Source organism: Rattus norvegicus, chromosome 7, assembly GCF_036323735.1.
Source record: "Rattus norvegicus strain BN/NHsdMcwi chromosome 7, GRCr8, whole genome shotgun sequence".
NCBI lineage: Eukaryota > Metazoa > Chordata > Mammalia > Rodentia > Muridae > Rattus > Rattus norvegicus.
The window spans coordinates 25920688-26050687 of record NC_086025.1 but is presented as its reverse complement, the minus strand read 5'-3'; the positions used below and the strand labels follow the sequence as shown (position 1 = coordinate 26050687).

Genomic DNA, 130000 nt, shown 5'->3' with positions numbered 1-130000 from the left:
CACACTGAGTTCAAGGCCAATCTAAGCAACTTGGTGATAGCCTGCCACACAGTAAAAAGAGGCTAAATCATGAGTTCCAGGTCTATCCAAACTGTAGTGTTAGCTTCTGTCTTTGCTTCCAAAATAAAGCCAGCAGTGACAAAAGAAAAAGATTGTATTATTTTCTTTCTCTTACCATGTAAGTTAGTGTGCCTTTTAAAAATTGAAGCATTGAGATCTTAAACCAGTTCTGAAGGGACTGGAGAAATGGCCCAGTGGTTTAGACCACCTTCTGCTCTTACAGAAGACCCAGCTCACGTCCCAGCACCTATGTTCAACCACTCGTAACTGTAGTGCCGGCCTCTGCAGGCCTCTGCACTCATGTGCACAGACACATAGTTAATAAGGTCTGCAAAGAAGACGATTATACATACAGTTTAGAGTTAAAATGTTTTCTTAATTAAAGGCTTTTTTGTTGTAGTTTGTGTGGCTTTGTCATTGGGCGTTTTGTTTGTTCTGAGACAGTCTCTCTATATAGCCCTTGCTGATCTGGAACTCACAGAGATCCACCTGTCTGTCCTTTTGAGTACTGGGATCAAAGGTGTGCACTACCCCACTTAGCTTAAAGGCAGCTTCTTGTTGTTGTTGTTGTTGTTGTTGTTGTTGTTGTTGTTGTTTCTGTCTGCCTAGTTTGCCCCTTTTCCTTGTTATTTTAAGTGTGAGCATGTTGTGATTTGTCTGTCTTCCCTCGGTGTCCTGGAAACAGCTGGCGCTCTTAGTGCCCACAGGTATTTCCGCGATAACCCTTCTGAGCTCTGCTGCATTATTGTCGACAGTGGCTATTCCTTCACGCACATCGTTCCTTACTGTAGAAGCAAAAAGAAAAAAGAAGCAATCATTCGGTGAGCTCTGGTCAAATCATTATTTTCTTTATCATTTTATGTTACTTTCTTGCAGTCTCTTAGGAGGAAATATGTGATAACTGAACCAAGGTCGATTTCTCTGCTTTTAGGATAAATGTGGGTGGAAAGCTTTTAACAAACCATCTGAAAGAGATCATATCCTACAGGTAATACTGGGCTTTGAACCTGGGGAGGATGAGGGTCCCTCACACCCAGTTGGAGGTAGCCTAAATTTAAAAAAAAAAAAAGGGTCTGGAAAGATGGCTCAGAGGTTAAGAGCTCTGGCTGATCTCCCAGCGCACCCTGGTTTGATTCCCAGAACCTACACACAGGCTAACAACTGTTCATGACTTTAGTTGCAGCCCCCTTCTCTGGTCTCTGTGGAGATTGAACACAAGTGAACAGACATGTATGCAAGCAAAATACATATACATAAAGTAAAAATAATTTAAATGATACTTTAGAGTTATGTTCAGTTGCTGCTCATGTCAAATTTTATCCATTTATAAACTTCATTTAGTGTGTGTGTGTGTGTGTGTGTGTGTGTGTGTGTGTGTGTGTGGTGTGTGTGGGGGGGGAGAATTTGGTATCTGCATGTGTGTGTGTGGTGTGTGTGTGTGTGTGAGAGAGAGGGGGGAGAATTTGGTATCTGTGCAAGTGAGTGTGTGAGAGAGTGTGTGAGAGAGAGAATTTGGTATCTGTGCAAGTGTGTGTGTGTGTGTGTGTGTGTGTGTGTGTGTGTGTGTGTGTGTGTGTGTATTTGGTATCTGTGCAAGTGTGTGCCTCCATGAAGGTCAGAGGACAGCTTGTGGGACAACTTGATTTTCTCCTTCCAACTTGTAGGCTCTGGGGATTGAGCCCAGCATGTGAGGCTTGGAGGCAAGTGTCAGAATGTGCTGAGACACCTGGCCAGCCTCACATCATATACATTTCTGTTCTGTTAGGCAGCTCCACGTTATGGACGAAACTCACGTGATTAATCAGGTGAAAGAAGACGTGTGCTACGTGTCTCAGGACTTTTACAGAGACATGGACATTGCCAAGTATGTATAATAGTAATCTGTTAGTTGGGATGTTCAGATGATGTTAACAGTTACAGTTTCATAAATCTCTACTTTGTCTCCAAGGTTAAAAGGAGAAGACAATACAGTGATGATTGACTATGTTCTGCCTGACTTCAGTACAATCAAAAAGGGCTTTTGTAAGGTAACTTTTATATTTCTTTTTTGTTTTATATTTTTATTTGATATGTTTGGGTATTTTGCATGCATGTATATCTGTGTATTATGCATGTGCAATGCCCACAAAGGCCAGAGGAAGAGTATCTAATTCCCTGGAATTGGAGTTACAGACAGTTGTGAGCCACTGTATAAGTGCTGGGAATCAAACCTGGGTCCAGTGCTCTTAATTGCTAAGCTCTCTCTCCAGTCCTTTTAAGGTGCTTAAAAACAAAGTCCTTCATAATATCTTCTTAAGTGACAACCTCAGCCAGATTTGCAAAACATTTCACATCTAGCTAGATTGACAGGGTGTTACAGTGCCTGCCTTCCTTGTAGCCATTTCTTTAGGCACAAGTAGATAAATTTAATGAATAAGTTTCTCACTAAGACCGTTGTCAAGGACAAACTCCACTGCATGTTCCCAGTGTTAAGAGGCAGTTTGTCTTGATTGTCAAGATAATGTCCCTTTGTCTTTGATCAGCTCAGGGAAAGACAGTTCTGTGTTGGCGAATGTGAAATCTGACCCTCTAGTTAACTGGCTTGATAAAGACTCTTGGGCAATTAAAAATTTCGGCTCAACAGTGGTGACACACACCTTTATTCCCAGCATGGGAGGGAGGGGCAGGCAGATCTTGTGAGCTAGCCTAGTCTATAGAGTTAGTTCCCGGACAGCCAGAGTCACACCAGAGAAACCACCACCAACAACAATATAAAATTTCTATTCAGAAATGTAAGGAGATGGACTAGAAAGATGGCTCAGCGGTTAAGAGCACTGACTGCTCTTGCAGAGGTCCTGAGTTCAATTCCCAGCAACCACATGGTGGCTCACAACCATCTGTAATAGGATCTGATGCCCTCTTCTGTTGTGTCTGAAGACAGCTACAGTGTACTCACACATATTAAAGGAAGGAAGGAAGGAAGGAAGGAAGGAAGGAAGGAAGGAAGGAAGGAAGGAAGGGAGGGAGGGAGGGAGTGAGGGAGGGAGGGAGGAAGAAAGAGAAATGTAAGGAGACGTGATAGTATTCATTTAGAACTGTGGGAAATTGGCAACAGCCAAGATATCTAATAGTATATTCATATAATAAATGAATGAAAACAATACAGAGCTACATGATTAGCATGGCTTCACCCCAAAATGTAATGTTTAATAAGAAGCAATCTATAGAAAGGTATGCATACTTTCAGTGTATATAGATTACTTTATTTTGAATACAACAACAATAGCTTAGTTTTATATAGTTTCAAAGATTATGTGAGTGATGCACATTGAATATTAAAGGACATGATAATTTGTCAATTTACATCAAGCTGTTTAATGGTATTTATATTTTATGTAAATATTTGTACTTAGCATGCCTGAGAGCTTTTGTTTTTTCCCTAGTACAGAGGTGAAATACAGATCAAAACTGTCCCAAACATTTCGACTGCAGAGCTGTCTCATTAGACACACTTGACCATCCACATATTTTACATCTAATTATAATCACGATTGAGCGATAATAAGAGATGCAGTGGAGAACATGACACAGTGGTAAAGTTGTCAGTTTTGCATCTGTCACAGTGATTTCTAGTCTCTCCCAACCTGGCAGATCACTGGAGTCATAAGGGCATTAAAATCTGTGTGGTTTCCATTCTTCTTTCCAGGAGTTTTTAGTTCCTAAGCCAGAACTTAGTTTATTTCCTGCATAATGGACAGCCAACTATGAATCCTTCTCCTTAAGAACGTTGCTCCTTCTGTGTAAGTGACATGCCATTAGATTATCACATGATCTTTAAGTTCTGTCCATTCCTTCTTGTTTTCTCAGATCAGCCCAGCTCAGTAGCCAGCATAGGTAAGGTTGTCCTCTCAGCTGACCAGTATTTGTTCTCTGTGCTGGGGGAGGGGCGCGTGGGAGGTGACCACTGACAGATGGTCAGACACTGCACAAGAAGCAAGTGGCATTAAGGTTGTCAGGAGGTTTTCTTTGATCTGTGACCTTGTGAACAGTCGAGTTAGAGCTTGGACTTGTTTAGCTTCACACAGACTTCTTGGCTTTGACCTGAGTGGGCACGACAAGGAAGGAAGCAATCTGGACCCTCAGCACAGCGGGGAAGGTCCAGAGGTTCAGTAGGAGGATCTGTCGCAGGCTGGAAACATCTGAGTGGAGGAAGCCGCAGTTGCTAGTTCTTGCAAACACTGACCAACCACGAGACAGCACTCATACTTGGATTAGAGGGAGGCTTTGCCATTGTAAGCCGGACCCTTAAGGGGAAGGCTGTGCCACTTCCCCATGTGTTGCAGCATGGGTCTTACATGGCAGTGTCTGTCCACAGCATTCCCTCAGGGCCCCATCTACTGCCTGCAGTCACTCGGGCTTCCTGGCTGCCTCACACTAATTGTTAATGGCTTTCATGTAATGTCCACTTTTTCAAATGAGAACATAAAAATGTTAGTTGAACTGGACTCTTTCTAAATGAACTAATGCAATAAGTATATTTTTTAAAAAGAATATTTTATTCTTTAAGTTTCTTTAATACTTGATTTTGTTGTTTCCTGTTAGGAAAGCAAAGACATATTTATGACATTAGAAAAACACTCTTGCTTAGAAGGAGAAAAATGTTTGTGAGCCTTTATACTTTGTGTCTTAGTTAGGGTTTCTATCACCGTGAAGAGACCATGGCAACTCTTCTACAGGGAAACTTTCCTCTGGGGCTGGCTTACATTCTTTTCCTGTCAGGAAGCATGGTGGCACACAGCAGACATGGTGCTGGAGAAGGAGCTGAGAGTTCTACACCCGAGAGAGAGAGAGACTGGGCCTGGCTTGAGCATCTGAGACCCCAAAGTCCACCCCTAGTGACAGACTTCCTCCGATAAGGCCACACCTCCCAGTAGTGCCTCTCCTTGGTGACAAAGCATTCAGTCTGTGAGCCTGTGGGCCCATCCTATTTAAACCACCACATAGGATATTGTTGATTTGAACTGGGATACATTAGTCAGGAATGCTTGGGAAATATGAAGCTTTGATTTCTCCCTGCTGATAAAAAGAACAATAACAACAAATAGAGATGTAAGATCTATAGAATCATTGGACAAAAAACAGAAATTCTAATTTACGTCTTTCCAAAAAGAGGATGCCTGCTAAGGTATAAATTGTCAGACCTGAATTGAGAATATTTCTTTATCTTTAATGACTACCACTGTCTGCAGAACCATTATAACACAAACTGATAGTTTCTTTAATAGTACTGGAAATAAATGTATGAGGGTCATTCCATTCAGTAAACCACAGACTTCACTGACCAGCTTCTCACATCCTTCTAAATCCCTTCACTTGCCTATGTCTAAAGAAAGGTTTTGGAATTGTACCCTTGAAAACAGAAACTCCTTGTACTTCCCGATTACATATTAGTGACTAATGGCATTCGTGCTGACATTCAGCAAGGACACTGAGTACTGGCTCTTTTCCCGGTTAGATTATTTGGTCAGTCAACCTAATCATCATCTGTGAATCAGGGCTTTAAAACAGCTATAAACCTTTAATGTCCTTCAGTCAGTATTGGCTCAGCTAGCTTTCTAGTACTGAAAAAATGAATTATCCTGCAAACTGAAGTGTGTGTGTGTGTGTGTGTGTGTGTGTGTATGCGCGCACGCATTTTCTTTTTCTTAGAACAGGGTCTCCTCCTATAGCCTAGGCTAGCCTCAAACTTGCACAGTTCTCCTGCTTCACCTCCCATATGTTGGGATTGCAGGTGTATAGCATACCAGGCTGCGGTAGTTTGTATGCGCTTGGCCCTGGGAAGTGGCACCGTTAGAAGTCATGCTAGAGGAAGTGTGTCACTGGGGGACAGTGCTTTGAGTCCCATATGTATGCTCAAGTCTGGCCAGTATGATCCAGACCCTTCTCCTGGCTGCCTGTGGAAGACAGCGCCCTTCTGGTGGCCCTTGGACCAAGATGTAGAAGTCTTGGCTTCTCCAATACCATGTCTGCCTGCATGCTGCCATGCTTCCTGCCATAATGAACGGACTGAACCTCTGAATCTGTAAGCCAGCCCCAATTAAGTGTTCTTTATAGCAGTCGCCGTGGTCATGGGGTGCCTTCACAGCAATGAAACTTTAACTACACATAGGCATAATGTCAGTTGTAAGCTATTAGTAAATTTATAGGCTCTCTTCCATTCTGCCTAACACAGTGATATTCTTCTTTGGAGAGTAATATACTATTTTTCTTACTACAAAAATTATTTAATTGGGTTAGATGTGACATATTTATAGCTTCTTTGTTTTCTTTAACATGTATGCTATGAGCCGAGTGTTCCCAGGTAATAGCAAGCCAAATCATTGTATCCAGACTGTATGTAAAGGATAGTTCCGGGCACTTGAGGGAGCCGTGTGACTGTCCTGCGTGTGACCGTCCTGAGCCTAATTATACCATGAGTGAAAGGCAATGCGCCTGTCCTGGTGTTAAGTGAGACTTGTGGAATACATAAAATGTCTGATGCAGTTAATGGCACTGTTATTTCGCATGCCACTGCCCAGGAGTGCATTGAACACCTACCATATACAGGGAACCGTGTGGTGTACTAGGCAGTGCCTATGTGATAAACACTGTAGGTTGGGGAGGACTCCATGTATATTAAGGAAACAACATATACATATATGTGTGTACTTGCACATACATGTGTATACTCACATACATTACTCATTAGTAATACATACATTCTTCACATATTCTGAGTATGTTGTGGTGGAGAACTGCATCTATCAGCTGAATGACATGACCATAGCTGATTCTACAGGAAATGGTGACCGTTAGACTGAACAGGAGCATCGTTTAATGCTGTGGATCTTAAGAAGGAGAGACTCTTTCTAGCTCCTTCAGGTTCACAGCTCACTGACTGGGAAGGTTAGCAGAACCTAAAGACGAGAGTGGACCCGATTATGTAAAGTTCGTGTTTGCTGTATAGACCCAGTAAAAGTTGGCACTAAAGGGACCGTTTCAGCAATGTAAAGCATGTCTTTGCCTAATTGTTTGGAAATGGATTTTTATTGTCTGAGAATTTCATTCCTGCATTTAATGCCTTTTCAGACCCTCTTTCCTTTCTCTCGTCTTCCTCCGTATCCTTACCACCAGTCTCCTTCCTAACAAAGTGTGCTGTATTCTTCAACCGAGCCTACTTAGTGCTGCCCACGTACACGTGGGTGTAGGACCATCGACTGGAGTGACAGCCACATGTGCAAGTGTGGCCGTGTCACGTGTCCACCTCTGAAGGAGAGGAACAACCTGGGTCGGGACAGGAACTCAGGAGAGCAGATGCTGTCGCTGCATCATCTTTGCTTAGCAATGGAGTCACTGCAGTGACAGGGCAGCTGCGACATTCCCTCTTCTGTGTCCTCCTTTCCTTTAAAGACGCACAGAGTACAGCTGGAAGATTATCTGCAGGGTGGGATTGACAGAGGAACACAGCTCTCCCACCTACCCCACACCTGTCCTGGAACCTATTATGTAGCCCAGGCTGGCCTCGAATTCACAGAGATGCTCCGGCCTCTACCTCAAGCTAGTTTTTATTTGTGTACTATGGCAACAGAAGAGAAACCTCTTTTCTAACTTTTGAGAATCGTAAGACTTCTATAAGAACATGGTTACTCGACAAGTATTAGGTTTCTAATTATTATCTGTCCTATGAGCAAGGTACTGTAGCTCAAACTCTTTTTCTCGCTTTGCTTTAAGCCCAGAGAGGAGATGGTGCTGAGTGGAAAGTATAAATCTGGGGAGCAGATTCTTCGCCTTGCCAACGAGAGATTTGCTGTTCCAGAGATACTCTTCAACCCCTCCGACATTGGCATTCAGGAGATGGGGATTCCAGAAGCTATTGTCTATTCAATCCAAAACCTACCCGAAGGTACGCTAATGGTTAGAGTAAAATGTGAGAGAGAAATGGTACTGAAAAACCATAATCACAGTATTGTTTCTTAAGTAATTTTAAAAGATAACATCTGTATTATTGGCAGAAATTTCCAGATCATATAATGCATTTAAATAAGTCTTAGTTGATTTGTTCTGGATCATAAATTGTATTTTTTAAAAAGTCATTATGGTCTATTTAAGCATGAATATATCTTTCCTTAAGTTGCTCTGTTCATTTTAGAAAAGTATTTATTTATTTATTTTTTGAGGCACAGTCTTGCTATGTAGCTCAGCCTGGTCTAAAACTCAGGATCTTCCTGTTCAGGCTCCTGAATGTTAGAATTATAGGTGTGTGCTAGAAGGCTTGACGGAAAGCTCTAACCTAAACTTAAATAGAATTGAAATTGGGAGGTTTTAGTGGGCTGCTTTTTCAGTAGTTCATAAGACTGGTTTATTCATTATTTAGAATGACAGGATTACTTTTTTTTTTTTTTTCGATTTTTCATTCTTTTTTTGGTTTTTCAAGACTGGTTTCTCTTTTTCTGTGTAGCACTGGCTGTCCTGACTCTATAGAACAGGGTAGCTTCTAATCCACAGGTCTACCTCTGCCTCCAAGGTGTACATCTGGGTAACTTTTAATAAGATAAACAGGAAGATGGCCCAGGCCTTTGTGTATGAATCTGACAGCATGAGGTAATTTCCCAGAACTTACATAAAGGGGAAGGAGAAAACCAATGTCACAGAATGTCCTCTGACCTCTACACTTGGTCTGTGGCAAGAATGTCCCTCTCCTATCGTGTGTGTGTGTGTGTGTGTGTGTGTGTGTGTGTGTGTGTGTGAGAGAGAGAGAGAGAGAGAGAGAGAGAGAGAGAGAGTAGGCATACGCACAGTAATAATAAAATAAAATGAAGATGACTGGAGTATAGTGTTTCGTGGTGGCATCTGGATTTTTCTTATGTTTAAGTGTCCTTGAGTTTTGTTTTGTTTTGTTTTGTTTTCTTTTCTTTTCTTTTTTTCGGAGCTGGGGACCGAACCCAGGGCCTTGTGCTCGCTAGGCAAGCACTCTACCACTGAGCCAAATCCCCAACCCCGAGTTTTAGAATAGCTTAATATGCTGCCTTCCTACTAAAGGTGCATTTGTTTATATATGTGTGTATATAGTGTTTGTGTGTGTGTGTGTCTGTCTGCCTGTCTGTCTGTCTGTCTTGAGGTTATGTGTGCCACATGCATGCAGGTGTCCTCAGAAGCCTGAAGATGCCCTGGAGCAGAGGCTATGGGCAGTTTCAAACTGCTGGACGTGGGAATAGAACTCGGGATTTTTGGAAGAGTACTAAACTGTTTTAGCCACAGAGTCATCTCCCCAGTCCTTTCTTCCTTCTCTATCAGGAGCAGTCATGGCACCAGAAGAAGTCTAGTGCACACGGTGTACTTTCCTCTCAGTAATTACAAAGGGAAGGAAGGTCATGCTATCCCTCGCACGGCTGTTTTCCCGACTCACAGTGTCTATGTAGTTGCAGTCATAGAGTACAATACGAACACGGGGCTAACATGGGCAGCTTTATCCTGATGAGTAGAAGCAGTAGGTGTGGGTGGCCAGCGCCCATTACATCTTCTCGGGTTTCCCAGTTGTGCTCTAGGTGCACCTTATGATGCTGGCGTTTGCCATCACGTGCCGTTAGTGTTTGTTCACATCTGGCCTCTTCGTCTGAGGGCTAGATAGAGTGTGAGTGTGTTCCCCATCAAAGGTATGTACTGTGCAGTAGAGAGATCTGTGTTAGTGCAAGAACATAGAAATTTGGGCTATCAAATTAAAAATACAGAGGAAGGCCTTTCTGTTACAGAAGTTTATAATCTCGTCTGTGGTAAAGACTCCCTTCATTTTAGGAAAGAAGAATGATAAGTATGACTCAGTGTCTGATGCAGAAAGTTGCTTATCTGTGGCTTCCGTGCAAATATGATTGGTAGTCAGCAGTTCTCCCACCTTAGTGTTTTGTTTTAAAGACCTGTGAGGTTCACCACTGTCTTAGTGTCTCCCCCCGTGTAAACTCCCGCCTGGTGGTAAATTTTAAAATGTAGCCTCCTGTGGTGGGGCAGGTCTATAAGTCCTGGTACTCTAGGGAATGAGGCAGGAGGATTACAGTTTGAGGCCATCCTGTCCTATCTTGTGAGGCCTTGTCTTAACCAGCCACAACAGAATCTTAATAGTGAACACAAGAAAAAAATGTAAAATCTTAACCAGTGGACCCCCAGGTTGTGTGGCCTCCCAGCCACACCCTGACTTAATTGCCCACATTAGGAGATTTTCTGACACTCTTTTACTTCTTTTTTCTCCTTTCTTTTTTTCTTTTAAAGAAATGCAGCCACATTTTTTTAAGAACATTGTTTTGACGGGAGGAAATTCCCTTTTCCCTGGATTCAGAGAGCGGGTTTACTCAGAAGTTCGGTGTTTGACGCCAACAGACTACGATGTTTCTGTCGTGTTGCCTGAGAAGTAAGTATTGATTTATAGGGAAGCCAAGGGCAGCTTGCAGGGAGGGGGCTTGTGGAAGGTATGACTTTAAAGCTGGTAGATTTATTCCCCAGCGGGATCCTTGTTCTCTTTCTTTCAAAAATGAAATCTTAATTCTTGAGTGAGGTAGAAGAGGTGGCACGGACCATGCCGAGCACACGTTACATTGACACATGACAGAGCTCGGTAACAGGAGCTCTTTCCGTGTGTGTCTCAGTCCTCCTGCCGAGGCTGGTTATAGGCAAGGAAGCCAGACTGTTTCTTGACTTGTCTTAGACGTGCCACCTCGATAGGTCCCCTTGAGAGTATCGTTGCAACTTAAGCTGTAAAAGTTAAGGCAGATCTTCAGAGCTGTGGGAGTGGACTTAAATAGCATCCTACTCCAAGTTTGCATTGGACATTGGAGAGAGAAGGCCTTGTGAGCCCCTGACTCATGCTGAGTTCATAGCAGTGACCAGAGGAAAGCCCCATTACATCACCTGCGTCAAAGGGCTTTCATCTTATTGTCATTATATGTACATGATGTGCAGGGTTGGGGATGTGCACATACTCCAGGCATGCATGTGGAGGTCACGGGACAACTCTATGGAGTTGGTTTCCCTACACCTTTACCTGGGTCCCAGTGGTTAAACTCATGTTGTCAGTCAGGCTTAGGCAGCAAGAAGTTACCCTGTAAGCCAACTACCTCACCTCTCCAAAACAGGAGTTCCCTTTGTCGTTTGTTGGAGATAGTCTCACTGGCTGGTCTGAGACTATGTAGACCACAGTAGCCTCAAATGCATAGAGATCGCTCTGCCTCTGCCTTCTGAGTGCTAAGACTAAAGGCTTAGCCACCACACCATGGCCAGATGGGAGTTCTTAACCTTAAGATTGTCTAGTGTCAGTGGCAGAGTTACAAATGAGATCCTAGTCTAATTAAATTTAAATTCACACTGAAGTATTTTTCAAAGTCAGTAAACCAGGCCCTTATCTAAATCATCTTTTAGTTTTCTTTTTTTTATTTTTTTTATTTTTTTGAGCTTCAGCATTGCTTGTTGTGTAGTTACAACAGACCCCAACTGGCGTTCATTGTGCGCATGCTCCCAAGTGCTGGGGTCACAGATGTGAACCACCTATAAAACTGCCATTTAAAGCTAGTAGACCTTAAAATTGTTTAAACTAATCTTTAAATTAAATCCTTACTGAAACCTTTCAAAGGAATAAGGAATTGTTAAATGCTGGAATCATTTTTGTCAGCAGTAATGCTCATATACTTCCTGACATTTTTTATCTTGCAGATACATGCCCAAGGCCGAGGGACTGACAAATTAGCTATTGTTCTTTAATTCCAGGAATCATAATGGGCATTTCTCCTCCACCCCCCCCCAAAAAAAACCCATAGAGGTACAAATATAAAGATATAAGTCAGCCTGTTGATAAAGGTTGCAGATGCAGTGTGTGAGAACAGTTGTCTCCATTGGTCTGCTCAGCTGGGGATGTGGTAGCGCTGAGTCAGCACAAAGCTGGCTCGGCTGTGGTCAGCAGAGCCAACCTGCATGCTTCACGGCTCACTCGTGGGTTTTACCTACTGTCTGACCTCTGTGGGACTATCAGCAGTGTTCTATAGCAGCCACAGGACAGACTGAAGATGCCCTGAGACAGCTGCAAGGTTTACAGCGTAGATGCAGGGTAACTTAGACCCTCCCATTTCCGTCCCATTAGGGACTTAGGCAGCTGGTCTGTGGCTTCTGTGAGAAGCACTAGGTTAATACTTCTTCACTGGGTTTAGGGCCAGAGTTGGAACATTTCCCCCTTTACTCATCTACAGCTTCTGAGTATGTTCTGGGGTTTTCACTAAAAGAAGAGGGGGTCATCCATAGGGCACACAGGGAAGAACCACCCACTGTTTGTACTGGTGAGGAAGAGCTTATCTCTACACCATAAATGAGATTCCATTAGGTTGAAGAAGGCGTCCAGCTGTTTAGTTCATGAGTGGCATTTGCTCTATAGTCACTTGGTGCTGGGTTCATTTGTGTTGTCTCTGTTTCAGCCCTATCACTTACTCCTGGGAAGGTGGGAAATTGATATCTGAAAACGATGACTTTGAAGATATGGTGGTTACAAGAGAAGACTATGAAGAAAATGGACATAGTGTCTGTGAAGAGAAATTTGATATTTAAGAAACATTTCTGAATGAAAGACTTGGAAAGTTTATTTCAAAGTTCCTTTTATTGGAGGTTAAGAACTATGTTACTTTTCATCATAAAGCCTTGAACTTACATAACTATTCTGAGTCATGGCTGAGGTGCACAGGCTTCTTAAATGGGTTATTACAGTAAACTGTAATTCAGCCGTGTTTCATTAAGTGCACTACTCAGCAATTCTATACTGTTCCTGAGAATAAATTATTTTTCATGAGAAAGTAAAAGAGCAAATATTTAATTCTTCATACTTGAAAACACAAATTGAAATATCCCACCCATCAGTTTTCTTTAGAAGGTACTTTGTGTAGTTTTGACTGTGCTTAGCTAAAGTATTTACAGACTGTTAAGATTCTGCTGCCTTAGAACTAAGTATTTTATTTAAAGTTTGTTATTCTTATTTGTACATAATAAAATTTGAAAAATCAATATTAAATATGTCTGTGCTATGTTTATTTTTTACTTAGTGTAAGCTTGCAAGATAGAGATGTCTGTAGTGTTTGTGATCACCACTATTTTGCAGAAACATACTACTTTGTTTCAGAAGTTCTTTTATTCGACCCATAGTCAACATATTAAGATAAGGTGCTTAGTGACTGTACTCTTCTGGAGCATGCTCAAGGGCCTGTGTCTGAGCTCTGCATTTCCAAAGCAATAGCTTCCCAATAGCTTCCCAAGGGCCTGTGTCTGAGCTCTGCATTTCCAAAGCAATAACTTCCCAAAGAATGAGTTAGTAATTTCCTTGAGTTAAAACATGGCATCCTAGAGGAAACTCAAGAAGAACTAAAAAGAAGCACATTAAAACTCAAAAACCAAACAATTCAGAAGTCTCAAAAAGTCCCTTAAGCTTAGCAGAAGCACAAGACCTCTTCCTTCCTGGCATATGTTAATATTAATGCCTTCTGAGAACAAACTTTCTGACCTGCAAGTCATGTAGAGCACTCCAAGGTTTCAGCTTTTTCTAAGTTGTTGCCCATGCTGGTGGGCTTTCAGTGACACAGCTGCCTTTGAGACATCTGTGTTGCTATAAGTAATCCCTCACCCATCTTCCTATAAATAATGCCAATAAACATCTTGGTTCACCAAATTGTATTTGGGTTATGTTGTTATTTTGGTCTGTTGTCTGTTCCCTATCTGTGATAAGTAGATATTTATTTATGCCTTGCCCTGGATAGTGTCACACAACACAGCAAACGGGTCAGAGAAGGTGCTGGGACTGGATGAGTGATAGACATGATCGCATGGGAGTCCCATATCTGTAGAGGTCAGAACTGTCAAAAAAAAAAAAAAAGTGCCCCACCACAAGGCTGGATAGCTGCATGAAGAATGAAACTACATCCTCTTTCCCTGCAACTCTAAATGGATCAAAGACCTGATCCTGGGATCTGTTTCAGGAGAAAGTCAGAAATATGTCTCAACTTAGAGGCACAGGAAAGAATTTTGTGAACAGGATAGAGCAGCATAGACATTAGGACCAACCACTGACACATAGGACCTTGTGAAGTTAAAAACTTATGTATAGCATAGGTCACCATCATGTGGTGAAGAGGCACCCTACAAGAAAGGGGAAAAAAAACATTTGTCAGCTGTATGTCTGGTGAGGGGTTAGTGTTTAACACACCTAAAGGCATGCACCTTTCACTCCAGCTCTTGGGAGGCAGAGGCAGATGGATCTGAAAGTTCAAGGCTAGCCTGGTCTATGGAGCTTGTTCCAGGATCTATACAAAGAAGCCCAGCCTCAAGCAGGCAAACAAAAAGAATTAGAAACATGTCTTATATATCTATTACTGCTTTGGAAGTGCTATGTTCTTTCTGAAAACAAAAACCCCTATTGTTTCAAATCATTAACGAAGAAAATGCAACCTCAAGTCAGTGAATGCTGATGTCATTAAAAAGTCTGTGTGTACAGGTTTTCTAAACTAATCTATGTGCTTTACATCTTGAGAGACAATGTTTGGTTTCAGATTTTCCAGCTTCGTCACAATAAATAGATTCCTTCTGTCTAGAAGAGCTTCACTGGATAACTAGCATTCTAGATAACTCTGGTGCAGACGGACTCTTGCCACACTGTCAACAATACTTGCCTACAAAGAGGTACTTATTAAAATAGCCTGACTCATGGAAGAAGGTGTGTGTCTGTGCTTCATTTTTTGAGACAGGCTCTTGGTGTACTGTCTAGAGAGAGAGCCTGGAGTTTTAGGCTCCTTCCACTTCTGACCTGCCAAGATGGGAAGAGTACTAGCTGTCTCTCTCTGCTGCCTTGAACCCTATCATGCCAGGATAAACCATCACAGTGGACTGCATACCTTTAAACCGTGAGCAAGAATAAATCTTTCCTCTCTTAAAAAAAAATTGTTTCTTACTGTAGTAATGACTTCTAAAGTTCTACTTCTTCTAGAAGAGCTCTCATAAATGCTTTTCAATATCTAGTTCAGACCTTAAGCCCAGGGTTAAATATTGTTACCACTCTGAAGCCTTTCAGATATCTTAAGAAATAAATCCATTGTCTCCAGAGTTGCAACCACAGCTTCATGTTTACGGTTCTTCTGCTGGATTTTCTTTTCTAAGAATGGGACCCTGACTCATCCATTTTATATCTCCAGCATAATTCCTAGTGCAGAGAAATGCTAATTACACTCATGATTGATTAATTTGGTAGCATTATCAGTCATCAGGTTTGATAAGTTATTTCTCCGACAGTGAAATGAGTCGATTAGAGCCAGATTAGATTACATTAAATGCAGGTTTATTGGGAAGCTGCTTTTGGGTGGGCATGTTCACTGGTCCTAAGGAAGGAGTCAAGGGAAGGTTTAAGCAACGGGTCTGAAGGTACCTGGAAGAGAATGGGGGACAAGGGACGAGAAGAAGGATGCCAAGACAAGAGTCTGATCAAGGCGACAACATTATTTTTCCCCAAGGCTGAATTTATAACAGAACATGGGTAGCAGAGGGCGGGGGGAAGTAAGAAACATTTACGCAGGCCAAGGACACAGTATTCGTGTGGTCAGGGAATCGGCTGATGTTGACAGACTGTCAGAAAGGTCATAGGTTTGTCATATCTATTAGTCAGCAGGAGAATTTTATCATATTATTATTTTTCTTGACCACCAGATTTGTATTAGTCTTCTGCAGCTGGCTGGGGATTTTCCATGAACCTAGTCATACTTAATTCTAACATCAACAATGGAGGACTTCAAGGGCATCGCTCCCGACAGGAAGGGAGAGAAGACAGGAGACGGGGGAGAGAGAGAGAGAAAGAGGTACACACAGAGAAAAAGAAGAAGCAAAATGTCTAAATTATATAGGCTAGAGTCTCTGGGACAAAGACAGCTCTATCCCTGGGCTGGAAAGTTCAGGGTTGGGGGTCAGTGTATGCCAGGTAGGGACCTGGGATGCTGGGAGAACCTGGGGGCCAGGTCTGCTTTGATATAAAAGTAAGCACCTCAGTTCCTTGTCTTTGCTGTGTTTAATAAAGAGAAGCCAGAGACATGCTTGGCGGAGGCATAGTATGGTGTTGGGGAAGGGGATGCCTCTGCTGGCCTATGCTGAGGCACACCTTCCCCCTGAGGTACCAGCCACACGAAGGTATAGTATAGAATAGAGTTTATTTAGGGCATGGGGAGGGGAGTTGAGGGGTACTAGGGACAGGGAAAGGCAGGGGGGAGAGGAATAGAGGCTAGCCATGAGCACATGGAGAGAGAGGAGGGAGGGGAATGGGAAGGGGGGAAGAGGGTAAGGGAGCAAGAGAAGAGAGCAAGATCAAGAGAGTGAGGAGGGGACAAGCAATCCCTTGGTGTGGGCTTAAGACCCTCACCCTAGCAGCCTGGAAGTCTGTCTTCCGCCAGCAGCCTTCAGATGAAGATGTAGAACTCTCAGCTCTGTCTGCACCATGCCTGCCTAGATGCTGCCATGCTCCCACCTTTGATGACCCTCTGAACCTGTAAGCCAGCCCCAAATACATACATGTTGCTCTTTATAAGACTTGCCTTGGTCATAGTGTCTGTTCACAGCAGTAAAACTCTAAGACCCTTGCCAGATACAGGTCTTTGAACCTTAAATCTCACAGCCTTCAGAACTCCAATTAATGCATTTTCTAATTATTCAGTCATTCTACTGTAGCAGCATAAAACAGGGTAAGTCTGGGTCAGTGGATAGACTTGCTCAATTGTAAAAAGGATTCTAAAGTCTCTGAATTGCAGAAGACAGACAAGGGTGATCAGATAACACCTAACGGGAGATGAGAATCCTACAAATAGTAGAATGGTGAGCTTCTTGCTAAACCTACTTAGTAGAGTTACCTGTTAAAACAGGCTTTGGTAAGGAAGGACACAAATGGATCTGGGAGAGAGTTCAGAAGCCTTAAAATCTGACCAAGCAAAGAATCTTCGTCATACCCCAATCTGTGAATCATAGGTTAAATATTACTCAAGCATGAAAAATCAGAATAAATTCTTGTGGAAATTCACTGAGTATTTTTACTAGAAGATAAGCATTTATTTATTTAATTAACACCCCCCTAAAGTTTTGCATATGAGCATACTGCCCCAAAGTTTTTAGTCTAAAACTGAATGGCATTATCCTTAGGATTTAAGTTCCCTTTAAGCCTAATAAAATAGTAATAATAGTAATAATAATAGTAATATATACAGCTGCCACTAGGTGGCAGTGAGTTGCTGGTACAGGTACTTCTGCTTCGAAATCATGGCCAAGGACACAAAAGAACCACTTAGGAGAAGTAAACTTTCTCTATAAAAAAGTTAGAATTAATATGTATATATATATAAACATACGTGTCTGTGCATGTGTGTATTATATATATACACATATAAACATATGTGTCTGTGCATGTGTGTATTATATATATACATATAAACATATGTGTCTGTGCATGTCTGTATTATATGTACATTACTGAATATTTCACAGAACATCATTCAGTTTAAATAATATCGCATTTATATAAAGCACGACTCACTGTCCTCATCGAGGCTCTACTTCTTTAGGTGCCACAGCTTCTCCGGCTACTACCATAACAGGAAAACTGTGATCAGAGCATAAGCCCACAGGACACACCTCCCAGTCAACCCGTGCTTGTGCTTTGCTATCATCTGGTCCAATCTTCAATGTAAATACAAATCTATATGCACATACATATACACACATCCACACGCCACTTTTTTTTTTTTTTTTTGAGCTAGAAGTCTGAAGGTACAGCATGAAGTGACAAGGAGCTAACCCTGTGGTACAGGCTGGACTTAAACTCGTGACAGTCCTTAGCCTCCTGAGTACTGGGATTTATAGGCATCAGGGTTGGCATATTTGTTTTATTATTTTATTGGGTTCTTATATCTACTTCCTTTCCAGTCCGTATTCCACCCTGATCCCTTCCAATCCCCCAACACTAGGTAGGAGAGGAAGAAGGTTAGAGGGGATAGGGGTTGTAAACTTCTTTAGACCACTTCCTGATGATTAGGGTCGTTGGGTTTCTTGGGGGGGGGGCAAGTCTAATTTTCATTGTCAGGATATCCAGCAGCCCAGCAACAGCAAAGAAAGCAGCAGCAGGGGGCAGCAGGGGCTGCTGCAGGCTCTCCCATGTAGACCCTCTGCAGAGTCCCCCGAGTTAAACTGGGGGGCAAAAATAACCGCCAATCCTCACCCAGGGTGAGAAACATCAGGGTTAAAGGCTGTGGACAAACTGAAGCAGTCCCATACTCCACACTTGGGATGAAAACAAAAACATGGGTTTTTTTTTTTTAAAGAAACCAAAGTTCTCACTACATATTAGTCACTAGGCGTGATAAATTTGTGTCTGTGTGTATGTAGGTGTAAGTACATGTGTTCACAGAGAGGCTAGAAGACACTATTGGGAATCTTTTCTCTCTTGCCTCTTGCTCCTCTGAGGCGGAGACTCTCCTGGAGTTGCAACTCCTGCTTTCTCAGCTGTTCTGAAAGCCCCAGTGACACATTTACCTCCATTGCCTTTGAACCTGGGGTGATGGTGTGTGAAGGTTGCCTGGCTCTTTATGTGAGTGCTGGGATTCAAACTCCACTCCTCTTAAGATTTATTTATTTTATGCATATGACTACACTGTTGCTGTCTTCAGGCACACCAGAAGAGGGCATCAGATCTCATTACAGATGGTTGTGAGCCACCATGTGGTTGCTGGGAATTGAACTCAGGACCTCCGGGAGAGCAGTCAGTGCTCTTAACCACTGAACCCTCCAGGCCCCTCCTCTCCTTTTGATTTTTTGTTCAGCAAGCATTTCTAACCACCTCTCCAGTCCCATTATGTCTACTTTAGTTAATGAGTTAATTACTTAATTAATCAACTTTCAATATAGGGTTTCTTTAGAAACCTGGCTTTCCTGGAGCTCACTCTGTGGATCAGGCTGCCCTTGAACTCAGAGATCCATCTGCCTCTGCCTCTGCCTCCCGAGTGCTGGGATTAAAAGCACACACGACCACGTCTGGCTTACGTTTATCCTTTGTTATGTTTAATACTCACAAATTATCTTCAGAGATGATAGGCCAAATTCGGGAGTTTTATTTTAGAAATTGAAATTACAAAACTGAGGCTCAAAGAGAAGATATATGCTGAAAGCTTTTAATATTCTAAGCAGTCGATTCCATGGCAGAGAAATACCATTAGAGTATTGATCCAAGTGTCTGTCCGAGAGATGACCAGCAATTTTTTATCAGTTCATGTTGAGAGGCTTGCTCTTTCCCTGGGGGCTGGCATGGGGTACGGCTGCACATTTACAATAGTCTCCTGTTTTCTTATAAACCAGCTTCTCACGTCGTGCACTGGAGGTATATTAAAGACCTTCCTAATTCTGAAAATAACACATTGGGAAAGTTAATCATTTTTTTTGAACTTATAAATTCTTTGTGAATCTCACATCATGCACCCCAACCCACTCATCTCCCCATATCAATCCTCTGCCCTTGCAACCTCCCCACGCAAAGAAAACAAAAAATAAAAAATAAAAATAAATAAATAACCCCATCTCCCTGTGGGAGCTGCAGTGTGTCACGATGTGTCACTGTACATCTTTTCGCACAAACAGCTTTACTTGCAAATGTTCATTGCAGTGAGTCATTGGTCTGGTTTGAGGTCTCTGACTTCTGCTACGCCATCAATAGTGAATTTCCACTAGGACACCTTGGATATCCTGTTGTTGCTCTGTATCATGGGGATCTGCTTTGGTTCTGCAGGACCGGTCCCTTCATGCGCTCTATCAATTCATAGATGGGTGGATGTTGGGGTGGCCAACTGGATCTGGGCCTGGGTGGTACCTGCGTTGGTCAGCCTGCCAGCTCTCCAGTGGTCGTGCCATTGGGGTAAGCACTCTAGCACTGTCTGCTTGAGTGCTGTAGCCGGTGAGGGGCAGGGCCAGCTCCTCCATGCTGACCAGGTTTGGGAGTGGGCAGCTCTCCCAGAGAAAGTTAATCTTTTAATAGAAAATATCACTATACTTGGTTTTCTGCTTCTTTTTCAAGTTGGAAGAAACACAGAAGTCCTATAGCTTAATGTTCTATTGTAAGAGAACATCTGAAGAGTTGATTAATAATCTACCCATAAAGTAGAAGCAAAGTTTGAAATATATATACATATATATCAAGGCAGACCTTTGTTGTATCTCGGAAGAGACCACACCACACTGCCCATTCTCTAACCCAGTCCCAATCTTCATTGATAATCTTTGTGATAGTATGAATCTTTCACTGGAAAGGTATATCTGCATAGGTATACATAGTATTTTACAAAACATACTGTTATACTGTGGGGAATTTTTTATTTAATGAGAATAACTCTTGCCTTCAGAAACTGAACTTGAACTTTTTTTTTTTTTTTTTTTTTAGTTTTGGTTTTTCAAGATAGGGTTTCTCTGTACCTTTGGCTGCTTTGGTGCTTTGAATCTTGCTCTGTGGACCAGGCTGGCCTCAAACTCCTAGAGATCCGCCTACCTTTGCTTCCCAAGTGCTAGGATTAGAGCAATGTACCACCATGCCCTGGCCTTAGAAACTGAACTTTGTCAGACCTTGCAACTAAGTTAAGAATAAGCTTTGAGACCATTTGAAAGTTTATACTTGGTCTATTTTCCAGGTGTGTGTTTACTTTAACTGACACTTCAGAAACAATGTAACCAACCTTAGGTGCCTAAGACAGCTTTTACAACTTAAACACTTAGCTTTAATTTTAAACTATGTGTTTATTTTTCCATACCGTGACCCGGAATAGTGGTGTATGTGTGTGTGTGCTTGCGTGTGCTTGCGTGTGTGTGTGTGTGTGTGTGTGTGTGTGTGTGTGTACACGTGTGTGTGTGTGTGTGTGTTGTAATCATTTACTGAAAGCAGGCAATAGATTGAAAACAATCTTAAACAAAATCCACCATAAAATTTGGGAGGATTATAAGGATATAGGTTGATAACATTTGTTCACAGTTTTGAGTGCTATCTGGGTCACTAGGAGTCAATTCATTGTAAAAAATTATGTTAAAATTTTTCTGCAAAAAATTCCTCATTCTTCCCTCATACTGTATGTTCTATACTGTTCAATAAATACAGAACAAAACTCTTTGTTAGGGACAGACAGCAAGGCAGACATTACACACCCATATGCTCCCAAACACACACACACGCTCCCAAACACACACACACACACACACACACTCACTCACACACCACAGATAGTGTTGGGGTAGAAATCTCGGTTCGCATCCAGACAAAACAAACTAACATGGTTCGATGTGGAGAGATTTAATGAGAGAAGAAGAGTAAAAGTGGGAAGGAATGAAGGCCGGCCATGAGCACATGGAAGGAGGGGGGAGGGGGAGAAGGGACAGGGACAAAGAGGGCATGAGAGTAGAGAAGAGTCAGGGCAAGGGCAAGAGCAAGAGAGCAAGGAGGGGCCAAGCAGCCCTTTATATAGTCAGGCATACCTGGCTGTTGCCAGGCAACTGTGGGGCGGAGCATAGCTGGCTATTGCCAGGTAGCTGTGGGGGTGGAGCTTAGACAGAATACCAACGTCAGACATATATAGCAAACAGATGGGATAGACACAGATTACAGACATCAGAGAGAGGTGGATGACATAGACAAACAGAGAGTTCAAATCTGTGTCCATTGTTGGTCTAAACTACTTATTCTAAGATAAAGAATACTTGGATGTGGCATCAATACGGTGCACCAGACTTTGGATATTTGAAATCTTCTCATCTCATTCCCTTGAGACGGTCTCTAACTCAACCTGGAGCTAGGTTTCCAGCTAGCAAGCTCCTACTTCTGCCCCTAATTGTTGTAGAACATTTTAATCCCAATCCGGGTTTCTACAATGCCTTGGTCATTCAGGTCCCGGATAAAAGATACACAACTTTTATTGTTTACAATAAGCCTTAATCAGTACAATAGCTGGACAGATATCTACCCTCTATGCTATTCAAATCTATTTCCTATCGATAGCCAAGAGTTATTACTTACTATGGTTCATCTTGGCTGCTCTTAACTCCAAATGGTCAGCCCCCAGGGTCATGTTTTCTTAACTCCTAATCCATGGCTACTTTGTCATCCTCTTCACTTTCTTCTCTCATTCACGGTTCTCTTCTGACCCCTCAAGCCCAGGAACCCTAAAACCTGCCTATGTCTCTTCTGCCTAGCTATTGGCTGTCGACATCTTTATTCACCAACAGAAATAACTTAGGGCAGGTGGTGGGTGGGGATAGGTGGGTGGTGGGTGGGTGGTGTTGTAGTAATTATTAAATAATGAATCTACATCCCACTCTAGTGCCAGCACCACAGTGCCATATGGCATTAGCAGGTAGCCAGTGGCAGCTGGCTCTAGGGCACCATACCACGCTACCTCTAACTATCCTCTATCCCTGGCAGTCTCTCCGTCCCCATTGCTAGCTGCCCTCTCCTGGCTGTATCAGCTGGGAACTCTCTGGTCCCAGCAACCCTGTAAAATCAAGACTCAAAAGCTTAGAATTTAGCAATCAGACTTACTTGTTATATTCTCAATCTACAATTCATCCACCCAATAAACTCAGAGCCAACTGAATAATGCTATAAACTGCCCACCTAAATAAGATAGATTGACCTATAAAAATCCATCCCTTAAGAAATATTCATAACTACCTGTGGCCATTTAAGGCCACATGGATCTGGGTCGTCCTTCTCTGCCTCCGTCTTGGTTCTCCTTTCTCTTTTCCTCTTCTCCCCTGCCGTACAAAAACTTTGTCCCTGCCTTACTTTTTACTGTCCAATTACAGGCCTCGCCTTAACTTGTGCCAGCCCTCACCTGCCTATAGACATCAACCTACAGGGTGGAAGGTCACATAGCTTCACTTGGGTCTATGTGAGGACTCGCTTGTCTCTGAGGCAACCAGGTCTTGGGGGCCTGCACTTAGTATTGCAATATGCAGCACAAGATAAAACCCCGACACTTCATAGTCCTGGGATTTCAGGTATGTACACTCATACTTGGCATTTTTTTCAAAGATTTATTTATTCAATTTATGCATGAGTACACTGTCACAGTCTTCAGACACACCAGAAGAGGGCATCGGATCCCATTACAGATGGTTGTGAGCCACCATGTGGTTGCTGGGAATTGAACTCAGGACCTCTGGAAGAGCAGTCAGTGCTCCAGCCCCATACTTGGCATTTTTAATAGAAGCTGAGGATTCACATTTGCGCAGCAAGCACTCTTACCTGCCTCATTCCTTTCTTGACCTTAAAGTTAGCACACAAAGTAATGAATTTCATTGTGACATTTTCATAAATATGTCTGCATAGTTTTAATTGGGAGCTTGAATCTAAGCACTGAAATCCAAGACAAATAAAGCAGCTTTCGTATAAAAAGGTGGAAACCGATACCAACTCAGGGTGTTTTTTAAGCACTTACATTTTAAACCCCATTTTCCTCGTGACTAGTGACGACGACGATAATAACAACAAAAAAAATGCAATTAAAATGCTTTCTGTTTCTGTGTAACTTTTAGTGGAAACTGAATCTGTAACCCATGCCAGTTTAAGAGAGTGGTGCCGGGGTTGGGGATTTAGCTCAGTGGTAGAGCGCTTGCCTAGCAAGCGCAACGCCTTGGGTTCGGTCCCCAGCTTCGAAAAAAAGAAAAGAAAAGAAAAGAAAAAAACCAAGAGAATGGTGCCAGAGGGTGAACTAACCAGTGTGACAGACAGCAAGGAAACAGTGAGAGTAAACGAGGGCAAAGGGAGGTTGGGGGAGGGGCTGAGAAGATGCCAAGAAAAAAAAAAAAAAAACCTCCAAGTGCCAAACAGGGCTAGAGGGAGTGAGCAAAATCGTGGTTTTTTAGATACTTGTGATTTTAAAATATTTAGTTTTTTTTAATCTTCTACCTAAATAATTTAAAAAGGTTTATTTATTTTACGTGAAGGAGTGTGATGCCTATATGTATGCTCGTGAATGTGTGTTTAGTGTCATCCAAAGAAGCCATAAGAGGGCGTCAGATTTCCTGGAACTGGAGTTACCAGATGGCTGTTGTTCGGGTTTAAATCTCGGCCGGTGCCGGGACAGAACGCACCAAGCCGCATGGAGAGAAGAGGAGAGGAGAGGAAAGGAGTCCGGCCATGGGCGCGTGGCGGGAAGGGGGCAAGAACGGAGAAGAACAAAGAGTACGAGCGAAGTAAGGGGGTGGGGGTGCGGGGAGCAAGCAGCCCCCTCTCTAGTCAGGCACAGCTGGCTGTTGCTAGGCAACTGAGGGGCGGAGCATACCTGGCCGTTCCCAGGTATCTGTGGGGGTGGAGCTTAGACAGAACACCACCAGCTGTGAACTGTCACGCAGATGCTGGGAACTGAACCTAGGTTCTCAGCAAGAGGAGCAAGTGCTCCAAACTGCTGAGCCATCTCTCCAGCCCCTCCGATCCACTATTTTGACATCGATGATTCTATTTACATCGTTAAGTTCTACCTCAAGGAAATAGCTTGAAATGCTATTACCGTAAGGAGAATGTCCATTTTGTCCAGGGAGCTCAGGCAAGAACTGGGAAAAAGGACTTAAGGAAATGTACTATACCCTCAATAAATATTTAGTATGCGGTACTAACAACATAAATGACTCAGCAGAGGCAAAGACTAACTTGCACTCATTTTAAATTTTTAAAGAATTATTTATTTATGTATTGTGTATATATGTATATAGATTTACACATATGTTATATTTGGAAGGATCATGCAGATATATAGATATATATATATAGAGAGAGATAGTTATAGATATACAGAGGATATATATCTTCAGACACACCAGAAGAGGGCATTAATCCCATTACAGATGGCTGTGAGCTGCCATGTGGTTACTGGGACTTGAACTCAGGACCTCTGGAAGAGCAGTCAGTGCTCTTAACCCTGGGCCGTCTCTCCAGCCCTTGCACTCCTTAAGATAACATATTTTTAAAACAAGATTTTACAAACATGTTTGACGACTATCCTCCCTCTCAGAAACACCACCATTACCAGGCAACAGTTTGTGTTTATACATTGTAATGCTTTGCCTCAGGAATCTCAGTTTACAGCTTCTGGGTGGCATTTTTGACATTCTTAATTAGTTTTTTTTTTCTGTTTCAGAGAGATACCGAGGTTAATATTAATTTAATTTTTATTTTAAAGTGCCAACTCGCTTCTCCTCCCTTCTCACACTCCTTTTCTGTCAAGTGTTGGCAAGTGTGAAACCTTACAAAAGAAAGCAAAAAACCGAAAACCAAAACAACCCGCCCCCCACCCCTCCACACAATCAAAGTAGCATTGGGGAAGCGATTTGTAAAAAGGCAACATCTAAAAGCCTCCACACTGTCTGAGCAGCATGCATTTTTAAAACAATTGAAGGGGCAGATGCCTCCTAGCTATTGTTAACCCCACTGAAGAGAGTAAAGACCGTTACCCAAATTCTTTGGCCAGTTTATGAAAGCCTTATTTTCTGTCAGACAGGGCTATCTCCCTAATTCGGGTTTAAGATAGTAGCATCAGACAGAGGAGAAGGAGGGGTTTATATTAGTTCCCCAAACTATAAGGCTTGGGGGATGGCTTCCAAAGGGTTTTGATTATATAGGAACTTGGCAAAAATATTTCAAAATTATTTGGCAGAATATTTTATCAGGGTGGAGGCTAGGGTATTAAGGTGTGGAACATGTCAAATTCCAGAAGATAGTTCAAGACCTGGTAAAATATAATTTTTTTTTTTTTACAGAAAATAGGAACGAATTTATTTTGACATCGAGCTGGAGTCAGGCTGGTCCACCACCATCAGGAGTGTCTTAAATCAATGCTCATGTATTTTAAGTAATCGAATGGATGGATAAGAGATACAACGTAAAGCATAGAGATAATTTTAAAAAATCAATTGTGTAATTGAAGCAAGTTCAAAATTTTACCGAATAAGAGATAAAATCAAAATAATTAAACTGCTTAGGGAAAAATATTGCCAGATAACTCTTTGTCATATTTTTTTAAATGCCTGTTTAAAATATCTCAATGCTGGCCTTAAATTTGCGCTGTTGTACCAGGAGATGTGTTCATTTGTTCAAGTAAGGAAACTACATCTGGTACAGCAGACGTAATCATAGTTACTACCCATTTAGTTCGCAATAGTCAACTGACATTCTCCATGAACCATCCATCTTCTGCAGTGGCCAGATAGGAGAGTTAAAGGGAGATGTGGTGGGAATCACCATCCCTAAATCTTTCAAGTCCTTGATGGTAGCACTAATAATTTCTGCAGTTCCTCTAAGAATACGATACTGTTTTCGATTCACTATTTTCTTTGGCAGAGGCAACTCCAAAGGCTTCCATTTCATCTTTCCAACCGTAACGGCCCTCACGCCACAGGTCAGGGAAGCAAATGTGAGAATCCTGCCAACTTCTAAGAATATCTATCTCAATTATACATTCTGGAGCTGGAGAAATAACCGCAGGATGTGTTTGAGGACCAACTCCACAAATCGCCTGGCCTTTGTAAGCCCCTACTTTAACGAGAGGGTCATGATGTTTCTTGGGATCTCCTGGAATCAATGTCAATTCAGACCCAGAATCCAACAGACCCTGGAGAGTCTGATTATTTTCTTTCCCCCAGTTTACAGTTATCCTTGTAAAAGGTCATAAGTCCCTCGGGGGAAGACCTGGAGAAGGGCTAACAGGAAAACTTTTAGGTTGTCTTATTACCTCAAGGGAATCTGGCTACCCTTTCATTCAAGGGGGTTATGGATCTGGAAATTGATTCACTGGCCAAGATTGTCTTTTGCTATGATCCAATGTAACCTTTCTTGCATTTGAGAGTTGTTCTGCTTATACAGATCCAACAGAAACTCAGTAGGCTTCTTCTCTATTTCTTGCCTGGAAATATCAAGACTGATTAGCCAGTACCAAAGATCCATTCGAGTTGTGCCGTTATAAATGTCACCTCTCCTGTGCCACCATTATGGACCAGTGTAGATTGCTGTCAATACGCAGGTGAAATATAAGACTGGAGTCTGTGATCAGGCAGTGAAAAAAGAAGGTGGGCTGAGAGTTTTAGAGATGTGACAGAGAGGGACAGAGAGGACAGAAGGACAGAGAAGATGGAGGAAGAGGAGGATGAACCCGATCTACATGGCTCTAAATCGCCTATCAAATATGCCTATCATAGAAGAGCATAATATAATATAGGGCAGTTTATTCAGTCTCAGCGGGCAGCTTGTATTGATATCAATGAAGGGACTGTTGAGTTCTTTGTGTGGGCGTTTTATGGGTTGAGAATTTACTGATGGGCTGGAGAGATGGCTTAGCCGTTCAAGGCTAGGCTCACAACCAAAAATATAAGAGAATTTACTGATATAAATCTGATCAACAAATTACGAGCATCTAGAGTTTTGATTTCACTGGGTTGTGGGCTTTGTGACAGCTAGCCACAGGTGGTTGGTAACAGGGAAACGTGAGCAGGTTCTACAGCAAGTGAACCCTCAAGAAGTTAGTCAGACAGTGCATGGGGTTAGCCATGGGGACGGGGAGTCTGCCAGGGCCCGAGAGTAGCGTGGAGTTAGCATGGTTTGTTTTTTAATTAATACACGCAACAGGCTAGGTCATTATGAACATAGTTTTGTCTTCACTGCCTATTCATTACACTGCTGCCCTGGGAGCCAGTTAAACTCATTGCATTTAATTCATCCAATTGAACAGCAGATCTCCAAGCCTAAGGTCTGGCACAAGGAAATGGGCAAGAACAAAAGTCTTCAAATGTGCTGGTGCCCCTCTCACCAGTTTGTATCTTATAGGATTCGTGAAGGGCGTATTTGAAGGGGGTATCTTCTGGGCCTTCCCACTGTGGAAGATTACGTCTTACACAATGTATCCACTCTGGCAGCACAATTTCCCTGAGCCTTAAAATCCCTTTGTCAACACTAAGCCAGGGACTATCAGGCATCTCTAATCCGTTTTAGTAGGCCATCTTTTGATAAACGCTTCAACCAGCCATTCAAGCAAAAGTCTGACACATGTTTTTTTTTTTTTTTTTTTTTTTTAACTGTGCAAGTTTCCATATTAAACCTAGAATCTCCACTCGACGGCCCATATCAATAAACTCAGCCTGATTTAATTTTATGTTCCTTCTGCCATTATCCTACACCCTTAAAATCCATCCCCACACATATGCCCCAGACTTCTGCTGGAATGGATCAGCAAACTCAGTAAGTTCCTTAGTAGGGTAGTGCGTTTCCTCATGGACCACACTTTCTACCTCCACTCTAGGGCCAGCTTTGCCTGGAGTCTGGTTATAGGTCTAGAAGCAACTACTGGTGGGCCTTGAGGAACGTCAGTAATGTCTTGCCTGGCATTTTCTTCAGAGATAAATCACTGCTGCTTTATCAGACAATGATGGATTAATTTCCTCAGGGGAAAGGGCATTATTTCAAGGGGGTAGGGCTGAGAGTACTGCTTCCTCAGGTGAGTAAATCTTTGAGAATCTGAGGATTCAAAGTTCTCAGCTTCAATAGGGTCCCCCCACTCATCCCCATCCCAAGTTATAAAATCCCATTCTTTGCCAATTTATGCCCTTATTTATTTATTTATTTATTTTCCGGAGCTGAGGACCGAACCCAGGGCCTTGCACTTGCTGTGCAAGCGCTCTACCACTGAGCTAAATCTCCAACCCCTTATGCCTTTACTTTTAACTGCTGACACCCTCTGAGGTTGAGACTTGAATTTTTGCTGTGATTTGGCCAACCTTATAATGAGGCTTTGGCTTGATTTTCTATAACTTGAGCTCCATGGCTGCTGGAGAGAAGATTCCCTTCAAGGGCACACTTAGAAACTTTTAGATTGTTTATTTGAATCTGGAGCCATTCAATTTTATCAAGAAGCTCATTCCTTTATCAATTTATCCAGAGATGCTAAAAGCAATGAGCCAGCAAAACCATTTTCCTTATTTCTCACCAAACTGTAGAAACTTTCATATACCAGGTCATGTAATCCATTGTCAGTCACAGTTGATGGGTCAAGATAACCAAAGGCATTTACTTCTTCAAGTTTGGAATATAGTTTCCACCATAGGCCTTCAATATTTTCTGAGCTCTCAGGAGATTGTGTCTGGAGAGGTTTCAGTAGTCGAAGGTGCTGGTGAATTGGAAGGTGCTGGCAAATTATGAAGCCCATTCCAGATATGTAAAAGGTTCATCCTCATGCTTCTGTTCTTCCAGAACCACTCCTGATACCAACTTCTGCCTTAGAGTTTCCATTGCCTTAAAGAGACAGCGTGACCAAGGCCACTCTTATAAAGAACAACATTTAATCGGAGCTGGCTTACAGGTTCAGAGGTTCAGTCCATTATCATCATGGCGTGAAGCATGGCAGCATTCAGGCAGGCATGGGGCAGGAGGAGCTGCAAGGTCTACATCTTCATAAGAAGGCAAAGAGGAGAAGACTGTCTTCCTCCTAGGGGGAAATTCCCAAAGCCCACCCCCACAGTGACACACTTCCTCCAACAAGGCAACCTCTCCAAAGTGCCACAGTTGCATAGCAAGCTCAGCACTCCTGAGTCACACAAAAGACTTGCACCCCACTACTGGTAATAACAATAAAGGAGAAAGCTGGAATCAATACCTAACATTTGGATCTTCTTCACAAAGAAGATTCTTAATTTTCATACTAACCAGATCCTATAAGGTAACTTGTGTCTACATCAAAACAGGGATTCTCAAATACTTAATATGATTTTTTTTTCTTGTCATGAATTCAGCATAGGAAAAAAAAAAACACATTTGTTTTGGGCCAAACCGTCGAGGAAGATTACAGATGGGAGGGGTGGGTGGTGGAAGGCCCGGGAATATAGAGAGTAGGAAGTATTTTTATTCTTAAACTAGATTTTCTGCCTTTGTCTATGTACTTTATTTGAACTTAGGTTGATGAAGTATTAGAGAAATGCTTGTCTGGAAAAAACGAGTTTACTCATATTCTGACGATGCCATCCATGTGCCTGGGGAACTTTACATCATCATCACATGGTCTATTTTTAAATGGTGGCTCTGAAAGACATGGAAACATTTTCTTAAATTGAGTCAATGCTCCTTTTCCAATAGATAGCGACATTAGCTTGAGGCTAAAGTTCCTCTGCTCACATGGTTACAGAGCCAAGTCCTTAGTCACCAGGGCCCAAGCGTGTATACAGGCAGTGCCATCACCCCGGAATCCATTGTTGAGGCAGAAATGTCTGCTTGCATCCGGACAAACCACAACGGGCCAACATGGTTCCGCGTGGAAAGGTTTAATGAGAGAGAGGGAGGGATGGAGGGAGGGAGGGGGAGAGAGAGAGAGAGGGAGAGAGAGAGAGAGAGAAAGAGTAGAAGAGGAGAGGAGTAAAGGCCGGCCATGAGCACGCGGAGGGAAGAGGGAGGGGAGTAGGGAGGGAAGGGACAAAGGGGCAAGAGCAAGAGAGTGAGGAGGGGACAAGCAGCCCCTTTTACAGTGAGTCAAGCATATCCGGCTGTTGCCAGGTAACTGTGGGGGTGGAGCTTAGACAGAATACTAGTATCTGTGGGGTGGAGCTGAGAATACTAACACCCAGAAAAATGAAATACCTTTCATTTTTATTTTATACTTCCTTTCCCCCTTTCTTTTAAAAGTTTTGTTGCTGGGCATAAGACGTGGAGCCTCATGTGTGCTAAGCAGCTGCGGCTATTTCACTGGCTGGTGCATCCCTCCCTCCACCCTCCCCACTTGCCCCCCCCCAAATACCTTTCTATAGTTCCTTCTTAGCCTCTCCGTTGTCCACTTTAATTCAGCTATAAAAACCAGATGATTGTTTTGTGCTAGCTGCTGCTCTGGGCTACGAATAAGCAGGTTAGCAAAATTACAGCCGCAAAGGACAGACAGACAATGAGAAATACACCCATGAACACGTAATTTTCGGTGCTGATTTATTTTCCAAAGGAAAACATACAGCAGGACAGAGGTAGGGTGGTTTGAATAGGAATGGTCTCCATAGACTCATGTGTTTAAATACTTGGTCTATAGGGAGTGGCACTTTTAGGAGGTGTGGCCTTGTTGGAGGGAATGCATCACTGTGGGGGTGGGCTTTAAGGTTTCCTGGGCTTAAGCTCCTCCCAGTGTAGAAGAATATGACCCCTTCTGCTCCAGGCAGATCAAGACGGCAGATCAAGTCGTAGGACTCTCAGTTCCTCCATCACTACTGTGTCTGCCTGCTTGCTTCCCACCATGATGATAATGGACAGAATCTCTGAAACTGTAAGCCATGTGCAATGAAATGTTTTCTTCTGTAAGAGCTGCCTTGGTTATGTTGTCTCTTCACAGCAACGAAACCTACCTAAGATAGGAGGTGAGAGTAAAGAAAGCAGCTATTTTGGCCAGTAAAGGAAATGTCCATCTTTCTGAAAGGTAACACTGGAGCAGAGGTCCAAACAACTGTAAAGAAGTGGGTCTTCAGAAATGAACCCACAAACCTATGGTCACTTGATTTTTGATAAAGGAGCCAAAACCATCCATTGGAAAAAAAGATAGCATTTTCAGCAAATGGTGCTGGTTCAACTGGAGGGCAACATGTAGAAGAATGCAGATCGATCCATGCTTATCACTCTGTACAAAGCTTAAGTCCAAGTGGATCAAGGACCTCCACATCAAACCAGACACACTCAAACTAATAGAAGAAAAACTAGGGAAGCATCTGGAACACATGGGCACTGGAAAAAATTTCCTGAACAAAACACCAATGGCTTATGCTTTAAGATCAATAATCGACAAATGGGATCTCATAAAACTGCAAAGCTTCTGTAAGGCAAAGGACACTGTTATTAGGACAAAACGACAACCAACAGATTGGGAAAAGATCTTTACCAATCCTACAACTGATAGAGGCCTTATATCCAAAATATACAAAGAACTCAAGAAGTTAGACCGCAGGGAGACAAATAACCCTATTAAAAATGGGGTTCAGAGCTAAACAAAGAATTCACAACTGAGGAATGCCGAATGGCTGAGAAACACCTAAAGAAATGTTCAACATCTTTAGTCATAAGGGAAATGCAAATCAAAACAACCCTGAGATTTCACCTCACACCAGTCAGAATGGCTAAGATCAAAAACTCAGGTGACAGCAAATGCTGGTGAGGATGTAGAGAAAGAGGAACACTCCTCCATTGTTGGTGGGATTGCAAACTGGTACAACCATTCTGGAAATCAGTCTGGAGGTTCCTCAGAAAATTGGACATTGAACTACCTGAGGACCCAGCTATACCTCTCTTGGGCATATACCCAAAAGATGCCCCAACATATAACAAAGACACGTGCTCCACTATGTTCATAGCAGCCTTATTTATAATAGCCAGAATCTGGAAAGAACTCAGATGCCCTTCAACAGAAGAATGGATACAGAAAATGTGGTACATCTACACAATGGAATATTACTCAGCTATCAAAAACAATGACTTTATGAAATTCGTAGGCAAATGGTTGGAACTGGAAAATATCATCCTAAGTGAGGTAACCCAATCATAGAAAAACACACATGGTATGCACTCATTGGTAAGTGGCTATTAGCCCAAATGCTTGAATTACCCTAGATGCTTAGAACAAATGAAACTCAAGATGGATGATCAAAATGTGAATGCTTCACTCCTTCTTTAAAAGGGGAATAAGAATACCTGTGGCAGGGAATAGAGAGGCAAAGATTAAAACAGACACAGAAGGAACACCCATTCAGAGCCTGCCCCACATGTGGCCCACACATATACAGCCATCCAATTAGACAAGATGGATGAAGCAAAGAAGTGCAGACCGACAGGAGCCGGATGTAGATCTCTCCTGAGAGACACACCCAGAATACAGCAAATACATAGGCGAATGCCAGCAGCAAACCACTGAAATGAGAACGGGACCCCCGTTGAAGGAATCAGAGAAAGGACTGGAAGAGCTTGAAGGGGTTCGAGACCCCATATGTACAACAATGCCAAGCAACCAGAGCTTCCAGGGACTAAGCCACTACCTAAAGACTATACATGGACTGACCGTGGACTCTGACCTCATAGGTAGCAATGAATATCCTAGTAAGAGCACCAGTGGAAGGGGAAGCCCTTAGTCCTGCCAAGACTGAACCCCCAGTGAACGGGATTGTTGGGGGGAGGGCGGTAATGGGGGGAAGATGGGGAGGGGAACACCCATATAGAGGGGGAGGGGGAGGGATTAGGGGGATGTTGGCCTGGAAACCCGGAAGGCGAATAACAATCGAAATGTAAATAAGAAATACTCAAGTTAATAAAGATTTTAAAAAAAAGAAGTAGGTCTTGGGTATGTTTGGAAGAAAATGGTTCTGGACAGCAGACAACATGAATAAAACATCCTGTAACAGAAGCATGCTAGGCCTCTATATATAAAGACTCCCAATTCAGGCTCCCGAAGCACCTCCTTGTCTAATCTCTAGGAACCCTGCTTCCTGGATCCAACACTCCAACTTCCTCTAGCTCATGTCAAGTTCCCTTTCTCTCATTGTGGCGTACTACAAAATGTGAGCCCATATGTCTCTTGACGATGTTGCCACTTGCGATATGGAGGAACAGTAGAAAAAAAGAACAAAACCAGAAGTATCTGTCATATATCTGAAGAGGAACGTATTGCTTAAGCGCTACCTAAAATGTGTGATCGCTGTTATCCAGCTCTTTACAATCTACCCTCTACACAAATGCAGAACTTTCTTTATAAGTGACAGCCAGATCAGGCACCGCGTCTCTCAGACTCGCCCATGATTCTAATGTGAGGGCATCATTGGGTACCCACTGGGCCCCTTATCTCATTTATACAACTCCCGGCTACCCCTCCCCCACCATCCAGAAATCCTTGCACTAACTGTTCTCTTTCCCTTTTCTATGGCATTTATTACTTCTCATCACGCTGTTGGCCTTGATGTTGTGTCTTTTTATCATCTGCCTTCCTTCTTTTGGGTAGAAATTCCCCGAGGGCTTGGATGTTTACATTTTGTTCACGGACGCATTATATTCGAAGCCAGTAGAACAATGCCTAGTCATGCATCAGAAACGGATCGACTACATCAATCCATCAAAGTACCAAGGTTGCTTTAAGTGGGTTTCCGTCTCTGGACCGGGTATGAGGAGACATTGCTCCTTAAAGCTTTTGCGCATTATGGGTACTTAGTAAATTAAGTAAACGACTTGTCTTTTTGCTTAACACAAATAGAAGTTAATGTGCCCAGATAAGATATCGTGATGCACTGGCAAGCTCAGAGTGGCATTACAGCGGAAGCCGGAGCAGTTCAGCCCGTGCTTTTAATAGTGATTTGGTTTGCAAGACAGCGTCGGCAGGAGTTTTGAGGACCGCCGTTCCGGTACCACACTATAAAAGGAAAGAATAATATTTAGCAACTGGTTTGGAAAAATCTGGTGAAAGATTATAACGCCGCTATTCCAAAGCTTTTGACCTGCGCTTGCAACGTTTAAGAGTAGGGTTCTGATGTAATAGTCATAAAATTAAGCAGCTGCCACAATTCTCTTCTCCAGTGATGGAAGAGCAATCTAGGTATGGTGGTAGTCAGTGGCATTCAACCTGTGGGTCATGACCCCTGGGGTTGTCCAGTGGCTTTTTCAGAGGGGTTACAGAAAGCACCATATATTTACATTACAATTCACAATGTAGCAAAATTGTAGTTACGAAGTAGTAATGAAAATAACTTTATGGTCGGGGGTCACCACAAGATAAGGAACTGTATGAAGGGGTCGTAGCACTTAGGAAGGTTGAGAACCACTGCTCTGGGATATTTTACTAAATGAATGATGGAGTGAATGAAAGAAAATGGCTTTTCTCCTCACCAAATAACCATTGTATGCCTGCATGCCCACTGTGTTTTATTACTTATTTCTTGTATTTAATGCTTTCTCTTCTATCCTATCGGTGGTTCTCCATTTCTTTTTTTTTTTTTCCCCCTGGAGCTGGGGACCGAACCCAGGGCCTTGTGCTTGCTAGGCAAGTGCTCTACCACTGAGCTAAATCCCCAACCTCGGTTCTCCATTTCTTTCCAGGACATGGGTGCAATTCTGTTGCTATCTGAGAGGAGGAGACATGTTCACTCCCCTCTGTTTGTCATGCTTGGAACTGGGGGTGTTTTATATTTTTGGACTTTTTCAGATTTGGGTATATTGACACAGATTTCGAGCATCTTGACAGTCTCTAAACTTTAAGTTTTAGAACATTTCAGATTTTTAGGTCACAGATACTCTCACCCTGTATCAAACTTTCCTCCAACCCCTACCTACTGCTTAGCCTAATACATACTGTTTCCTCCTTGCCTATCTATCCCAGTAACATTCGATCTCAGGATCCAGCCATGCCCTGGTCTTCTGTAACTCAAAGACTCTGTCAGAAGTCTTGAATCCCATTCTCTACATCTGTTGGCCTTCCAGCCTGGAGATTCCCTCCTCTGGTTGAGATTGGTTGGTATTTATCATTCTCTTAAAAGTAGTGTCTTAGGGTTTTACTGCTGTGAACAGACACCATGACCAAGGCAACTCTCTCTTTTTTTTTTTTTCAGAGCTGGGGACTGAACCCAGGGCCTTGTGCTCGCTAGGCAAGTGATCTACCGCTGAGCTAAATCCCCAACCGCCCCCCAAGGCAACTCTTATAAGGACAACATTTCATTGGGGCTGGCTTATAGGTTCAGAGGTTCAGTCCATTATCAAGGCAAGGAGCATGGCAGCATCCAGACAGGCATGGTGCAGGAGGAGCTGAGAGTTCTACATCTTGTTCAGAAGGCAGCCAGAAGACTGCTTCCAGGCAGGTAGGACAAGGGTCTTAAAGCCCAAGCCCACAGTGGTACACCTACTCCAACAAGGCCACACCTGCAAATAGTGCCACTCCCTGGGCCAAGCATATAAAAACCATCACACATAGCTTCCTTTAAAAACTGGGCAGCATATAGTTATTTTACGATATCTGTATTATTCTTCAACTTCTGCGCATTCCCACAGTCTTAACCATATTTACTTGGGATGTATGTGTGCATGCATAGTGGGTAAGAAGGGAAAACGAACAGTCGAGCCGAGAACAAAGTACGTTACCTACTGGTTTCTCTGCTCCTCTTGCCCTTCCCCCATCTCAGCCTTCTAGGTATTTATTCGTTCTCTGACTAAAATATTTTCTCAAATACATTTTTCTGAAATATATTAATATATTAAATATATATATCATAGTGTATAACATAATATTTTATATTATTTAAAGGTACTCAATTATACACAATTAAATATATATATACTGTTATATATTTAATACATAATATTTATATTATATTTAATACATATTTGACTATATATAAATATATACATATATATTTGTTATTATATAAATATATATTTATATATTCCTGTACTGAAGATTCTACCTGGGGGTGGGTGCCTCATGCATGCTCTGCCTGCACTCTTACCTCTAATCTATATTCCCAACCCTAGATGAGTTTATTTCTTTGAGTATCTATCCCTCCCTCCTTCCTTCTCTTACAGGTGAAAATGGTGTGTCTTGTAGGATCTGTGGGACTTATCATCTTCTAGACCTTAGGATCAGTAGCTGAAGATAGTATGGTGTGGTAGTTTGAACTGGCCTCCATAGTCCCATAGGGAGTGGTACTATTGGAAGCCGTGGCCCTGATGGAGGAGTGTGTCACTGTGGAGTTGGGCTTTGAGGTCTTACATATGCTCAAGTCATGCCCAGTAGGATAGTCTCCTTCTGCCGCCTTCGGATCAAGAACTCTCAGTTCAGTCTCCAGCACTTTGTTGGTCTGTGTGTTTCCAAGCTCACAGCCATGGTGACAATGGACTGAACCTCTGAACCTATAAGTCAGCCCCAATTAAATGCAGAATGGTAGACACTACATGGACCCACAAGTTCTCAGCCACCATGCCCTTCCCAGATAAGCTTACTGCCTCCTGGCTTTGGAGGCTTAGTCACCATTTGGTTCTCACAGAGAAAGCATTGCGTTTGCACTTTGCTGGAACAGCAACCAAAGCCAAGGTTCTCATATCTCCCAGCTACTGGTTTACTAGAAACGGCAAACATCTTGGAATTGGGAGCATAGTGGAAAGTATTCAGTTTACAGGACTCCCTGGGACTCTTGTCCACAGGCTGACTTTCATGGTGGCTTCATCAAACTGCACTGTTTTTTTCTTTCATGTCTATCTCCTTTACTAGACTGTGGACTGTAACCATTTGGTCTTTTCTATGTCTGCCCCAGTTCCTGAATAATGAATGACATGATGGCTCATTCATTTATGGTTAATACCTAGGCCTTAAGCTAGGGTTGTTCCTTAACTAGTTCATATCTCAGTGAATTCATTTATACTATTCTCTGTCTGCCATGTTGCTGGTTACTTCTCCTCAGTTTTACACCTCTGTCTTCCTCCATTTCTTGGTGGTGGAACCCCTCCTTCTTCACACCTGACTCCTTCCCAGAATTTCTCTCTCTCTCTCTCTCTCTCTCTCTCTCTCTCTCTCTCTCTGCTGAATATTTCACCTTCTCTTCTCTCCTGCCTTGCTAAAGGTCATTCAGCTTTTTATTGACACGTGATGTTCTTACACTGTGCACAAGAGATTATCCATACAGTAGATTTTGAAGAGAGGGAATAAATAATCTGGTATAGACTGTGATGTTCAAATGTTTTAGCATCATAAAGCAAAAATGATGAGTTGGGTTGGCGTGGGAGAAACTGGAAGCACATAATGGAACACCAATTTCTAATGGTCTCATCTTTTATTACCAGTGTTGGCTCTGTTAGAGAAAATGGAAATTCAGATGGCCTTCTTTTTGCTTTCTTTCCTCTAACCTTCTCCTCCTCCTTTTTGTTCTTCTTCTTGTTCTTCCTCCTTCTCTTCCCTTTGTTGAAAAAGTCTTGTCATGTAGATCAGCCTGGCCTCAAACTCACAGAGATCTGCCTGGTTTTTCCTCCTGAGTGCTAGGATTAAAGCACACCTATCTGAAAATTCAGTTAAATCATAAACTAGAGATGGGACTATGGGCTTATACTATAGATGTGTTCTCATGTCTTTTTTTTTTTTTTTAAGATTTATTTAATGTATGTGAGTACACCGTCGCTGTCTTCATTCACACCAGAAGAGGGCATCAGCCCCCATCACAGACGGTTGTGAGCCACCATGTGGTTGCTGGGATTTGAACTCAGGACCTCTGGAAGAGCAGTCAGTGCTCTTAACCGCTGAGTCATCTCTCCAGCCCCGTGTTCTCATATCTTAAGGTACCAAGAACAAATAAATGGGAGAGCTTTTAGTTATAAATTATTTGACAGTGTATAATTTTGACTCTTTACTTGGGTTTGAATCATCTCCCTCTTGTCTCAGTGTTAGAAATGACAACATCTCCCTCTTCACTTAGCTGGGAAGTTTGCATTTTCACTGGAGGCTTTTCAAAGGATTTTCAAAGATCAGAAGTGGATCCATTGAAGAAGATGTGACAATGTTTGTTGTTTCCAGCTGTCCCTCTTAGCTGAGAAAGAAAAAAAATTCATCTGTCAAGATTAACAAGTAAAAACACATGTTCAACCAATATAATAGTTATTCCATTTCTAAACCATAGTTAATGAGAATACTTAATTAATTTAAATTGATTGATAAATGCAAATAAAGGAAATGCTCCAAGCCATGTTTTCGCATTGTAGAAAATATATTGTAGAAAATATATTGCAGTTTAGGGCCAAACTGAAATCTCATAAGGCAGCAATGTAAACATGTTATTCACACAGATATTTACATTACAGTTCATAACAGTAACAAAATTTTAGTTATGAAGTAACAACAGAAATAATTTTATGGCTGAGGGTCAGCACAACATGAGGAACTACATTAAAGGGTCCCAGAATGAGGAAGGCTGATCTAAAGCTACCATGGAGGATGTATGACACGAACTTTTTAAAATGTATTTATTCTATCATGGAGAGCACTTTTAAATATTTATACCAAGAGAAACTTTATGTCTTCTGAGGAACTGATATGCTTTCTCATTTTAAAAACCAACCAAGCCAAGGATATCTAGAGACTCAGAGCAGAAATTTACTCTATTCTGCTGACTGTATTATCCTTTGAGTGTGTTAACCTTAGAATTACCATATGCATTGACCCTTTATTTCAAAGCCTAATCTGTCTTCTATTGTTGACAATTTAAGAAAGTTATTCGTTATATATATTGTGATAGACTGCCTTAAAGCCCACCCCCAGTGACACACTTCCTCCAACAAGGCCACACCCACTCCACCAAGGACACGCCTCCTGATAGCACCACTGTCTGTGAGTCTATGGGGGCCATTTTCATTCAAACCACCACAGGCAGTCAGGTGGGATGCAGTCATATTTCATTAATGGTTACAACCTTTACTGCATTTCTTTCATCAAGTCATCACAGAATCAAGTACATACAGGGTGCCCAAGGAAAGTATGTAGAGAAGAAAGAACTAGAAGAGACTCTAGGGAAGACTAATATTTAGAGCAGAGATACTTAAATGATTTGCATTCCCAGCCCTTCTTCACCAGAGAAGTTTTACATAACCATGGACATACAAGGATGTAAAATGTGATATATAAGTCAAATAATCTTAAGAAGGTCACTTCAGAACACATGTCAGATCAGAGTAAATAAATCTGAGTCCTCATTTTTTTAAAGATTTATTTATTACATATCAATATATTGTAGTTGTCTTCAGATACACCAGAAGAAGGCATCAGATCTCATTACAGAGGGTTGTGAGCGACCATGTGGTTGCTGGGATTTGAACTCAGGACCTCTGGAAGAGCAGTCAGTGCTCTTAACTGCTGAGCCATCTCTCCAGCCCCTGAGTCATCATTATTACAGAGCTATGGCTTCCCAAAGATTTCTGTTCTTCTCTTTCTTCCTTCCTTCCTTTCTTTCTTTCTTTCTTTCTTTCTTTCTTTCTTTCTTTCCTTCTTTCTTTCTTTCTTTCTTTCTTTCTTTCACCACGATTCTTTCCTTATTTCCTTTCTCTTTTATTTTTGGTTCTTTTTTTTGGAGCTGAGGACCAAACCCAGGGCCTTGCGCTTCCTAGGTAAGCGCTCTACCACTGAGCTAAATCCCCAACCCCGCCTTTCTCTTTTTTTAAATAAGGATTTCTGTCCTTCCTTCTTCCCTCTTCCCTTCCCTATCTCTCCTTTTTCTCCTTCCTTCCTTCCTTCCTTCCTTCCTTCCTTCCTTCCTTCCTTCCTTCGAGACAGGTTCTCACTATGTAACACACACACACACTACACACACACTACACCCACACACTACACACACACTACACCCACATACTATATACACACACTACACACACACACACACACACACACACACACACACACACACATACACACACAGGACAGAGACACAGCATGCTTGTTGTCTTAGTCAGTGTCCTATCCTTGTAGAAAGTCACCAAAGAGTCAGCAGCTCCTTCGAGACAGGTTCTCACTATGTAACACACACACACACTACACCCACACACTCTTTACACACATTACACACTATACACACACACTACACACTATACACACACTACACACACATATATTACACACACACACTACACACACACACTACACACACATATATTACACACACACACTATACACACACACTACACACACACACTACACATTATACATGCACACACTACACACACACACTACACACACACACTATATACACACACTACACACTATACACACACACTACACACACACTACACACTATACACACACACACTACACGCACACACACACACACTATACACACACTACACACTATACAGGCACACACTACACATTATACACGCACACATTACACACACACACACAGGGCAGAGACACAGCACACTTGTTGTCTTAGTCAGTGTCCTATCCTTGTAGAAAGTTGCCATGACCACAGCAGCTCTTACAGAGGAAAGTATTTAACTGGGCTGGCCTACAGGTTCAGAGATTTAGTCTGCTATCAGCATGGCAGGAAGCATGGTGTCAGGCAGGCAGACATGGCACTGGGGAAGGAACCGAATTCTACATCTGAATCAGAAGGCAGCAGAAAGAGTGAGCCACTGGATCCGGCTTGGGCTTCTGAAACCTCAAAGCCCACCACCAGTGACGTACTTCCTCCCACAAGGCCACACTTTTTTTTTTTAAATCTTTATTAACTTGAGTATTTCTTATTTACATTTCGAGTGTTATTCCCCTTCCCGGTTTCCGGACCAACATCCCCCTAACCCCTCCCCATCTCCTTCTATATGGGTGTTCCCCTCCCCATCCTCCCCCCATTACCACCCTCCCCCCAACAATCATGTTCACTGGGGGTTCAGTCTTGGCAGGACCAAGGACTTCCCCTTCCACTGGTGCTCTTACTAGGCTATTCATTGCTACCTATGAGGTTGGAGCCCAGGGTCAGTCCATGTATAGTCTTTGGGTAGTGGCTTAGTCCTGGAAGCTCTGTTTGGTTGGCATTGTTGTTCATATGGGGTCTCGAGCCCCTTCAAGCTCTTCCAGTCCTTTCTCTGATTCCTTCAACGGGGGTCCCGTTCTCAGTTCAGTGGTTTGCTGCTGGCATTCTGGGTGTGTCTCTCAGGAGAGATCTACATCCGGTTCCTGTCGGCCTGCACTTCTTTGCTTCATCCATCTTATCTAGTTTGGTGGCTGTATATGTATGGGTCACATGTGGGGCAGGCTTTGAATGGGTGTTCCTTCTGCCTCTGTTCTAAACTTTAAGGCCACACTTCTAATCTCTCTCAGGTTGCACGATTCCCCGATGACCAAGCATTTATTTAAAGCTCCACACTTGCATATATCAATAAAAATAAAACTAGATCTTTTCAAAAGTCTGCTGGGAGAGAATAAAAACCTCTAAATTATCAAAGTATCTTTCTTCTGGGGGGAAAAAAAGCTATGGCATGGTTGTGTTGCAGGAAAGCTGGCTGCTTCTGGAGGAAATGAAAAACACTGAGTGACCAGGAAGATCTTATCCACTAGGACAACAAAACAAAACAACAAACACCAAAACCTAATAAGAAAAAAATTAACAAGCTAAGCAGAAGACTTTTATACCACGATCCTACAATCTGCACACAAATACATATAAACAGTAAGATCTAGAAGGATAAACTTCCAGTTAGTAATCTTGGGGACACAAAAGTATACTGTATATGGGAGAGAACAATTACATTTCTTTTTACTTTCTTTTTTGAGACGGGGTTTCATGATACATCCCCGAGTACCCTGCGATTCTCTATATTGTCCAAATTAGCCTCAAACTCACACAGATCCATTTCTGTCCCCAGTGCTGGGATTAAAGGCATGTGCTACCATGCTTGGTCACATTTTGGTATTTTTATAATGTTCATATATAATTTTTCTTTGAGATATAATATGTAATATATAATGCATATCATAAGTCCTCTTCAACAATAACAGCAGCAACACCCTTGCCATGATGGGGCCACTGAAATAACATAACCTAATGTCTCTGCTGTTGGTTGGCACCAACAACTGAATATTAGGACTCTTTTGCTAAAGATAGCTCATGCTTTGGTTGTAAGATTTAAAATAAAATCAAATTGGAACTGAAATGGTAGCTTTCTCTTTGTTGGGTAGCTTTTGTGGTGCTGGAGGTTGCTATTTAAGATTTTAAGGGAGAAAAAGCATCAATATTCTTACCTGAGTGTGAATGCTGACCGCTACACAGCAGAATCTCCGAGCAAGATGTCTCCAGTGGTACAATAGCGGCACGACTGTCATGTGGAATACCAACTGCTTTCTGGTTGAATTGAGACTCACTTCACAGGAGGGAATTCATGCCTTGTACTGTGAGCTTGGTCAAAAACCTATATCTGAGGAGTTATAGCTCTTGGGGCAATAGTAATAATGTTATTGTGCTATCTGGGCATGACGTGACTTTCGAATTAGCTTCTAAATGTTTACGCCTATAGACTAACGCTGCTCTTAGTCTGGGGCACAGAAGCCTCGTGTTTTAGTGGTCAGTGGTTACTGCAGAGACTCATCTGGTGAGGGTGCTGAGAATAAGTGACTCTTGAGTTTCCAGCCCCCAACGAGATAGGTATATTATCTCTGTTCCCCAAAGCTTAGGATAATCATAGAAGAGGGGAAAGAAAGGATGGAAAGAGGACAGGAGAATGTTACCTTCCAGACATGATGAGGTTGCTTTGTTTATGGACCTAGCTGTCGCTATCTGTTGTTTTTAACAGAATCTCAAGCATTCAATTTTACCAATAAGAGACTTGGGAGCCAGATGCTGGGATGACGTCTGCTAGCTTAGAGAGGCAGAGAAAGCACCCAGCTGAACGTCCACAGCCGACATGCCAAAAGAGGATGCGATCTTTTGCCAAGCTGTCTCAAAAACCCTTCAAACGGAATGTCCCGCCCTTCTACTTCCTGTATGTGTCTCTATCCATCCTCCTGACCTTCTCTTACTCTCTGTTTTCTTCTTACGTTCTCTCCCTGTCAACTGGTTTCTTGCTCTGCCTCTTGACCTATGGTTGACTTAATTTAATCCTGTTTACAATGAACAGAGAGGTATGAGCTGGGGCTGAGTCATACCACAACTAGAAACAGGTTTTTTTCAGTACCACAATCTCGGGGGTTCGAGGTGTGATCAGATATCCTGCAACAGCTATCCTCACAAGATCTGCAAAGGGTTAGGCTTCTTAACATGGAAGAAGCTCAGATCTGCCAAAATGTTTTTTGTTTTTTCGTTAAAGATTTATTGTATGTATGTGAGTACACTGTGGCTGTCTTCAGACACACCAGCAGAGGGCATCAGATCCCATTACAGATGGTTGTGAGCCACCATGTGGTTGCTGGGAATTGAACTCAGGACCTCTGGAAGAGCAGTCAGTGCTCTTAACTGCTGAGCCATCTCTCCAGTCCTTCAAAAGGTTTAATTCAATGTTTCTTAGTGCATTGGCAACATTGTACAATCACTGCTAACATCTGATCCTAGACCATTTTAACATTCCAAAAAAGAGACCTGTGTTTATAGTAGAGATAAACTAGCTCTCCCTACCCCAGTAAAATTTGAAATTAAGGCATAGAAGGAAGAAAAAGAAGTTGAAAGATAGAGAACATTAATATTTCTAGATGTTTTGTGTGCAGAATACAAGAATCTAAGCCTTTCCTTTCTTGACAGGAAGAACTAGAAGTGGCATTACTAACACATACGTTATAAGATACTCTTGGCAAAATGACAGAAATAAATGTCCATCTCTCTGGGGCTGGAAAGAGAAGGCTCAGCTAGTGAAATGCTTATCTTTTTTTTTTTTTTTCCAGAGCTGAGGACCGAACCCAGGGCCTTGCGCTTGCTAGGCAAGCACTCTACCACTGAGCTAAACCCCCAACCCCTGTGAAATGCTTATCTTCTAAGCATGAGGACCTGCCTTAGTCAGGGTTTCTATTCCTGCACTAACATCATGACCAAGAAGCAAGTTGGGGAGGAAAGGGTTTATTCAGCTTACACTTCCACATTGCTGTTCATCACCAAAGGAAGTCAGGACTGGAACTCAAGCAGGCCAGGAAGCAGGAGCTGGTGCAGAGGCCATGGAGGGGTGCTGCTTACTGGCTTGCTTCCTCTGGCTTGCTCAGCTTGCTTTTTTATAGAACCCAAGACCACCAGCCCAGGGACAGCACCACCCACAATGGGCTGGGCCTTTGACCACTAGTTAAGAAAATGCCTTATAGCTGGGTTTTATGAAGGTATTTCCACAACCGAGGCTCCTTTTCTGTGATAACGCCAGCTTGTGTCAAGTTGACACACAAAACTAGCCAGTACAGGACCTAAGTTGGATCTCCTGAACGCACATTAAAAAAGCCAGGCTTGGTGGTGGATGCTCCTAATTTCAGAGCTGAAGAGATGGAGAAAGGCAAAGCACCAGGTTTTTGGAGACCTTATCTCAAAAAAACAAGAGGTTCAGCTCCCGAGGAACAACACCTAAGGCTAACCTCTGGCCTTGGCTTTTTCTGGCATGTGTACATACAGTTGCACCCACACAAACATGTAAACACACCAGGGCAGCGTACGCGCGCCCCTCCCCCCATAATTCTTCTCCCATCCCTCCTCCAATTCTTCTTGTAATAGTCTATCCTATTACCCATCTTAAGACACTTTAACTTGAACAGAGCAGAGACAGGGGAGGCAGGGTTAGGGTTATTAGGGTGGTGGGACTATGGACGGGCTACTTGAATGGATAGCAGGGAGACAGAGGCTGTGCCCAGTGACGTCTATATTTTCGGAACAATTTACTTCTTTCATTAAGCATGTAAGATAAATAGTGTTTGTTGCTCTAATTGTGGAACTGCGGCACTGGGGTTATCCGAGCATGTTTTAGAAACGCAGACTATCCGATCCTACTTCAGCAGCAGAACGTGCACTTTAACACGGCCCCGCGTGAGAAGCTCGGCTTTTCTAGGTTCTAAGGTCACTTTATGAAAAGTAAGAGAAGGCTGAGTACACTCAGTCACTAGACCTGCAAGGGCAGGTGGCTCAGGAAACAGAAAAGGGGGCGGGGCCTTACAACCAGAGCTTCAGAGGCTATCTAGTCGCTTTTGTCAGTTATCTCCAATATACATTTGGTTACCTGTCCTCATTATCTTTGAGAATCCTCTTCTACGGCTCCAGAAACTCGGCCTTCCCAGCCGAGTAAGCCGGGAAAGCTCCTCTTGCTGGTGAAGACTGCAGATCAAAGTCACAGGCACCGCTGTCAGCAGACGCCCGGGCTCCTCCCCAGCCCCCGGAGCCCCGCCCCATTCTGCCTCAGGGGGCGGAGGGAAGTCAAGCCCCACCCTTCCGAACCGCCCGGAAGTGACGTCATGCAGGAGCGGGCAGGTCTTTCGGTGCTCTTCCCCCTACCGTGCTCTTCCTCCCTAGTCCCTTCCCTCCCTTCCCCCTTTACTCCTCGGTCTCGGGGTTCTGCGGCCTCGGGGGTGGCGGAGGAGATGGAGTAAGCGTTCGGTGGCGGCCAGGCGCGCGGCCCGAGCAGTCACAGCCCGGAGGCATTGAGGGAGCGGGCGGGGGACGGGCCCTAGCACCGCCCCTCCAGGTAGCCGGCTGAGAGGTGAGTGACCTGTCGCGGGCACCGGGCGACCTGGGTCAGCGGCCAGCTAATGGGCTACGGGCCTCCCCGGGCCTCGCGGCTGGCGACTGTTGCCTAGGGACGGGCCGGGTTGGACGGGCCGGCGGTGGGTGGCCCGGGAAGCCGGACCCAGGTAGTGACAAGCGGTAGGGAGCGGATCTGAGAGGCCAGTGACTCCAGGCGAGGCCTTTAGGCGACGGGAGACTCGGTGCCTGTGTCGTTCTGCTGCTGGGGAGAGTCCCCAGAGCCGGCGCAGGAGCTCGGGTTTCCGCCGTGGAGATCTCGGTATCCTTTTGGGAAATTGGATACTGCTCCGGGACTGCTGAGACAGCCCCCCTCGTTTCTGAAACTCGGTTCCGGTAGCTGGGGGTCACCAGCTAAGGCCCTGCACTCCGGACGCCCTTTTCTGTCGGTAGTTGTCTTTCTGGCCTGGACGGTTATTGTGTGTGAGGTGGGTGGGGCAGATAAGGTTTGAGAGAATGAAGTCCCCGTCGGGGGCTCCTGTCCGCTTGTTTGTTTAAGCTACAGAGGAAGGTTTAGACAGAGAAAGCTTGCAGAAACTTCTGGGGATTCACCTGGACGCATTACCTGTGATCATTAATTAAGGACACCAGTGTTTCCCTCTCCTAACTGGATTGATGAGACTCCAGACCAACGACTTAAAGTGATTTGATTGTAAATTATCAACTAGAGTTTTTTGCACATCAAAACCAGGGATTGTTTGTGTGGTGACACTTTTTAAAAAAAAAACTGTATTTAAGTTTTCTGAGCCGGGCGCCTTAGTTCAGAAAAAAGCAATTTAACAAAAATGCTGTAAGTCAGTCAGCCATTATAAAACTCCAGCGTGTCTGGTGTTTGCTCGAAAGATTTCCTTTTCGACTTTGAAGGCTTTCCCCCTCCTTAATAAAGGTTGGAGGAGAAGGGGATCGTGGTTATGTAGAGGAAAGGAACCTAATTGAAGATATGGACCTTTATTCTGTTCAGATAGATCTTACGCACATGTGAAGATTATTCACTTTGTCTGTAAGAGACGATTGCATATGTAATACAGGTGGGTTGTAATTCCATACAGTAGGACACTGCTCTACGAATTCATTCTATATGTGGGAATTATATCATGTTGATATAATTGAAATTTGTGATTTATCCTCTCAAGAAAAAAAAATAGGGCCGTCATACTATGTTTTGATCCTGTTCTGTAGGAGTTGAAATTTGTTGTTCCTATTATGCCTTGTTAGCCATCTCTTAGGAGGTCCTATTGATTTTCTTGAATCTTCTTTCTCTTCATCTTCAGCATTACCTTCTTGTTCCAGCCACACTGGTCTCTTGCATCTAGGGTGCTTAATTCCCGTAGTTTCTATGCTAGAGTTGACATTTTCAAAATAGAGATCTGATCACGATTGCCTCTTCTCAGTTGTGTTGGAGTAACTGAAATTCTTTCTTTGTTGTTGTTGATTTGTTTTGTTCTGCTTTGCTTCTGTGACACAAGGTTTCCCTGTGTAAGCCTTGGCTGTCCTGGAACTCCCTTTGTAGACCAGGCTGGCCTTGAACTCGCAAAGGCCTCTGCCTCCCTGCCAATGCCCAGCCTCACTCCTGCACAACTGTTTCCCCCCGTATGTTCGTCTAGCTTCATGTCTACAGTACCTTTGGCAGTCTTCTTCTTCCCTGTCACTGTGTCCACCGTCTGTTTTCCTGTTCCTCCTCCAGGCACATGGCTATTGGTTATACTTCCTGGAAGTGTCCACAAGAGCCCGGAAATGTTCTTTTTCCAAACTCCCGGTTAATGCCTGTTTATCATTCAGTCCACTTCAAATAGTCTTTGATCGGTATAGATCCCCCTTATTAAGTGTTCTCAGGACACCACTGCAGCTCCCATAGTCATGTTTCTCACCTCCTGATACCGTGTACCTGTTTGTTAACTGAGTGTATTCACTGAGAGCTTACTAAATGCACCAGAAATGGACTGTGTTCTAGATGTATCATCGTCTTTAATTCCTATAACAGTCAACTAGGAGGTATTGGTGACCCCCCACCCCTATCATAGATGAGGAGTTAGACGAGTGTGTGAGTTGGATTCTCTAATACAGAATCAGTATATATTAGACGAGGATTATTAGGTTGCCTTCCATCATAGGCTGAGGCGGTCCAGCATTGGCCATCTGCATGCTGGAGAGGCCAACCTGGTTACTGTGGAAGACTTTGGGTATTCGTGGAGGACTGCTTGTCTTCAGTCCACACTGGAAGGCGGAAGAAACTGGGTTCTGCTGTCAGCAAGGATGGCGTAGTGCTTGAATAGGTTTGGTCCCCATGGACTCGTATGTTTGAATGCTTGGCCCACAGGGAGTGACACTGCTGGGAGGCGTGGCCTTGTTAGAATAGCTGTGGCCTTGTTGGAGAAAGTATGTCACTGTGTGGGTGGGCTTTGAGGGCTCCTAATGCTCAAGCTCTGCCCAGTGCAGAAGGAGTCATTCTCCTTCTGGCTGCCTTTGGATCAAGATGTAGAACACTGAGCTCCTTCTGGATTACCATGTCTGCCTGGACACTGCCACGCTTCCTGCCATGATGATAATGGACTGAACCTTTGAAACTGTAAGCCAGCCCCATTTAAATGCTTGCCTTTACAAGAGTTACCTTGTCTCTTCATAGCAACAAAACACAAGTTAAGACAGATGGCAACTACAGTGGCAGCAACAAGGTAGATTCAGTAGCCTGCGAGGAAGGAAAGCAGGCAGGTGAAAAAGGCCCACTCTCTGTACATCAGGGCTGTCTCTAGAAGGGCTGCCAGCTCTACAGGACAGTCTTCATCTCCTCAGTTAACTCTCCCAAGAAGTACCCTTGTGGAGCCACCTCGAGGCCTGTCCCTTAGTTGGTCCAGACCCAGTCACATTGACAGGCAGTAGTGACCATCATACAGTAAGTATTAGTATTGGCATTGGCTGCAGTGGAGTTGGTATTGGATATTATATAGTAAGACACTCCAGTCTCGTACATGCTGTGCATCTGTCTCCCAGGGTTTGATCAAGATCCAGATTCTGATTCCTTAGAGGTCCATAGGTCCTTAGACAGTCGGTAGGTCTGTGGATTACCCAGGGTGTTTAGGTGTTTGCCAGTCTGAATCCTTTGTCTTGTAGAATTCTTAAGCACTTCATGAATTCGTTTTCACACATTGTGCTGTGCTCCGCTTACATTTCCCTTTCCTTCCCTACTCCCTCCCTCCCTCTCTCCCCTTCTTCCCCTCTCCCTTCCTTCCTTCATCTCTTCTTTACACTTTTTCCTTCTTTCACCCCTTTCCCTTTCCTTTCCTTTCCTTTTCAGTTTTTACATAATTTTTCTGAAAGTACATGATTTGGTGTGTGCACTCGTGTGGGTCTGTGTGCTATGGTGTACGCATTAGGTCAGAGGAGATGTGATTTGGTGCACACTCGTGTGGGTCTGTGTGCTATGGTGTATGCGTTAGGTCAGAGGAGACGTGATTTGGTGTGTGCACACTCGTGTGGGTCTGTGTGCTGTGGGGTGAGCGTTAGGTCAGAGGAGACGTGATTTGGTGTGTGCACTCGTGTGGGTCTGTGTGCTGTGGGGTGAGCATTAGGTCAGAGGAGACGTGATTTGGTGTGTGCACTCGTGTGGGTCTGTGTGCTGTGGGGTGAGCATTAGGTCAGAGGAGACGTGATTTGGTGTGCACACTCGTGTGGGTCTGTGTGCTGTGGGGTGAGCGTTAGGTCAGAGGAGACGTGATTTGGTGTGTGCACTCGTGTGGGTCTGTGTGCTGTGGGGTGAGCGTTAGGTCAGAGGAGACGTGATTTGGTGTGTGCACTCGTGTGGGTCTGTGTGCTGTGGGGTGAGCGTTAGGTCAGAGGAGACTGCCACAGTAGGTTGTCACTTCCACTGTGTAGGTCCAGGGATGGAACTCGGGCATCAAGTATGGCAGTGAGTGTCTTTACTGGTCTCGCCATCTCAGCAACCCTGGGTTTTTAGATAAGACTCTTATGGAGACCAGGCTGGCCCCAAACTTAATAACTGTTTAGCTGAGGCAGGCCCTGAAATCCTGATCTTTCTGCCACTGGGCATGATAGGTTTCTTTGTCTATCTTCTCTCTTTCCTGCTTCCTTCCGTTCTGGGATCTGCCCCTCTCTCTCCAGTTCTTTTATCTTCTGATACTGTGTAAATATAAGTATTTTAACTATCAAATGTATTTTAGATAACAGTTCATTGTAATACATTTAATAAAATACAATTTTCATTTTCTTGGGTGTTAAAAGGACTCTAGTTATTTGAAATTTAAGAGTTATTCTAGCATAAATGTAATTTTACATATTACATTGTTTGTTGTACCTAATGTTCATGATCAAGTAATTATCTGCTGCTTCAGCTCCTGCCATCAGTGTCAGATGTAACATGCTACCCACTTTGCCAGGTGCACGCATGATCTAGTATACAGCAGAGTCACCTGTTGGTCCCATTGAAAGCCAGGTGAATGCTGAACCGGATGACAGAGTCAGGCAGCCTTCATTACTTTCATTTGTATTCTCTGAGCTCTAAGGGGCAAAGATGGTTGAGTTTCAGATGTCTTCTGAGTGTATGAGGAGAAATGGCTTATATTTGAGCAGACATTTCTGTTATTTATAATTTTGTCCGTTAGAAAAAGTGGGGGTTGGGGATTTAGCTCAGTGGTAGAGCGCTTGCCTAGGAAGCGCAAGGCCCTGGGTTCGGTCCCCAGCTCCGAAAAAAAGAACCAAAAAAAAAAAAAAAAAAAAAGTGGCTCATTTCTCTCTTCATTAATCAAATAAAAATTGAAAGGCTATTTTTTTTTAAAAGATGCAACCAACCTGGGTTTTGCACATGTCAGATTTCTAGTGCTGGACACCTTTAATCTAGCACTGGAAGCAGAGCTCGGTGGGTCTCTGAGTTTGAGGCCAGCCTGGACTACATGGTGAGACCCGTTTCATGCAAACAACCCAAAACCAACCAACCAAGTGTAATTTAAAGTTTTAGGTTGCATCCCGCTGTCCTACTTTTGTGTTAGTGTCATGTTGTTTCAGGCATTCTGTCCTTGGCCACTTGTTGCAGTTATGATGTACTTTTCCTTGGGTGACCCTTCCCAAGTCATCAGTCTACAGTACTCACTCATGGTTTTACCTTCAGTGAAGAACCGTTTCAGAATTTTGGGTCTCTATATCAAAAACTCTGTATTTTCTTATACTGTCATTTATACAACTCAGATTATACATATCCAAAATTGAGTTCCTCTTCCCTTAAAAACAGCTGTTACTCAATGTCCTAGCTTGGTAAAGGGTTTCTTCTGAACTTCAGTTTTGACCTCGGAGATGAATGTGAGGAGTGGGATTCCTAGTTTTAACTCCTCCCTTTATGAAGTTTCCAAGTTCTCATCCCTCTGAGAACTTATCTTGACTGCCCTCCTTGCTCACTGCTATCTCCTTAATTCAGCACTTTGCAATGTGAAGTGTAACAAAATCACCTAACAGTTACTTTATAATTATAAAACACATTTCTGTGTAGCCGGTCATCTTTGTCTCTATTCTTGTTTTGTTGGCTTTCCACACTGTACAGACTGAAGTTCGCTGAGGTCTTTCCATGCTCTCAGCTCCCCCCAAGTGGATCTTGTACTCTGCTCAGTGAATGGATTCATCATCTACTTAATGCCAGGAACCTTCTGTGACTTCTAGCCTGGTTTGTTCAGTGCTCTGGGTAGTCTGGCTTTTCTGTTGTCTTTCCATATTTTCTTTTCTCCTGCTTTTGTCTGAGTGTTTACTCCTCTGTCCTTCCTGTTCTCTAGTCCTTTGCCAATGGCCTTAAAGACAAACATCTTTAACATTACTCTCTGGGTCTTGTAACACTGTATATCAAGTATAATAATGCTTTACCAGCTGTCTGAAGAATAAATCCTTTATAGTTTATTTTCCTTTATTTCCCTCCTGTCTTTTTCTTATAGAGGTATCAGGTTCATGGGAGGTTTTCAGTAATAACTAACTGGTAGTTCCCATGTCGCCTGCCTGTGTAATTAGTGTTGATTCTGTGTGGATGCTAGCTAGCTACCTCAGATTGGAACCTCAGTTCTGGAACTGGCTTTTGTGTTCACCATGACTGTTTTATCATTTTCAGTGCACATCATTAGCATCTTTCTGTATTATGGCACACAATGATCCTTTCTCTAACACTCTATCCCTTTTTTTGTTCCCACCGGAAAGCATTTTTGAGCTCATCTTTTTTATGCCTTGCTTTTTAGTTTTTTTTTTTAATGTATGTAACTATTTCGCTTGTATACATGTATATGTATCATGTGTGTGCCTGGTATCCATGGAGGAGAGAAGAAGGTGTTAGATCCCTGAAATTATAGATGGTTATGAGCTACCATGTGGGTGCTAAGAACCAAAATTGGGTTCTTTGCAAGAGCAGCAAGTACTCTGTTGTTTGAGGGAGGGTTTCTCTGTGTAGCCCAGTGTAGCTTTCCTGGAACTCATTGTGTAGACCAGGCTGGCCCACAGCCTGCCTCTGCCTCCCAAGTGCTGGGAGGAAAGGTTGTGTCACCCCTGCCCTGCTGTAATAAGTGCTCTTAACTCTTCAGTCATCTCTCCAGTCCTTTTGAGCTCACGTTAGTGTTTGTATACCTTGGCACATTCAAGTCTCTGATTTGTTGTTGGGATTTGGGCAGTCTGGGTCTGCCGCAGGACTGATCGCTTGAGAACAGAAACATCCCATTCACGTCTGTCTGCATCCTCCTGGATGACGAGGTGCAGAGTGTGTGTGCAGTGTGGAGCCAGTCTGGCAGAGGTAGAAGAGTGCATACGTTGGTTTTGAACAGGATTTTGTGTCCTTTTGCCTTATCAGAATCAGCAGCAGATGCTCACAGAGAGCAACTTGGCACAGCAAATAAGTGTTTTTTTTTTTTTTGGTTCTTTTTCTCGGAGCTGGGGACCGAACCCAGGGCCTTGCGCTTCCTAGGTAAGCGCTCTACCACTGAGCTAAATCCCCAGCCCCGCAAATAAGTGTTTTTATAAATGCCAATAGCAACATTTCTAGCTGCTTACAAAATGCAGCGTTACATTGAAAAGGGAAAGGGAATCCATTTCTACTTAATATAGTTCAAATCTTTAATAGCAGGAAGTAGGTTACATTTGCATTACTGTAACTAACAGAGCAAGTAGAACACAGGCAAGTGCTGTGTTAGTCCAGTGCTCTTCAAATACCAGTAAATGTGTACTAGTAAATGCATTTTGTGTGTTTTTAGATTGATGGCATCTGAAAATTGTAGGAGCTGAAATAGTTGTGAAGGTCTAATTTCTAGGTTGCCATATAGTGTGGTTGTTCATTATTTCATGCAAGTCCGGAGTTCATGTAAATCTTATCACAGAGATGTGTAGGACCTACACTTTCCATTTTTGTCTGGTACCAGGGCCTTGGACATGGGTGAGCTTACTACCACTGAGCTTCAGGCCAAGCCGTGAGTTAAACAGTTGATAGTGTGGCGGTTCTCTTTATTTGGTCTTTTACTGAAACAGAACCCTCCTCTGTGTGCCACATGCCTTTTTCATATTTTGCCTTTGGCTGTGTCTGTAATCCTCTTACTTTTTAACTTGAGATAGGGTCTCACTATGTTTCCCAGACTAGCCTTGAACTTGTGATCTCTCACTCAGCCCGTTAGGAGGCTGTGATTACTGGCTTGTGCCTCAAGGCCAGGCTTAAGAACTCTTGATGTCTCCAGCAAAATGGTGGATTTTTATTTTTTTCTTAATGATGTCAGTTTTTGCTGTATTTATTTCAAAACTGTCTTGTTGCATATATAAACACTCAACAATTGAGGATGAATTGATACCTTTGTCATTACAAAGTGTTTATTTGTTTTAAAGTCTGCTGTGCCTGTATTGGTATATTTTATAATGCCATTTTGTTAGACTTTCACATACCTTTGTGTTTTTAGTGTATTCTCCTATAAGCTGCTTATAGTTGGATCTTGCTTTTTAAGTAGTTGCCACCTCTTTATTGCAATTTAAATTTTATTTCTCCTGATGTCCATATTTCACTTGATTATTGAAAGTTTTTCTCCTAACCTATATAGTTTGAGGCAAACTATTACTTTTCTTTAAAGATTTATTTTATTTTATGTGTATGAGTGTGCCTGAATGTATGTATATGTGCCATAAGTATGTCTGGTGGCCACAGAGCTGGAAGCGGGCATAGCATTTCCTGGAAATAGAGTTAAGGATGTCTGTAAGCCATCAAGTGGGTGCTGGAAACTGAAGCCAGGTCCTTTGGAAGAGCAGCCACCATCTGAACCAACTCTCCAGCCCTGGAAGACTGCTTGAGCACTTTCCAGACCTCGTTCAGTTAGCTGTACACCCATAGTTTATGGTATGAAGTATGAGAAATGTGCTATTTCTGTTCTGTCTGTAATTTATCTGTTCTGTGGACACTTTTAGGACTTAATCCTGATTTTGAGTTACTTAGTATGATAGTTTTAGACATGTTTTCCTTTGTGTTTATTTTTTGGGGCTTACTAAATTTCTTGGAACTTTGTAGTTTGATGAGATTTGGAAAAGAAATGTGCATTATTTTTTGAGATAGTTTTTTCCATCTCTCAATTTAGGGATCTGTTTATATGTCAAGCATATTAGACCCATAATTTTGTCTGATTGGTTTGATTTGTCTGAGTCTGGCCCTGAACCCCTAATCGTCCTGCCTCAGCCTTTTGAATGCTAGGATTTCACCACACATGGATTGGTTTGTTCTATAACTAAGGCATGGATATTCCTTGGTTTCTGCTAACTACTATAGTTGTCAGTGAGCCCCTCTCCATGGAGGAGTCTTGTGTGGACTCTGAAGCTCTTGCTGTCACAGCTCCCCTATTGGGCCTTGCAGTACCCTGGTAGTTTGACACTGTAAGGAGTTCAGCATTCAGTCTCTGATTCCTTCCTAGTGTTGTAGGTGCTATGCCTTACCGTAGAACAGGAGAGAGAGCCCATCATGACTTCCTCAACCTAGCTAGGTTGTTGGTCAGACTTTTGTTCTTTTCCCTGTGGTTTGAAACCTTCCTCTTGGTAGAAAATTGGGACAGCATTCGTTGTATTTCTCATTGTAATCATAGACCCATGCTGCCTATTGGGTGCTGGAAGTTGTTTAAGAGGGCAAATTCACTCTCTGTTCTTTCTTCCATTACAGTCAAATGTTAGAGTAATATTAATACGCAGTATTGAATATTTAAGGGCTAGAAAGGAAACTGATTGAATTTGAAATAAATTTTTAAGAGGTTTTGAAGTCTATGCTGAGGATATGAACACTTTCAATGCTTAAATAAACAAAATCTAATATGGGGATCTAATGATAACTCTAGTTCTCTCTGAGTTTTTTTTTTTCCTTCTTCTTCTCTTTTGCTTCCTCCCTCCCCTCCCCTCCCGTCTCTTCTCTCCTTTTCTCTTTTGAGACAGGATCTCCATGTTGTCTTGCTTGTCCTGGAATTCTCTATATAGACCAGGCTGGCTTGAACTCACAGATCTGTCTGTCTCTGCCTCCTGGGTGCTGTGATTAAAGGTGTCACTGTCACTTGACTCTCCGATTTCTTCATCTGACTTTAGATTAGAAACTTCTACTTTGAAATGTCTCAGCCTGTGTAGTCTCTGAAAAATTTTCCTGTGACTATATTTTAGGGATACTTTAGCTTGAAGAAAACTTCCTTTGGACAACAGATTATTATTAAACGAGAAAAGTTAAACAATTATTAATTTAAAAAAGTTACTGATGATTCTGTTTACTAAACAATTATTAATAGATGGTCATAAAAACACCTAATTATGTCTAACCCTCATACAATGTCAAGCATGTTTTATGACCTCATGTTCGTCCATTTGAGTGTGGCTTGAAAGAGAGGGGGGGAGGAGGGGCATGAGGGTGAGAAGGTACAAGAGCGGTCAGGTCAGAGGACAGCTGCAGGTGCTGGTTCTCGCCTTCAGCTCTTGGCGGGAGCGAGTATTTGTTCACTGCCTGATACCTTAGCTGGCCCAGGGCTGGGTATTCTGTCTCTGTCTCTCCTGTAGGGAGATGCTGGACTTCTGGATGCCTGCTCTCCGGTGTCTGTTCTTTCATGTGGGCTCTTGTGTTGTCAGGCTTCTGCAGCACATGCTTTCCCCGCTGAGCTATCTCCTTGCTTTTGTGCTTTTTTTTTTCCTGTCCTTTTGTTATCATTGTTTTGCTGTTCCTGCTCCTCCTCGTCGTTCTCTTCTTCCCTTCTTCTTCCTCTTCTGAGAGAGGCCTCACTCTGTAGGCCACATTGATTTCCACTTGTTGTAGCAATTCTCCTACCTCAGTAGTCTAACAGACTGTTGTTGCCTAGGTTGGTTTGAACTGGAGGACTAGAGGGATCCTCCTGACTCGATGTCATGAATAACTGAGACTATGGCTATACATCACTGTACCAACCAATACTTTAGAAAATGTTAGCAGATCATTTTAGGGTTCATATATTTTATATGTATCTATACATACACGCACACTAAATATATATATATATATATAATATACATAACATATTTATATAGTATAGATTTATTGCTGAATATGACATTGGGAAGAGTGTGTTCTAGACTAAAATTTATACTTGTGGTCACGTTCTCTGATGACAAAAATCAACTTAGAACTTACATGTGTTGCTCTTTTGGAGGGGACACATTTTTGGAACTTATGTGAATATGTGCCTGAGCTTACTGAACAAGTAAGAACCGTTCAGTTTTCCATACCCTTTTGTGTTTCTAGGTGACTTGAACTACCAAGTACTGCAGCCATGGAGTCCATGCTCAATAAACTGAAGAGTACTGTTACAAAAGTAACAGCCGATGTCACCAGCGCGGTTATGGGAAACCCTGTCACTAGAGAATTTGATGTTGGGCGACACATTGCCAGTGGTGGCAATGGGTTGGCCTGGAAGATTTTTAATGGGACAAAGAAGTCAACCAAACAGGTTAGTTTTGAATGTAATTTGAAAGCGCACACATATAAAATATCACAGAGTGACTTTGTTTTTGTATTAAGAAATGCCAAAAGGTCTCGGATGGATTTCCCCTGAAGCACAGTTCAGGTTGTCCTCTTCCTCCAACTCAACTGTGTGGGTGGTGCTGCCCTTGAACTTGAGTGTCCTGTTTCTACCCACCACACGTGAGGATTATAAGAAAGAGTGCCATGTTTTGAATAAATTGTTTTTGTGTGTGTTTTCAGCATGCCTAGGTTTGGGTGAGTGTGTGTGTGTGTGTGTGTGTGTGTGTGTGTGTGTGTGTGTGTGTGTGTGTGAAGGCTGGAGGTCAACACTGGGATGTCTTTCACAACAATTCTCCATGTTGTCTTTTGAGCCAGGGTTTCTCAGTGAACCTGGTACTGGATTGTCTAGGCTTGCTAGCCAGTGAGCTCTGGGCATCTACCCACTGTGTCTTCCTCCTGGCAGGCACATGCTGCTCAGCCTGCTTTTATGTCATGCTGGGGATCTGAACTCAGGTCCTCATGTTTTGCACAGAGATACTTTACCCGCTGAGCCATCATTCCAGCCCTTTTTTTTTTTTTTTTTGGTTCTTTTTTTCGGAGCTGGGGACCGAACCCACGGCCTTGCGCTTCCTAGGCAAGCGCTCTACCACTGAGCTAAATCCCCAACCCCCATTCCAGCCCTTTAAGGGAATCTTAAATGGACTCTTTCAGTCTTACTTTGTTTTATGAAATCAAAGCAAATGCTTTTAAATATCTTGTTATCTCTTGGTTGCAAATTCATCATTTGATATACTTTATCATCTTGCAGTTTTCGTCTCCTTGATTAATAAAATAGAAATCTCATGTTAGCATATTAGATGGTAATATCCAGCAAGGTATATGTTTTAGGATAAAAATTCTCAAGTCTAAATTTTAATATTTGTCAATATGTTAGTGGGCAAATATCCTATTAAATTTTGCCAGTATTAGGTATAACTGTACAACTGTTGTTGTTGTATAATAGTACTGAGAACTGAGCATGGGTCTCACATTTGCTAGGTAAGGACTTAATCACTGAGTTGTGCCTCAGTCCAGTTGCTCTGCTATTTCCTCTTTTATTCTACAGAATTATAGAAAAATAGATCTCTCTAATTTTTATCTCATTTATTCATATTTATTTATTTTGGTGTATTGATACCTGGTAGCTTTTACTACCACAAGAGAGGTACAATTATGAAATATAGTAAGTACTGTTTTTGGCTATATTAATTTTATTGTTTTAAGTTGTTTTCAAGTTAACTTTTTTTAGTGGAGTAGTTTGAGTAAGTTATATTAAACAAAATTGGCCTAAGAGACCAGGAGGTAGTTTTAGAAATGTAAAGGATGATTATTTAGTTAATAGATTATGTATATTTGTGGAGTGGCGGTTGTTCAGGTGATCGCATGGACCTTTTACAGATCCCCTGGAGCTGGTGTTACAGGTCATTGTGAGTCACCTTGCACGGGTGCTAGAACTGAACTCAGGACCTGGGGAAGAGCAGTCTGTGCTGTTAAGCACTGAGCCATCTCTCCAGCTCCTGGTCAATGTCTAAAATACCGATAACGTCTTGTTTTTTACATTGTTACGTTACATTTGCCTATACACACAGCTGTGCCCTGTGCTGAGAGCAGCGTGTAATTGATGACTCTTTCTGTCTGGCTCAGGTCCTGGGCTTAGATGTCAGCTTGTCAGGCTTGTTGGCAAGTGCCTTTCCCCATATCTCACTAGCCCAATTATTGTTAAATTTTATTAGCAATTTCTGTTGGGAATTGTTAGGGTTAGAAATACCCAGGCTTAAATTTTCTGTAGAAATAGGATTTTCCTGTTTTTATTGTCATTTGTTTGGAAATCTATTGAGATCCAAAGCTGATCCTTATTTTAAATGATCGTTGATTTAAATTGTCAAATTTAAAGCTTATTTTCTCTTTGAACTCACCAAGTGTGTGTAAAAAGTGAGGGGTAACAAATATCGACTAGTTTAGAATCATTAAGGACGTTGTAAATGGGTACTCCACAGAATTAGTATAGATTGTTTCTCTGCTCATTTTCAACAATATAGTGCTGAATGACTAAGATATATTGTAAGAAATATTATTAATTTTATCATTGTAGGACTATAATAGTGTGTCCTTAATAAACTAAAGCAACTTTGGTATTGTAAGGCACTATAATTTTGGGGGTCCACTGTCATGTACTTGATGACTGACTAACACATTGTTCCACAATGATTATGAATAAGATGAAGAACCACACCAGACTTACAGAATTAAGCATTTTTATTAAGGACATGGAAGTAAGCATTGTCTTTATGCGTAACCAGAGAGTTTTGGGAGCAGGTGTTAATATTCGTTGGTTGTGAATATCTTAAAATACCATGATATGGTAGGTGCTTAGAACAGGAGAGTAACAGGCTCGACAGATGGTAGAGCCACAGCCCCGTTCTCAACCGTTAACTAAGTGTGGGAGCTGACTTCTCCCAGGAGGCTTTACTTTATTCTATTCTTTCCTTAAAGATACTGCTTTGGGGTTAGAACGTATCTGGATAAACCATTGTTCTTGGTGGACATAGTTTTTGTTTGCTTTTGTTCCTAACTTTTTTTCATAAAATATATTTTGATTATATTTTTCTCCTCCCCCAATTCCTTCCAGATCCTTTCTACCCACCAACTTATGTTTTCTCTCTTAAGGAAAAAAAAAAAAAAGAAGCCACAAAACACAAAAATCTCAAGAACAAAAGTTAAAACAAAACAAGTAAAAGACCAATAAAACAAAAAATGCCAAAACTGCAGTACAGTTTTGAGTTATTTTCCTTTGGTGCCTGCAACCCCACAGTCTGCAACCCATAGTACTTCTCCTCAGCCTTCCTAGTGCTGGGGTTATTGGTACCTGCTGTGGTCAGGGCTTGGCAGGGTTTCTTTACCCGAGAACCCCTAGGAATGATCCTAGATGTCCATGACACATTACCGTGGAGTTGTCCTCTCGTCGGTCGTTCTGCACCAGCCTTTTCAGTGGCTGGATCCGCGCAGACTTTCATCAGCTGTTAGTTTCTCACGTTCCTGCCAACCTTGTCACAGTTACTCTTGGTAGGGTTGTGTGTTTGGGGAGAGGGTCTGTGTAAGCTTTGAAATTGCAGTGAGACAGTTCCTTCTCACCTCTTAAACTTTTAGAGTACTGTGTAATTACAAGTCTGGAGTTTACCTCATTGAGTTTCTGAATAGTTCTGTAACTGAGTCTTTCCCTAAAATTTCAGGTTCAGGCTTAAAAGATTAGCTAAACATAGGTATTTGTTTTTTTTTTTTTTGTTTGTTTTGTTTTGTTTTTTTAAATTTATTTTATGTATGTGAGAGTACACACCAGGGCATCAGATCTCATTACAGATGGTTGTGAGCCACCATGTGGTTGCTGGGAATTGAACTCAGGACCTCTGGAAGAGCAGTCAGTGCTCTTAATTGCTGAACCATTTCTCCAGCACCCATAGGTATTCTTTTTAAAAATATTATGTACTCTAAAAATATTTGAGAGATTTTCTGAAACAATTATTTTTTTTATTTCATTCACTTTTTTTTTTCTTTTCTTTTTTTCGGAGCTGGGGACCGAACCCAGGGCCTTGCGCTTCCTAGGCAAGCGCTCTACCACTGAGCTAAATCCCCAACCCCTGCTTTTTTTTTTTTTTTAGAGAGAGAGAGAGAGAGAGAGAGAGAGAGTGAGTGTGTGTGTGTGTGTGTGTGTGTGTGTGTGTGTGTACATACCATGGTAGTGTGGAGGTCAGAGGACAACTTTTGGGAGTTGGTCTTTCTGTACCATGGGACCTAGGAATCAACTCAGGTTCTCAGACTTACCCAGCAATTGCCTTTAACCACTGAGCTGTCTGTCCAGTCCTTTACAGACCTGCTGTAGCCCATACTGGTCTGCAGCTTACTGTGTGTCCAGGCTGCTCTCACACTCAGAGCCTTATCTCAGCCTCCCCGTGCCCATGCTACGGCCCATTAACTTGGTGTAAATAATACCTGACCTTCAGTCCAGCATTTTGAAGAACTGTTACCTAAAAGTAGATGACAAATGAAGAGTATAATTGATACTCAGCATTCCCCGCTGAGTCTCAAGGATCTACAACGCACAGCTCATAAAGAACATCTCTGAGTTTGAACAAGGGGCTTGTGGGTCTGAGGTGATTATACATTTCATTATATAATTTAGCTTTTACTTCTTGAACTATATTGTTTTCAGTAGAGTTCAACTTTACTGTAAGCAGGTAGCTTTTAAAAATTATGAACAGGCCTCAGCCTCCTGGATGCTAGTATTATAGTTGTGTTACTGTACACATCTGAGCATTTATTTCAATAATTTTATAGTCTTTATTTAAAGTTAGGCTAGTAAGAAAACAGTACTTTTTTATTTTTAAAGATTTTTTTATTAGTTTTTTGAGAATTTTATAGAACTTTAAAATACATTTACCTTCCCTCCCCCTCTACCTCCCTCCTTCCCTCCTCCTTTAACTATCCTCTTATTTCCTCCACTCAGTCCATCTAGTCTAGTTTGTGCTGCCCAGCTAGTTTTGGCATGTGGCTGACCTACCAGGAGTCACACTGTTAAAGAAAACTGATTCTCCCTTACCTAGTGGCTGTCAAATGCCAGCTGCTCCTCAGCTAGTGGTGGGATTTCATGTCCACTTTCCCTCTCTGTGCTATGATTCTGTCTGCCTGGAGCTTGATAGATCTTATGCAGCTGTCACAATTGCTGTGAATTCATGTGTGCACTGCCCTGTTGTGTCTGGAAAACACTGTCCTTGATGTTACCCGCCACCTCTGGTCCTTAGAATCTTCCCACCCCCTTTTCCTCCAAGATCCCTGAGCCGTGGGAGGGAAGGAGGGTGTGCTGTATTTGCCTAATTTATGGCTGATCTCTCCACTATGGCTCTACACTGTGCTGGCCAGTTGAGGCCTCTGTTATTTGCCATGCACTGCAAAGAGAAGCTCCTGAGTGTGGTTGAGATGCTCTGGTCGGTAGGTAAGCAATACGTCATTAAGCATATGTCCATTTAGCAGAAAAATAGCATCAGTTCTACCCTAGAGCCTGTGACTATCTAGTCACAGGGGAACAGTACTTTTAATGTATGTAGTGAATATCAACAATGGAATACCACTTCCTGAATTTTTAAAGGTTTATTTACTCTTATGTATATGAGTGTCTACATGTGATACCTGTGCCCAAGCTCTTTGTTTTGCTTTTCAGTTTTTGCGTTTTAAAAACAGGGTTTAGCTGTTCAGGCCAGGCTCACCTCAACCTTGTGATCCCCCCTCGCCCCCCCCCCCCAAGCCTGGTGAGTGCCGAGGTGCAGGTGTGTGCTGCCACACTCACTCCACTTCTGTAGTCCTGACGGGAATCAGAACTGCTGGATCTTCCCGCACACTGGAGACTGTTTCCTGATAAGATGAACACTTTAGTTCAAAATGATAATAACAATTTTATTAATTGCTAGTCTTTATTGATAATCAGTGGACAGTAAACATTTGAGAATCTTTTAGATCTAAGCCATTGCTAGAGTTGTGACTTTGTAATAACTACAAGGTAACAGGCGAAGCTATTTTTCTGGAAGTGGTAATTTTTAACTAATTAATCTCTATTTGATGTGCTTGCAACCAGAAGAATTTCAGATTTTAGAATTTTTTGGGTTTTGGAATATTTGTTGACTTTACTGCTTCAGAATCTCTAATATCTGAATTCTGAAAACCTTCAAACATTACAGGTTTTAATTTAAGAAAAGTTTAAGTGTCAGGTCTTCAGATTATGGCAGCTTAATCTGATAGAAAAATAATAAAAATACAAACTGGAAATCATGTTGATCTAACATTATGAGAAGTTTCAGAATGCTGGCTTTAACTTAGAGTTCTCAGGAAGCTTGAAATGGCTAACAACACAGTTTGGTTGAGATTGATTGATTGTAAGTAACTGACTGAAGCAGAAAAGTCCTAGCGCTAGTTGATAACCTGTTGTGATCTATGGAGGCAGAATGTGTGGTTTTTGACCCAGCACAGTGCAGTTAGGATCTGCTGATAGGGCAGTCTCTGTCTTCATGACCCGGAGTGCTCCTCTTTAAGAGCAGTGAAAAGGCAAGAGCGCCAGAGCCATTTCATGTGATCCGCTCTGAAAGGAACTGTGAACAACACATTTAAATTAGATGCATTTATAAAAGGTGTTAGAGAAGGGCACTTACTAAAATAAAATCCTTCACGTGATTGCAAGGGAACAGTGAGGTAGGAACTGGACATTGAGGTCATCTGGATTTAATTAGTATCATATGAGACCTTTGCCTTCTGGAGTCTTACAACATTCATTCATCAGTGACTCTTTAATGAGACGACTGTAAATTAATGTCTTTGGTAGACTGATGCCCTGCAACTTTAGCTGTGGGGTTTGTTGTGTAAGTGTTCTCCTCCTTGCCTTTTATAATGCTGTGGTTTGAAAATAACAAGGGCCAGGATTTGTGTTCATTGTCAGTAGAAGGACAAGTGGCCATCCAGTGACTCCCCATAGACGGGGCAGGGACAGGGAAGGAGGAACACAGGTCACTCACATTTTAAAGCTTCATACATAATAGGTTTTGTATAAACAATAATCTCTGACAGAGAACCTGTCTTTGTAGTCCCCCCCCTTATATTTAGTTGCTGGGCTGGGTTTTGGGGTACAGATCTGTAATTCCAGCCCTTGTCATGTACAGGCACTCTTAGCCTACCTTGCCTGCGCTACGGGAGTCTGTCATTGTGAAAGACCTTTTGAAGTTCTCAACATGTGTTAGAATGCTTGAGTTGGGAGCACTACATGGTGGAAATGAGTGGCACATGGTTTGTCTGTGTGTCTCCTAATCCCAGATGGTATTTCCTATGGTTTCCTTATGTCAAGTGAGCCGCACAGGGGCTGGGGCTGCTGAGTATGTTTGCATTCCCTTATCTCCATTTGCTCCGCTTTTTCATGGTATACTACTGTAGTATTACTAAACTCACTATACTGTTCGTTTTCATTCTTTGTTCATAAACTGTTATGACACTCGTATATAATTTTACTGCTGTGATATATTTCCTGATAAAATTAGCTATATTTTTTTTTAATTAGGAAGTGGCTGTTTTTGTCTTTGATAAAAAGCTGATTGACAAATATCAAAAATTTGAAAAGGATCAAATCATCGATTCTTTAAAACGTGGAGTCCAACAGCTAACCCGGCTACGACACCCTCGACTTCTTACTGTCCAGCATCCTTTAGAAGAGTCAAGGTAAATGTTTGAAACTTCATACAGGAATTGTACTGAATAAATAGTTAAAAGTAACTATGTGGTCTATTACAGATATCAACAAAATTTCTTGAAAAGTAAGTGTTGCGATCAGATGGATTGTAACCCTAAAATTTATATCACCATGCATGAATATGTCTTTTTATTTTTATGTGTATGTGTGTTTGCTTATGAGTTTATGTGCACCATGTGTGTTAATGTGATCTATTTGTCTTATGTCTCATAACGTGTTTGAAGTTTCCTGAGATGAGAAGGGCTAATGGACTTTCCTTATCATATAGATTTTTATACAGTGATTTAAACATAATGACTTAGGAAATTAAACATTTTCTTTCAAGTTATTAAGTTGGGTGTATGATGTATATGTGTGGGCATACATGTCATGGTTTGTGTAGAGGCCAGAGGACAATATCAGTTCTGTCCTTCCACATTATATGGGGTCTGGGAATTGAACCCAGGGCAATAGACTTGCATGACAAGCTCTATCTTCTGAGCATCTTTCAGCCTTGAAAATAGGAATTTATTTGCCGTCAGGAAGAGACGCAATTCAGAGATTACTTCATGACATGTAGTTGTAACGTTTATGAAAATTGTAGCAAGCATTAATCATAGGAGGATGGACGCTTTAAGGACTAGAAGAAATAGTTTCCAGTTTTCAATGTATTGTTAGACTTGAGGTGATGGATTTAGATTCCACATTTCTTTTCATTTGAAAAATAGGCTCAAGAAAGAAGGAAACCTGCAGAATCTCAGACACAGTAGATCAGAGTGCAGAGCGCTGTCCAGTAACTGGCTTCTTGGAGCTGAGCTCGGCTTATCCTCTGCACTTTGTAGGTTTTCATTGCTCAGCCCAAAGCCAAAGACTGGTTGGGCCTGGAGTGCTTGGTAATTACGACATCAGCGCTTAGTCCATTGAGCATGCACAGCAGAAGCTGGTGCCTGCCTTGTACTTCCGATGATTATCTCCCTTGGTTCTTCCCGTAACCCTCCAGAGTGTGTCTTTTAGCACCATCTTTCAAATGGACAGAGAGAGGCTCAGAGAGATGGTGTGTGGTATCACCAAGACAGTAAACAGAAAAGCCACGGCTTGGGGCCAGATCTTACCTGTCTTCCAAGCTCCAGGTGATCATTACAGCATGGACGCACACCACCAGTACCCATGGCAACAGTCTCTGATCGTTAAACTCTCCAAGTCAAAACAACAGTAATTGAAACTTATCCTTTCAAAATGTTGTACAGAGTAGATACAGCTGTTCTGATTGATGAAAGAATGGGGGCCCATCTTCCCCGACTTCCGCTGTGGGATGTGAGAGAGCTGTAGGTTTCTTGGAGCATAGTCTGAAGATTACAGCCGTACAGTAAGTGTAGACTAGGTTTACTGAAACAGGTTTTTCAGTTAGTGCTTTCATTTTCAAGCAGTCATTTAAAAAGAAAAAGTGAAATGTTTTCTGGCTTTTAAAACTTAAAGTTAGCTGCATCACAGCTGTCACAGTACTTGGTTTAAAAGACAGTAACGTATCCCATGTGGCTTGTGTGTAAAGGGGACTCTTGGTTGCGGGATGCCATTGTCACGCTGTGTGTCAACCCCACACTCTTACTGATAGGAAGAGGCGTCTTAGCCAACTGCACTCTTTGCTAGGTCGTCTGTCATGCATATGCATTTAATTTTTATACATACTGTGAAAATGTAAAAGTGACAGTGACTTTTCTTTTCTAAAACAGGGATTGCTTGGCATTTTGTACAGAACCAGTTTTTGCCAGTTTAGCCAATGTTCTTGGTAACTGGGAAAATCTACCCTCTTCAATATCTCCAGACATCAAGGATTATAAACTTTATGATGTAGAAACTAAGTATGGTTTGCTTCAGGTATGTAGTTTGATTTAATATGAGACGTTTCTTTCTCTTTAAAACAATTTGCAGCTATTTCAAATCGATATGCCATGTAGACTACATTATGTAAACCTTTGGCCCTTGACAATAATTTGGAAATTCTTTTTTTTTAAAGATTTATGTATTTATGTATTTATGTATTTATTTATTTATTTATTCATTATATATGAGTACATTGTAGCTGTCTTCAGACACACCAGAAGAGGGCATCAGACCCCATTACAGATGGTTGTTAGCCACCATGTGGTTGCTGGAATTGAACTCAGGACCTCTGGAAGAGCAGTCAGTGCTCTTAACCACTGAGCCGAGCCATCTCTCCAGCCCAGGAAATTATTTTCATGACTAAGAATTTTTGTCTTTAGGCTTAAGTTATATATTATGCTCCCCCTACCCCAAAATTAAAAAAAACAAAAAAACAAAAAAAGAACCCCCAAAACCCCCAAATCAGCCAAACTTAGAAACCAGGCCTTACCATACTGCTCTGGCTCATCTGGTCCTTGCTGTATAAGCCAGGCTAGACTTGAACCACAGTCCCTTGCCAAGTTATTTTAAATATATGAAGCTCATAACATTGGTAACCTTTGAGGGGATCACTTACTGGCTATTGGGTAAGTTCCTTTTAGTTCTTTTGAATCATGTAAATTTGGGTTTTTTTTGTTATTACAGTTCATAAACAAAACAATAATGAAAATAAAGGTATTTAATAACAAAATAGCTTTAAGGAAATTTACACTATGTTGAGAGGTATTGTTGGTCTTTCCTGTATGCCGAATTTTTAAGATTTTTTTTTTCTGCTTACTAGCACCATGGATTAGATTTGCTAGTAAATTCTGAGTTCCTTTGAAATAAAGATTATATTACTTACTAAAATTTTAAAAACAATTTACAACTTTATCATTATTGTGCATCACGTGGGGAGTGTGTGTGTGAAGGTCAGAGAACAGCTTGTGGGAGTGGGCACTGACCTGTGTGTCCAGGGGTGGAGCTCAGGCCTAGGCTTGGCAGCAGATACCTTAACCTGCTGAGCGTCACGTCAGCCTTGAGCACTTTTCCTTCTCACTCGTGCTGTTGGTCACATCCGAGCTGTGAGAACCAGCACCATGAAGTGCCCCGTTGTTGTCTTAGGAGGTTAGTGTTGCTGTTCCTGTGGAGGCCTTGTACATGCTCAGCTCATGCTCTGCCATGCTGCTGCCTCTCTGGCTTGGTTAAGTTTTGTAAATGTCGTAAAGGTCCAACTTCATTCTTTTGTAGATAGTTTGTTTTCCCAGTGTCTGTCACTTATTAAGAAGCTGAACACTGCGCCCCCCCACCCCTTCACTGGTTTTAGTGCCACCATAAAAAAAATCACTTGAGCACATGTAGAGACTGTTTCTAGTTCTTCTTTCTGACTCACTGTTCTGTCTGGGCCAGCACCACCTCCATTTTGCTTGCTGTTGCTTTGTAGCAAGCAATGGGACTGTTTTTCCAAACTACAGAATAGTTCAAAGATGAGCAATAGTTAAAATAAAAAAGAAATGAAGCAGGAGAGAAGGCTTAGCAGATCCGAGCACTTGTTGTGTAAGGACAAGGACCTAAGTCTGAATTCTCTGCACTCGCTTGGAGAACTGCATGTGTGCACGCTTGCAGTCCAGCTCTGGGGTGCAGAGTCTGCAGATGGGTGCTGTCTGCCAGCCTAGCTCTGGGCTCCGTGAGAGACCCTGAGAATGATAGCGCAGTCACTGACGTCCTCCCCCCATCCCCCATGCATGCACATACCACTCCCACTCACTGACTCTCGTACATAGAACAATAATATATATCATACATACCTGTTTACATAGCACTGATGTGTATCTTAGAGTTAATGTGCTACAACACTGGCATTTTAACTAAAGTATATGGGACGTGATCCCTGTATATAAATATAAAATACTAAGTCACTCTTCTAAAAATATACAGTAAATATGTAGCTTGTTCTCTTGTGAAGTTAAGAAAACTTCTAGATTTGAAAAACTTTGTACTTTTTCAAGTTATGTTTGGGAATAGTATTTTTGAAAATGTACAGTTTTACCATATTTTTATCATATGTTGACTATGTAACAGTGGGTTTCGTTGTGACATTTCACACCTATGTGTAATGTGTTTCAATCCTGTTCTTCCATTACTCTCTTGTCATGGCTCCCCCACCTGCTCCTACTCCCCCTCTTTCTTTAAACATGAATGTTTTTGCCTGCATAAATATGTGCACCACACACAGGCTGGAGGAGGCATCCCTTAGAGATGGTTGTAAGGCACCATGTGGTGCTGGGAATTGAATCGGGGCTCTACTGCTCTGCCCTGCTGAGTCTGTCCCTCCCCGTCATCTTTTTAATTAGTCTTTCTTCTGCATTAATGTCTTTGTTTCTTTAGTGGCCCAATAAGCACCTGCCTCTGCTTCCAGGGTAGCTGGGAACCTTACCAGTGACTCCATCAGTGAAGAAACGTCTCCCCTACTGTGAGAATCCTTAGGGAGGGGTGGAGCCTCACGAGTCACCCCCACTGTGATGAGGTTGACAGGTCCAGTATTGTGTTGGTAGTCACACTGCTGTGTGGCTCTGCGGGCAGCTCTGCCAAATGTAAGAAGCCGCAGACCAAAGGACACAGCCGTATTAATCAGTGGACATACACGGAGGGGTCTGGAAGGCAGTTCTGTCTGTCTGATTAGCAAAACAGCAGCATTGTCTTCCCTATTGCCTACAGCTGCCTCAGCCAGAGGCTTTTAGCCAGACTTACACTATTAGATATGAACTTCCTACAGCCTGGGCCTTAATGCCAGTCCGAAAGTATTTGGTTACCCGGTAACAGACTTATTGTTGCACCTGTATAAATCTTACCTGACAGGAAGGGAGTCCATAGCTAAGGCCCTTGCCAGCCATTTCCCTAGCATCTTGTGAGCTAGCCAGCAGGTAGGAAGCTGCCAGTTTAGTACCAGCTTGGTTTCTCTGTGTTCTGTGATCAACCGTGTTATCTTCTATAGTAAAGACTCACATTACAATATAGTTCTGGTGGGCAGTCAACAGTGGCAATTATATTTTGGAGGCCTCCTTGACCTGTAGCTCATAGGAAGGTAGTCTACTCCAGGGAGTGGGATCTTATTTAATTATCTTTGACTTCTGGGAACATTTATACATCCTAACCTTGCATGACCTTTATGGGTTCCTAGAAGCCAAAGAAATGCTTCAGATTTTACTCTGAGAGAAAGGAGGTTTGAACCGCAGAATGAATAGTCTAGGTTATGTTTTAACAGAATACTGAAGCAGCTGCACTGACTAACTGTAGGAGAAGGGTAAGCCTAGAGCTGTGATAGGCGTGGCTCCTGGGGCAGCCCTGGCCAGAGACAGTGGTGGTTTAGAAGTGGGAAGGGGTAGAACTGGATCACATCCTAGGTCTATTTTGAAATAAAAGTACTATGCTTTGCAAATAATGCATGCATGTGCGGGAATACACACGCACGTGCGCGCGCACACACACACACACACACACACATGACAGGGACTTCCTGTGTAACCTTGGTTCATCTGGAATTTGCTTATGTAATCCAAAACTGTCCTTTTTTAACCCAGCAGAAATCCCCCTGCCTCTACTTTCAGGGTACTGGGCTATGGGTTAAAGTCAGTACCTCCATGGCAGGCTGATTGGCTAAATTAGAACAAACAACTCAGGGTAATTTAAAGATTTTTGTTCTTAGTAAATAGAAAAACAAAGCATTATTAACCAGTATGGAAAACATTATAGAAGGAATGAACTAATGAAGGAAAGAAGGGATGAAGGGGTAGAAGCTCAGTTTCAGTTTCCTCTGGGATCCCCATGCTTCCAGGAGAGTGAAGGGAAGAAATGGCGGTGGACACAGAGCCGAGGCTCTGCTCCATGGCGGAGGGGTAATGATGGTGAGAATGGAGGACGTGAGCAGATCCAGAAAGCCAGGAAAGCACACTAGAAAGAAGGGACCAGTAGGGTTTGAGGAAAGCCAGGACAGAGGTTTCTCAGAGAGCGGCCGCTTGCCAGAACCCACCTCTTCCTGGTACAGACGTCTGTTTCCTGTTTACCTGATCCCACAGTCATCTCCAACCCCAATATAAAAGTTACCTTGTGTCAGTTTACTGTGCCTGTACGCAAACAGTAAGTACTTAAAACTAAACACACTATTCACTACTTAAAAAGTTGAATTTTAAATATAAAGTATAACTACACAAAAATATCCAACTCAATGAGAATTCTCATGTTTCAGACTGGAAATGAATAAATTTATACAGCGGAAATTTATCTTTTTGTTATTATAAAAAGGGACATCTTTATAGCTGTACTTCAGTTTTGTTGCACGATTTCCCCATTAGTTCGATTGCTAGCTGACGTGTGAAAACTCTTAACTAGGAGATCCAGCAGGTGCTGTGTTCCATACAAAAACCATTTTTTACAAGAGTCATTTTGGTTTTTTTTTTCCAGGTTTCTGAAGGATTGTCATTTTTGCATAGCAGTGTAAAAATGGTTCATGGAAATGTTACTCCTGAAAATATAATTTTGAATAAAAGTGGAGCCTGGAAAATAATGGGTTTTGACTTTTGTGTGTCGTCGAGCAATCCTTCTGAACAAGAGGTAATGGCAGTTTTAGATTTGTTTAGATTATTTAATGTTTAGATTTTTAAAATCATGGAAATCTATGATTGTATCTGCAATGGACCAGAAAATGGGATGTCACCTTGTAAAGCATGAGGCAGGTTCAGTGATGGTGCATTGTGTGTCTGACTGTAAGGAGAAATCTGGCTGTCTGTGTGCCAGAGAGCAGTTGTCAGGTGGTTAATTCTGTAGAGGTCTCCAGAAAAAGGCCCCAGAGAAAACAGAACAAACTTAGTTAAACAGAAATTTCGTTTTTAGAAATCCAAATACACAAACTGCTATTGTGATTCCTTAATACCATTGCTCCTGCCTGGGAGAATGTGGATCTTCCTCAGGGATGACAGAATGCTAGCAGTGATAACATGCCTTCATTTATTAAAGTATTTTCTTCATCTTAAAAATCAGTTCAATGTATTCTTTGACAGTCTCACACGTGCATATGACAGGTCTACCCCACCCCTTCCTTTTATTGCCACAGCGCAGTGTGGTTTATATCTTACAGGAACAGTGAGTTTGGGGGGATGCTGCATGTTCAGCTAGGATCTGAGCTCCATTTTTCTGCTCCCAAGCACTTGTTTTTCAGTGATTCAGGATACCTGTCCACTCATACTTAGAACACTGCCTTAGGCCAGCCGTGCTTTGCGTGGATTGGTTCCTGATGACATAGAAAGCCTTCGTGATGGGACACTCATTACAACGAGGTGTTTGTTGCACACATTTTCTAGATTTGCTGATTTGGGAATTTTAGAGTTGAAGGTGATGGTAGCATTTTCCCTTGTTTGACTCTGTAAATGTAACCCTGGCTGTCCTGGAAATCACTGTGTAGAACAGGCTGGCATTGAACTCACAGAGATCCACCTGCCTCTGTGTCCCACTTGCTGGAACTAAAGGTGTGCGCCACCATGCCTAGCTGGGTGAATACAAATTTAGAGATAGCTGTGGCTGGTGGTGGTTTGCTATTACTTAAGTTCTAACCATGCCCTCCCCTTCCTGTCTTCTTACAGCCCAAGTTTCCTTGTAAGGAGTGGGATCCAAACTTACCATCATTGTGTCTTCCAAATCCTGAGTACTTGGCTCCTGAGTATATCCTGTCGGTGAGCTGTGAGACAGCCAGTGACATGTACTCCTTAGGAGCTGTTATGTATGCTGTGTTTAATAAAGGGAGACCTATATTTGAAGTCAACAAGCAGGATATTTACAAGAGTTTCAGTAGACAACTGGATCAGGTATGTGCCTGTTAACATTGGTTTAGATCTTCCCTGGGCTTTTTTTTCTAAAATGAAGGCAAAAAATTCTTCTTAAAAATATAGTATCTTTATTAATTTTTAAAAGATTTTTATGTACACATCTGATGTCTTTTGATCATACTCACCTCTTTTCCACTAACTCCTCCCAGATTCACCCCTAACTCATTTTCCCAAGTGCCCAACTCATGTTCTTTGTTTATGTTAAGTTTATTTTGCACTGTTCATATACTTGAGTGTGTGCTTATCCTCTGGAGGGTATCTTGTCCCAGCAGTGAGGGAGGGGTGGGGTCTATGAGCGAGTGGTCCTTCTCCCCATGCTGGAGAGCTGACTAGCTTGATCTGAGCAGTCTTTGCAGGGGATCAGAGCTGCAGACATTTCATAACAGAAATGAGCACTTTATTTCAATTTGTGTAAAGTTGATTCAGTAAAAGTAGTTTCTGTAAGTAACAATTACATCAATTCCTACAGTTTTTATCCTGACATTTACTAGAGTATCCAAAATACTCCCCGTCTTACTTTAGACATGGAAGTACTTGAGTATTAGAGACATTTTTAGTTGTATTGAAAAAGTAGAGTCAGTATTTGTGCAGTCAGCAGACACACTGAGTAGAAAGGGCTCGTAACCTTTTCTCTGTTATGTACTCATAATTGTTCTCGTTCTTTTGGATAGTTGAGTCGTTTAGGATCTAGTTCACTCACAAGCATACCCGAGGAAGTTCGTGAACATGTCAAACTGTTGTTAAATGTAACTCCGACTGTAAGACCCGATGCAGATCAAATGACAAAAGTGAGTATGTTTAGGTTTTTGTATTAGCTGATGGAACAAAAGAATACAATTGAGACTCTTAAAATGCATAATTTTGTCCTTAGATGCTACGTTCTTGAATGTATTAAGTATTTAGCTTTTAATGTTAACTAGCTAAATAATTTATGGACATAGTTGTGAAGGAAATTAAGGTCTCAAATAAACAGAGATCCTGATGGCACAATCAGGGACATTCTGGATTCCCCGAAAAGTCAAAAGTGTCATACTTAGTGAAGATGATATTCATCATGTTTTCGAGGTATTTTATTCTTAAACACTTTACTTACTTTTTTTAATGGTATATTTATTTGCATCTGTGTGAAGGTGTGTGTGTATGAGCACAGAAGTTGTCTGATGTTATGCTGGGAATTTAACTCATGTCCTCTAGAGTAGGAACATGTGCTCTTCCCTGCTGAGCCATCGTTCCAGCCCCAACTTTCAAACTAGTTCAACTTTTCTGTATTTTATAAATAATGTTACTGCTCAGCTGATTCACAGGTACTGGTGATTTGAACTTGAAAAAATGAATTTTTTTTTTTTTTTTTTTTTCGGAGCTGGGGACCGAACCCAGGGCCTTGCGCTTCCTAGGTAAGCGCTCTACCACTGAGCTAAATCCCCAGCCCCCGAAAAAATGAATTTTTTAATTTGGATTTTTCTAATTATAAATTTTATTTAATAAATGTTTAGAATGTTGCTGAATGTTTTTGAATACTTTTTCACTCTGTTGGGGTAATTTAGAGATGAGTAACTTTAACTGAATATCAGAATAATTGGCCTCTATATTTTAGATTCCCTTCTTTGATGATGTTGGTGCAGTAACTCTTCAATATTTTGATACCTTATTCCAAAGAGATAATCTCCAGAAATCACAGTTCTTCAAAGGATTGCCAAAGGTTCTACCAAAGCTGCCCAAGGTTTGTTACTCAGTTTTGTGCATAGTCAGGAGCTTTTAATTTAGTATTTAGGTGGACTTACTATGAACTACTCTTCCAGAGAAGTAAGACAGCTTTACGGAGGAACATAAATGACAGTAGCATGCTGCAGACTGAAGCCAAAGCTTGGGTATGGTGCACATAGGTAGGATCTATAACCTTGGGATGCTTCCTGCTTTAAGACTTCCTGTGCTGCTTATTGCATGTGTCCCCATCGGTGTCTACCGACAGCCATGGTGGAGCTCACAGCTCACCAGCAGCTAAAGGGTGCATCCAAACTGATGCAAACCTTTCTGTTTTCCCTACTTACTAAACAGTGTCAGGTAGTAGTCAAATGCTGGTGAGGCTGGTCTGGTGGCCCATGCCTTTGCCTTTAATCCCGGCACTTGGTGGGGCAGAGCAGGGGACTTCTGAGTTCTAGGCTAGCAGACTACATAGTGAGACACAATCATAACACCAAAAACAGTGAATGCTAGAGAAGATGCAGTTGTAAGCCTATCAATTGCGGACTCTAAACTCGTTTGTAAAGCTTCAGCAGTCCCAGCCTTTGACGCTATCCTTTACTGACACAGTCCTCTCACAGCCACCACAGCAGACACAGGCAAGGTTGCCGTCCGGGAATGAACAGGGTCAGATGCTGCTTCCCTTAGATGGCTGGAGTGCTGAGGAATGACAGGATTCAGAGAAGACGCACTGTCAGTGAACACGGTTAAACTTGTGAAGGCTGGAGCGAGCATGTGGCCCGGTTTGCTGACATCCGGAGCCTGTGCAGTTTGTCTTGCTATAACTAGAAGAGAGTCTAGAAAATATTTCAGTTTCAGCCATGAACTTTATGATCACTTTACACTTCAGTTGCAAATACCGAAGTTCTGGAATACATTTTGTTTTTATAATTTTTTTCATTTTCCCTTTCAGCGTGTCATTGTGCAGAGAATTTTACCCTGTTTGACCTCAGAATTTGTAAATCCTGACATGGTACCTTTTGTTCTACCGAATGTTTTGCTGATCGCTGAGGAGTGCACCAAAGAAGAATATATCAAATTAATTCTACCTGAACTTGGTCCTGTGTTCAAACAGCAGGAGCCAATCCAGGTATGTTGTGAGTATTCTGAATATCTGTGCATTATCCTGATAGCTACTACTGCTGAGAACAAATCAGTGTCTACTTGGGCTTTTAGAAGTTGAGTTTGCAGGCGCTAGAGAATGGCTTAGTGCTGGCTGCCCTTGCGGAGCACCTGGTTCAGTTCCCGGCACCCACATGCTGGCTCATAGCCATCTCTAACTCCTGTCCTAGGGGATCTGACTCTGGACTCCAGGAACCAGACACAGACTACACACTCAGGCAGAATACCCATACATATCAAATAAAAATAAATAAAAATGTTAAATGTTTAAAAACTTGAGGTCAGTATATTAGATTTTATTTTCACTATACAGAAAGATAAAATTATAATTAAACTTAACTTATAATTATAATTAAAATGAATGTGGCTTTTTGAATAAGTCATTGTCTTAGAAAATAAGTTGCATGTGTTATGTTGCTCCTAATTAAAACGTAGCAGTTTGGAAAAATCCAAGTTTTAGATATTTTTATTTGGCTTGATAATTCCATTAGTTAATTTTTAGATGATGTATTTCAGTTGTTTCTCTCTTTTTTTTAATAAATTTATTAAAAGAGGAAAATGTGTAAAGCATCATGGAACTAGTATGTAATCCGTGTGCATGAGAAAGATACAGATTATATAGATACAAGATGCATATACATATAATTGTATGTGTAAGTGAAATAAATTGTGTAGATTTTCTTATGGTATATATTTATTTTGAGTTTAAGAATCATGGGGTTATATACCTGGATTAGAATCTGGGTTTATGTCCATTCTAAGAAGTATGCAGTAGTCATTATCATCTGAAAGCTTATATCCCCATTTCTAACAAGCGGAGTTGATGGCTGAAATGCTATTAGATGTTTCTGGTGATGGTGGCTTATTAGTCAGCTATGCACTCTGATGTACCGGCTTTGTGATTGGTTGCAGTTGTTTCCTTGAAGATGAAGAGTTTATTTTTTACTTCTTAGAAATTAGCGTATCAGGTATCATTCTGACATTTGGAATAGTGTGCATTTGAGTGGTTCTTCTTTCCCATCCCTTTCAGCCCTCTGATGACCCTCATCCGTAACCCGCTGAACCAGTCTCACCACGTAGCCGTGACTTGCTTGGCACTCTCTTTGTAGACCAGGCTTACCTCAAACTCACAAAGATAGATCTGCCTGCCTCTGCCCCTGGAGTGCTGGGATCAAAGGCACGTGCTTCCAGGCCTGCTGCCAGTTCTTGTGGCTTCTCCCTCAGTCCCCTTTCTTTAAAGAGGGAATGTAGCAGCAGTCTGTGGGGTGCTCCTACTAACCAGGGAAAGGTCACAGGACAGGACTCTCAGCGTCAAAGCAGGGCTCCCTGACAGTTATCACAGTGTTGAGGACGAGTTGGCATCACGTCACCCAAATTGTTCATCATGATGAAAATTCCAAGACACCCGTGGATCGACCTGTTCTTTTTATTCTGGTAACTTTTGATAGTTGGCTATGTAGAATCACCTGAGACAAGTCTCACTATGCAGCTGTCTGGATTAGGCTGTTTTGTGGCTCTGCTTGGGAGGGCTTTTCTTAAGTAGACTAATTGAGGTGGGAAGCTGTACCCTGAATGTGGGTAACAGCAGCACTTCACAAACTCTGGCCAGTTCTGAAGAAATGGAGACAGCTGAACGCTAGCAAGCATTCTGTCTGTGTGGCTGTAACTACCGCTCCAGTTCTGCTGCCTGACTTCTCTACCACAGTGCAGCCACTGGAACTGGGATCCAAACAAACGCTTTGTCCTTAAATTACTTTTACCACAGCATCAGGAAATGAAACTAAGGTACCCTTTCTTCTTAGTTTTTCAGTTAATAAGCCCTTCCGAAAAATTTTAATTGGGCATTGGAAAAACTGAGTATTCTTGTGCTTGGAGAGGTGGCTCAGCAGTTCAGAGCACTAACTGCTCTTGTAAGGACCTGGGTTTAATTCCCAGCACCCACACAGTCCAAAACCCGCTGTAACTTCAGTGTCAGGAGCTCCAGTGCCGCCTTCTGGCTTCCATGTAGTACACAGACATATTTGCAGGCAAAGTACTCATACATATAAGAATAAATAAAGATCTCACCTAAGTATTTTGTTTTGTTTCTTACAATTTAGGTATGTAGAAGTAGCTAGCAAAATAATGTTAGGAACAATTAAAAATTCCTCAGAGATCTTTTCATTTCTGTTGGTTTTTATTTCCTCTTAAGTGCAGTCCTTTTCTGGGTAATTGGAGTGTGGGGAGTCATGTGTTCTGTAGCTCTGTGGAGCTAGTCTTTGTTTGGGTGATTAAGCATTGATTGCTGCAGACATGTAAGAGCCTTGATTTGTGTGTTTTTGTCTTCCATGCCTTCAGGCTAGCAACATGGTGAGTGTCCACATACAGAACTTACTCTTCTGAAAACACTTTAAATTGGGCAGGTACTGAATTTCTTAAAGATTGTAGATTTTAATAACCTTCCCTTTTCTCACACAGATTTTGTTAATTTTTCTACAAAAAATGGATTTGCTGCTAACCAAAACCCCTCCGGATGAGATAAAGAACAGCGTCCTGCCAATGGTCTACAGAGCTCTGGAGGCTCCTTCAATTCAGATCCAGGCACAGTATCTGCTTCCTTTGCCCTCATGAAGGTCGTAAGGCAGGAGAGAGAAATAGCAAGGCCCAGTTTAGGATTAAATTTAGCCTTTTATGTACAGCTCAATAGTTAGTATATTTATTGAATTACACTGCTGGTCCACTATCATTACTAAAGAGTCAGTTGGACGGGGCTGGAGAGGTTGCTCAGGGGTTAAGAGCAGGCGCTGTTTGTATGGAGATGGTCTTCCTCTGCAGCCCAGGCTGCCTTGAGTTCAGAGCTCCACCTGCTTTTGCCTCCTTAGTGCTAGGGTTAAAGGTGTTGTCACTGCACTGGGTACGTATTCCTCTTACAGAGAACACGTTAGGTTTCTAGCACTCGTGTCAGGCTGCTCACCACTGCCCGTAACTTCAGTTCCCCGGGATGTGGTACCTTCTTCTAGGTACCCCTCCGCCTCCAGCACCAGCATTCACATAGGCATAAACCCACATTCACGCTCACTACCAAAATTAAAAAAAAAAAAAGAAGACATCAGAGTCCAGTGTAGTGGCCCACACTTGTAATCCTAGCACTTGAGGGATAGAGGCAGGAAGACCAGGAATTAAAGGCTAGCCTGGGCCTTGTATGTTTGTACTGCCTTGTATATATCTGCTCCTGCCATAGATTTCAAGCCCTATTTTTGATGTATTTCTGTCTTTCTCTTTAAGTTTTTTTAAGAGTGTGAGTTGAATTTTTCCTTGTAGTTAAATTATGCCCTAAGTGTTGGAAGGCATACTCACCCCTTCTTTTCAGCTCTCTACAGTTATAGCCCCGTGTAATTAGAGGTGCTAGCCTCATACTAAAGCAGAGGGCGTGTAAATTTGAGGCTAGCCTGGGCTACATAAAGATCATGTCTCAAGGGAAAACAGAGCAGCACAGCACTAGCTGTAATTACAACCCCTTGAAGCACTACGCAGGCCCTGTGTAGCCGTGCCATTTTTCATCTGATCATAACTCCCCGCTCCCCCCATTGTGTAAGGACAGATAATGTGAAGCAGCAAATGGAAGCTTACTTCATGCTGCGACAGATTAGCTGAGCGGGGGAGGAGGAGGAGGTTGGGTGCCTTTCTTTAACACTGATCAGATTTGTCTTTTCAATAGGAGCTCTGTCTAAACATCATTCCAACTTTTGCAAATCTTATAGACTACCCGTCCATGAAAAACGCTTTGATTCCAAGAATTAAAAATGCCTGTTTACAAACGTCTTCCCTTGCTGTAAGTGCTTACACGTCATTGTTTGTCTTCCGCTCTGTACCTGACATCGTTTCTCTTCCCAGGGAGCGACGCCTCACTTATGCTGTATTTACAGAATTCGTTCTAGTTGGAGGTAGCCTATATAAACCATTGTAAATGTCTGTATGTAACTTATGTCTGTATGTATGTCTGTGTAGATGTTCGTGTGTATGTGTGTGTGCAGGCAGTCGTGCGTGTGGCGTGTGTTTGAGTCTTAGCGTGTGGGTTGTGGGAGTCGGTTCTCTCCTTCCACCATGTGCTTCCAGGGTTCAAACTCACAGTCAGTTTGGCAGCTCCTTTACCTGCCATCTTTTCTGCCCTTCATGAAATTTATATTTCCCTGACTTAATAAAGGTCCCTTTTATAAAGCTTGGTTTTTGATGAGAATCCCTCTTTATCTGGTGCAATGAGAGTTAGAAAAATCCATAGCCTTATGGGCAAAAGCAGCATAAGTGGCGTGGCTTCACTTTCTGGACTCACCTATTTCAGTGGGCGTTTCTTCTGGAAGAGCTCTGCAGTTGAAGTCGGGCTAGTGAGGTGGTAGGGAAATCAGTACTGAAATGCAGGCATGCCGGGAAATGGGTTATTCTCTGTCCGTTCGTTACTAACTGCCCACGGCCTTGAGCATGTCCTTATACTGCTAGGGTGTCCTGGTTTTATAATTGGCTTTTTAAATACATGATAAAATTTTAGTTTCTGAAGCACTGCTTCAGAAATCTTATGCTTTTTTTCATGCCATTATGAATTTATCTTACCACTTCTCAGCGTATTCTAGTTCAGTTCTCTGTTAATATGCAGGGCTAGATGTAGGGCACACAGATACTCAGTGACCTGTGACAAGTGTCTTGTTGAGGTCTGTGTCTTCTAAAACTGCTGACTGGCCCTGGTCCTTCAAGACAATGGCACTTCTGAGGACAGATGTGAATACCTTTTAGAATGCTAATTCTGGAATGGGTGAGCATTTGCTATCTCACTTACAAATGCAGTTTAGAGGGAGCTCTCAGGCTCCTTGCTTGCTTTTGAGTGTATTTATAGCCTTATTCTCTAGGCTCTGCCAGCCTTACTTGGGAAATGCTTAAAACATAAATCATTAAAGTTGTCCAAAAGTGAAGAAAAGTACTGCATAGTTAGGTAACTGTTTCAAGAGGTGTATTTGTGACTTGTCTAATATTGTATACATTGTGAAGGAAAATAAAATTGCAGCGACATTTGCAATTTATACCTAGCAAGTGCATTAGTTCTTCGTTATAATAAACTGATCCTGAGAACAGTTAAACCTGCAGACAGTATTTTACATTTATAGTATTCTGGGCTTAAATTTCAGAAAATAGTTGTTCATATATTTTCTGAAATGGAAAATTTACATTTTTCTGTACAAATATTAATCAATGAATTATTTTCTGCTTTTTTTTTTTTTTTTTTTTTTTTTTTTGTGGTTCTTTTTTTCGGAGCTGGGGACCGAACCCAGGGCCTTGCGCTTCCTAGGCAAGCGCTCTACCACTGAGCTAAATCCCCAACCCCTCTGCTTAATTTTTTTAGACTTGAGTTTCATTGATATTATGGTTTAATTAATACTATGGACATGACTTTATGCTACTCCGGTTTCTGGAGTTTGAGGGAAGATTTGGTACTCAAAATTGAATCCATGATCTTTTTTTTTTTTTTTTTTCTTTTTTCTTTTTTTCGGAGCTGGGGACTGAACCCAGGGCCTTGCGCTTGCTAGGCAAGCGCTCTACCACTGAGCTAAATCCCCAACCCCTGAATTCATGATCTTAAACACACAGAAGAAACCTACGTGTAGAGCACCACTGCCTTTTGTGTGTACGGGGCTTCTGCTCTTAGAGTAACTCAGGCTGAAGCCAGCCTTGAGCTTGCTGTATCAGCTGACCTTCTGCTTCTCCTCCCAAATGCTGGGTTCTATGTGCATCGCTGTGCTGAGCCCCAGCCCACTTCTTGTATCTTAGGACATGGTCTTACTGAATTGCCCAGGCAGGCCTTGAACTTGAGCTCTTCCTACTCCCATCTCCTGAGTAACTAAATTATTACGGTCCTGTCCAACAGACCCAGCTAATGTACTTTGTCCTACTAAATCCCAGCCTTTGGGCCAGTGAGATGGGTCAGTGGGCAGAGTGCTTGCTGCCAACCTTACCCTCTAATTTGATCCCCACAGTGTACTTGCTGGAAAAAGAGACCCACCCATGGCAAGTTATCTTCTGACTTCACACGCAGGTTATGGAAGGCCATGCGGCACACAGCCACCCACATTCAGCCAGTCAGTAGATGTAATCAGTTCTAGCTAAGCCTAGGGTATGACGGGTATCAAAAGTGGAGTGAATTAGATATTTTAGGAGGTTACACATGGTAGACCTTAGTAAATATGAAGAACAACTGTATACAGATGTGGATAATTTTATATGAGGTCAGGAGCATCCAGGGTGGTCTGGCCATAGTAAATATGGATAATTTCAGTTAAAGTATTTAGTTTTAAGAAGGACTTGAACCTCAGTAGAGTAGCTGAATCACTGTGAAATTGGCCACTTGGTGGAATATATTCCGTTTTATAGTTAAATCTTACTAGTAAACACATATAAAAGCTTTTAAAGACCTGATATAAACTGTAGGACTGGGATTGTTGTTTATCGACAGCTTGGTTAGTAGGGCCTGGCTTCCTTCCCTAGCATCATAGAGATGAATGAGTGGATGGATGAATGGGTGAGTGGATGGATGAGTGTTCCCAGGTTGACCTGTTCCTCTTCTTGTCTGCTAGTATCTCACTCAGTTAAGCAGTCTGCAGCTCTTTCTGTAACATTTGGGAAAATCAGTAAATGAGTGAACTTCTTATGTTTTATAAAATCTACTTCAGTAAACCAGTTTTTATTGAGATTTTAGTAAACCATTTTATTGAGATATTTATTTGATGACTAAGTTTGCATTAAGTATTTCATTTTTCATTAACAAATTGTACATGACAAATTTCCATGCAGTTTCTTTGTTTTAATAGGTTCGTGTGAACTCATTAGTGTGTTTAGGGAAGATCCTGGAGTACTTGGATAAGTGGTTTGTACTTGATGATATCCTGCCCTTCTTACAGCAGATTCCCTCCAAGGAACCTGCAGTCCTCATGGGGATTTTAGGTACTGAAAACTTAATGTCATTTGCTATCATCTTCATTTCATATAATAGTTGTGTAATAAAATGTTCAATCTATAAAACATCTTACTTTATGTATATGACTTTAATCAGTTGTAGAATGCTTAGATAAATGCTACAATATAACTTTTCTCTGTTTAACAGCAAAGGAAGTAGACTCTTGTCATTTATAGAAGGCCTGGGCTATATGGGACACTTGACCAGTATGGGCAGGTTCTGGATTTGATTTCCAGGATTGGGGGAGTGAGGAGAAGTAATATAATCCTGGTTGACATGACAGTATATAATTTTCTTCTGTGAAGTAGTCTAAAGCACAAGAGGCAAAGCTACTGCAGTGAGTCTTCCTTGCAGAAGAAATGTGTAGTGGACATGTAGACTAGTCCTCACAGACCGTAGTCCTCACAGGCCGTAGTTCTCACAGAGACCGTAGTAGTCCTCACAGACCGTAGTAGTACTCACAGAGACCGTAGTCCTCACAGACTGTAGTCCTCTCGGCACCTGTATTTAAATACCGGGAATAGATGCTCCAAATTTAAGGATGAGGGGTCACTCTATAACCTCATTGCTGGGTTACAGTAACCATGCCTTTAGTTTTGGGTTGTCATAAAACCAGAACAGCACAGGATGAATAGGCCATGGTGTTTATAAGCCTTGGCTGACAGTATAGCCCAAGTCATTGTGGTCCGCAGGAAAGAGGAAACTTCATTCTAAGAAGAGCAAAGCCTGCACTACGTCAGTTTCCAGAAAGACTTGCTATATATACAGTACTTTCATGGTTTCTAAGAACTTTGTGTGTTAATTTTTAAATTTTATTACACTTTTCTTTTAGGTATTTATAAATGTACTTTTACTCATAAAAAGTTGGGAATCACCAAAGAGCAGCTGGCTGGAAAGGTACTGCCTCATCTCATCCCCCTGAGCATTGAAAACAACCTCAACCTCAACCAGGTGGGATTTTTTTTTTTTTTTTTTTTTTTTTTTTTGGTTCTTTTTTTCGGAGCTGGGGACCGAACCCAGGGCCTTGTGCTTCCTAGGTAAGCGCTCTACCACTGAGCTAAATCCCCAGCCCCCAGGTGGGATGTTTTATGTGTATTTAGTTTCTTCCCCTGTTTGCAGCTTGTATTGTGTGCTTTATTATATTACACATGTAGGTGGCCAGAATAGGTAAAACATGCCATGAAGTTAATAAAAGTTACGGAGTAAAAGGATAGGCCTTCAAGCCTCCTTGGAGGAGGTGGGAAGGGTGCTGAAGGATGTTAAGATTGCCTGTCTCTACTTTAAATTTGGGTCTGTGTGTTGACGAGAACAGTCACAGACTATTTGGATATTATTGCTACATAAATGGCCATAAGTTGAGTGTTTTAGTATTTTTAAGCAGTGCATACTTAACTAATCTTACCTTTTCTATGGGCCATGCCAGGTCTTAGCTTAGTTGAATTTGTTACTGAATTCAAGAGCTTAGGTCTCTTTGAAGGTCCACCTGAGGACTCATAGGGTTCCTAGTTTACTTTAATGGTTGTTGGTAGGCTTTGGCTCCCTTTGGGCTGTTCGGCTGAGGGCCTTAGCTGTGTGTTAGTCAGATGCTGCTGTTAATTCTGTACACAGTTCCCTCCCCAATCAGCCTTGTCCAGCCAGACTGAAGTTAGTGTCTTGTTATATAGTAAAGAAAGTGTGATACTCTGTTGGCTTTGTCACAGTCTGTTGTTTACAAGCAAGCGTGGGTCTTACCTGTACTCAACATTAGGGAAGTCTATAAACAGTAGAAAGCAGTAGGAATTGTGAACCATTTTAAGACCCCCTGCCACAGAGAAGGAGTAATGAGACAAAGTAAGGTAATATTGGTGGGCTCAGATATCTATACGCTTTAGATCAAGTATTTAACTGTGACGATGTAAATGTTTGGGCCAAGAGGGGGTGTGTGTTCAAGACTTGTTACGGCATTGTCTTTCTGCATGCCGTTTGAGGCAGTCCTCCCAGCTGTGTGTCACAGTCTGGAGGCCGCTGTGCTGCTTCTGCATCATTAGCCCAGTCATAACGCGTGCCAGAGAAAGAGAGACGATCACGAGAAGTCAGTGGAACCCGCTGTCTGATGAAACGTGAAAGACTTAGAAGAGCTACTGTTTAATGAGGTTGGCGAGAGACAGGAGGGAAGGTTTAGAGTTAGGATGGAAAAGCAATCACAGCAGTGAGGAAAGAAGAGCTGGGAGAGCGGGGCTCAGGCCCGGGGAGAGAGTGCTGAGCAGGCAAGTTCTGAAGGTGAAGAGCTGTGTGGTCCTTTGAGGTAGTCAGTCAGGCAAGCTTTCCCCCCTGATGTTTGCTTTCTGCCTCAGGTGTCAGGTCACTGTTGGTAGACCGGAGACGTGAATATGAAGAGGAGCCCTCCAGTCTAAACCAGTTTTCAACTTTTTGTTATTTTCTTTCTGATTTGGGATATTTCCAAACATTTCTAGTAGGAAAAGGCTGGCGAGAAGTAACCGGTTATGTAGAGGGTTTGGGATTGCTTCCTTACACCCACATGGTGGTTCACAACCATTAGATCGAGGGGCTCCACTGTCCTCTCCTGACCTCTTTGGACACCAGGCATGCACGTGGTCTGCGTACATACTTGCAGGCAAAACAGTCTCACACATAAAATAGAATAGAATAAATCTAAAAATCCCACTGCTTATTTTAGGATACATAGTTCTGTCTAAAATGCTTTCTGATTTTGGAGGGCCTGTTATCTGCAGAAATCATCCTGCCTTTTGTTAATTTCCTTTGGTTTAGGATGGAGGTGGTCTCTTTCTCTGTTTTGTGATTAAACTTGCTAGCTCAAGAGTGCCCTCTTCTGTTGTGATTTTAAGTAGTTTAAATATATTAAGTAGAAAAGAGCATATTTATACAGAGAGTTAAGTATTGAAAGCCACCATTATCAGTTCTAAGATAGCCAAAGTCTACCTTGCAGACAGATCTAGGACCTGCCGCCTTCGCCCATTCTGTACGATGTCCGTGAGAGAGTGGGGTGGATCTGGCAAACAGAATGTTGAACAACTGAAGCTGGGTACAGAAGGCGCTTCACGAGTGCTTTCACTCATGCATGTATGAAAACCGTCTGATGCATGCTACTGCAGAGCAGAATAGTGTTGACACAGAGCATAGGGCTGGGGGACAACCAGAAGAGAGGACCAGGAAGCCTCCAAGTGCTGACAGGGTTTTGTGTAAGTTGCCTTGGATAAGTTCAGGCATAGCCTGATTCTAACTCTGCCGTGCCAGCCCTTTGCTGTCGTGTGAGTGTCCGTGTCTCACTCAGTCCAGCGTCCTCATCTGCAACGTATAAATCTTGAACTTAGTTTGAAGAGCTGTAAAGACTGAAAACATTGTAATACATGTTCATACATGCGTGTAAGAAAATGGAGTGGAAGAATGCTGTTTCTAGTTTTTGTATATATAGTATCAAATAAATTATTTATTATAGCTAGGAAGAACCATAAAACTAAAGTTTAATGAAAATTTAACCTATATTAAATTGTAGCATTGGATTACTTTACAAACTTCCATTATTAAAGTAGAATCATGAACGTTTAAGGTTTCTACTATCTTTTCAGAAAACAAGTTTATTTTAGCCAAACATTGTTCTTTATGAATAAACAAGGATTTCTAAGTGTTTTAAAGTGAACTTTCTCCTAGTTGGCACAGATTATCAGTGTGTGACTGCTAGTAGTAAACTTACTTAAAACCTCTCTGAGAAGACACTGTTAGATAAATAAAGAAGTGACACTTGCTCAGATCATGTCACCTCCACATAAGACTGGGCACTTGCTCTGGCATGCCCAGTTAACCGGACTGCTCTTGTGCCCGTGTGTGTGTGTGTGCGTGTGCGTGTGCGTGCGTGCGTGTGCGTGTGCGTGCGTGCGTGTGTGAGTGTGTGTGTGCGTGTGCGTGTGCGTGTGCGTGCGTGCGTGTGCGTGTGCGTGCGTGCGTGTGTGAGTGTGTGTGTGAGTGAATGTGTGTGTGCGTGCGTGCGTGTGTGTGTGTGTGCGTGCGTGTGTGTGTGTGCGTGTGCGTGTGTGTGTGTGTGCGTGTGCGTGCGTGCGTGCGCGCGTGCGTGCGGTGTCCTGTTTCCCAGGGATTGTCTCACTGAGTTGTTGGGATTGACTCCCTGAACTGCACAGGCGCTGTGCCCTAACCACACCTTTACTCTGGCAGTTCAGCTCCTTCATTGCTGTCATAAAGGAGATGCTGAGCCGACTGGAGTCTGAGCACAGGACTAAGCTGGAGCAGCTTCACATAATGCAGGAGCAGCAGAGGTGAGCAGGCTGCACGTGTGCGCATGGGCCTGGGAGTCAGCACGGCTCGTGATTGCTTTTCTGGATTTTGAATGGGAAGATTGATGGAGTTTTCATTCGATTGTATATGGGCCATTTAAAAATTTCCAATAGATTAGTGATTTTAAATTCAGTAAATCAGGGTGTTGTTGAAAACAGTGCAGGTATGGAATATGATGATTTTATCTATCTGAGGAGATCTGTTGTCCTCATCAGCCAGTGGTATTGTCAGCCCTGGTCGCTGAATACTGAGAACAAGGACATAGGTGTTTTTGGAATCTGCGATTCCCAGTGTTATGATTTCTTCATCTCTTCTCTAGTCCCAGGAGTATGGAAGCATGCAGCACTACAGCATTTGCCTCTTTATTTTTTCTAGTAAGTCTTAATTTTTAAAAAAAGGAGAGGGTTTTTTGTTTGCTTTTGATGTGTATGGGATACGAATGAGTCGTACATGCACAGCATATGTGGATGTCAGAGGACGGCTTGTAGGCCTTAGTTTCTCCTGCTACTCTGTGACTGCCGAGCTCAGATTGTCAGTCTGCAACAAGTGCCTTTTCCTGCTGACACATTTCACTGGTATAAATGTTTCCCCCAAGGTTTATTTATTTAATCTAGTATATGTATGTGTGTGTACCAGTATGTATGTTTCTGCATGTGCAAGTGGGTGCCCTTGTAGTCCAGAATAGGTCATTGGTTGCCTCTGTAACTGGAGTTACAAGTGTGTGAGTCCTCTGGTGTGGGCACTGGGAAGTGAACTTAGCCCATCTGGAGGAGCAGCAAGTGCTCTTAACTGCTAAGCCAGCTCCCCAGCCTGCCAGCCCAGATGATAAACATTGAATTAAAAAACAAACAAAACAAAATATATGCAGACATTTCAAAGATTATTGATTGTGTAATTAGGAGGGTGAAAGAGAGGGAGAATGAGAGAGAGAGAGAGAGAGAGAGAGAGAGTGTGTGTGTGTGTGTGTGTGTGTGTGTGTGTGTGTGTGTGTAATGTATATACAGGAGTGCAGATGCATGCATGCTGCAGAACATTAAGGGGGGCTGGCTCAGAGGACAGCTTGTGTAGGAGGTGTTTTCCACCTCGTTGACGCAGGGTCTCACGCTCATGTGTGCTGTGCACTCCAGGCTTTCTGGCCCTGGAGCTTCCAGTAGATTCTCTCTCCAGTCTTTGCCCCGTGTTGTAGGATTGCTAGATTTACAGACACATGCCACCACCTCTGGCTTTTCTTTTATGTGGGTTCTGGGAGTTGAATTCAGGTCATCATGGCCCCGGATGATGCTGTCTTTGTAGTTGTCGTCATTATTTGGGCAAACAGACATTAATAGTAGAAAATAATGGGAAATCTCAGCTGGGGAATGAAGTTAATGTTTGTTTCTTTTAATTACTTTTCCATAATTTTGTCTATCTTGTAGGTCTTTGGACATAGGGAATCAAATGAGCACTTCTGAGGAGACAAAAGTCACACCTTCTGGAACTCAGGTCAGAAGACATTTATCTTATAGGAAATGTCTGAGAGTGCCTCATTTCATTTAAGAGTTTCTTAGTCTTTCAGGATACAATGACTTCGTTATTGAAATGTCTTCAAGTATTGGACTTGTATTTCAGCAGATTGATAAAGTCTTTAACAACATTGGTGCAGACCTTCTAAGTGGCGGTGAATCAGAAAATAGAGAAGACGGGCTGCAGGGTAAACAGAAAAGAGTAAGTTTCTCTACTTAAAAAACACATTTCTACTGTGAGACTTCCTACAAACCATGTATAGTTTCTATGTAGCCTCTTGTAATAGTCTATAAGGACGTTTGTGAAATGTGTTGCGAAGGAGTGTAGAGGCTGTTTTTATTTTCCTTTGCTATTTGACTACCCCTCCACCCATGGGACCTCTCCATAGCTTGACTTTGCCTGCATGGTGCCATCACGTGCAGTAGGCGGCTGTCTACCTCTTCTGCACTGCTGCTGTACAGCAACTGATTGTGTGGTGGTGGTGGGGTTGTCCACATGAGTGCAGGCGTCCACAGAGGCCAGGAGCAGGGCTTGGGGCCTCTGGGGCTGGAGAGAGAGTCGTGAGCTGCCTGAAACAGATGTGCAGAGCCGACCCAGGTCCTGAAGAGCAGGTGCACCCTTTCTAACCCCTGAGCCATCTCTCCAACTCCTGCTTTTCAGTGTTCGAGCTCTCTTCTTACTGTGTTCCTATCAGTGTGAATACCAAGTCATTATCCATCATTCCTTGTTAGCCCCAGCCGCCTTCCCTTTCTCTGTTTTTGTTTTTTATTCTGTGGTGACACCTAACATTTATGGCCTTCAGATATTCACTCAGGTTGTTTGTTTGTTTGTTTCTGATCCAGCTTAGGCTAGTCCTGAACTTGCTATGTAACCAGAGGCTAGCCTTCACCTCCTGGTCTCCTGTCACCTTTACATGTAGTGGCTACAGGCTCACCCCCCCCCCCCCCCCCAGCTCATCTCCCTTGGCATATTCACAGAATACCTGCCAGTTATTGGCTATTTGGAAGTGTGCAGTATTTTCTCATAAGTATACTGAGGCTCTACACTCCTTTACTTACTCTTTTACTTAGAGTGTGAATCATATCTACCTATGCGGGCATGCCCGTGCCATGGGGTAGAAGGCAGTTCTTTCCTTTTATTATGTGAATCCTGGGGATCAAACTCACTGAGCCCAGGTTATACATTTTTGGCAGAAATACTATAAGAGTGGTGGGGGTCCTTTTTTGTTTTATTTTACTAAGGATATATAATGTTGATATGATTTATTAGTGGTGAGTGATAATTATAAAGAAAAATTTAAATTAAATACCATTTTACTTTATAAGTAACCTGAAATTTGAGTACAGGTTTTATTCAGTTTCCATTTTAAGGATTTCTTATGATTTTGAATAGTACACTATTAAGGTAATACTTTCCTATTGAAATTTTGGTTAGTATCCAATAAATCACAATAAATTTCCTACTACTGTTAAGCTCATTCTTGTATTTATTTGCAAAATATGATTGTCATATTTCTGTGTGCACATATATCTATGTGTATAGAGCTGATAGACAATTGGATATAGAGGCTTACAAAACGGTAAAAAAAAGTCCTATGAGCTTGCTGTTTAGTGAAATAGATGAGTGCGAAGTCAGATATCGACCTGATGCAGACAGGGACAGCAGAACATGTTTGTCTAATTCTCACAGGTGCTCACTTACTTACAAAGTTTTGTGGTATTGAGATTAAACCGAGGGCCTTGGAAATCCTAGGCAAGTACCCTAGCTCTGAGCTGAATCCCCAGACCCCTTTTAAAATTTATTATATTTATCTATTTTCTTATTTTGTATGCGGGTATGTGTATGCATGCCAGAGCATTCGTATGGTAATCAGAGAACAACTGTAAGAGTCATTTGTCTCCTTTCTACCCTGAAAGACCCTGGAATTGAACCCAGGTCATCAGACTTGACAGCAAGCTCCTTTACCTGCTGAGCCATCTCACTTGCCTCTTTGTCTGTGTATGTGTTCATGTGCACATGTGTGCATGTGTGTGTGCACATACTTGTTTGTCTGTATGTGTATGTATGTGTGTGACTTTGTGTGCTCACGAGTATGTGTGTGTGTGTGTGTGTGTATGTGTGTACACATACCTGTTTTGGTGTGTGCATGTATATGTGCATGTGTGTAGCAGTACTCAATTCTTTTTTTTTTTAATTGAATATTTTCTTTATTTACATTTCAAATGTTAACCCCTTTCCCAGTTTCCCCTCCAGAAACTTCCCATCCCATCCTCTCACCCCCTGCCTCCATGAGGGTGCTCCTCCACCCACTCACCTACTATCTCTCACCTCACTGTTCTGGCATTCCCATACACTGGGCAATTGAGCCTTCACAGGACCAGGAGCCTCCCCCCATTGATGATCAACAAGGCCTACCCTCTGCTACATACGCGGCTGGAACCATGTTGCTCCATGTGTACTCATTGGTTGGTGACTTAGTTCCTGGGGGCTTTGGGGTGTCTAATTGGTTGATATTGTACTTCCTATGGGGTTGCACACCCCTCAGTTACCTCAGTCTTTTCTCTAACTCCTCCACTGGGGACATCATTCTCAGGTCATTAGTTGGCTGTGAGAATCCAACTCTGTATTTGTCATGCTCTGGCAGAGCCTCTTTGGAGACAGCTATATCAGTCTCCTGTCAGCAAGCATTTCTTGATATCTGCAATAGTATCTGAGTTTGGTGACTGCATATGGGATGGATCCCTGTGTGTGGCAGTCTCTGGATGGCCTTTCCTTCAGTCTCTGCTCCACACTTTGTCTCCATATTTCCTCCTGTGAGTGTTTTGTTCTCTCTTCTAAGAAGAACTGAAGCATCCACATTTTGATCTTCCTTCTTGAGCTTGATGCAGTCTGTAGATTGTATCTTGGGTATTCCGAGCTTTTGGGCTAATATCCACGTATCAGTGAGTATACAACATGTATGTTTTTTGTGATTGGGTTACCTCACTCAGGATGATATTTTCTACTTCCATCCACTTGCCTAAGAATTTTATGAAGTCATTGTTTTTGATAGCTGAGTAGTACTCCATTGTGTAGATGCACTACAGTTTCTGTATTCATTCCTCTGTTGAAGGACATCTGGGTTCTTTCCAGCTTCTGGCCATAATAAATAAGGCTGCTATGAACATAGTAGAGAATGTTTTATATATTATATGTTAGAGCATCTTTTGGGTACATGCCCAGGAATGGTATAGCTGGGTCCTCAGGTAGTACTATGTCCAATTTTCTGAGGAAACTACAGACTGATTTCCAGAATGGTTGTACCAGTCTGCAATCCCACCAACAATGGAGGAGTGTTCCTCTTTCTCCACATCCTCGCCAGCATCTGCTGTCACCTGAGTTTTTGATCTTAGCCATTCTAATTGGTGTGAGGTGGAATCTCAGGGTTGTTTTGATTTGCATTTCCCAGATGACTAAGGATGTTGAACATTTCTTTAGGTGTTTCTTGGCCATTCAATATTGAGAATTTTTTGTTTAGCTCTGTACCCCATTTTTTAATAGGAATATTTGCCTCTCTGGGGTCTAACTTCTTGAGTTATCTATATATAATGGATATTAGCCCTCTATCAGATGTAGGATTGGTAAAGATCTTTTCCCAATCTGTTGGTTGCTGGTTGTCCTAATGACTGTGTCCTTTGCCTTACAGGAGTTTTGCAATTTTATGAGGTCCCATCTTGATCTTAGAGCATAAGCCATTGATGTTCTGTTCAGGAAATTTTCCCCTGTCCCCTTATGTTTGAGGCTCTTCCCCACTTTCTCTTCTATTAGTTTCAGTGTATCTGGTTTTATGTGGAAGTCCTTGATCCACTTGGGCTTGATTGAGCTTTGTATAGGCGATAAGAATGGATCAATTTACATTCTTCTACATTCTGACCACCAGTTGAACCAGCACCATTTGTTGAAAAATGCTATCTTTTTTTCCACTAGATGGTTTTAGCTCCTTTGTCAAAGATCAAGTGACCATAGGTGTGTGGGTTCATTTCTGGGTCTTGAGTTCTGTTCCACTGATCTGCCTTCTTGTCTCTGTACCAACACCACACAGTTTTATCACTTTTGCTCTGTATTATAGCGTGAGGTCAGGGATAGTGATTCTTCCAGAAGTTCTTTTATTGTTGGGAATACTTTTTGCTAGCCTGGGTTTTGTTTTGTTTTGTTTTTTTGTTTTTGTTTTTGTTTTGTTTTTTGTTATTTCAATGAATTTGCAAATTGTTCTTTCTAACTCTATGAAGAATTGAGTTGGAATTTTAATGAGGATTGCATTGAATCTGTAGACTGCTTTCAGCAAAATGGCCATTTTTTTTTTTTTTTTTTGGTTCTTTTTTTCGGAGCTGGGGACCGAACCCAGGGCCTTGCGCTTCCTAGGTAAGCGCTCTACCACTGAGCTAAATCCCCAGCCCCCAAAATGGCCATTTTTACTATATTAATCCTGCCAGTTCATGGGCATAGGAGGTCTTTTCATCTTCTGAGAGCTTCGATTTCTTTCTTAAGAGACTTGAAGTTTTTGTCATACAGATCTTTCACTTGCTTGGTTAGACTCACCAAGGGCAGAATTCTGTCCTGTCTTCAAAGAAGACCTAATACCAATACTCTTCAAACTGTTCCACAAAATAGTAACAGACGGAACACTACCCAATTTGTTCTTTGAAGCCACAATTACGCTTATACCTAAACCACACAAAGACCCAACAAAGAAAGAGAACTGTTGTTGTAAACATATAATAAATAAAAAGCTGTCTTTTATCCCGCTCTAGGTCCAACACCGTAGTGCCTGATGATATCTGGTCGATATCTTAAAACTCAGTCAGCAAAGCCTCTCACCTGCTCTGCTCCATCCCATATCACACTGCCAAAGGCCTCTCCCTGAGCCTGGCAGCAATCTCTCTACCCATCTAGTTCCCAAGGCAGGTTTCCATGCCAGAAACACACACATCCCAATTCCGTGGTGGCCCAGACCAGCTGCCCCACACTCCCTTACACTTAAATCTACACATGAAAGAAAACACAACACAATAACCTCTGATCTAATTGATAAGATATAATTGCCCACCTAAACATACAAAGTCCTGTACACATCCATCCCTTAAAAACATTTATAACAACCTGTAAAGGTACAGTGTGGAACCTTTTTTTTTTTTTTAAGATTTATTTATTCATTTATGTGAGTACACTGTTGTACACTGCAGCTGTCTTCAGACACACCAGAAGAGGGCATCAGATCTCATTACAGATGGCTGTGAGCCACCATATGGTTGCTGGGATTTGAACTCAGGACCTCTGGAAGAGCAGTCAGTGCTCTAACCGCTGAGCCACCTCTCCAGCCCCACAGTATGGAATCTTAACGTCACTTTCCACGTTGTCTTCCAGCTACTCTCTCCTCCTCTTCCTTAAGACTTTTCTACTGCCCATCCTTCCCTCTCATCCAGTGATAGGCCTCATTCTATCCTGTACCTGCCCCTCACCTGTGACATCATCCCACAGACAACTTCAGACCAATTTCCCTTGTGAATATTGGTGCAAAAATACTCAATGAACTTCTCAAAAATCAAATCCAAGAGCACATCAAAACAATCATCCATCATGTTCAAGTAGGCTTCATCCCAGGGATGCAGGGATGGTTCAATATACAGAAATCCATCAACCTAATCTACTATATAAACAAACTCAAAGAAAAAAACCACATGATCATCTCATTAGATGCTGAGAAAGCATTTGACAAAATTCACCAACCCTTTATGATAAAAGTCTTAGAAAAATCAGGAATTCAAGGCCCATACCTAAACATAGTAAAACAATATACAGCAAAACAGTAGCCAACATCAAACTAAATGGAAAGAAACTTGCAGCAATCCCACTAAAATCAGGAACTAGAGAAGACTGCCCACTCTCTCCCTACTTATTCAATATAGTACTCGAAGTCCTAGCCAGAGAAATCAGACAGCAAAAGGAAAAAAAAAAAAAAAAAAAGAAAGGAAGAAGTCAAAATATCACTATTTTGCAGATGATTGTATACTTAAGTGACTCTAAAAATTCCACCAGAGAACTCGTATAGCTGATAAACAGCTTCAGCAAAGTGGCTGGATATAAAATTAACTCAAACAAATCAATAGCCTTTCTCTATTCAAAGGATAAACAGGCTGAGAAAGAAATTAGGGAAACTGCACTCTTCACAGCAGTCACAAATAATATAAAGTCCTCAATTCTTGCTCCTCAAATCGGTTCCAGCAGTGCAGGCACTCCTCACTACCTACCGCAGTCAGTGCTCTGGGTTCGCAAATGAATACATATAAACTCAGCCTTGATATTTTGATATGCCTTAAACAGGTCAATGGCTGGGCCACTTCTTAACCTCCATGTCGCCAGTCCACCTTCCGATATCCCCACGTTATTACTTACTAAGATCTGCATCCGATATCCCCACCTTATTACTTACTAAGATTTACATCCGATATCCCTGAGTTATTACTTAACTAAGGTCTGCATTCCATCTTTGCTGACCTAGACCCAGACATACAGACCTCTTAAGCTTTGACCCCCTGACTCCTTCATGGCAGCTGTGTTCTCTGTCCAGCACCTCTCAGGCATATCGTCTTGGTTCTTATCCTCAGCACGGACGATTTCTCCCTTCCTCCTTCCTGGGTCCCTTTCCCAGGAATCCTAAAAGCTCCTTCTCCTTCTCTCTACCCAGCCATTGGCTGCCGACAACTTTATTTACCAATCAAAACCAACTGGGGGCAGGGTCCCTCAGCCTCATATGTAGGACACTGTAGGTTTCTGGGGAGCCTAATTAGCATGATAATACAAGCAGCTACACATGTCATGTGCATGTTTGTACATACCTGCTGTAGTATATGCTTGTCAGTGTGTACCTGTGTATATGTGTGGGGAGTATATGTGAGTATGTGTGTACATACGCGTGTGAGTGTGTGTGTGTGTGTGTGTGTGTGTGTGTGTGCACTCATACCTGTTGTGTGCGTATGGAGGTCAGAGGACAATTCAGGTGTCGGTGCTGGCTCTCTGCTTTGAGACAAGGTCACTTGTTTGCAGCTGTGTAGCCAGGCTGCCTGGCCTGCAAGCTTTCTGGGATTCTCTGGTCTCTACTGTGTATCTCCCTGTAGGCCGCTAGGGTCACAGATGCTGCTGTGTCTAGCTTTACTTGGGTTCTGGAGTCCAAATTGAGGTCCTCCAGCTGCTTTACCCATTAGTCATCCCTCTAGCTTCTTTTTTTAGTTTGTGAGTTGAGACAACATCTCTGTAAGTTGGCTTGACTGGCCTTGTACTCGGAAACCCAAGTCACTGAACTTGTAATGCTCCTGCCTCAGACCTTCAAGTAGCTGGAATTCCAGGTCTGTGCCACTAGGACTGACTCCCTACCTCTTCAGACTAAGATTTTAAAGTTGAACAAGAAATCAGTAATTGTAGTTGTAAGTTGTTTTACACTGGACACGTTGCAGCAGGTCCTGAGAGTTTCCACCTGAGGTCAGATGTGGATTCAGGTCCCACACCACACCACCTGCCTTTCACAAGGAGGACGCACTGCTAAGTGAGCTGTGCTGCACATGCCTTACCACAAATGGACTTTTGTTCTCCAGATGGGGTATAAAGTTGTGGTTGATTTTTGTTTTGTTTTGCTTTGCTTTCAGGGGTCACTAACACTTGAAGAGAAACAGAAATTAGCGAAAGAACAGGAGCAGGCACAGAAGCTGAAGAGCCAGCAGCCTCTTAAGCCCCAAGTCCACACGCCCATCGCTCCTGTCAAACAGGTCTGTCTCTCTGTGGTTTCAAACTCAGAGTGCCTGTCGGCTCGTGGCAGCCGGAGTCACCCCCCCCTCCCCACGCACAGTGCTTAGTCTCAGTGCTGGCAACCGAAGAGGACGTGTGGGGAGCTGGCACCTTTCAAGGAGTCTGTGGGTTAACAGTGCCGTTTCCAGGTCCTTCAGTTTCTCCGCTGGAAGAAGCTGCCTGACTCTGGCTTCTCAGTTCTACCTGGCGTTGTAGCATAGGGAAGAAGGAGAACCTGCATGGCCTTATTAATTAACGTCCCTCTGGGGCCGGCTCTGCACCCCGTGCTGCCGCCCTCCAGGGTCCTGCACGCTGAGTGCGCCCTGAGTGCTCTCCTCACTCACTGCTGCCTGTTCTCATCCTCTCTCACTTACGACAGCTCTTCTTAGAGGGAAAGATGTTTGCAGGCTAAGGGCAAAATCAAGAATAACCGTTAGATACTTACGGAAGAACAGAGAAAATAAATTTTCAGAAATCTTGATGAAATTCAAAATAAAAAAATATAAAATTTTATTATGATCAGTCTAATGAGAAGAATACGTTCTATCTTGGGAGCATTTCACTTGTTTTAAACTCATCATGTGCTGTCATTAAATCTCTTTCTGGAATCTGCTTATAAGCTGTAAGGAGGAGTCATTATTTGGTCTGTAGGCTGTAGTTCTCAGACTTGGTGTAGATCATCAGCTTGACTGTAATTTGTCCTTTATCATGTGATCTGTCAAATGGTTACTAGTTGGGAAGTAATTTGGTTTCTTGGAGATAAAGTAATTTGCTCTTATTTTTCAGACTAAGGACTTGACAGACACATTGATGGAGAACATGTCGTCTTTGACCAGCCTTTCCGTTAGCACTCCTAAGATTTCTGCTTCAAGCACCTTCACCTCAGTTCCCTCCACAGGCCTCAGCATGATGTTTTCTACACCAATTGATAATACAAAGAGAAATTTGACAAATGGCCTAAATGCCAACATGGGCTTTCAGACTTCAGGGTTCAACATGCCAGTCAATCCAAACCAGAACTTCTTCAGTGGTACGAGCACAGCTGGTGTGACCACCATGACTCTGGGAGCACCTCCTACCATGTCAAACTTCAGCCCTTTGAGTATTCCTCCTGCTAGTGTGAAGCAGACTCAACAGAGACCACCTGATATGTCTGCCCTTAATAATCTCTTTGGCCCTCAGAAACCCAAAGTCAGCATGAACCAGCTGTCCCAACAGAAACCAAATCAGTGGCTGAATCAGTTTGTACCTCCTCAAGGTTCTCCAGGCATGGGCAGTGCAGCCATGGGCACACAGGTGAATGTGATGGGACAGGCTGCCTTTGGTATGCAGGGCAACCCTTTCTTCAACCCACAGAGCTTCGCACAGCCACCACCAACTACTATGACCAGTAGCAGCTCAGCTAGCAATGATTTGAAAGATCTTTTCGGGTGAGGTGTCTCTCGCTGCCTTTTGGAGGGTCACTGCAGTTTCAATCATGGGAAAGCTGACTTACGTCAGTGTGAGGCTGTCTTGAAGAAACTGCTTCTGTGGGAGATGGATTGTTTCTGTGACAGAAAACTCCTGCTTCCATGCCAGCCAGCGTAGGAGTTGTGTGCATCCTAACAAGTGGAAGCTTTTAAAGCATGGAGGATTTTCTCCCTATTACAAACTCCTCTTCAGGTTTTTAAAGATCCAGTCCTTACTAGTCTCAAAGTGCAAAAGGACAGCTGAATTATCCTGAATAGCAGTTTTTAAATCAGATGTTTTATTTTGGCTTGTAAATCTTCTTGTTATTAAAAACCTTGAGTTGATGGTAACTGGAAGTCCCCTTGGTATCTACCTTCATATTCACTTGTCTTCATTGAAAGGGAAGAGTCTTGATGCTGTGCTAATGTGTGTGCATTTGTAAGATAGTGGGCGACAACACAGAAAGGATTGGGTCATTATTCGCTTTTCTAGTCTTATTTTTCAAAGAAATGTATGCTTAATAAAAGCACAGCAAAATGCTGCAAAATTTAACTTATATTAATTTCATTGGTTTAAAAAACATTAACCATTCTAAATGCAAACTAATCATTGTAAGTTATATTTTAGCATGATCTGCCTCAAATAGCAATGTATTTTTCTGCCTTTACTTGAATATATTTAGGCTCACTTTCTTCCCTGTTGTATCACAGAGGAGCTATGTACCGATTTGTACAGAAAACAGACAGAGCACTCGGACACGATTTTCTCAACTACTGCCTTCATACTTGATTTTCAGTTCAAACTTCTGAGGATGCGGCATATATGAATTACATTTTCGAAAGGAGATTTGTTAAAAATTTAGTTAAGCTATATTTAATGAGTAACTTTTGAGATTTCTGCCATATTGTTTCAATATAGTAAAGTCTAAAAATGAGCAAGCCATTGGCTACCATCAGGTTCGATGTTAGCTTGCCGTGATGCCTGACCTCGCTAGTTACTACTACAGTTGAATTCTTTTCTAGACGTCCCAGAAACTTTGTTTGGACATTTAGTGTCTGTAATCAGCCACTGTTAGGAAGGAAGGAGTCAATTCTAATAGGCCACACCTCACTTTTTGGAACCGTTCTGATGTCTGTCGTTAACTTGCTGATTCTACCACAGAGCCTTATGCTATAGACGTCATTTGTATTTTTAAAAAGTATACTCCACTGTTATGTGATAATTATAAAACTCCTAAAAAAACTCTGTATGTATTATAGTTGCTGCCATACAGTTTGTGGTTTTTAATTATCTGGAACCAGCAATCCTTAAATAAATCATATGAAGTTTATTAAATGGCTGAATGTTCATTCAGATTATATACGTGTGTGCACATGGTGGGTATAAATTGTAGGACTTGATTACAAAGTACATTTCATGCTGATACCAATGCTGAAAGCATCCAGTTAAAGCACACTTGTAAAAAACGTGAGTCAGCAGTCACACCTCACTCCTGAGTGTACTACACTTGGGTGGCATGACTTAAAAAGGACTGGAGGATGCAAAGAAGTCACTCAAAAATTAAAAGCCGTTTATCTTCGCAACTTTGCCTGATTCATTTTTAACACGATACTAATATTTCTTTTGGGAAATGTTTTATATGGAATAAAATTGTTATTGAAGAATATTTCTTTGGAACACTTAAGTAGTTATTTTAAGTTTTTTATGTGTGTGTGTTTTGTCTGCATAAATATAGGTGTATTATTTGCATGCAGTGCCTCCTAAGGCAGAAGAGGGGTTGGATCCTATCTTAGTTATTCCTGTGACAAAACACCATGACCAAGACAACTTAGAAAAGAAAGTGTTTAATTGGCTAATGGTCTCCCATTGTGGTAGGGAGCATAGTACTGGAGCAGTAGCTGAGAGTCTACATCCTGATCTATAGGCATGAGGCAGAGAAAGAGGTGTGGTGCTGGGAATGGTGTGAGCTTTTAAAGCCTCAAAGTCCAAGCACCCAGTGATACCTCCTACTAGGCCATACTCCCTAATCGTTCCCAAACAGTTCTATCAATTAGAAACATCACTTATGGTATTAATATATAGGGATATGCTTGCATTTATTAATGTTTATATTTATTGTATTTATATATTTGTATAGGGGGAATTCCCACTCAAACCACTGCAGGCACCCTGGGCCTGGTGTTAAGATGTTTGTGAATTACCATGTGGTTGCTGGGATTCAAACTCAAGCTCTCTGAAAAACCAGCCCCATAACTATTCTTAACCGCTGAGCCATCTCCCTAGCCCTCTTTTTTTTTTTTTTTAATTAATGTAACTTGATATTATTGTTGAATTTCTCATTCGGAGATAATATAACCATCTCTGTGACTTAAACTTTAAATATGCAGAATTACTTGAAAAAAAATAACACTTGTTAAAAGTTACTTATTAGCCACCCCTCCCTGAGGACTTTTGCATAGCTAGTGAGGGAGGGAGAGATAACTTGCATGAGTGTAGACATTATAAAGTTCCATGCTTCTTAAATCACCCTAATGAAATTCAGACATACTTGGGGGATAAGTTGGAGAAAAGGGGTAGTTGGACAGAGGAAGGACAGGAGTGGGAGAAGAGAGAAGAAGGTAGTGAGGCGGGGTGAATATTAATGAAAAACTATGTAAAGGAATGGAAATGCCAAAATGAAAACCCACTATGTATAGTTAATATATGCTAGTTGAAATGTGATAACTAGGGACAGGGTATAGTTTCGTCAGTAACGTGTTTGCCTTGCAAGTATGAGAGCCAGGGTTAGATCTCCAGAACACATGGGAAATTCCAGGTATGACGGTGCATACTTGCAATCCTAGTAGTGAGGAGGTGGGATCAGGAGGATCCCTGAAGCTCGATGGCCAGTTGGCCCAGCCTAATTGGAGCTCTCTAGGCCAACGAGACCTGTGTGTGTCTGAGGAGGATTCTTGAAGTTGCTCAGCATCCATTCACTTGCATACAAATGTGGGTGCCCCCCTCCCCATTAGAAAATTACTTTTAAAATACTGCTTTCGGGGCTGGGACTCAATGTGCACAAAGGGCTTAATGTGCACAAAGCCGTAGGTTTGCTCCCCAGTATTATATAAACCTCTTGTGTGAGTCTGTACTCTCGTCCATGTAGAGTTGGAAGCAGGATTAGAAGTGCCAGGGCTACCCTTGGCTGTAAGTTCAAAGCCAAACTGCTACAAGAGAGCCTGCCTTGAAAAAAAAAATCATTGAGAATTATGCAATTACCTTTTAACAACATTGTTCCGTGTTGTCGATGGGAGTTTACACTCTTTCTATCAATAAAGTTGGTGCCATTGCTGCTGCAGTGGTGAAATTGCCCTGTATTTAGGCTGATGTGTTTCTTTGTGAACCCAGTTTTTAAGTTGATAAACATTCTTAAGTCCATTTCAGAAACATTTAAATCTCTTAAAGTAGGAAGTCGGTGGGTATCTATAGGCATCAATCAAAATAAATTTCGTTGGTGTAAGCTTGAAATGAGATGTGCACCGGATGTATAAACAGAAACAGATGGCCTCACTCTTGTTTTCTTTTTCTTTGGAGTGCTTGTAAGCCTCCTTTTCTATATGTTCCCTATCTTAAATGACACACGTATGTGAGAATACCCAGTGGCAGGCAGAGTATGCGTCAGGTCATGTAAGGTTCTGATTTCATATTTTTCCCTACTTGAGAACTGTGTCTGTTCAGTTAATTTGCCCACTGATTGATTGAATTATTTGCTTTAAAAATTTGAAGTCTTGCTATTTCTGGTTGGCCTTGAATTCAGAGATCCACCTGCCTCTGCTTCCTGAGGGCTGGGGTTAAATGCCAGACAACTGTTGGCTTTTAAAAATAGCTTCTACTATTTTGCTAGTTTCATACGTATATATGATGGATCCCGATCCCAACCACCCCTAATTCTTCCTCTGCACACCTCCCCGTATTTTGTAATTTACTGCTTTTGGAATATTTTAAGACAAATGAGTCTGTAACAATTCAAATTACCGAAGACTTGAGTGTCTTTCAAACTTAAGCACGCAGTAAGACATAATATTTGTTTGTTTTGATACAGGGTCTCATAGTATAGCTCAGGCTGGCTCCAGACCAGTGCCCCCTGCCTCGGCCTCCTGAATGACGTAAGTTTAGGTATTCACTGGCTCAAACACATTTCATATGGCAACTACTATATAAAATTCACAACTGGAAGAAAATGCCTTTAGTAATTATAGTATGCCTTATTTTATGGTTGGTTATTAAAACCCTGCTGCTGACCAGGATGACATGAAGACAGTTTTGGGGGGGCAGGGTGGGAACGAGGGGGGGGGCAGGGGAGGACATGACACTCAGGCCAATGGTCCTGGCAGCACCCAGATGTGTGATGGAATTAAAGTTTGTAGCCTTGGGGAGGAGAGGGTACAGTTCGACCAGCCCTTTCACTAAATGGTGCCTATTGGATATTAGAAATCTTTTTCTATTCCAAGCACCAGGTTATTGCTGCAGTGTGGGTACCGATCTAGGCTGTAAGCCACACGTTTCCATTTAAAAAGGTTAAAGTGATTTTACTATGTCTTATTTAACTTGTACCATTTGCACATGGGCTGATATGTTTTCCTTACTTTTCTGGCTTGTTAACAATTTGCATGTATTTTGCATTTAGCACATTCCCAGTTTGACTGCTGGGTCTCTACCTGTGGCTGGTAACTATTCTATTAGTGCCGTTTTCTGTATAAGCTGAGCTCAGCAGTGCCATGGTGTAAACTGTGGCGCTTTTCAGCTTAGCTCCAAGCTCCAAACTCTGCCAGAACTGGATGCTCTAAACTCGCTCTTTGCTGGCAAATGCCAGGCCTCACCAGGAGAGGGCCTTGGAGCTCCACCACAGAAGCCGAGCTGTCTAAGCAGGCTACTGTGGAGCAGATCCAACCCTGCCACTGTGGCCCTCCACCTCATGTGCTCTCCACCTCATGGTGGAAACACATTGGCATTTCCCACAAAAGCAGTAGCAGGGTTGAGCCTTCCCGTCTCAGGTACCCAGCTTTAAAATAAAGCCATTTCCTTGGCACACAGCCACTGCCTTGCTGCTTTTTAAAGCGCCTGCTGCTTGGGTACCATACTACTCTTTAGTTAACTGGCTTCTAGCTAATGATTACTTTATTAAAAATTTCCCATGTACGAATCTTTCAGGGCCCTACCCCTCCATGGGAATCAGCTGACGGATGATGGTGAAGGGCACTGTCTTCATTTAATGTTAATTCAGCTAATTGGATAGCACCCATGTTCATGCAGGAGGCCCTGGTTAAACTCAGTGGCTCACAAAAAGAAACAAACGGAAAAACGCCAACTGTGGGAATGGGACTCATGAGGGGTTTGATGGGGTGAGAGTCATCAATACGCTATACATGAAATCGACAAAGAATAAATATAATTACAATTTTTCCCCTGTTCAAATAGTGTGGTTTCTGCCTCCTGCCTGACCCTGCTGCAAGACTTTTTTTTTTTTTTTTTTTTAAAAGCAGGTCCATGGTATACATATCTGCTAGCAAAAGGCATGGGTGTTACTCACAGGTTCTATAGTAAAGCTTCCCTTTTGAAAAGTTCTGAGCTGGGCATGGTAGCTCAGGTGTGCAATCCCAGCATTTGGGAGACTGAGCAGGTAGATGGCTGTGCACTGGAGGCCAGCCTGGGCTACATAGTAAGTTTAGGGGCAGTCAGAGGGAAAAGGTATCTCACAGGAAGAACAAGCAGGGTTGTATGTGCTAAAGATGGTGGAGATGTGGTTTAGTTCCTTCAGATCTGATGCTTGCTCTCTCTCTCTCTCTCTCTCTCTCTCTCTCTCTCTCTCTCTCTCTCTCTCACACACACACACACACACACACACACACACACACACACACACACACCAGCAGCCTAGGTTGCTGATGAACTTTGTGTCTGACTTTTTATGTTTTCTGCAAAGGTTCAGTATAGAGACGTGTCTAGAATTTTTACATAAGAATCGACATTGGGGAAAGTTTAAATCTCCCTCATGACCCTAAGCCCGCTGGCCTTTCCAACTGCAGTGATGTCACGTCCCCAAAGTGCGGCATGCCAAAGGCATGCTAAAAGCATGCAGTGCGTGGACTCTGGAGCCAGATAAAGGTGTGTTTGTCTTCTGTGTTTTAAGGAATCAGGCCAAAGTTACTTATTTGTTCATGAGTCGGAACAAAGCCAAAATTGTAAAAGAAAAAAAAAAAAAAAAAACAACAAACCCAAACTGAAGTCCTGTTTGAGTTTACCGGATTATGAGACAAAGTCTTGCTGTCTTGACTGTCACCCCAGCCTCTTGGGTTCTGGGATTACAGGCATTCGTCACCAAGCCAAGTTACGGAAGGTCAGTTTTGTAAATGGAGGGAAAGGCTTTCCACGGAGGCAGCTATGCTTGTCGGACTGCTCATATCTAAGGAGTTAGTCTAGGTTTCAGGTCCAACTGTGTGATCATGTGACTGACGTTCTCCCAGCAACAACCCTACCTACACTTACCAGAGAGCAATTGTCAAAAATCTCCCTTTCAGAAATGTCTTTGAATAGACTCGGATGTAAGTATTCCCGTCTCTAGACACTCTGAATTAAACCCACTGGAGCCTTCTGTGCCCCTGGTGGCTGGATTAGGGGCCATGGACTGTTACCTTTGTCACATTTAGCTTTGAACAGTTATGAAACCAATATTGGCGCCAGGAATGTCTGGTAAACTCTACTCTGGAATAGCTTCTCTGAGTTGGTGAAGGACAAATGTCGGACTTCAGGTCAGGGGTAAGGAAGGTTGTCAACCTGTTACAACCTGAAATTCTCCCAGATAATGGTCTCAAGGAAGGACTGTCTACACGCAGTTGGCCTATGGACACATTGGGGGGGGGGAACCTTAAGTAAATGGCCCGGAAAGACTCAGCTCACTGTGGGGGGCACCATCCACCACGCAGGAGATTCTGAATGGTATAAGAGCAGAGAAATTCACTGAGCTTGCATTTGCTCTCACTGCCCCTGATTGTAGATACAACGTACTTGTTGTTTTCAAGTTTCTGCCTTGGCTTCCCCACCATGACAAACTATATAACCTGGAACTGTAAACTGAACAGCTCTCTCTCTCTCTCTCTCTCTCTCTCTCTCTCTCTCTCTCTCTCTCTCCTCTCTCCTCTCTCCTCTCTCCCCTCTCTCCCCCCTCTCTCTTCCTCTCCCTCCCTCCTTCTTTCTCTCTCCCCTCCCTCTTCCTCCTCTTCCTCCTCCTCTTCCTCCTCCTCCTCCCCCTCCTCCTTCTCCTCCCCCTCCTCCATCTCCTCTCTCTCTCTCTCTCTCTCTCTCTCTCTCTCTCTCTCTCTCTCTCTCTCTCTCTCCTGATTTTTGTTGGGATGTTATCGCAGCAACAGAAGAGGAATTAGCACATGTACTTCTAAGCAACTGGTTGCTCTGTTCTTTTTAGAATAGCCAAATAGTAAATCAGGTACCGAGAGCAAAAAGGGACAACCAAGTTTTTAGGGCATTATACTAACGAAACAGGGCATCACTAGGACACAGAGTTCAATGCTTACATTTCTGACTTCAACATTTTGTTTGTTTGTTGTTTTTATGCCCTTCTGGACTATGATTTGCTTTTTGTATAAACATTTTATTTTAATTGATGTATATATGTGTATGCCTGGGTGCAAGTTTGTACAGATGAGTGTAGGTGCTCCCAGAGGCCAGAAGAGTGTGTCAGATCTCTGGAACTAGAGTCCCAGATCGTTGTGAGCCAGCAGTGTTAATGCTGGGAACCAACCGTCGGTCCTCCATAAGCAGCCACGCTGCCAACTTGACCACAGAACCACGTCTCCAGTCCATGATTTGCTTTCTTAAAAATAGAAGCACACAAAGTTCATGGAGGCTCCTGCTTTGGAATTAGAGTAAATATTTACACAGAATGAGGTTAAATCCGAGTCTTTCACAATGCAGAGTACTTTTTTTTTTTTTTCAGGCAAATTACGGGTCACACCTTCCCAGCACAGGGAGGGTGGTAGAGTGTGTGAAGTTCCTGGCGTGGCTGCTGTAGATTGGTAAGTGCTCTAGACATTCGCACTTCGTCACAATGCTGAATGCCTTCCAAGTACTTGAATGAAGAAAAAAAAAAAAAAAAAAAACCTCACAGCTTGTCACAGAGCACAACTTGAGTCCATTCATTCTTAAAAAAAAAGTAAGCTTCCAAGGTGTTGCAGACTTGGAATTGTGAAATTCTTGGGATACAAATATCAACGGGCTGTGGCCTGGCTCCCAGGTTTGCGGAGTATGAGTAAGCAGGCAGAGAGAGTGATAGCGCTTGCGTGCGCGCATGCCCTCAAGAGAGAGAGGGGGGGGTTGCGGGGGTGGGGGCATAGACTGTGGCTGGGAACCAGGGAGCAGGCACTTGGGCTAGCTTCTAGGGAAGCTCTTCACGGAGGAGACAGGGCCTGAGCTTGGGCATTCAGAGCCCTTTTAGAAGGATACTTGTGTTAACGAAGGGTTATGGAGAAGCCCCATTTTCTCAGCTTAAATTGGAAATCTTGAGGAGATTGGTTGAGATAACTCAAGTCCTTCTGAAATCAGGGGTCATATTGAATTAACCAAATTCGCTTATCATCACCATTGTTATTTAGTCTACTGTTGTTTTGTTTTGTTTTGCTTTTGAGACAGGGTTTTGCTATGTAGCCCTGGCTGCCCCACAGATCAGAGTGGTCTTGAATTCCCAGAGATCCACTTGCCTCTGCTTTTCGAGTGCCGGGATTAACAGCATGCTCTACCATTGCCTGATAATATTATTTTTAAACACGGTCTCACGATGTATCCTAGGCTGGTCTGAAACTTGAGATCCTCCTGCCTCAGCTTCCTCAAGGGCTGAGATCACAGGAGTGCATCACTGTACCGGCTGGCCAATTAACATCTGTTTCACAGTATAGCCCAGGCTGGCCTTAAACTCCTGGGCGGCCGTCTTGCTTCTATCTGTCAAATGCTGGCATGAAAAGCATGAACCACGGACACCTACCTGGCTTTGGGGTTTTGGACACTTTTTCTATGCATATGTTGTGAGTGTGCATATGTGTGTGTTCACATATCTGGGCACACATGTGTCTGGGTATAGATGGTTGGCATTGGGCATCTTTTTCTTTTCTTTTCTTTCTTTTTTTTTTTTTTTTTTGGTTCTTTTTTTCGGAGCTGGGGACTGAACCCAGGGCCTTGCGCTTCCTAGGTAAGCGCTCTACCACTGAGCTAAATCCCCAGCCCCGGGCATCTTTTTCTATCACTCTCTGTCACACTCTGAGGCAGCCTCCTAGCTCTGGAGTTACGCCGTCTCTAGAGTATGAAGCTTACAGGCGTCCGCCATGCCCTCTGGGTATCAGGACTCTGGTCCTCATGCTTGCGTGGCAAGCGCTTGTGCCTGGTGGCCCATCACCCCAGCTCTCTTTCAAAAACTTTCGATGAGTAGAAAAAGTGGAATTAGTGTTAGGTTAACATATTTGGTATTAAGGCAACAACAAAACAAACACCAAAGCAACCAACAGTGTTATTTGTATCAAACCATTGATATTTTGAAATATTTTATTAAAGTATTTTAGAGATTTAATCCACAGGGGTTTGAAATGGTTTAGAATAAATAACTTCATGAAGACTGGCTGATTTCTGGGAGGCGTGTATGCTGTGAATCTGTTTAATCTACAAACTGCCAGAAGGTGTCGCTGTTCCCCAAGCGATTCACATTAGCCTGTTTCCCAGGGGCATCCTAAAGAAGCTGGAGAAAGTTTTGTCAGGGATATTTCCCCGGTGGGGAGAGTCATTAGAAGAACAGCACCTCAAGAGAACGGCTTGTAGAAGATGCGTGAGTTCCTTCTTCTTTATTCTCAACACGATGAAATTATCTGGCCACTCAGGGTTTTGTGGAACCTCAGTAACGGGAAGGTAGAGTCGGTGAGATAGCTTAGCAGGTGAAGGCGCTTGCGACCACGCCCGACAACCTGAGTTTGATTCCTGGCACCCACATGGTAGAAAGAGAGAATCTACTCAGGCAAGCTATCTTCTTCACACGCACACAATTGGAAGCGAAGGCAATAAAAATATCTCAATATGGTTTGTGGCCCTGGCTTTTTGTAACATTTCGGTATGCATCATTCTATCACAATGGCATTTATTAAGTTTACTTTGGTTCTGGATGCCACCTAGGAATCTGTGAAAATTTTAAAATCATTCTGCAGGGACTATAAAACAAAGCCCCCCCCGCCCCCCCACCATGGTTTAATGACACACGGTCAAAGGAACCAGTGTCTTCCCATTTCCTCAAAAGGAGGGGAAGTGATTCATCCTAGTTGCCAACCAATATTTGCACACAGCCCGCAGGTAGCAGGTGGTTCAGGAGCAAGGACAATTCCACTGCTGTTGCCACTGGAAACCAGGGTAAGATATTAATGTGTTTTGTCGTGGAGAACGAAGCCTTCTGAACAGAAACAAGAGGCAATCAAGGACAGCAAGCAAATGAATGAATGGCGCTGTTTACTCGTTTTTGCTTGTGGGGACAGGCTTTTACGGGGGGGGGGTGTCTTGGAAAGCCTCAATCTTGTGGTGATTCCTTGCCTCTACTTCCTACAGTCAAAGAAACACGCCATTACTCTTGGTTCATAAGTATGAGTTCGTTTGTAATAAGTCCTTTAGAGTGTGAGTGTGCGTGTGTATGTGTGTGCATGTGTGTGCATATGTGTGTGCACATATGTATGTGTGCATGTGCACATGCAACAGTGAAAGAAAGAGTGTGTGTGTGTGTGTGTGTGTGATGCAGGATGCACATGCACACGTGTCATGGTGGTCATGTGGACGTCAGAGAACAATTCTTGAGAGTCAGTTTTCTTCCACCTTGTTGAGTCGGAGTCTGTCTTGTTTCTGCCATCCTGCCATAGGCCTCCGGGTAATATTTCTGTATCCATCTCCCCAGAGGAAGGCTGGGGTGACAGAGGGATACCCTCCCATCACACTTCTTTTTAAAGCAAGGGTTCTGGGAGTCCAGGTTGGGTGACCCGGCTTGTACAGCCAGTGTTTCTCCTGAGCCACCTTGCCAGCCCACGGGTGTGATTCTCATCCCCTCTGCCTGACGCCCCAGTACATTGTTGTCTCCATTCATTCACTTTCAGCAATGAGGGGCAGTAGTGGGCCTGACCCAGTTCTGTGGGAAGTTACAAAGCTTGAAAGGGGGGGAAGTTAACAGCTTTATAAAGACAACAAATCACTTTTTTATTTTATTTTATTTATTTTATGTGTACAGATCCTATTGCAGATGGTTGTGAGCCACCATATGGTTGCTGGGATTTGAACCCAGGACCTCTGGAAGAGCAGTCAGTGCTTTTAACCACTGAGCCATCTTTCCATACCCCAATGAATCATTTTAATTTGTAAAGAAATTTTTTTGTGTGTGAGCATATGAATGTATATGTACATGTGTGAGTATGTACATGTGTTTTGTGTGTGTGTGTTTCGTGTGTACGCATGTGCCTGTGGAGACCAGAAGAGGCATTAGAGCTGAAGCCACAGCTGACTGTGATCTTCCCAACAGAAGTGCTGGGGACTGAACTTGGGTCCCCTGGAAGAGCTCAAGTAAATGCGGTGAGAAGTTCGGCAGAGTAAACTGAGAATTTGTCATGGGATTTACATATGGCTCCTCCCCCAAACTGACTTTGGATAAATTCTTTATTAGGCTTCAGATTGCTTATATGTAAAAATGGAGTAATGTTTGCTCATCCAACTTAGCATAACCTCCTCTCCATTCTAAGTTATGAGAGGGGAACCCTAAACCTAAAACGATGAGGAAGCAGTCACAACGGGTTGGGATAAAGGTTCCTATTTGCCTCCCTATGGGAGGGTCTCATCCAGTCTGCAGTCCACAGTAGAACTCCTAAGCCAGGATCTAGGGAATCATTGTGTCAACTTCTTTTCAATTTGTTGTGAGTTTAACTTCAGCCAAACACTTTATCGAAAGCAAACGTGTTACTGTGTAATCTTGAAAACCAGCGCCCTGCTCCTTTAAAAAAAAAAAAAAAACTTCTATAAGCTTACCTACCAATAGGGTACACGTTAAGGTCCCCACATTAACAAGTTCATACAGTACCACACAGCATACCCGCTACGATGCCATTGTTCCCCCCTGTTTTGGTTTGCCTCCCTGTCTCTTCCTGAAGCTCACACCATTCCCTCTGTCCTAAGGAAGCCCTCTTCCAGTCCTATCTGCTGGCTGCAGTTGGCATCCTCGCTCACACTTGAGGGACACTTTCCTTCTGCACGTTTACTTGTTTCATTAAGAGAAGTATTGTTTCCTTGGTAACACCATTGCCTGAAAAGCCACCCACAAGACCTTCATGAAACGGAACAACAACAACAACAACAACAACATCAGTGAATAAAGGAGCCTCAGTTCTGAAAGGTCTGTTCGTAGGAGTCCCAACTGCCCACCCTATAGTAAACCAAACAGTGCACAGAGAATATCTATTCTGGCTTCTGTTTTGGGAAGCACTGGTCCTGCGCCCTAGTCCTTTGGGTCTGTGGTGGCATGTTGTGGTGAAAGACGTACTGGAATGTCTTTTGCCCTGTGGCTAGGAAACAAAGGAATAGAGGAGAGGAACAGGGTTCCACAGTTTGCTTCAAGCATCCCAGTGACCTAGAGACCTCCCACTCGGCCCCGCCTCCTCAGGACCTGGCAACACCAGGCTAAGGAGGCAGCCTTTATTTACCACAGGGACATTTTGGGTGGTGGTGGGGGAGCAAAGTGTTTATACATTTCCAGCTCACAATCCATCACTGAGGGGATTCAGGGAAGGAGCTCAAGGCAGGAACCCAGAGGCAGGAACTGATGCAGAGTCCATGGAGAAGCCCTTTTTCCCGGTTTGCGTTTAGTTCTTCATTTAGCTAGCTTCCCCCGCCCCCATCTTTCAACAGAAATCTTTTTTTTTTTGAAGATTTTATTTTTCTTATCTATATGAGCACACTGTAGCTATCTTCAGACACACCAGAAGAGGGCGTCAGATCCCATTACAGATGCTTGTGAGCCACCATGTGGTTGCTGGGAATTGAACTCAGGACCTCTGGAAGTGCAGTCAGTGCTCTTAACCCTTGAGCCATGTCTTTAGCCCCCCTCAACAGAAATCTTACTACCCCACAGCAAGAAAAAAATATGAAGTTGAATCAGTATATTAGTATAAATACCTGACTTAGAAAGCACACAGCCACTTTGATAGGTAATTGGCTAGAGATTAAGTTTCCCGTGTGTCACAGTGAATGGAAGATGGTTGAACAAACATACAGCTCTTAAATATTGAAGTCTAGCAGGAAGGACAGCCCATGGCACACTGGGATGCAAAAGAACTTTTAAAAACTTCATACATGCTGATCTATGCCTTTACCCCCAGTACTCGGGAGGAAGAAGCAGTTTGAGTTTTGTGAGTTTGAGCTCAGCCTGGTCTACACAGTAAGACCCTGTCTCAAAAAATAAAAATAAAAACAATCAAACGAGTTTCATTTCCCTTCGAATTGTACTTTAACATATAGTTATAGCCATATACAGACTGTGTTTCTCTGTATTCTTTTCTAGTTGTAAGTGTTAAGGATGCAGAAATGTGTAAGGAAAAATGTTCCTATAATACTGAGCATCTGATAAAGCTTTGTAAATCATGCCAGCATCATTCAGGGCTTTGTTTCAATCATGTCTCTTTTAAATATCTTTTGATTTTTGATATTATAACTTAATTCCAATATTTTTGGGTGTGTGTGTGTGTATGTGTACTCTGGGTCTGAACTAGAGCACTGGGTGAGCGCTCTAACCTCAGCTCTAATAAAGAGTTAGGAGACAATGTTTAATGCCAGGCTTCTTATCCCACCAGTTCAGTCTCTTAGCTGTGTGATCTGCAGCAAATGTATATATAACCCCTCTCCCTGTGCCTCAGTTCTCTCAATGTATATATAACCCCTCTCCCTGTGCCTCAGTTCTCTCAATGTATATATAATCCCTCTCCCTGTGCCTCAGTTCTCTCAATGTATATATAATCCCTCTCCCTGTGCCTCAGTTCTCTCAATGTATATATAACCCCTCTCCCTGTGCCTCAGTTCTCTCAATGTATATATAATCCCTCTCCCTGTGCCTCAGTTCTCTCAATGTATATATAACCCCTCTCCCTGTGCCTCAGTTCTCTCATTGTGTGTCGTATAACGATAGAACCTACTTATGGCCCTTTCGGGAGGGCTTAAATAAGCCAGTGCATAGTAAAAGCTTGATGTCTGGGTGGTGGATGGGACAGGCTTGGCCCCCCATAGACTCCTGGGTTTGAATGCTTGGCCCATAGAGGGTGGCACTATTAGGAGGTGTGTCCTTGGAGGAAGTGTGTCACTGTGGCAGCCAACCTTGAGGTCTCCTATGCTCATGCCCAGTGTGACACACTGCTGCCTGAGGACCACGATGTAGAACTCTCGGCTCAGTCAGCACCATGTCTGCCTGCAGGCTGTCACGTTTCCCACCGTGAGATAATGGACTGAACCTCTGAAAGTGTAAACCGGCCCCAGTTCAATGTCTTCTTCTACAAGGTTTGCCTCGGTCATGGTGTCTCTTCACAGCCTTAAGTCTAGCTAAGACAATCTGGCACCTGGGAGATGTCCCCCAGATTAGAGTGGTCACTACCACTAACCATCCGCAGCACCAGCTCAACTTGTGCCTCATGCCCAGGGCTTTCTGCGGGACTGGTGCTCTCGGCAGCTGCTGGCCCTCAGAGACTGATGTGGTCTTTGCTGGGTTCTGCTCCCAGTATGTAATGTGATGTATAAGGAGTTTAAACCTATTTGGGAGTTGGAGGATGGGTTAGAAACTCTGCTACGGGTGCTATTCTGTAGGAGAGACTGCTTACATTTTATTGGCTAGCATGTGCTTTGAACAGATGAGTGACCTTGGGGGGGGGGAAGAAAATGCATAGTAAGGGAATAGACATGTGGTTTCCTGGGGCTTTAGGGTTCTATGCTATACAGGGTTGTATTGGCAAGGTTGGTGACAAGAAAATGCCCTTTTAAGAGCACAGGACTGGGCAAGATTGTGCGTGCGTGCGTGCGTGCGTGCGTGTGTGTGTGTGTGTGTGTGTGTGTGCTTGTGTGTGTGCATGTATGTGTACATGTGTGTCTGAATGTGTGCATGGTTTGTACACATGTGTGTACACGTGTGCCTGTGTGCATGTGTGTGTGTATGTGTGTATCTGTATGCAGGTGTGCATGTGTGTGCAAACAGAATAGCTGTTCCTAAAGCTCATATGCAAAATACTTAGAGTGAAGGAAGGCGATTTTTTAGAAGAGCAAAGTTGAAGGACCTTCATTTTCTCACCCATAGCTTACAAAGCAACAGTTGGGACAGTGTGACACTGACATATTAACTTGGTGTATAGATTGATGGAACAAAATTCAGAGTCCAAGAGTCTTTATGGTTTTGTTTAATAAATCAATTAAAGAAAAAGAAGTGCCAACATAGTCCATTGGAGAAGAGATAGCATTTCCTGAGCTGAGGGGATAGGCTCAGCCGCTAACGCATTTCATTTTAAGCAGGAGGACCCGAGTTCAGTCTCCAGAAACCATGCATAAGTACCCAGCCAGGTGGTTCACCCTTGTAATCCCAGCAGTGAAGCGGTAAGGCCGGAGGGAGGGTTCCTGAGGCCAGCTACTCTAGCCTATTCCGTAGCTCCTGGTCAGTGAGGAACCTTGCCTCAAAAGATCCTGAGGAGAGCAATTGAGGCTGTCCTCTGGCGTCCACATGCACATGCATGCATATTCCCCTGCACACACACATACAGATGCATTGCAAAGAAAGCGTAGCACTTTCTAACAAACGATGGGTCTTTGCATGATGAATTTGGATGTTTGTCTCATGAGATGCATAAACACGGCCACAGACTCGCACTTAAGTGCTCCAACAGTAAAGCTCTTAGAATACAACACAAGAGGAAACCTTTGAGGCCTCAGGACGGCTGAGACAAAGTCTGTGAAAAAAAATGCATCCATTTTTTTTTCTCATCAAAATATAAAAAGTCTGTACTTCAAAATATAGATAGATGGGGAAGAGCAGAAGCACAGGCAGACCTGTGAAATGGTTTGCAACACACGTATCTGGCAAAGAAACAATGTCCAGAACACGTACCCATGGGATCATTAATAAGCAGACAAAACCCATTTAAAACATATAAAGTACCTAAACAGGCACTTCCCTCCCCTTCCCCCACAGATGCTACTGGCTCAAAAGCACCTGAAAAGATGGTCAGCGTGTCGTTAGTCATCGATTAATTTAATGCAGATTAAAACCACAGGCAGATGCTGTTATGCCCACCATGGTGGTTATACTTTAGAAAAGAAGGGAAATGTTGGCACGGATTTGAAGAAAAGGGAACTATCAAATGGGCTAGAGGAACTGTCAAATACAGCCGCTTTGAGGGTAACTTGGCAGCGTCTTAAAAAGTGAAAAGTCCATTTCCTTAAGCATTTACCCCAGAGAAATTAAAGCGGAAAGTCATAAACAAATGTTCACAGTAGTTTTATCCAGAACAAAATAAGAACCTAAAATGGCCATCAATAAATCAATGGGCAGTGTGTGGCGTATCTATCCAAGGACTAGTTATCGACATACAGGCAGTGTATCCACGTAATGAAATGTTATAAACGGCAAGAAGGAACTGATGCATGCCGGGTGCTGGATATCTCATCTCACATCTCATATCTCACATGCTGGGTGAAAGAAGCCAGCCACAAGAGACCAAATCACACACGATTCTATTCAGAGGAAGTAGCCAGAAAAGGCAAATCTATAGGAACAATACATGTATAGTTCCTATAGAACCATGGGATGTGGATGGAGATAAACCATGAGTGTGAGGGATTAAATGAGTCGATGGAAATATTCTAAAATGGCTTCATGGAAGTAATTGTACAAGTTGGTAAATTCCACAAAGACTCATCGTGCTATATTCCCTTTGGAAGAAGGAGACGGTGTTGTTTGGATAGGCTAATCACCAGCCGTGTAATCTCAGACACAGCTAACTTCTTGCCTCTGTTTACAGCCATTAAAATTGGGAAAAATAGGAAGTCAATACACCTAAGGCGACGGTAGGGCATTGACTATGGTGTGCACAGAGTTTGTAGCACAGCATTGACTGCGGGAAGATCTCGGCTGAGCCTACTGCAATCCAGTGCTAATGGACCTTAATTCAGATCTGAAGAAGGTTTTGGACTACAGTGCACACAGAACACAGCAATTCTTGTGGAAACAGATCCTGGGATCCTGAGGGGTTACATCTACTCATGGCGTCTCATATTCGTCTTGGAGCATCAGTACCTCCCGTACAAGGCTGTTTGCTCATGGCTGCACTCGTACTGGGGGCATAGTCCTGAAGCCTGTAATGTGGGAGCAACTGGCTGTTCCTACACAGGTCCAGCGGGTGTTTGGGCAACATCCACTGTCATCCAAGTCTAGGTCATTTGGGGGCTTACAAGAGGGCCACCTCCCCTGGTCTATGGGACTTTGAAATGATGCCTTCGTGAGGCGGGAACCTCTAGAGGCTGTGCAGATAAAAGGGCAAAGGAGGTTACCAAGGCGAGGGGTATCACCTGAGGAAACCCCAGAAGCAGGAGGGAGCTTGCTGAGTTCGGGCTAGCGTTGCTATGGAGAATAGACAAGAAACAAGGGTCGGGGGTCTTTGGAGACGTTTCTGTTGCTCTTGAGGACAAGCAGTGAGGAGCTCAGAGCAGGTGGTAGGACAAGCTCAGATATCCTCGCTCGGTCCTAAAGGCATCTGTGTACTGTCCCTCCTCGATGTTGTGACCTGGGTTATGCATTCAGCCTGAAGTGTGCTGTTCCTTGGACCACATACGTGCTCGTGCCCAGCTCAAAAAGCGCCTCCCATTCTACCCGAAAGGGACTAAAAGGCATGACATAGTGGTTGAGAGCCGATGGGACTGGACCTAAGAAAAGCAGGAGACTTGTAAATGTTTCATAAACTTCACTCTGGGCTCCGGCCCTGGCTGGGAGCCCATTCATAAGCCCAGGCTGCAGAGGGGCAGGTGTTCTTGGTTTCTATAGCATCGCCCCAGGGAGAAGCTGACAGCGCCACCTGCAAGCTGAAGGAAGCAGGAGGGGCCAGGGCTGGCTTCAGAAACTGCTGCTGGTCTCAGGACCCCTCATACACTGGAGCTCACTTTAGCTTCTCCAGCCGGCCACAGCCAGGGATACAGGCTGTGCTCAGTCTGAGCGTGGCTGCCCGAGACAGCTGTCACAGGCTGCTGCTCAGCCGGTAGCTTTTGCAAGGGACTGGATTCCTAGCCAGCAATTCCTCAACCAGCTTTGTTGACTCTGAATCGAGAGGAGAGGGTTTTTCTCTTCTTAGAACATCCGAGCTGGGGTTCCCCTCCTTTCTGATTTTAAGTAGTTCCCTCCATGAGAACTAAATTTCAAGTGTTCCTCAAGGGCAAACGCAGCGCCCCTGGGCTGGAGGTTCGAGAGGATGACAGCTTCTGAGGTCGCCTGCTAAGGGCTCTGAGGTGCCTCTCCTATTGCCCCCATTCAAAATGCCATTTAACGCATTTGATACCTTCAAAGAAAAAATTTTGAAACCCGGGAAGGAAGGAGTGAAGAATGCCGTGGGAGATTCGCTGGGGATCTTACAAAGGTAAACTCTGAACTTGAACTTTAGATTTATTTCTGAGTAGCTTCACGTTGCCAGTGTCTAAGATATTTTGAATTGTGTTTATAAAGTCGCATTTTAACGGGAATAGGGGTGGGTCACATCAGATGGTTTCTGGAACCTCCTCTAGAGCCAAGTTTATGTCTGGACAAAAAGATGTGTGGAAAGTATCGGGACTTGCCAAGCATGCATTAAGTCCCCGAGTTCAATCCTCAGCGCTAGGATGTGGAGGTGAGAGGGTTTATTCAAGTCAGGAATATACCAAGGCAAACACTGTTTTATCTGTTAGAATTGCCACTCACCTGTTTACCTGTTAGGAATATCACTCACTGCTGGTGGTATTATTTATTATACATATGCTTGTTATAAGAATCAAAAGGAATTCTGGAGCCGGAATTTCATGTTAATTCAGTAGCAATGATGTAGTTGCACTTTGAGCAGAAATAAGAGAGTTTCACTAAAAATGATAGTCAAATATTTGCAGTATTTTTTTTCTTACATACATATTTTAAACCCAAATACATAATAGAAAGCAAGTGAAATGTCTCTTCGTGATATCGTTCTCAAAGAGGAGAGTGGCTGTAAGGTAGTTTAGAGATGGTAACTTAAAGCATCAGCATTCTGTAAGGGAGAAAAATTGTATGTAGTAGCAGCAGCAACATTCTAAGACTGTTGGTGAATTCAAAGAGATATTTAGTCCGTGACGAGAAAAAAACAACAGTTTTCATATAAAATTTATTACCACAGCAGGAGAGTTTGCCATGTATGAATGAATTGGTATCACATTTTAATTTGTTCCTTTTCTTAGTCGATAGTAAATGTCTCCTTAGGTTTTGTGGGTGAATTAACCAGTAGTCATCTGGGCAAGGTAACATGGTTTCTTTTATCTCTCAGATATAGGGATTGTGAGCAACGGCATTGTTATCTTTTTTGTTGTTGTTTGTTTATTTTTTTTCGGTGTTTGAATAATCATTTCTAATCCTAGTGTGAAAAAATGACATTTGGATTCTTCTTTTAGCTTTAAAAAAAAACCCATAAATTTTCAAAGCATTAATGCTCAAGAGGTCACTTCTAGGTAACGTGGATGATGTCTGAGAAGCTTCCCATCTCCTGTTTTTACGCCTCGTGTTCCTCTCGATGCTGCGTGTTTCACTGTGTTTCTCCTGATGAGGGTTCATGCCGTAAGAGGATAGAGTTAGCAGCCGCCTCACTTTAGTAATTAGAAAGCTTCCCTCTGAGATGCCGGGCCATCCCGTGCAGGGAGGAACTTGGTGAGAGCACATGAACCTGCCAAAAATAGAAAACGATTATAATATTTTTTTAAATGACTCTTCCATCCTGCGCTGGATCACTCTCCAGGCAGCATCCTACTGTGGTGGCACTCACTTGATTATAAATGCAAAGAGAAAGCACTTTAGTGTAATTGGCTCGTCCGAGGGATGACAAAGAAATCTGGCAGAGGGTCAGCGCTGTTCTCCCAACCTCTGCTGAGTCTGTGAAGACCTGAGGGGAAGTATTTAGTCCTTAGAAATGGTAACTTTGAACCTCAGTTGTTATCCACCATTTCTCCCATGATTCCATTCTTCCCAATGAGTGACATACGGTCAGATTTTTGTCCCCAATTATTATACATTGGGTTTCATTAATAAAAACAAGGGGCATTTGTTTCCCAGCTTATCATAAACATATTTAACCTTAAGCCACCTTCCACTTGATTGCTTTTGGGGGGGAGGGGAACTTTATTGTTTTTGAAAATAGGAAACATCAATCATAAGAATGACTTCTACGGTTTGGTTAGATTATTCGTATGGAGGGATTTTTGCTTACGAAGACGGTAGTCAGGTTCACGACTGAATCAGTAACTTCCAAGTCACACAACCTGCACTTGAAATGGATCTGTGAGTCTGGGGCTCCTTAACCAGCGTCCGAAGCAGTGGTTTTCAACCTTCCTAATGCTGTGACCCTTTAATACAGTTCCTCATGTTGTGGTGACCCCAACCATAAAATTATTTCTCTCGTACTTCATAACTGTAATTTTGCTACTGTTGTGAATTGTAATGTACATGTCCGATATGGAAGATACCTGATATTCAACCCCCAAAGAGGTGGAGACCTGTGTGAGGTTGAGAACTACTGGTCTGGAGACAAGCACCATAGAATAGGCTAGGAGGAGAGTACACCGATCAAATTCTGGACACCGTCATGGCTGACATACTATGGGACATCTTTAGAACAAACAAACCAAATCCAAGATTCAGTGTGTTCGTTAGGCAGACCTTAGGTGGAAATTGCTGGCAGGGAAAGGAAGGAGAGAGAGTACTCAAGCCTCAGTCGTGGTGATCTTTGTGTCAGAATTATCCAGACGAGCTCTGCCACAAGTCTATAAGATGATTACACGCAAAGTGTCCTACCGAGAGCCCAGCATACAAAGAGGCATTTCCTCCTTATTTTGTAGCTTTCCACATAGAACCAGGTGACAGACTCCAAGCCTAACAGTAAAACAAAGTATGTTTTCTGCCTCCAAGGGCATTGGGAGATCAGAAGCCCTGCTTTTAACTCCTCAGGTGAAGGGAGTTATAGACGAGGTCCATCCTAAGGTTTAAGACTGTGAGTATCATCTGAATGGAATTCCCAAAATTCTTCTGTTTGATCATGGACTGCTCCTCCTGGCTTGGGGGGTGGTCACCAAGCAGGGACGCCTTTGAGAGTTCCCACATGGGGTTGATTACTGTCAGTTTCCCTGGAGAATGGTTTCTGTCAGCTCAGCTGCAGGCACGGTTAGAAGTTCGGAGTGAACAAAGATTCCCACACTTAGAGCGGAGCCTGGGGCTGTAGAGTTGACACAGAAGCCACTGAACTTGGAGTGCATGTCCCAAAATTAGCACGCAGATTTGTTCAGCTTCAGTGGTAACGAGGGTATTCCAGGACTGTTCATCCATAGAAATATAGTAATTATGGCCAGTGCATACTGTATTCCAGACATTGTAATTTATTTAATACTATCAAAAAAAAAAAACCCCACAAAGAGGAGACTACTACCGTTGCAATTTTGTAGATGAAGAAATCAAGGCACAGAGAGGTTGAGTAAGTTGTCTGAGGACACATAGCTTACAGATAGCTTAGGTTTCAAACCAGACGTTCTATGTCAAAATCTTTGGCACTTTATTTTTAATTGACACATAATAACTGCCTACTCGTGGAGTATAGTGTGATGATTTGACGCATTATACAATGTAATTTTCAGGTCAAGATAATTAGCACTCCCATCTATTTAAGCATCCAGCATCCTTTGCATTAGAAACTTCGGGATGCCTCTTGTTCTTTATAAGATAGATAGTAAGTTACTGTAAACGATGGCTACCCCTTGGGCTGTCCTTCATCCCTCCCTGCTTTCTCTTCCCTTTCTAGTTCCAAGTGAATATTATTCCACACACGACTTCTGTGACATCGCCTGCCACGCCCCTGTGTGTGTGTGTGTGTGTGTGTGTGTGTGTGTGTGAGTGTAGGGGGGATACTGGGAATTGAACCCAGGTCCTCACATATTTAGTGTTGTATTTGTGTGATAAACAGATGTACCTCACATGCACTTATGGTCCTATCAACAAAGAACTCTGCGTTAAAGATGCTCTGAGATGACATGAGCCTAGGTTCCACCTGCTGTGATATCCTTGATCTGCATGACCTTAGGCAAAGAACATGGTAACACCAGGTGATTCTGCTAAGTTATGTCAGGTCACATCCCATCAATGCTCACAACACCCCCCACCCCCCAAAGTTTGACTTCATTCCACCAGTGCCTTCTCAGTCTACTCTGTACTATATAGACTTCTTGGACTTTTTTTTTCAAGACCAGAGTTTCTTTGTGTAGTCCTGGCTGTCCTGGAACCACTCTAACTCAAGAGATCCCCCTGCCTCTGCTCCCAAGTGCTGGGATTAAAGGATGGTGCTGCCACCACTTGGCTGACTTCCTGGCTCTTACTGGAGCTTCCCCCAACCCCCCAATCCCCAACTCCGCCAAACCCCGCTGCTGTCCTGACTTTCATAAGGTCTGTTCCCAGGGAGAGCTATTCTAGCTTAACCTCCCTCCTCTCACCTACCTCCCAGTGCCCCTTTCTTCATTTTATTCTACCATTGTTAGGCAGGATTCTCTAAAAGCAAAGAGTGTTGAGTCAGGGGGTTTGGGGGAGCCTGAACTATAATTCATGAAAACAAAGCTAACTCATAAAACATGTGATGGAGGCAGTAAGACAGGGCAGGAAAGCAGAGAGGACTATGGGAAGCTGTACTCTCAGGCAGCGGGCAGCGGAGGCTGAGGAACGTAGCCAGCACAGAGGACCAGCCTGGTGCATGGCTGCATTAGTCAGTCAGTGGCTATAGGCTGCTCCAGCAGGTATGGAGATCACTTACCTGTGGGCAGTTTTAGAAGGGAGGGGCTGTGCTTTCCTAGCAGCCCTGAAGGTGAAGGATAAGTGGCTGTTCCAGGCATGAGCTGGCCTGGTCGTCTTGCTCATGCACCTCAGTGCCTGAGCAGCCAACCATTCTATGACTTGCTTCTCTTCTTTTGCTTCTACTTGCTCCTCTCAGGATGATGGTCCATTCAGGTTCATCTGCATCCTGACTCCATGCTCTTTTTTTTTTTTAAATTAGATATATTTCTTTACTTACATTTCAAATGTTATTCCCTTTCCCGGTTTCCTGTCCACAAGCCCCCTATCCCCTCCCCCTCCCCCTTACAGGTATTTCCCCCCATCCATCCCCTTACAACCCCCCTCCCCAACATTCCCCTGCACTGGGGATCCAACCTTGGTAGAACCAAGGGCTTCCTTCCCCTTCCACTGGTGCCCCAACAAGGCTATTCTCTGCTACATATGCAGTTGGAGCCCTGGGTCAGTCCATGTATAGTCTTTCAGTAGTGGTTTAGTCCCTGGAAGCTCTGGTTGGTTGGCATTGTTGTTCTTATGGGGTTGCAAGCCCCTTCAGCTCTTTCAATCCTTCCTCTAATTTCCCCCAAGGGGGTTCTGTTCTCAGTTCAGTGGTTTGCTGCTAGCATTCGCCTCTGTATTGGACATGTTCTGGATGTGTCTCTCAGGAGAGATCTATATCTGTTCCCTTTCAGCATGCACTTTTTAGCTTCATCAATCTTATCTAGTTTTGGTAGCTGTATATATATATATATATATATATATATATATATATATATATATATATATATATATATATATATATATATGGGCCACATGTGGGGCACGGTTTGAATGGCCATTCCTTCAGTTGCTGTTCTAAACTTTGCTTCCATATCCCTTCCTATGAATATGAACTTCCCTTTTAAGAAGGAGTGGGAGCATCCACATTTTGATCATCCTTCTTTTTGAGCTTCCTGTGGTCTGTGGATTGCATCTTGGGTAATTCGAGCTTCTGGGCTAACATCCACTTATCAATGAGTGCATACCAAGTGTGTTTTTCTGTGATTGGGTTATCTCACTCAGGATGATATTTTCTAGTTCATTCCATTTGCTATGAATTTCATGAAGTCATTATTTTTGATAGTTGAGTAGTGTAGATTTCCATTGTGTAGATGTATCACATTTTTTGAATCCATTCCTCTGTTGAAGGACATCTGGGTTCTTTCCAGCTTCTTCTGGCTGTTATAAATAAGGCTGCTATGAACATAGTGGAGCATGTGTCTTTGTTGTATGTTGGAGCATCTTTTGGGTATAAGCCCAGGAGAGGTATAGCTGGGTCCTCAGGTAGTGCAATGTTCAATTTTCTGAGGAACCTCCAGACTGATTTCCAGAGTGATTGTACCAGTTTGTAATCCCACCAACAATGGAGGAGTGTTCCTCTTTCTCCACATCCTCGCCAGCATTTGCTGTCACCTGAGTTTTTGATCTTAGCCATTCTCACTGGTGTGAGGTGGAATCTCAGGGTTGTTATTTCCCTTATGACTGAAGATGTTGAACATTTCTTAAGGTGCTTTTTGGCCATTTGATAATCCTTAGCTGAGAATGTTTTGTTTAGATCTGCACCCCATTTTTAATAGGGTTATTTGGCTCTCTAGAGTGTAAATTCTTGAGTTCTTGGTATATTTTGGGTATTATCCCTCTATCAGATTTGGATTGGTAAAGATCCTTTCCCCATCTGTTGGTTGCCATTTTGTCCTAATGACTGTCTTTTGCCTTACAGAAGCTTTGCAGTTTTATGAGGTCCCATTTGTTAATTCTTGATCTTAGAGTATAAGCCATTGGTGTTTTGTTCAGGAAATTTTCCCCAGTGCCCATGTGCTCGAGACTCTTCTCCACTTTTTCTTCTATTAGTTTGAGTGTATCTGGTTTGATGTGGAGGTCCTTGATCCACTTGAATTTAAGCTTTGTACAGGGTGATAAGAATGGATTGATCTGCATTCTTCTACATGCTGACCTCCAGTTGAACCAGCACCATTTGTTGAAAATGCTATCTTTCTTCCATTGGGTGGTTTTACTCCTTTTTCAAAGATCAAGTGACCATAGGTGTGTGGGTTCATTTCTGGGTCTTCAATTCTGTTCCACTGATCTATCTGCCTGTCTCTGTACCAATACCATACAGTTTTTATGACTATTGCTCTGTAATACTGCTTGAAGTCAGGGATGGTAAATTCCATCAGAAATTCTTTTATTGTTGAGTATAGTTTTGGCTATCTTGGGTTTTTGTTATTCCAAATGAATTTGTAAATTGCTCTTTCTATCTCTATAAAGAACTAAGTAGGAATTTTGATGGGCATTGCATTGAATCTGTAGATTGCTTTTGGCAAAATGGCTGTCTTTACTATATTAATCCTGATAATCCATGAGCATGGGAGATCTTTCCATCTTTTGAGGTCTTCCTCAATTTCTTTCTTCAGAGGCTTGAAGTTCTTGTCATATAGATCTTTCACTTGCTTGGTTAAAGTCACACCTTTGGGACTGTTATGAAAGGTGTTTATCCTTTGAGTAGAGGAAGGTTACTGATTTGTTTGAGGGATACAAATTGGAAGGGAAGAAATCAAAATATCACTATTTGCAGATGATATGATAGTGTACTTAAATGACCCCAAAAGTTCCACCAGAGAACTACTTAACCTGATAAACAACTTCAGCAAAGTGGGGTATAAAATTAACTCAAATAAGTCAGTAAGCTTCATGCTTTTAATCCCTGAGCTATCTTCCAGAGAAGCTACCAAAACAAACAATAGCTCCCACTGAAATGATTGGTCTTTCTTCTTCAATTATTTTGATTTCCTCCATTTCTGTTTTTTCCTCTGGGAAGTTGATCCTGACTGTCAGCCCGGAGGGATCTGAAACCAAGTTAATATTTCCTTCCTGGGTCTTGGTTATTGAATCTACCCATTTGCAGGTCACACTTGACCAAAGAATACCAGGGACTGTCTCAGTAGGTATCTGGATGCCAAAATATTTCTTCTTTCATAATAAAGTCACAGTCCTAATCTCTCCTGAGGACCAGGATCCATGCTGCTTGTTGTTGTGATGGTCCTTGGTCTTTCTGTAATCTTCTTCCATGATGGCCTCAAAGAGGCCAGACAGTAATCATAGCCCCTCATTTAATGGGAGGGCCTTTGTGTTCCACACCTGATCTTAGCCAAGAGGTCAAGAAGAGATTCCAAGGTGCTGGAGAGATGGCCCAGTGGTTGGGAGTGTCTGCTGCTTTTGCAGAGGATCCAAGTTCAGTTCCCAGCACCTACATCTGGATGGAAGCTCCCTCTGGTCTCTGTAGGCACTGGACACATGTACACATCCTCACAGACACACAGACAGACACATGAAAATAAAAATAAAATCTTTAAAGAAAGAGAAGTGATTCCGAAGAGTTCCAAATGGGAGAGTTCTTCCTGGTGAGCCAGGATCTGTCAAGCCATGAGCTGAGCTCTGAAGAGTGATTTTTTTCCTCAGACTTAGCCATCCCTCATCTTTGTCTTAGTCACTGTCCTATTGCTTTGAAGAGACACCATAACCAAAGGCAGCTCTTATAAAAGAAAGCATTTAACTTGGGGCTTGCTTGCAGTTTCGGGGGCTTAGTCTATGATTATCATCGTGGGATGCCGACAGGCATGGTGGTGGAGCAGTGGCTGAAAGCTTTACATCCTGATCTATAGGAGGCAACTATCCAGCCAAGGAGAGAGGGAGAGAGACAGAGACAGAGACAGAAACGGAGAGATAGAGAGGGATAAAGGGAGAGGGATAGAGATGGGGGAGAGAGAAAGATCTATCTATCATCTATCTATCTATCTATCTATCTATCTATCTATCTATCTATCTATCTATCTATCTATCTATCTCATCTATCTATCTATCTATCTATCTATCTATCTATCTATCTATCTATCTATCTACCTACCCACCTATCTATCTATCTATCTATCTATCTATCTATCTATCTATCTATCTATCTATCTATCTATCTATCTACCTACCTCCCTATCTATCTATCTATCTATCTATCTATCTATCTATCTATCTATCTATCTATCTATCTACCTACCTACCTACCTACCTATCTATCTATCTATCTATCTATCTATCTATCTATCTATCTATCTATCTATCTCTATCTTTTAAAACCTCAAAGCCCATCCCCAGTGGCACACCTGCTCCATGAGGAACACACCTCCTAGTTCTTCCCAAACAGTCTCACCAAATGGGGACTAAGCATGCAAATATTTGAGCCTATGGGAGCCTTTCTCATTCAAACTACCACACCATCTCTCCAGTGGGGACATTATGTTTTCATGGCTTTGATCATGCCAGCTCATGAAAACTATTTTTGACTACATTGTCTCTTGATATCCTGTGATGAGGTAGTCCATTTACCCTCCCCTGCTCCACTCAGTTGCAATGCCAGGAGTTGGGCTTTATCTACTAGGGAGGCATGGCCTTACTCTAGATTGCATGCTGCTGTTCATTGAGAGTTTGTTAGACAGTTCATCTGATACTTTCCCTCATACGGAACCAGAGGTATGTAGATAATACATCTCGAGCAGTGAGATGGCTTCTACTGTATCCTGGGCAAGTCATGGGCCACTTTCTTGCTTTTGGATCTTACCTAAAACTAACAGTTTTCAGTGTATAGTTTGTTTCACAGAATAAGTATGTCAGAACAATGTTCCCTAGTGTTCAAGACAGTGCTTTGTATATCTTTAAGTAGAAAATACTGAGTACAGCCATTTTTCCTTTACTTAGAAGGAAGTGTTCTAGAATGCCCTGAACCAAGTTTGTATGTGTGTGCACGCGAGCACTATGTGCATGTGTGTGCCTGTGTGTGCATGTGTGTGTGTGTATACCTGTAAATTCTTGAAAAATTTATTTGTCATACTCAGATGGACATGAATTTTATGAGTAATTGGCATTCATTTTGTTAATGAGCTCTGTAAAACATGTTATGTACTTGTCATAATGGACCGCTGCGGTATTCTGAGGAAGTTCCTGCAGATCTGCGACTATGAATCACCATAAAATCTCATAAATCTTCCCACTGGGATTTGCTTCAAAGGACCTCAGGTTTGAACTCTCAGGTCTCTTTTCTAACCATAGCCAGGAGACTTCCCTTTCTTCCCCCTCCTCCCCTCCCTCACTCCTTCTCCTCTCCTGTCCCCTCCCCTCCCCCACTCCCTCTCCTCTCCTCTCTCCTCCCCTCCCCCACTCCTTCTCCTCTCCCCTCTCCTCCCCTCCCCCCTCCCTCTCCCCTCCCCTCCCCTCCCCCACTCCCTCTCCTTTCCCCTCCCCTCCCCCACTCCTCCTCCTTGCCCTCCCTTCCCCTTCCCCTTGCTCCCCATCCTGTTCTTTTCTCCTCTCCCATCTTCGGTTTTCCTCTTTCCCTCCTTCCCTTTCCACCCACGCTCTCTCCTCTTTTTCCTCTAACCACTGTCCTCCCAGCTCCATCCACCCACTTCCACCCCTCTCCTTCCTCCTCCTCCTCTTCATAGCAGATGGATCCAGAGCCTTGTTCTTGTGAAGCACATGCTCTACTCTAGGGCACCAGTCCTGGGAGGTCGTTGTTGCTTTGCCTCTGAGACAGGGCTGACTTCAAACTCAGCCTTCCGGGTAGCTGGGATAGCCTGCACCCCACCCCCACCAAATCTCCCTATATTGCTAAGTCCTAGGCTCAGTCCCTAGTCTTTCCGGTAGATGTTATTATAGGCTTAGGCCACTGTCCCTGGCTTTATTTTCAGGTCTAAAGAGTCTTTTTTTATATTTTCCCAAACTCTCCAATACATGTATCTAACAGCCAAATTCTTTAAATGCTCGGTTTAGGCGCACTACATAAAGAACCTACGGAAGACAATGTTTCAGTTTTGGACATGGACATATATAATGTACGAACACATAGACGCTCTCTCGGCTTCCACGGAGCAGCACACTGCACTACTCAAGGGGCTTCGTTACAATCAACAGATGGATAAAGGGTATCCAGCTTTGATAAAGTGGACAGGAAGGTAGGAAGGCAGGGCCAAGCCTGGATGCTGGATCTGCAGAGGAAGAGCAGTGGGAACACACTATGTGATGACAGGAGATTGTCATCACTCCCGATCACGGCTGTTGGTACCAGTTATGGTTTGCTGGGCAGTCCTCTGGCTGTGACCATGGGCAACAGCTGCCCTCCAGGGCACAACCACTGTTGGCCTCTGAGAAAGCAATTTAAAGGGAGGAAGGGTCTATTTTGGCACCTGGTTGAAGGTACAGTCTAGAAGGGGGAAGCCTGGTGGCTAGAGTGATTGTGGCTGTAGAGGTCTGAGTGTGAGGCTGCTTGTTCACATCTGGGGAGATCAGGAAACAGAGGTGGGGCAGGAAGAAGAGGCCAGGTTATAAACCTCAAGGCTTAGCTAGCCTCTTACTCCAACTGTACTACATAAATAACACATATATGCTATATATATCATATTACATATGATATAAATATATTATAATATTATTATAATAAATATACAATAAACATATCATATATAATAAAATATATTGTAATAAATATTACAATATAATAATATATAATATAAAATATAAATATAAAATAAACACATAAAATAATATATAATAGATAATACAAATTACACACACACACACACACACACACACACACACACATTGTCTCAGTCAGGGTTTGTATTCCTGCACAAACATCGTGACCAAGAAGCAAGTTGAGGAGGAAAGCGTTTATTCAGCTTACACTTCCACATTGCTATTCATCACCAAAGGAAGTCAGGACTGGAACTCACACAGGTCAGGAAGCAGGAGCTGATGCAGAGGCCATGGAGGGATGCTGCTTACTGGCTTGCTTCCCCTGGCTTGCTCAGCTTGCTCAGAACCCAGAGCCACCAGCCCAGGGACAGCACCACCTACAATGGACTGGGCCCTCCCTCCTTGATCACTAGTTGAGAAAATGCCTTACAGCTGGGTCTCATGGAGGCATTTCCTCAACAGAGCTTCTTTCTCTGTGATAACTCCAGCTTGTGTCAAGTTGACACACAATACCAGCCAGTACAATATATATTCTCCCTTAATTCACAACACAGTCTCGAGAGGACTTACCCCATCTTACTTGGAATCGCACCATAAACACGTACCCAATGCTGGCAAGTGGGCGGCGTTTAAGCACTTAAGTGATCTGCGGGTTCTGCTCACTGTGCACGAATGTCATTGAGCTTGTTCCTTAAGTGAGAAACCTCTTCCATAGCCTGTGGAACGCTTGGATTCACTGACGAGTTAACTGTTCTGAAAATGCTTGAAGACTTCTCAGGGTCTGTTGAGCAGTGAGGCTCTGGGGCTTAGACTCTTACTAGACAATCATCGCCCATGAGAACAATGGAAGGAACTTTTGCATGTGGAAAAGGCCCCAGCCCACAGTCCGCAGCTTTCTATATCTGGAGAAACAACAATGCTGGCTGTCACCCTGGAAAGAATGAAGATTCTCTCATCTAAATGAAGAGCCCTGGGCAAACGCGGAGAGAGTCCAGAGTGGTCTAAACAGCTATTATGGCTAATTAAAGCCCTCCATTTCTTAAGAAAGGAATTCTTTTTTTTTTCTCCCTTATTCATGACCAAGTGTGCCCTCCATCCTTCACCTAGAGATTATTTGGGGGACGGGAAGAATACATTCTCACTCGGTCTCTGAGGGCTGCAAGTCTGGAGTGATGTGTGCGCTGACGCCCCAACGCCATTCAGCTGAGTGAAGATCCATTGTCTACGTGAACTGCGCTGAGCTCTGGGAACGAAGACGAGGCGAGGGCTCTTGCCCACCGGGTGGGACGGGTCTTCACTCGTTCGTGCACACATGCGTGATGTGGCGTCATTACTCTCTACCCCTATGCTCAAGAAGACAAAGAGAAAACCCGATCTCTAACTCTCAACACGATCAGCATCCAGACGGAGGACTAGGAAGTCTTATGGTGCCGTGGGGTGCGGGAAGTGTGCTTAGCACAAAACGAATAAAACAGACGCCGAAGTGACACATGGGAGGAGTGGGATGGCGTGGAGCCTGTCAGTTATTCGATGTGCATGCCTTTATTGGCTCTACTATTTTACTCTGTGTGGCTTAAACCCTAACAGCTCCATAACATTTGTTACAGAAGAAATGGGAGATGCAGAGCAGCCAAGACACTTGCCTGAGGCCACACAGCTCTTTACTCATCCCGGCCACGTTGTCTGACTGACTGAAGTGTCCTCTGCCTTAGTCTTCCTGTTTGAGCTTTCCTATATCAAAACGCCAACCCGACGCAGCAAAATCTCAGCCACTGATTCGGTTTATTTCTGAGACAGGGTCACACTACGTAGCTCTTGCTGTCTAGAAGGTCACTAGGTAGACCAGGCTGGGCTCGAACTCGCTGAGATCCACCCGTCTCTGCCTCTAGAGTCCTGGAGATAAAGGAATGTTTCACTAGGCCTGGCAACTTGGTTTTAATTTTATCCTTGGTGTGCTTGTTTGCTTGTTTTTTTTTTTTTTTTAATTTTAGAATAGGAGATGAAGCCCACAGTCTTATGCACATCAGGCAAGTGCCTCTTCACTAAACTGCACCCTCCCACTACTTTAGACATTTTTGAAACGAATCAGTTTGTTGTTCTTTGTACCTTACCCGATACAAATTAAATCTTCATCGTCTGGATGTCTCCTGACCTCCGTCCAGGCTGAGCGAATGCTTCACACACAGCTCAGGACATCTCTCTAGGGTCCACCCTGTGGTCTCTTAGAGTGGAGCTCCGCTGTCCCTTTTCACAAAGGAGACTGGACCTAGAACCCATTGTCTTAGCTGCTCCGTTCACTCGGCCTCTGCATCCATTCTGAGGGAGTGGCTTCAGAGCAGGTAGTTCTAGATTCTGTTGCTCACAGAGCCCACCCTTTCTTCACTGGGGATCTATACCCTTTCCACATCACTCATATGACCCCCATACTCTTGCATGTTTTCTTTGGAAAGTCTCAGGCTATCTTAGCAGGCACTGTGTACCAGAGGATGCTTGCATACGTTTGGGTTTTCTAGGCAGCAGACTGTAAGGTAGGACTAGACACAGGAGACACATGTTGAGAGAACCCGAGGAGGGAGTGGGCATGTCTGGGGAGCAGCTAGACCACGTGCTGTCTGTGGACAGAGAGGGAAGGGAGTCAGGTTAGGGAGAAGAGTTTCGGGTCCCAGTACACTGCTTTGTAGCGACTGTTACTGTGTATGTGTGCATCTTCCTTCTATACCAGCGCAGGAGCTGGAGGAGAGGGGAGAACACACCACAGTCATCAGAGTCATCACTGTCCTTTGTCAGCAGCACAGCCACTGGCCTGTAGTAGGTGCTTAGTAAAATATGCTGTGCTGGTCTGAATCTGAGGACTGTATGTTTTTCCGTGTCTGTGCTTCAAACCTCATCAAAAGAAGCTGCCGAAATTATCTTCTGTATGAATTCGTGGGCAAAGGAAAGTACTTTGTTTTATAAACTGTTTTGTTAACAGTTATGATAGCTACTTACATGAGTTTAATGTTTATGGGAATTGAGAGTCATACTC

The 130000-nt window shown here is 42.8% G+C and overlaps 3 protein-coding genes and 3 long non-coding RNA genes across 16 annotated transcripts in view; 4 read left to right on the top strand and 2 right to left on the bottom strand.

Annotated features, from left to right (window-relative positions):
• Actr6 (actin related protein 6) overlaps positions 1 to 13114 on the top strand; it is a 20789-nt gene extending 7675 nt beyond the window's left edge. For 3 of the 4 annotated variants that reach the window (XM_006241243.3, XM_039079042.2, XM_039079041.1), the window contains 7 exons: positions 746 to 881; positions 992 to 1048; positions 1826 to 1924; positions 2009 to 2087; positions 7810 to 7981; positions 10339 to 10477; positions 12525 to 13111. In XM_006241243.3, the coding sequence (XP_006241305.2) occupies positions 746 to 881; positions 992 to 1048; positions 1826 to 1924; positions 2009 to 2087; positions 7810 to 7981; positions 10339 to 10477; positions 12525 to 12654 (812 nt within the window). In that variant the 3' untranslated portion in view covers positions 12655 to 13111. Of the gene's footprint in view, positions 1 to 745; positions 882 to 991; positions 1049 to 1825; positions 1925 to 2008; positions 2088 to 7809; positions 7982 to 10338; positions 10478 to 12524 lie in introns of all 4 variants that reach the window. The other variant, NM_001108081.1, reaches the window with a different exon arrangement.
• A 10864-nt stretch (positions 13115 to 23978) lies between these two features.
• Positions 23979 to 26127, top strand: LOC134479655 (uncharacterized). Of its 2 annotated transcripts, none has more exons than XR_010053207.1 (2): positions 23979 to 24325; positions 25897 to 26127. It is a non-coding gene; the product is annotated as an uncharacterized LOC134479655 (long non-coding RNA). The 2 variants fall into 2 exon arrangements; XR_010053206.1 differs by having other exon boundaries at positions 23979 to 24336.
• A 3911-nt stretch (positions 26128 to 30038) lies between these two features.
• LOC134479656 (uncharacterized) lies at positions 30039 to 30851 on the bottom strand. Its single transcript, XR_010053208.1, has 2 exons — positions 30293 to 30851; positions 30039 to 30199 (listed from the first exon to the last, which is right to left on the bottom strand). It is a non-coding gene; the product is annotated as an uncharacterized LOC134479656 (long non-coding RNA).
• A 7065-nt stretch (positions 30852 to 37916) lies between these two features.
• On the bottom strand, positions 37917 to 46024 carry LOC134479856 (uncharacterized). 2 transcript variants are annotated; one of them, XR_010053660.1, is made up of 3 exons: positions 45812 to 46002; positions 42879 to 43067; positions 37917 to 38682 (listed from the first exon to the last, which is right to left on the bottom strand). It is a non-coding gene; the product is annotated as an uncharacterized LOC134479856 (long non-coding RNA). The 2 variants fall into 2 exon arrangements; XR_010053659.1 differs by having other exon boundaries at positions 42879 to 46024.
• Scyl2 (SCY1 like pseudokinase 2) lies at positions 46025 to 98954 on the top strand. 5 transcript variants are annotated; one of them, XM_006241242.5, is made up of 19 exons: positions 46025 to 46288; positions 57068 to 57272; positions 64416 to 64573; positions 66314 to 66458; positions 70944 to 71093; positions 72119 to 72340; positions 73033 to 73149; positions 73956 to 74081; positions 75015 to 75191; positions 77561 to 77572; positions 77681 to 77803; positions 78921 to 79034; positions 82054 to 82186; positions 83032 to 83150; positions 86388 to 86488; positions 87923 to 87989; positions 88119 to 88211; positions 95690 to 95809; positions 96615 to 98607. In XM_006241242.5, exons 2-19 carry the CDS (start codon positions 57096 to 57098, stop codon positions 97260 to 97262), a joined length of 2802 nt encoding a protein of 933 aa, XP_006241304.1. In that variant the 5' UTR covers positions 46025 to 46288; positions 57068 to 57095; the 3' UTR covers positions 97263 to 98607. The 5 variants fall into 5 exon arrangements, with proteins under 5 accessions (XP_006241304.1, XP_006241303.1, XP_017450316.1 ...); XM_006241241.5 differs by having other exon boundaries at positions 88116 to 88211; XM_063263439.1 differs by lacking the exon at positions 46025 to 46288 and adding an exon at positions 46331 to 48895 and having other exon boundaries at positions 88116 to 88211.
• Positions 98955 to 113850: 14896 nt separating this feature from the next.
• The window catches only part of Slc17a8 (solute carrier family 17 member 8), a 55281-nt gene continuing 39131 nt past the window's right edge, over positions 113851 to 130000 (top strand). The window contains exon 1 of one of the 2 annotated variants that reach the window (XM_039078509.2): positions 113851 to 115978. In XM_039078509.2, coding sequence (XP_038934437.1) covers positions 115878 to 115978 — 101 coding nt within the window. In that variant the 5' untranslated portion in view covers positions 113851 to 115877. The remainder of the gene's footprint in view (positions 115979 to 130000) is intronic. The other variant, NM_153725.2, reaches the window with a different exon arrangement.

Bases quoted from the DNA above. Each gene is read 5' to 3' on its own strand.
- Scyl2 (XM_006241241.5), top strand. From the start codon at position 57,096: ATGGAGTCCATGCTCAATAAACTGAAGAGTACTGTTACAAAAGTAACA. The intron at 64,574-66,313 runs GTAAATGTTTGA...TTTCTAAAACAG, and splicing joins CATCCTTTAGAAGAGTCAAG to GGATTGCTTGGCATTTTGTA. The intron at 83,151-86,387 runs GTGGGATTTTTT...TTACTCTGGCAG, and splicing joins ACAACCTCAACCTCAACCAG to TTCAGCTCCTTCATTGCTGT.